We start from the raw sequence: 144,179 nt of genomic DNA, 5'->3' as shown, positions 1-144,179 counted from the left end.
TGTCTCCAGGTTGCATCCATGTCCTACACCCACGCGCATACATACACAACTGCACACACACACACACATACACACGCGTGCACACACATACACACATACACAAACACATACACACATACACAAACACATACACACACATACACCTACACGCACATACGCCTACACACACATACAAACACATACACACACGCATATATACAGACACCTACACATACACACACAAAAACATATACACAACTACTCACTTTCATACTTGCACACAAACACATATGCCTACATACACATACCCCCCCACACACACATTCATACACACAACTACCCACACACTTATGCCAGCACACAGACACAAACACACATGCCTACACACACATACACATACCCCTACACACACACACATACCCCTACACACACACATACACATACCCCTACACACACACATACACATACCCCTACACACACACATACACATACCCCTACACACACATACACATACCCCTACACACACATACACATACCCCTACACACAAACACACATACCCCGCACACGCAAACACACACGCCTACATACACACCCTCGTGATTGCGAAAACCATAATTTGAATTCAAGATGTCAAAACTCAAATTATTTTTTTTTTTTTGAAAATTGGTGAAGGAAAAGATCTGTCAAATCCCGGTGTGGAATCTGTATGAACTTCGAGTTCACATCACAGCAGCGACTATACTCAGGTTTTACCTCTCGTATTAAGACGGAAGAAAAAACGAACGAAAGGCATGCGCTGCCGCATGCTTTTTTATGAGTTTATTTACATATTTTTTTACTTGAAGCTTTCCACAGTGCTCACGTTATAATCATCCTTTCGTCATGTGAAGTTTTGTCTCCACTCATGTACTTTCCATTTCCATTTCGCCTTTAACATGAAGAAAGGGTGATGAGAACGCATGTGCTGTGGTATGCGTCTTGAAATTTTGATTACTTCAAATAGTAAAAAGGTACATAGCAGCACACGTCTTTCGTTCATTTATCCCTTCATCATGTAGGAGACGAAAAAATGAAACGTATGAGTGTAATCACACAAGTCTTGATATTGTAGGTGCTTCAGATAAAAGTAAATTAAAACAATAAAATTAGCTTAATATTCCGAAAAACATAGCTGTCACGTGAGAAACTTGACGATAACTAGTTCAGTAAATAATAAGTAGCTTTATAAGAAGGTAAAATTATTGTTGGTCCGTTGGAGAGAATTATGCTATTTGATGTAACATATAAGTTTATAAATGTTTAATGTTCAATGTTTCATGTTATAAATTGAAAAATGTTTTGCTTAATTAAAATTAAAAAAAAAAAAAAAAAACTCACAGAAGCACTTACTTTTAGTCTCTTTGGAAAAATTTGAATATTGTTCAAATTTTGTTCGAACTGATTTGCTTTGAAAAACCTTAACTATTCTCATCCGAAATGTATCTAGATTTTAAATAAAAAGGGTGATGTTGGAGAACTATTCGGAACTTATTAATTTCTGTCATGAAAACAATTTTTCTCTTTTTGATGAATGTGTATGCATGTAGTCAAAAAGCAACAGAATTGCGCTGTTGCAAAGTAAAGTTTACGTCCTCAAATAGGTGGTATTTTATTACGGGTATGTATATTTTTTTGCATGTTCGCAATCCAGTCCAATCATTCACAGCAACTATTCCGGTAAACTTCAAGTCACTCCAAATTTTCTAAAATTTGAAACTTTTAGCTCTGGGTGTCCAGCCCCTTATCTCCGGCTTCATAAGGCTTAGAGGGGTGGACTGTGCAGAATGGCTTTCCATGGATGTCCTATATTTATCGTTACCAGAATTGACCTGTTAGACATTCACAGTCCAGAGGAGATGGAGTTAGACACACCGACAGACACGTACAAATTTTAATAGTAGAAGTTTGATTTTAAGGAAAAAACTTAGAAGGCACAGTGCTTCACTGCAAGGTTATGAAATAAATTTTCTGTTCTTTATTCAAAACAAAAAAAAGGCAATATCTAATACAGCTCATTGCATCATCCTATAACTAAGATCAGTTTGGAAGCTATTTTTGAAGTTAATGAAATTACTTGTCATGCATTGAAATATTCTACGTCATACTGCAATATTACAAATAATAAAATATTCTAAGGCATTGAAGTACAAAAGGGAAGTTTTTAATCATTTAGAAATTTCATTTTGTTCCATTAAACTACTAATTCTCTTATGGAAGTAATTGATTTCGCATCCCATCTCTAACGTGGCTCAATACCCCAAAGAGCAAGACAATTTTGAACCAAGCTATTAATTCATCTTAAAAGGATTTGATAATCATTATTTCTTAGTTCATGCAATAGTATAGGAGTAATTCGTTTCATACCGAGAAAGCCAGTAAATATTACAGTTATATTGTGTATATAACTTTAATGGTATTAAAGTATGAGTGGAGTCGTTTGCAATTGAGAAATTGTGGATCAAAGTTACCTTAATGACCCTGTCTAAGTTGAAGCAGCACACTCGAAGCTTAAAATCATTCTAAGTAAGAATAATCAAAATTAACAGCTGTACGTTTAGAAACATGACTACATTTACCTTCAATTGCAATGAAATTGCACTCAGTAGCTTGAAATTAACTTTACTCTTGTTAATTGAAAATGATAATTATTACTAAGTTTATATTCATTGTTGGTTACGCACACTTAATGTGTTGTATTAAGTTTTCGATGAAGTAACTTTATTATTTTACATAAAAAGAACATATCAGAGAGATCATCCCACCATTTTAAGTGCCACTGCACGTGAGTTACACTGCCGCAAGTGTCTCATTGCCTAAAAGATACATTTACAGGCGCAAAGTAGCGAATAAAATGCGCCTATTGCGAGAAATTTTTCATAATACTTATGACATGCAAACTAAATTTAAAATTTTATGGAGCAATTATGAAGAAGCATAACTATTTTTAAGCTATTATTTTACATTAAATAACTTCATAATTCACAAACCTATTTTAACTGTTCATATGCTTATTTTTTTTTTCTGACCAGATTTAATTTCAAACATAAAAATGTAATTTTAGACTTGATAGATAAGTTTTTCTTTTATTTTAAAAAGGAAAATTTCTTTGTATTTTATGAATTGAAAACAAAACTGTTTATAAAGGGATTTTTATGAAGGGTGGATCGTGGATATTGCCGAATTATGTGACATATGGCTAAGTTAATGCTAATCAGCCGACGCGACGTAATAAATAATAAGAGGAAAACATACATGTGCACACAAAAAAATTGTCTAATAATTTTACATAAACGCAAAACGTAAAGCATTGTATGAAAAAGAAAACGTTTGCTTTGCTTGAATTATAAAAGGGAATCGAGTGGTACTATTGAAGACAAACAAATTTGCTTTTTATTTGAAGTAAAGCAAACAACTCTCGTGTTACAACTGCTAATTTCGGCTGCGACAAATATTTGATTAATGTAATACTTTTTTACAAATGAATGTCAAATATTCGTTTTTCTCTGTAAGTATTTTGCAACTTCTTCCCTTGATACTACATCAAACCGTTTCATTGGAACTCAATAGTTCATTTAATGTTATGCGGCTATTTAAATGCATAGGTACTTTTATAAATCTCATGTTTACTTCCTTTTACAAAAAAGGAAGTATTGTATTCGCGAAAATATTTTAACTCAAAAATCGGCCTTAATTTAAATTTTGCTCGCCAACGAATGAATATTGAGTTTTTTTACAACCCTGGCCCAAGAAAGTTGAAATTTGGTACGTAGACTCCTAGTGTGGCCTAGTAGTGCACCTATCCTTTTGGTTGCATTTGGATGTTCCAAAGGGGGTCTTTTACACATTTTTGGGGTACAATCATTGTTAATTTCAATGCAAACTTGTTTTTTTTTTTTTAATCTGGTTTCAATTTGGCCATATTTAGACAGTTAACCATTGAATCACATTAAAACTGCCAATATTATGAAAATGTATCTGTAGAAAATATTTTCTTTGCTTCGGTTCGCAACAAACTTGGGGTGAAAATATTAAAATCGTTTCTTTGCTTACTCCGAGGCAATATTATCATTAAATTGGAATGAAAGGAAGTCATGTGATGCACACATCAGCTTGTTTAAATTTAGATCAGAAATGTAGAAAAAAAAATGCGTTGAATTTAGTACGTAAAGCAGGAATAATTCAGTTTGTAATAAAACTTGCGTTGAAATGTTAATTTTTAGTGTTTGGAAGTAAATTGGTACTTTCACAAAAAAGCCGGAAAACTTTCGCGTTGAAAATGCATGGGGCCAAGTGAAAAATATTTTCCCATTGAAAACTTTTTTATTTGAGTATTAAAAATATTTTTTAACAAAATGAATGAATAAATAAGGCAACGGTCAACGAATAAATAAATTAATTAATGTAAGATTTAAAAAAAATTAATGACTAAACTAGTGAGTGAATGTGAAAATAAGTGAGTAAATGAATAAAAAAAAAGTGAATTAATAAAGGAAGGAATGTAAGTGAATAAACTAATGTGTGAATACATAAGTGACTTAATAAATGAACGAATAAGTAAAGGAAATGAACTATTTAAATTTTTCTCATCCTTTTTTCCTCACGTGCACTTTCCAAATTGTATTAAACAATTAAAATCAGAACATACTCAATATTAAATTAATAACTACTGCGCTGAACATCAGTTGATCTCATTAATATTTTGAATGCTAGTTACAAAACTTTTTCCTTTCATAATAACAAAAATTGTTTTGATGAACCACAAAATATTACACTATGGGTATCATCTTTAGGGTCAATTTATTTTTGATTGGAATCAACTTGTATGTCTAAGAATATAGTTACTATATTGCTAGATAGGTGGCGCTTTGAAGTGTAAAATTTTAAACTATTTCATTTTACCAAGCTATTTCACTTTGATCCACATTCCCACTGCTAGTTTTAAATCACCCAAGATAGTAAAGGTGACAATTGTGAAAGCCATTGATATATTTTCGGCTATTAAAACTGTCTTCCACTTGTTGACTCCAAATATTTAAAATTGTTCATTTTTGTTACTTTCACCACTCTGCTTCTGTGTCCCCCCAGTTTTAGAGTTTCACTTCTATAAGAGGGAACTGTTTTACATAATCAAAGGCTGTTGATGAAGAAATGTAAAAATTATACAAACTTTAAATCCACATCCTACAAGGAAACCTTCCAATAACTCGAACAAACCTGAAGCTTTAAGTTGCTCCTGATGGATGGTAACCCCCCACTTTATCTCCATCTCCACAATTTAGGCATAGTACTGAAGGAGAGGCAAAGTCTCCGGTAACCTGCACCGAAAGTAACACTTGGAGAGTTTTAGTTCTATAATCATGAACGATTTTTCATGTTGTTGATATCAGCGAGAGCTGAACAGTTTCAGCAATTTCCAATCATTCAGGCACTGAACCATTTCATGTCTTAGAGCTGTTATTGGAAAAAGAAATATTTTTCACTAGAAATTTATTCTTGCTTGAAAAACACCATAGACAAATTCCAAAGGTTTTTGTAATTCATTGATAAGAAAACATTATTTTTCAACAAATTAATTGTTTTGAAGCATTATTGCCGAAACTAGAGCGTGCGTTAAATCTACTGAAGCGTTCATTTCATTTTAACAAAACAAAATATGATGAACTATTATTATTACAAAAAAAAAAACACTTTAAAAGTCTTTTTGTTTTTGAGATCTTATTTCCGTTTGAGTATCCTAAATAATATTTCCTATTAGTATAATGATTCTCTGAAAGATCTTTTAAATTACCGCAGTCTTTTATCCCTCATAATTCTTAACTGATACCTTTGGATTTATATTTTGAAAGAGGATAAATATTGAAGTCGTGATAATTCGTAGCATTATAACTTGATGACGGGTTAGTAATTTTTGGAATCTCAGATAAGCATGAATTGTTTGATACCAAAAATAAAAATATCAGGTTTTATAGTCTGTAATCTGAAACTCGTCCATCAGATTGAAACCGAGCGAATTGAATTTGTTGCATAACCGTTGTCGTATACTTGATATGCTAACAAAACTAACATCAAATTTTCAGGTACCAAATGAAATCTGTTTTAATATTTAAATTTCAACTTGAAGCATAATATTACGGTACATCAAAATTTGACACAGCGAAAAATATTTACATTGAGATAAGAAAGCCGTATTATATCACTTTCTCTTGCTCTCTTTCTTGTGAAAGAAATACCCGAATCAAAAATTTTATTAAATCAAGCTTTCTTTGCTTTTACTCATGTTATATCATGTCATATTTTATTTATTTTATTTTTATTTTAAACCAATGATACCTTCGTACCTGCCATTTCTAGCTTAACCGGTGAAGGGTACCATGGTGGTTGAGGGGGAGGGAAAGAAACTGAAGGGAAAACTTGAAATACATATACATATCGCATATACGCACATACCTATACACACACATACATATATATATATGCATATATACATACATATACACATACATACATATATATATACATGTATATATACATATACATATATATATATATATATATATATATACACACATACATACACATACACACATACATACACACATACACACACATACATACACACATACACACACATACATACACATATATACACATATATATAAAAAAACATACATATAAGGGGGGGAAAAGGCTTGAAAAAGTTAATAGGTCAAAGTGCTATATTGGGGCCAAGTAACTAGGAATTAATGAGAGAGAATACTGTTACATATATATCCTCGTATAAAATAAAAATATTAACAGAAAAGTAAATATACAAAAATACTTATAGTAAAAAGACTCTTGGTTAAAAGGTTGCATATATCCAAATTGAAATGCCTGATGGTAACGGCCCACTGTAAACATGCCTAAAAACAACATTTTCAAAAAAAGAGGAAGAAACGGCTTAGTGAAACCATATCATGTCATATTAGAAAAGTACAGAAGATTCCCGAAATCTCGGTCTAATGTGTACTGAAAAGGGATCGCTTTTGTGAAAATGCATGGAAACCTGCGCGCACATCTTTTTTTTTTTTTTTTTTTTTGAAAATGATGGAACTTTTAAAAAGTTCATCAATGCGCATTTATACGAGTAAGATCCGGATTTTGATGACAATTGCATTTTTGGTTCTGTTTTACCTTTCAGGGCATTAAAAAACTGTTTAAGGTTTTTTTTTTTTTCATAATTAAGGGGTTTTTTTTCATTTAAGTACATTTTTCCCTTCAGGGCGTTTTAAACATCTTAGGAGATAAAGTTGAATAAATATCTTTGTGTTTGAAAAATAAAAATAAGAAAAAACAAGGTATAATTGTACAAAAATTGCAGGTTTTTTCTTATTTTTACCTTCAGATATATTTGTTATACTTCATCATTATATCGTATGGGATTATTTTTTGTAAAAAATTGTTATACTCTTTCTGTATTTTATATTGCAAATCTAAATATCTCCTACAATCTGTTGATCAGCACTAACCTACAGAAATTCATTAAAAGAGTCTTTCGTTTAAAGAGTCTTTAAAAGAGTCTCTGCGTCAAAACTTTTTTTCATTTAGCTGAGTTGCAGTATTCAGTTTCAGGAAAAGGATCAAAATTTTCCATCATTGTGAAGAACTCTTGATTGCAAAAGGGAGCAGAAATAACTTGGGGACTTAGTGAGACGACGGGGCAAAGGGGTTTCATTCCCCTTTTATAGAACTGTTTTATTCCGGAAGATGAGATTGACCCTTAGTTGACCTTTCTTTCTTACTATTTACTCTTGTCTGTGACATAGGCAACTGGTGCACCAAAAAAGGGGGGGAGGGGGTCAAAAGAAATGTAGGGGTTAGGAAACGAGGTCCCTGAAGCTGGGGTTTTTTTTTTCGTAAAATTGGGCTGTATTACTGGTACTTGATATTACTGTTTTCATAACTTCTAAAATTGATATATGGCTTCAAAAATTAGGACTAATCGCAACCGCAGACTTTTCCCTTCCATTTTAAAGTTAAATTCTTTTGAAATAAGATGAGAAAAGTTCATTTTTTTGGCAGTTTTAGTTTTTAGCTTCGTGAAATAAATCAACCCACAATGTAAAAAATAATTTTTCAATCGATCATTAATTTTTAATTCTGAAAAGTGAGAAGGCAAGGCCCCTTTACCTTGGAAGCGAGGGAGCAGTTGCCCCCCTTGCCCACCCGTACGAGCCCCCTTCTGTGACTCCCAGAAAAAACATCATATTTTCTCTTTATCATTTTGCTATTTTAGCCTTTACTTTTTCTTTGGAACTTCAATGAAAATTGTATCACACTTTATCTTAATATGAATATCTTAAGTTCTTTTTTTTAATGTAAATGTTGGAAAGAAATGTTTCAAGTGAAAATTGATGTTTAAGTAAAAGAAAATATTTTATTTCAAGTGATCATCACTGTTCACTTGATTAGGAAAATCTTGTTACTTGCAATAGTGATTCCTTATCTGAAAAATATTATTTAAAAGTTTAAAAAAATGGGTTACTCTCTTTTTACTTCCTTTTACAAAAAAGGAAGAATTGTATTCGCGAAAAAATTTTTACTCAAAAATCGACCTTGATTCCCAGTTTGCTCACCCCCGAATGAATGTTGAGGGTTTTTTTTTTTTTTTTTTCGACTCGAACACACGTGAATAAGTGCCTAAGAACGTAGAGACGCGAAATATCCATTTTGACGATTCCTGAGTTAGTTACGAGTTTTCTCGTGACGTCTGTATGTATGTATGTATGTGCGGATATGCGTATGTATGTCACATAACTCAGGAACGGTATGTCCTAGAAAGTTGAAACTTTGTACGTAGATTCCTAGTGGGGTCTAGTTGTGCACCTTCCCTTTTGGTTGCATTCGGGTGTTTCTAAGAGGATTTTTTGCCCCTTTTGGGGGGAAATGATTGTTAATTTCGATGTAAACAAGTGGTGTTACAATTTGGGGGACACTTGGCGATATATTGCCAGTCTTTTGGTCGCCAAGTTATGTCGCCAACTTGGCGACAAATCTGGCGTTTATTTATTTATTTATTTTTTTCGAATCTGGTTTCAATTTGGCCACTGTTGGTGATATTTAGAGAGTAAACTATTGAATCGCATTAAAATTACCAATAATGGGAAAAGGACATCAAATTGGAGTAAAAGGAAGTCATGTGATGCACACATCAGCTCGTTTATTGATAGAAGTTTACGCAAGGAGTATTTATTTCCTAGTTTTACCGTACTCTTCGTCGATATTATGTTTAAAGTTCTCCGTTGAAATAAGGTTACAGAGTGTATCCCCCCCCCCCGCTTTGAGCAAAGTCCTTACCCCTTAAACAAAGTCATTTTCGTGGTCCGTGAAAGAAATTATGACTTGTCCCATAAACGGAATGAGTTAACTAGCCTTCTTCTTTTAGAAAAATTAATATTTTAAAGTTATAATGGACAGCATAGCACTCGCATCAAATTTCATCCCCCCCTCCTCGTTTGGAGTTTCTATTTATCATTTTCCATATTTTGAAAATTTGCAACAGTTTTTAAGGCTTTAACATTGATTCTTACGTATCAGTAGTTTGAAGCCAAAAGTGGAGTATTCCCTTGTGAAGTTGCGTTCCCTCGGTTTTGCCAGACACCGGAAAAACCTGAATTGCTTGCCATATGCAAAAATCATATAAGTCTTTAAGGTCATAAACAACTTCGGAACATAAATAATCTTATTTGCTGCTTTATCTATATCTAGGAGAGTTTTAAACATTCCACGAAAATTTTCAGAAATTTATTGAACGGCAGGTTTTGAAATCTACCTAAACTTTAGCATATGACAAAAAATAGATTTAACTAATAATTTAATGCATAAACTAACAGAAAGTACTTTAATTTGAAATAAAAAATGTGTCATATCGTCATTTCAATATAATTTTGTTTTTCATTTGCAGCGAATTTTGCAGCAAGAGATAGAGTGGCAAATTTCAATATTTAATTTTAAAGATTTATACACATTATTTAAACAGTCACACACACACACATTGATTAATAGTTGCGGCGCTCAGTCTTTACCCGTCAAGTTGATGTACGTAGATTTGTAATTTGCAACCCATAATCGTTTTTCAACCCAAACGTCCCATGTGAAACGCTGAATCCTCCAAACGTAATCTGAAATCAGTTAAATTAAAAAAAAATAGTAATTGGCAAAATACATATAAAATTAATTTACATGAAATTTAATCTTCTGGTGGAAAAAGGAAAGGATGACTAACTTAAGTTTTTTTCATTCAACCCGGCCACTAACTTTTGAAATAAAGAATTATATCTGTTGTTTTGAAATGAGAAGTAAAATAATCTCAATTTAGTAAAAAGGTGGAAATGACTGGTTATCGATCTCAACGATTCAATTATAATAATGATTAAAATAATAATAATGGGGTCTATCATTTATAGAGAAAAAGTCTTTGACGTGGCTGATGATTCTATGAGTGTGGTATATTACTGAGGAGTGTATGCACGATACGGGTTCAAGTTTACGAGATCAAGTCATCTCCCAGACTACGGCATTTTTTCAATCAAAATAGAAATTTCAATGCTTAATTTTTTATTTATTTATTTTTTTTATTTATTTATTTTTATTTATTTATTTATTTATTTATTTATTTATTTATTTATTTTTTTTGTTTGCTGAAAGGTGTGTTCACATCAGTTTAACTTGAAAGTAAAATAATCTCAATTTAGTTTAAAAAGTTTGAATGACTGCTTATCGATCTCAAAGATTCAATTATAATAATGATTGAAAAATAATAATAATAATGGATATCGTTTAAAAAAATCATTACAATCTAACTACGCCATTTTTTAATGTATTTATTATTATTCCAAATCGGTGTTGAAAGTTATTTAGAAAAATGTTTAAAAAGCTCGTCAAATATGAACAAAAGTATCCTTTTCTATTCGATGATTAAAATTCTCAATACTTGATGAACAACACACGAATGTATTTGGTACAGAATACATTAGCACTTTGTTTCAATAAATTATAAGAATTTGACGGAATTAAATATTCTTAATATTAAAGTCTCTTTCATTAGCATTGTTAGTGTTAAGTAGGCATTTCAATTAAGCTCCGGTAAAAACTAATATCACCACAGCAGTAACAATAACAAAGATGACGACAGCAACAACATTAATGATAATTACAATATAATGATAATATTAGTAATATAATGGTAATAATGATGCAATAATAATACAACAATATAATTGTAATACTTATAATAGTAATAATAGTGATGCAATAACAATACTACTAATTAATAACAATAAAATGATAAAACTAATTAATAACAAGAATGATAATAATAGTGATGCGAAGGTCATCAATACTAATGTAATGTTTCTCAAAAATCATGTCAGTAAAATTGCGTGGTGTTCTAATTCTGGCATTACGTACTGCAGATCGGCATCAAAAAAATTCGATCAAAAAGAGGGAAGAAGAATATAATTAAATTATTCATACGCCCAAAAGAAGAAAAACCCTCTTACACAATGATTTGTTTTAAATATGCTCAACATTCGAGAGAGATGATAAATATGAAAAAGTATTTGATCTTTATGACTCTCATCAACTTTACATTTTAAAAGCTAAAGATCAAAGCCAACAACCTTTTCAGTTTATTAGATTTATAGCTTTTCTCCAAACAAGTGAAATCTCTGCATTGCGAAAGAGTGCCCTCTTTCTAATGCGCTCTTTCCAAATATCACCTAAAGGGAAGAATTTCATCCTCATCCTCATACATTTCACATTTCAAAAGTGCGATTGTTAGATTAATGAATTTTCGGTGGCAACTGGAAGTTTATCCTTTTGTATTAATTTTGACCCGTTGCCAGCAGAATAACAATAAGCTATTGCAAACAAGATTTCACCGTCATTTGCACTAATGTTTTTTTTTTTTTAAGTTCATTGCCAAAAAGCTTAGTTAAAACTCTTCATTTTTATAGAATAGCTTTTACTATATTATGATTATGGGCTAGGTTAAGCAGTAAAGTTTTTAATACGAACAACTGTTTGTGTAAGTCACTTATAAGTAGGGCTGCGGAGTCGGAGTTGAGCTGATTTTTGGCTGAAGGCGTCGGATACTTTATTGTTCTGGGAGTCGGATTCGGCCGTTTTTCCTCGGAATCCTCAGCTCTGCCATGGCTTCGGAGTCGAGGAGTCGGACTGATTTTGCGGTAAAGTCGCAGTAAGTTTTAAAATTCTAGTAGTCGGAGTCGTTCGTTTTCTCACTGACTCCGCTGCCCTGTTCATAAATAAAACTTAATAAATATTTTAAGCTCTATATTGCGTTTTATTTCCTATCGGTTGGTCATTCAGCTGGTTAGATTTAAATAGTAATACAGTTGACTCTCTCTTTAACGACGCTCTATTTAACAACAGCTTTTTACGGTCCCAGATGGTCCACTACAGTGCTAAAAGCATTCTATTTAAGGACGCTTTCTATTTAAGGACGATTTTTGTGGCTCCTTGAAAGTTGTTAAACAGAGAGCCAACTGTAGTTTATTTATTACTTCCTGTCGTTAAAATGAATGTATGACAAAAATTCCGTCGATTTTCTTGTATATTACATGTTTCAACGCATGAATTCTAAATTGCAAAGTTTTGTTATTTAAAAAGAAAAGAAACTTAATGTTTTCGCATAATTTTTAAGCAACACAGCTTCAATTCAAAAAAAAGCTCCAAATGCGTTATTAAGATTCTGGTTTATTAACTGTTTCACTAAAAGACAAAAAAGTTTCAAAAAGTAGCAAAATTTGTAATTGAAGTTTATTTTTGAGGAAATAATTTAGCATTTCAATCTTACTTACTCGAGTATAAAATCGAGTTTCTTGAAGAATAGTTCAAATCTTTAGCACTGATGCTTTACTCGTACGTCCTAAAGTTTCAATGATTTCTTTATCATTTAAAAAATTCGTTTGAAAATAATGATTATGGGGTATTTAGTGTAACGATATTTTTCAGTGAACAAGTTGATACTCATTATTTCAAATCGTTTTTCTACTCCAATTTAAAAAGACTGTTGTCGCAAAATGTATTTCCAATTTAATGAAGAACATATTTGTTTGCAAAACATTTCTTCCCTTTATCATATGAATTAACAGACCTGGAAGTTCAAATGTTTAGTTAGTAACCAATGGCGATAAATTCTTTTAGCTCCCTAGCTATTTTTACCACAAACTGAATGAGTCAACGGTTGATATATCCTTTTCTTTTAATAACTAATTTTCGATTACTTATTTTATCTTGGATAAATTAATAAGGAAGTATAATAAAAATATACTTGCATGATACTGATTAGTAAAACATATGTGTTAATTAACAAATTACACATACAGAATTTAATGATAATTAATTAAAAGTATGTGTGGCTAATAATAGGTAACTTAATTTAAATGTGTGACTTGCAAATGGACTCTCCATCCAAATGATTCTTTCCACCACAAAATGATAGATAATAAATTATCAACATTTCTAATAGAAATATTGGGCATCTTAGCGTAAAGTCAGATTGCAAGTATGTTTTTTTTCGCTTATGTGCTTACGTCATTCAACGTGTTTCTTACATTCCTATCACATTTAATAGTAGCGGTACAATAATGTGTTCATTAAAAAGATAGACTAGATTCGAGGTAGGCAACCCATTAATCGCGTTCGACCAGTCGATTTCAAGCCCGTTTTCAGTTGATCGCTACAACACTCAGGATCATGTTTCTTATCCGAGAAAAAATACATTATTTTTTCTGGGGAAAAAATAGGTACAACTTTTTTATCAAAATAAATCTTTTTATAATTCATTGAAATGACAGAATTTTCACTTTTCAAGAAACAAATTCTTTTCTCCTTTGGTTCTTGACAAATGTTCACAAAAGTTACTGTGGATTAATAGATAAAACTCTGTATGAATGTTGTACACTGTTTTAAAATAGGAAAACCTTATTTTGAACGGGATTTATCAATTGATTCAACGAGGGGGAGGATTGGTACCCTCCCTCCCGAAGTCGATCTCGGTATTCGCCAAACTTGGAAAGTTGACCACTGGTCCTGACCAGCAGATTAGATGGAAACGAAGAAATTCGCTTTTTGACGACATCAATCCGGTGTTTCGTTTAGTCTGTGACAAATTGGTGCAAATCAGGAATAGTATTGGTTTACTTTATTTTTTATTACTCTAGAGAAAACCCCCCAAAGTGGCATAATTGCAAACCTTCTGGAAACCTATTTCTTTATTTTCGATTTATCTTTTCCTTGAATAGAGTATAGGTGATTTCGTCAAAAATATTTCAGTAATCATTCCGATGTATTAACCTAGAGAAAGTATTAATGTTTAATTTTTGAAGTGTCGTTATTTTTGGCGCATAATCCGTAATCTGTTGAAAGTGGTAAAGTTTTTGGAGTGCATATTATCTGCTTACTTTTTGAGGGGAAGGGCGAGTTCAGTACTTAAACCATTGATTTTAAAGAGCTTTGATCGGAAACATTGTTGCTGCTTTATAATGGTTTCAATCTTGAGCGGGAATTAGTAAATGGAGGAAGAAAAATCCAATCATTGGCTTAGCAAAAGCTGATGCGAAGACGCCAAGTCATGTGACTCAACAGCAACAAATGGATGACATGTTTTGCGAAAGAAACCTGATTTCTTCCAATGCTTTGCGTTAAATTTTGTCACGTGACTTGGGATCTTTGTTTCACGAATGAAAGTCTTCACTTCCTCCATTTTATCTCTTCTCAATGGCTTAAATTATCACTGGAACAGCGAAAAAGAAATCCAAAACGTTCCTGGAAAATAATAGACAGCTAATTTCTGCCAGTAATATATCTGGCAAAAAACAGAAAAGTTTCTTTTTAAAAGTCAGCAACCTTCCAGAAATAAACCTGGAATATTTCTGAAGAATTTAGAAACCTTCCCAATAAAAGTCGGTCATGTTTCTGGAACAAGTCAGGAGCCTTCAGAGAAAACTTAGATACGTGTATAGTAATATCTCGCCACCCTTCCTGGCTTATTAGGAAAGCTCCAAAAGAAAATTTTGTTGTAATTGCGCAGCATTGCAAGCAAAGAGTGAACAGTTTATTTGCTAGCAATTATTGCAAATCTACAGTAACCGTAGTCTTTATTTGCCCTCTATTAGAGCTCTCTCAGTTATGTGGGTGAAACAATTAATAAAGAAGCTGAATATATTTTCACCCGGGCAGCTAGAAATGGTTTTCGCAATAGTGTGAAATCTGTATTCATAACACTTGTAACTTGTAGAGATTCAAGAAACTTTCGCAAAAATACTTGTTTTTCACAAGAAACTAGAGGAAACCCGGGCAATACCGGAACGTTGTGGGAAATAATCAGCAACGTTTTGGAATTTTCTTACAGGGCATGAAAAGCGAACCTATTTTATTTTAAATTGTACTTCTAAATCAAAAAGTAGCATTTACTTCAAAATGCAGAAACATGTTTCCTTTCCATGCAAACATGTATATCTGAATCGAATTTTTTAAAAATATTTTAACATTGTTATAATTAAAACTACTTTTATCAACGCTTACTTTTTACATATTTTTTTCAGAAGTAATATAGTAAGAATATTGCAAAATAAAAAATGAATAAAAATTAATATTCATAGCAGCAACTTCGTCAACGCCGTGAAACTCAAAAATTTAAAATTAAGCATTCCCCCTCCCCTTATCGCATGCATAATTTTTCTGCGGCTTAAACTAAAGAAATTTGGTTAAAAATGTGTATAAAAAAAAAAAGTGAAAAAACTAAAAACGCAAGAAGTGTATTTGAAAGCTTAAACAAAGATACAAGGGCAGAGAAAATCGAAACCATTCTTAATATTAAATGTTTTTAAACAGCATTTTGTTATAACACACCAATCGATATCTTTGTGAAATTTAAATTTCTACTTTAAACAGAGGGGGGGGGGGTTTGATATTAAGTTTTTTATTTCAAGGCACAGAGCTGCAAAAACTTCAAGGAAAGAGAAACAATGAAAGGAAATCAATACCAAACGTAAAAATACATTGTTTACGAAGATTTGCACTGATAAGAAAATTTTATTTAAAAAAGCTATTTAAGATATATATATTGATCCTTATTACCGCAAGGTTTTTTTCTCATTATAGTTCATCATTAGCTAAAGGCTTGTACTAAGTGGTGCTAATATCGGAAACTGAAAATACTGCTCTGAAAAAAAAACTTCCAGGAGCGTCTCGACGGGGGATTTAGACGGTCGACCCCTCGGAACACTTGGTTTTGACACATATTCCCCAATTCTAATGTCACTCCTTTTTATTTATGGAAGGTCTGTTCTGACCATACCCTCACTCCCCAGAAGTTAAATAGTGACTGCGCTCCCTAAGTTAAAAATCGTCTAAATCTTCTTAGTACTTCCAAAAGTAAATATACGTAGAAGTGTAGTAATGTTGTAAAAAAACCTTTTTGAGTTAAAGATCAAAATAAAAAAAAAAATTATGGTTAAAAATGATCTAGATTTTTATTTTATTTGTTTATTTCTTTCAAATGTATTTTCCCCATTGAAGCAAGATTTTATAAACACCCTGCATAACTAAGGTGATCAGTTTTTTTTCTCTCAATATGGAACATTTTAGAATTTTAGGAAACATGCTTAAATATTAGTTTTTTTTTAAGAAGAACATGTTTGTAACAGTTTGTGCTTATTACAAAGAACCGAAATGGACGGATTAAAAAGAAGTGTACCTCAGATTTCAGTGGATGTTCTATTTTAACTTCTACATGATTTTATTGAGGAAATTTCTAAAATAAAATTATTTTTAGTAAAAAAAAAAAACATTATTCTCTGTGAGATCTAAATGCAGAAAGAAAAGTTCATTTCATCAGTACATTTTTTCACAGCATTTGTGAATAACCCGTGTTTCAGATATAATACTTTGTTAGAGTTATTTAGTTGGCGAGAGGAATATTTGTATTTTCAATGAGCAGCTTCAGTACCGCAAACAAGAATCAATATTTCTGATGCTATGCGCAGACATGAAGAAAATGTCCTCAGACAGACAAATTATTTTAGTTATAAAATGGTTGCCAGAGCATTTATAATAAAATAGAAAAGTACTTTTGTCTGGGAAAATGTTTAAAAATCGTCTGCCGATACTATTTAAAACATCTACCAAATTTTTATAGAATATTTTCTTATGTTTAAGTGATTTTCTCAATTCACGGTACCTTAGTGAAATATTGTTAATTAATATTTTATACTTAATTTTTTAGTTTCTGAAGTATATACTACTGTAAATTGCTTATTGAAATCCCAGTATTCAAATTGTAATGCGTAAATATTTCGATAGTGTGGGTAGATTTTATTTCGTTTGAGAAATTCAAAGGTGTTTCATTATTGTCGTTATAATCTTTTTTCGAGGGAAAAAACACGTTTTTCTCATATATTCTCCTGGCAAGGGATTAAAATATTACTATAAGGGTTACAGTATTTTAAAATGAAGGGGTTTTGTATTTTGGTTTCTTTCTTTCAGTAAAATGTGTTGTAATCCCTGTTGAAGAATTTAATTTTCTTGAAACGAGAAAATTTGGCATTTGACTGGTTTCTTGAAATAAATAATTCAATTTATTTCTGCATTGCACCTCCGTTAATGGCATACGAAACTGAGAAGCAAAGGAATATAAGTGCCAAAACTAAAAATGTTGAGATAACTAGTGCAAATTTTAGGAGAACCTTTTCTCTACTATGCGGCAAGAGATAGTATACTAGTAGCTCTGGTAGGGGCTGCTGTATAGTAAGATTCGGATAAACATTTCATTGAAAGTCTACCTAGGATCTGAACTTTAAACTCGTTTTACTTTAAAAAAAAAAAAAAAAAAACACATCCCTTTGCTTCTTACTGTCCCATATGCTAGTTGTTCTCGATCATCTAAAAAAAAGTTCGGATATAATCATTCAACATAAGTCTCGTTGAAATGGGAAACGAATAAATTTTGCATGTGCGTTAACTTTTGATTTTTAAAATTCGTTTCCGATCTTTATCTCATGGGGAAAATAAAATACAGTAAACTCCCGATTATCCGCGGATCGGATTATCCACGGATCTTTTTACAACTTTTTTTTCTTTTAACTTATGATTATGTTCTTGCTCGTTTTTAGATTTTGCATATATTTTTTTAAATTCAATGTTAGTATGTGCAATGTAGCAATGTTTTTAGTTATAATTTAAATGCATGTGAGAGTGTTATTAAAATTTTTAGTTATTCCGCGCACTAAGTATCGTTTTTTACCTATCATTCGAATTATCTGCTGTTTTCGTTTATCCGCGGTTACAGTGCCACCCTATTCCGCAGATAATTGGGAATTTACTGTTACTACATTTGTTTGGCTCCAATATGTTGTGCTTGCGACTCTGAGAAACGGTAACTCTTTTACAGATAAATGATTCTGGTTTAGAGTTTTTCATGGCAAATTGTATGATGCCAACATGCAACGAATTTTCTAAATTTCGACTACTAATCTATACTAATATTATAAAGAGGAAAGATTTTTTTTTTTGTATCGAATATGCTCCAAAACTACTGAACCGTTTTGAATAAATTTTTCACTAGTAAAAAGCTACATTATCAGAAAGTAGCATGCGCTACAATTTATTTCTTAGAAACTTAGTCTAAAAAAGTTATCTAATGTTTTATGGGATTAATATCAATTTTTAGTAATTTTTTCCATACAGATCCCGAACCAATTGCGCCAGAAAAATATTTTTTTGTACTAAATTGTAGGAAATTTACCTTTAAGCATGATGAACAGAAAAAGATTTTTCCAGATAGAGCGATTTTTGTACTTCTTATGATTTTTTGAAAAACCTTTATTATACATTTTTTCATGGGCTTAATTTTTTGCTTAACTCATCCCGCGAAAAGTATAACAGCCCCTTTTTTAAAATTTAACTATGTAATAGTGAAAATATTTCACTCTTCATGAAAAAAAAAGCTTTCAAAAATACGCAATATTTCTTTTTTACATTTTTTTGAAAGCAGAGCAAGGCACCACTTCCAAGCATAGCCGAAGTTTTGCGATCTTCAATTTACGAGGACGTCATGGCCACGTGATCTAACCGCAGTGCTTCTTCTTTTTTTTTTTCTCATTCCGGGATTTTATTCCTTTCTCTCTCCTTCCCCTCTCCGGACGTTTTGCTGTGTTTATTTAACGTTACATATTTGTCTGCATTTAATTCAATAAACCAGTGGGTTTTTTTTTTATCTTTAGCACACTACGGGGTACATAGCTTCTTTTTTTTTGTGCCACTTTAATTAAATAAATAAAGCGCGCGGTTTTTTGCATGATATTTGTTTTTGTTATGGATTGGCCGTTGGGTTAAAATAAATAGAGATAGATAAGGAAGTTTAACGATAGACCGTATAGGTAAATAGATATTGAGTGTACAAAAAATGTTTTCTCGAATTAATACTTATATACACTGAAAAAGATTGTTAATTACCACCACAGGATGCATAGATCGTATAGATAGATAAATATATAAGTCGATATAGATAGATGGTCAGTAAGAGATAGATCGGTCAGTCATTTAAGGAACTTCAACGGGGGTCAATGCTCCCCCCCCCACCCCCCCCCCCGATTTTGAAAAAATAATGCATTCGCGTAAAAATGGACGTGCTACATTTCAACAAAATCTGCATTCAGAGTACAATTTTTGCCCCCACCCAGGAATTACTGCTAAGACGAACGACATCTGCAATCCCCGTCATTTTTTTTTCTTTTTTTTTTTCGGATACGACAAACTACGGTTAAGACAAATTCATTTATAAGGTTCCTTTGAGCTCGTCATAACGAGGTTCGACTATTCCAAATAAAACAGCTTTCATTTTCGCTGTAATGTTTCTTTCGCGATCAGTCGGATCTTAAAAGAAGCCTCTTATTAAAATCCCATCAAAAATATTTAACTTTCATAGTGTCGAGCCTCATTTCACACTGTGTTGTGTTTCTTTTGCAGACCCGCAAGCCCCGCGGCCGGGCCAAGTCGACCTGCGCGATGCGAGGGTCGTGGTTCCCGTGCGTGACTACAGGGAGGCTCCTCGGCCCTAGAGGACGCCGGGTGGAAAGCAACGCACCCCTGCCCTGCCCCCGCCCCGCCGCCCCTGCCTCCCCCGCCGCACATGCTCATGAACCACCACCCCTCGTCCGGCGCTCCTACCCTGGGCCCCCACCCGGGTGCCATAGCCGGCCACCTGCCACATCTGGCCGACGGAAGAGCACTCGACCACGGGTGAGTAAGAACCCTTTCCACTCTTAGTCCATCTCGCAGACTCTTTACGAACTAGATCATGGACTCCAATACAATCAAACATACATTTCGGAGAAAATTCGGGTTGAGCTTTTTGAAAATGAGGACACATGCATGATCGCAGGAAACTGAATCTTACAAGATTCTCAACTGTCCCAAAACACCTTAACCTCCTTCCTTTATGGTCATATGCCTGATGGCATGAAACTGAATCTTACAAGATTCTCGACTGTCACAGAACGCCTTAACCTCATTCCTTTATGAACACATGCCTGATTGCATGAAACTGACTCTTACAAGATTCTCAACTGTCCCAAAACACCTTAACCTCCTTCCTTTATGGTCATATGCCTGATGGCATGAAACTCAATCTTACAAGATTCTCGACTGTCACAGAACGCCTTAACCTCATTCCTTTATGAACACATGCCTGATTGCATGAAACTGACTCTTACAAGATTCTCAACTGTCCCAAAACACCTTAACCTCCTTCCTTTATGGTCATATGCCTGATGGCATGAAACTGAATCTTACAAGATTCTCGACGGTCACAGAACGCCTTAACCTCCTTCCTTTATGAGCACGTGCCTGATTGCATGAAACTGACTCTTACAAGATTCTCAACTGTCCCAAAACACCTTAACCTCCTTCCTTTATGGTCATATGCCTGATGGCATGAAACTGAATCTTACAAGATTCTCGACGGTCACAGAACGCCTTAACCTCCTTCCTTTATGAACACATGCCTGATTGCATGAAACTGAATCTTACAAGATTCTCAACTGTCCCGAAACACCTTAACCTCCTTCCTTTATGGTCATATGCCTGATGGCATGAAACTGAATCTTACAAGATTCTCGACGGTCACAGAACGCCTTAACCTCATTCCTTTATGAACACATGCCTGATTGCATGAAACTGACTCTTACAAGATTCTCAACTGTCCCAAAACACCTTAACCTCCTTCCTTTATGGAGACATGCCTGATTACATGAAACTGAATGCTTCGAGCAGTTGGTTCAAGACACCTTTCCTTCCATCCCTTATGTACACATACCTGATTACATGAAACGGAATGTGACGAGATTTTCAACTGTTCTAGAACACCTTTCCGGCCTACTACCTTTGTATACACATACTGATTGTGTGAAATAGAACATTATGATATTTCCAACTGTTTTAAAACACTTTTCCGTCCTTCCTTTGTGGATTCATGTCTGGTTACATGAAGCAGAATCTAACAAGATGTTCAACTTCTCCAAAACATCTTTTCGCCATCTTTTTTCTTTCGTAACGAGCTGTTTAGAGCAACAATTTATGACGTCAGTTCTTGCATATTTCTTCGTCACAATTTTAGTATCGCAATAGTTGCATTTTTAGAAGCTGATTTAACTGAGCCGTCAAAAGCACTCACCTTATTATCCTTTGAATGATTGCCTTCTTTTATGACTCTCTATCCCCTCCCTTAAAAAAAGTATGTTAGGAAGTGTTATAGCAAAATTATATTTCTAAAAGTGTCAAAGAATTCGAAAAGCTGTTAGTAAAAAAATAAACGTAAATTTCATATTCCTTAGAGTTAATAATAATGCGTCACTATAGGCATCATATGAATGTTTTTAGAACAGTGTTAGAGGCTTGAAATCTTAATCACTGGACTATCTATTTTCAATACTTTAATTCTCATTGAATCTCGTCGAAAGGATGAAACTATTTGCTATAATTGGCACATTTTACCTGGAATGCAACGTGCAATTGGGATGTCCGTCTTTTACAAGATCTACCCAATACTGTAGCCGTTGCAGAGTTTAAAGAGAAGAGCACTCAAAAACTAATGAAAGGTTGACTGATAAAATCTTGAATATTAACTGAAGAATCATGTACTTAAGAGCATTCTTTGGGACAGTTTTTAAGCTCGTAATGCATTATTTTAGTAGCAAAGTAGTTTAAGTAGCTACTAGTATAATCTGGTGAATTAGACTCTGTTGTAAAATAAAATGTATGCTCTCACAAAAGTTGAGCCAGATTTACTAAATTTAGCATGGTAAGAATGTCTGATGAGCATGTAAGTGATAAACATTTGTTCACCAGCAAACAATTGGAGTTTTTATAGCAATCATCTGAATTGCACAGCAGGACGCATTTCAAAAGTGTCAGTATCTGAATCTAAGGATATTTACGACTTGACTTCCACTTATGATGAGATGAATTTTGAAAGAAAAAAAAAGATGCGTTTAAGACGTACTTGATGGTAATATAAACAATTGAGGTATCATCTGAGTCTCATCGTAGGCATTTAGAAAACACGGGTAACTTGTACAGATACATTGTGCCAGTGTGTTGATGCATGTCAAAAGGCAGCTTCAAGATCTAGCAGCAGGGTCATTCCATGCGAAATGAGCAAAATTCGCAAAAAAGTGGTGGCCGCATGGTAACAGATTTTTATGAAATTTGGTATACAGGTTCCTTTTATGCCTATATCAAAATATCTAAAATATTTTTGCTTAAAATGTTTTATTTAAATAGTTAAATGCGATTGAAAATTGGTCAAATTGAACAGCATTCTCATAAATACTAAATGTTGCACTGGCTTGTATTGTATTAAATATTTAATGAAAACACAAAAGTTATATGTTTTTGCAATCTATGGAGTAGGATAATTAATCTGATATGAGTAAAATTTTCAAAGTTATTATAGTTAACTTTTAACCGAGTTTCAAAAACTGAAAATATTTCAATTTTCTCATAATTAAGCATTTTATTTTTTAATCTCAATCTTTAAGGATTGCATTAGCTTTGATGAAATTAATACCCAATAATGTGATAAGTATCATGAGAAGAAATACTTCACTTTTGAAGTTGTATTTTAACTCATTTGTCTTCAAAATCAGTTTTAAACTTAGAGACATTTTGTAAAATGATTATTTTCCCCTTCACGTACACAGAAAAATTCAAATGAGGGAAAATTCAGACAACTTTAAAATTTTTCAAGAATATAGAGCTGTGTTTCTACTATTTGCTTAAAGAAATTTGAAATTGGTTTTTGATTTCCAAATGTAAAATAAAATTCAGAAAAATAGCATTTTCTTTTTATTTTATGAGTCAATCCATACAGGTTCGACGGATGGTTGGGTTCGACCATTTTTAATTTTTTTGAATTCATGTCCCTAAAAGCTGCATATGAAAGATGTTTTAAAACCACTTTTATTTTTTCTCTCAACTGGACCTTTGATTTTTTAGAGGTCATCAAAAGTGATTTTCGTAGTCAAAAATGGGACTTTTAGACCTTTGCATTTTGGCTAAAATCGATTTGAATTACATTTATGACAGTTAATTTAACTCTTTGATGTTAAAGTGCATAAGTAGGATAGTCTTACATGCTGAGCTACGTAGATGTAAGTTAAGGGGGTCCGGGACATAAAAATCGTCAAATTTTGCAAATTTTTTTTTCATGTAAAAAATTACTCCGTGTTTTTCTGCTTAAGAGGAGGTTTGAATCTTGTTTCTATCTTAAATAGAACGAAAGATATAATTATTTTTGTTTCATGCACCTAACTAATGTGTACTTAACTTTAAAACTTTAAACGCGTTTTTCTCCATGATGCAATTTTTCCCGATTTCTTGCATTCAAACTCTTATAAGTCAGGAACCGATAAAGATGAATTAATGAAACTTGGAGCATATCTTTTTCAAACAGTTTACTTAAAATTTTATTCGTCGAATTTGAAAAAAAAACGCTTGCTGCAAAAATTACGATTTAAAAAAAAAAAAAAGTATCTTCGAATTTTTCGAAATTTTTCTTCAAATGTTTTTTATTTTTTATTGAATCAATATTTTTAAAACCGCCGAATAAAAATTAAAGCTTAGATATTTGTGCGTAATTCATTGAAATAAAATTGAAAATTGGTTAAGAATATTTTGAGTTATAGCAATTTAAAGCAACCCCATTTTTTATTAAAAAAAAAACTAATTAAATTTAAATAAAAAAATTTCTTTTTTTCATATTTATGTTATGATTTTGCTTATTAAATAAATGGTGAATCAGTGCAAAAAATTTCAAAACTCTAAAGTATATAATAAAAAAAATTTCAAAATGTGTCCCGGACCCCCTTAATAATTAAAATAATAGCAACAGGTTAAAGTTTCAAGACCAAATGTAAAAAGTTTACTCATTTCAAAGGCGGATAACTCACGTAGGGGATGGAAACACAAAATGAAATACGGCAAAAACTAATCACTGGAACCATACTAAAAAGAATATGTAACTGTTGCTGTATGTTTGTGTACCCTTTATAGATTATAGCCCCTCAAAAATTGGAAAAATGACAAAAATGACATTTTTAGACCCCTATAAACCAAAAGTCGATTGAATTAAAAATAAAATTTCCTGGCCAATTGAATATTCCATTCCAGTACTATACCGTCGTGCTAAGCACAAAAGTGGTATCTACACTTTTTGTCAAAATTGAGTTATTGTTACGAGGTGGTTCTTTATAACATGTTTTACCCCTATGCAATGTTTTATTTTCATTTGTGAATTGGAACTATTTTTTTAAAAAAATCTAAAAAAGTGAAATCTGGATAAAATACATGGAGGCGTATAACTTTAAATAGCAGTTTTTCGGTTTCACCTCAGCTGCAGATACGACTTTTGCGTTTAGCACGGCAGTATACATGTTATATACATTGTTTTTTGTATTTGTTTTGTAAAAAAGATACAGGTCTTTGAAATTAAGCAATTTTGATAGTCAATTCACACACTAAAACAGAAATAAAAAGTGTGAAAACTTTATGGCACCTTCTTAAATTACGTATATTGTGCCCTATATAATACATTTTACTGAAAAAACATATCGTAATTTTCAAAATAATTATTTTAATTTGATAATTTAGAAATATTTGGACATGAATGAGTAGTTTATACTGTATGGAACCTGTATGGATTGACCCTTATGTGAAATTACGAGAATTCAGAGAACTAGATAATCGACTAAATGATGCAAAAGCAAGTAAAACTAACATTTATTTCAATTGAAAAAAAATGTACATTTCAGCATGTACTTCATAAACATGCTTTTGAGAAAATGAAACACGAAAGAAATGGTTAGTTTCGCTAAACTTACAAAATAAAAAGAAGTAACTAATGAAATTTTACTTTAGTTCAAGTTACTCTAGTAACAAAAATACGCTGATACCAATGATTAAAATTTAGTAGCATCTAAAAGACACTTCAATATATTATGTAAAAAACATTGAGTAAATTTAGAGCATTCCCTCATCTTCAAAAACGCATCTGAAATAGAGGAAAAAAATGAAATTTTTGGAAATTTTCGGTTTTTTTTAAGTACAATTTCGTCATCAAGAAATTCATAAACAGTTACTAAATTAGAGCAGATAGTTACTTATAGATAGTTTTTCAATCTGAATCATTTTTACTGTTACTTTTTCATTAAAAGAGCTAGAAGAGTGATTTAAAATCTGAAGTAAATTGGCAAAAGTTCAATCTTTGTTAATATTTCAGATTCAAAAAAAGATCCGAGCAGATTTTAGTTTGCTCTTTCTCAATAGAGATTTGTTTAAAGAATGCAGAAATATTTATTTTTTAAATGTACGTTTATAACTTATGGAGTTATTGAGTCACAAACTGGCAGCAATGAACTCTGAAAATTTAGGCTTAGCGTAAGCATCAACTTCTAATTTCAATAACAAAGCAACAAACCGTTTTTAAACTTTCATACTTTACATTTCCTCCTAGATATGCATGGTTTACCTAAATAAAAAATTTCACTGAAATCTGTGACATGACAGCCACTGCTGATTTGCTCATTTCGCATGGAATGACCCAGCAGTGAATAAGAAGTATGTTGGTATTGTTGAAACAACTCTACTAATAAACAAATCAATGCGACTAGTGAGGTAAAGATTGCGCGTTATTTGTCTAACAGTCGAGTCGTGTTGATCATACCAGCACATTGCCATACGTTCGTCACATTCGACCGCGGCAGTGACTCTGCTTGCTTAATCATTTTTAAAATGCCATGAACATAATTGATCACTGATAATCCGAGTTTCATGGTCGTGGCTCAATTTTTTTCGTGGTACATATCTTTTTGCAACAGAGCGTATTTACGTCAACGACATTTTTGCTCAGACTCTTCTTTGGTAAACCTAAACCCTAATTTTCTTATATCCATAACTTTTTTAATGTACTGTAGTATAGATTTTTGCAGTGTTTGGCTTTCTCTCATCTTTATGTGATATGCAACTGCTTCAGTGAAGAACTGAAATAAAATTTCGCTCAGCATCAATTTGTAACTTATTTTTATTAAGGCGATGAATAAAACTCGCTTGAGTAACATGAAAATTGATCTATTAAACAAATTGTATATGGAGTCACATTCTGGTCCATAAATATTCTGTGTTAAATTTGCTTGTAGAAAATGTTTAAACTGATAAAATCTAAAAAACGTTAGACTATAAGTTTTCCAGAAAGTCAATGCCGGTGATCATTAATTAATCAGGTAGTATTTTCCAATGATATTCTTTCTGAACTGCAACTCATGCAGTTTTCAGCCATGACTCAGTCGGGAGCCTTAAAGAAAATTTTCGAGTAAGATTCAACTAACGTCCCTTATTTGAATTGTCTGCATAAGAGTTATTTTATACTGTATCAGTGTTTTTGTATCGTCATTTTTAGCGAACTAAATATTTTTATGCTTAGTGAATAAAAAATAAAATGTCATTTGTCTTGCAATTATGTTAAGCAAAGGGTTAACTTGAAGCGTGCAGTTGATCTCGTAACGCGCGCGCTATAACGGAATTAATTGAAAATTTGTGAATTTCATTGCACTTTCTTATTCACAATTGTAATTTAATGAGTTGTTTTCCGTGAATCAATCAACTACGCAAGTTTTTCAGTTACAGTAACTGAAAAAAATATTTGTAAAATTAAAGAATGTTTTTACTTTGAGGGAACGAAATCTAACATCAATGAACTAGATTTTCATTGGTTTAATTTCCTTTCTAAATTGAATACATATCCTCTCTCTCTCTGTCTTCAGTAGAGCAAAATCAGAACGAAAAATCATAGTTTTCCTCGTTAATTGCGAATTTCATGCATGTCTTACAAGACATTCGCTAAGTAGGATTTTGATTTTTTTTTTTCTTTTTTTTAAGTTCATTGGTGTTTTACAGTTTTTGGTGTGTTAAAATATAACTGCAATTAAAGTTATAACTTTGTTACATAGAAAAAAAATTCAAATGGCTATTTTCTATGCTATTGCTTCCCAATTCGTTGATTTTTTTTCTTTACGTAAATTTTATGTACCTATGTTAAAACCCAAAGGTGAATGAAGTTAGAGCGTGAGGGAGTGTTTTTTGTAAGTTGGTTCTACTGCAGGTTATTCAATCTGACGAAACATCTGTAATTGCTGGGTGGATAACGCAACGATAAATCTGTGAGGATGGATTTTGATGATAATTTGCACTTTGGAAGTTGAATAAATTGAACATATACGTCCGTGTGTCTTTTGACAGAGGTAAAACTATCAACTTTGATTATAAATATGAATTTTGCCTTCGTTCGTCACCTAGGCCAACGAACTGCCTTCGATTCTTGTACATTTGGAATTTTAACAAAGATAGTAAATGCTGAATCATAGTCATATATGCAGTTTATTCTTTTTAAGAGTGGTTAGTGTTCTTGAGAAAACTGAGAAAATGACACGAGAAGTTTTCTCCGTCGATATTTTAGCGAATTCCTTTAGTGTAAATCATGTGTCTCCCACCTACGGTTCGTGGGCCAAATCCGACTAGTTGACCAAATTCTATCCTACCCATGGAAAGCTTACAAACTGAGATTTTTCTCCTTGATTTGATAATACATTTAGTTCAAAACCACCACTGAGTGCTCTATTAAAAAAATAAAAACAAAATTGTGGGTGCATAAGGAAGGGGAGAGGCAGAATAAATAGAATATCGGAACTGAAACATTGATTGTTGGTCCGTCTCGCCTTCAAAAATTATCAATGTGACCCTAGAGTACAAAAAAAATAGAGACCCCTAGTGTAAGTGATTTTAATGTTTTTACTTAACCTAAAAATGGATAGAAAATTTTTATTAGAAAAATTTATCCGATTGGTTTTTCAATTAATTTCAACTTCCAGTGTTTAAAAATGTTCAATTTTCAAAATTTCTTAATGAATGTAATTATAGTTTTTTTCTGAAAGTTAACTTGAACTGTTGAATGTCCATTGCTAAATTTGGGAAACATTAATAACTGAAAAAAAACTGATTTTCTCTAAATTACAGACAATAAGTTTTAGAATCCTTATTTCATTTCATGCTTGTTCTGTAAATGTAACTTTTCTTTATGATTATAACGATTTTTTGAAGTCCTATTTGTTATCCAAAGTCGTGAATGTATTCGAATATATTTTCATAAATGACTAATACACAAATTTTTTGCTCTTTATTACACACAATTAAGTGCGGAATCGGTAAAAAAAATAATTAGTTAGAGGAAATTTAAAAAATATTTTGTGCCATTTCCGTGAGAAAGACGCAGTTTCATTAAGGGGCTTTCCGCAAAAGATGTCACGCTTTGAGGGGAGAGGGGGGTTCGTGAAATCGGGAGAGCTTGTGACGAGGGGTAGGGAGATGGTAACAAAAAGTGTGACAGCATGCATTTTTTCAAAAAATATGGTAAATTGTGTGACATGTGACAAAGAGGGGGAGAGGAGTATGGTTAAGTGTGACACTTTTTAACAAAGGTGGGGGGAGGGAGAGGTCAAAAAGTTGAAAAAAGTGGGACATCACTTACATGGGCAGCCTATAATGTTCTTGTCACGATGTTTTATAGTGATGTATTTATTGGGAAAATGTTATCGTGATTATATGGCGCATTCTCATAAAATATTAGTCACAAAAAACACTATTAATATCCCTGTTGTGTTTAATTTGCACAAATTTTCAAATTATGAAAATTTACTGTTCAATATTCAAGTGTGTTTAGACGCATTTAGTCTCAAAAAAAAAAAATCTTAGTAGAAACGTTTTTATGAAAGCGTTTCTTTCACATTTCATTTCATCACGTTTTTCATTTCTTTGACCATTAATTTCTAAATAATCGTTAAAGAAATTATTTTTTCCAAAACTTAAAAGCTATACCAACCTGTTACAGAAACAACTAGGGCTAAACCGCTTGGTTTTAACTCGCTGCTCTTGCTGATAGAAGTTAACCACATGTAAAAAAAATAGGGTGTTGTACAAACTACTGAAAAAATTTTTTAGTAGAATTTTAACGAAAAGACCGTTTTAAATGCTTTTTGCAGTTAGGTTTGACTACAGAAAATTAAAAAATTTCTTTAATCACGAAAGAACCGCTTAAAATTTCAAACTTGACTGACTTAATTTTTAAACTCAATTTTAAATCAAAATGCTCATTAAAGAGCAGGGAAATTTGTTATCGCCGAGATATTGACACATTTAATAGAAAGTTTCTATAAATTGATAAAAACGACGATAATAAAGCATAAATTTTGCAAATTATTGCAAGCACCTGCTTTGATTGTACAAGGAAGCACTTTTTCAACTCAGAAAACATGAGTTTATAGATAAAAGAACATCCAATACACGCTAATACCACAAGTCTGTAATAATGTGCAATTTTCTTTTTTACAAACGGTGTTTTTATCAATTTATTTTAAGCACAAAGGATTTGCTTTATTTCTCAACAATTTCCTTTCTATAAAAAGAAATATAAATTAAGTTATGTTTTCGAGTGTAAATAGTTTAGCATTTTGCGTAAGAAAATACAAACGATGTATCTGATTTTTGTTTAAAATGAAAACGAAATAACTTAATGCAGTCTTCAATTTATTATTTATCGGATGAAAATCCTTATACTTATTACTTAATTCTTATTTCTTTCTTTCGATTCAACGCGAATTGTACATTTATTCTTCCATCCCATTTGTGTCAAAATTAATGGTACAGTGAACTTATTTATTTTTAAGTTCAGGCTTTTTGAAGTTTTTTTTTTTTTTTTTTTCTAATTTTTAGTTATTCAACTTCATGCATTATTTTACAAATATTAAATGAAAATTTAAGAGAATGTATTTGAAACGCAATAATATACCTACCAAAATCATGCTTTACTTTCTAAATGTTTCTTTCATTTTCTGAACGCATTTTTTATCGAAAGAGAACGCATTATTTGTCGATAAAAAATGAAATTTCGGATTCGTTCGCGAACAAGAGGATTTTTGAAAATTGATGCATATTTTCATTTTTTTAGAATTGTTCAATTATTTTAAAATATTTGCTGGTTCGGTCTAATGATGTAAAATACCAAGGTATTTATTTTTAGGGGTAAATACCCATGTGCCCGGGTAAATACCCAAAATAGGTATTTACTCGGGTATTCATTTCAAAAATTTATATTCAACTAAAATACTTTTCTGCATGTATTCCACTATGTATATATAACCAACTGTATACAAAACAATAAATTTTTGCCGAAAAGTTGTATTTTGATCACATATTTAAAGAATTATTGTGTGAAACAACTTAGCAATCTAATACGATATTCACATTAAATGTGTTGGATACGCCTAATCAATGTTGATAGCCAAATTTCAGATATAAAAAGCCATTCTACAAAAAGTAAAAAGCTTAACTGTTTACAAAAAAGCAAATATCAATTTTTTAAGGTCCTAGTCTTTTATAATCCAGTAATATATCCTTGCATGACATAAAAATGAAATGAAATGTCGCTCAATTTATTATTACTATTTATTTACCTATATCTTTCGCAGAAATTTCTTCCAAACCTAGTTCAAGTGTTCAGACGTACTCTGCATCCATCTCATATAATATATATATTAAGAAACATTAACATAATCTGCATTTTAAACCTGGAAAATTCAAACACTTCAACCTGAATTGAATCAAGCTTCACTACTCAGTTCAACAGACGCCACAGGCAGCACTTGGATACTGGTAGACAATAAATTTAATAGCAATATAAAATTTGCACAAAAAGGAACATAAAATTGAATCAAAATCCCAAAACACTCTGGCGCCTCATCAGGGAGCTACTCCCCGAGAGTAGGGAAAAACCATGAGTTTCGTGAGTGCTGCAGGCGAAATGCCTAAAAAACAGCACTAGTACCCCGACACTTCACAAGTCAAGCGAAGGGGATATCGGAAGTAAAAAATACAAGCATGACAGAAATTAAATAATTAAAACATTTCCAAACGAAAAATACAAGCATCACAGTTATTAATTAGAACAAATTCAAACAACAAGAAAAGACAAATGAACTCAATTGCAAGAGAAAAACCTGGAAAGAACATAAACATGTAACAAACAGAAAGACCTACTTCTACTCTTTCATAAGCTTGTAAATGAGATTTTTGTTGAGATGAACTGGATATTTACATATCCAGTTCATCTCAACGAAAATCAACGAATAGTTCAGTTTTTTGGTAAGAGTTCATTAAGCCTTTAATTTAAAAAAAAAAATAATCTATAAATTTTTATATTTTTAATCTTTCATTTTACGGTTTTTGTTTAAAAAAGAATCATCACCTTTTGATACTACCTAAATTGTTTTGCAAAATGCGCAATTACTAGGGGATTTACCCTGAGTTTGGATAAATAATAAATACCCAAAAAAATGTTTACCTTCCCACCCTACATCACTAATTGCGTGTATTAAAAATAGTTTGAATAAATTTTCATCATGAAGTACCGGGGAGCAAATGCGAATGAGTAAGGAAACAGAAAACAATATTTTGATTTTTTTTTTTCCCTTGCTTATTAATGTGAAAACTGTTTCTATATTTGCCACGCTATCACTTAAACATCAATAAAATAAATAAATAAATAAGCTCATAGTCTTAATAACTTCTCAGTTTATTCTTCCAAACATCCCTCCTGCTCCCCCCCCCCCCCACTTTTTGGATATGACTAACCTGGATTGTGATTTTGAAATCCTGAAGTTCATGATTGAATTGCTTATACTTCTCCAACTATGACATTGAAAAGAAAGATTATTTGTTCCCGATATGTTTCTTTCATAGTTTCATCAAGTCTTTCAATAAAAAAAATTATAAACTGTGTAATACATATGTATGTATCAGTTTTATCAATTATTTCATATTTCGATTTTTTTTTAAATTTCCCATTCACTTTCTGCATTTTTTTTTTTTTTTTTTTTTTTGTAAAATACCCAGTTTTTGGGTATTTACCCAGGATTTGGGTAAATACCCCGGGGTAAATACCCAAAAAATATTTACCTACCCGCTGGGTATTTACCCGATCCACATCACTAATTCGGTCTGAAAATAATCATATTACATGCAATAAATCATACATTTTGCTGCGTCTACAGGGTTGGCAAGTTTTTGCCACGGATGGAAAAAAAACCATGGAAAAAACTGCTTTTTTTTCCACTCGGCAAAAGTAGGTTTTTGCCAGCTTTTGCCAAACTGGCAAAAATAGAATTGACCGCCTGCTTAAAAACACAGTTTTTCATATTTTTTTTCCTTCCGTAAGTTAATTTAAAAAAAGTTAAATTAAAAATTTCTCTAAGTTTATTTTTGTTTTCTAGTTTAAAGAAGTTTACTATTGTTCCTGTTTCCCTGTTACCCTGTTTCTGACAGGGCGGGAAGGAAGAAACTGATTGAGACGGTCTTGGCCTGCCCTAGGCTGTAGGGCAGTTAAATTTGCTTGAAATTTTAAAAGTTAAATACTTTGAAAACTTTTATTTTTAAATTTTTTAGAAATTGAGAAAAATGGATCACCGGTCCAATGGACCAGTAACAACAAAATTTCACTCGTTCGTACTTTTAGAAGTCCATTCTTGTGTCCTGGGTTTAAATAATAAAAAAATTAAAGAAAGAAGACAAAAATATGTAAAATAAAATGAACATACTGGTAGAGAAATTAAGCCAATAAAATCTCATCAGCAATTTATGGGAAGAAGAGTATAGGTGACCAAAGCAGTGTTATAATGCTGTTGAAAATTTTTAATCAGTCTCTTCTTGCAAAGAAAATTTGAACATTGTAATTTAAGGTGTAAACTTTTTCTCACCAGTTTAAATTTTTAAAATGAAAACAGGAATAAAATTTCACTGGTAACATGGACTACTAAAATTATTTTCTGCTGATCTGATTGATGTTTTTGTGGTCCGGGGCAGCGGACCATTGTTAATATCGAGCCCTGATTTGTATTTCAGATAGGAAAATAATTGTTAACTTATATAATGTAAACGTGATTGATTGTCTGTAGAACTATATTTTTACAGATAGTTTTTCTGTCCTTGATTACTTTCCTCAGATATTAATTCCCTGGTAAGAGAAAAGAAAAGTATTCTTTTTCTGAGGAAAATAAATCCTAATATGTCTCTTTTGTAGTCGACAACTTCTGTCAAAAAGTTTCAACATTTTAATGGAATCGGGGAAAAAATTCTCAACAGTTTTACAATTTTTAATAAATTTATTAATTTGAAAGGTATAATTTGTTTGAAAATCAAAGAATTGGAATTATAAAAATAAGATGCAGTATGTTATAGCGAAGATTTAGAATCATTTGCTATTGCTATTTTTTTCAATTCATTAATTAATATAATTAATGATAAAAAATATAATTGAAATATTTACACCTACAATGTATTGTATCAGTACTATACCTTAACTAACATAATGCAATTCAACGTAATTTGTAATTGGGTTTTTGCCATTTTTTTTTTCATTTTTGCCGGGTTCCCCCCCCCCCCCACCCCCACTTTGCCATGGTTTTTTCAACTGTCTCCTCAAAAATACCTTTTTGCCGGAAAAATTACCGACTGTGGATACCATACTCTTCTATGCCACGAAAAACACGGTAGATGTTAACTGGAAAATTTCGATTTAAAGTTTATTTTTAAACTTATGTATGCTTCATTACTAAATTTTAACCAAGATTCATGAACAAAAGCTTTAAAATCCGAAACGTAACTATCATATTGCTGCCCTAGTTAAGCACTGAGGCACGTTAAAAATAGGTTTTTTGAGAAAAATACGTTTAAATATACGTTTTCCCACGCTATAGCTCAGGAAATGTGCCAAAGAAAATGAAATGAGAGAGTGAAAAAAGGAAATTACATTTCAGTATAGAAATAGATAAAGCATGAATCGCTTTGTATCTACATGGAATCATAAATTAAAGAATAATAATATATTTTAATTCAGACATCTAACGACCGCAAAGATGTAGAGTTAGATTAATTTTAAAAAATATGATAAAAAATTTCATGAATTTTGACAAATTTTGCAATGAACTATAATAGAAATAATTGTTTGGATGGTATCAACATTCTTAAGTTCGTCTTCAGTTTTATCATTTTCAATCTATAGCAATTAATAGCTATATACAGAGTTTTTGCAAAAATTTCAATATAACTTAGAAGATAGGAAAACATTTTAGGAGTCAGCAAAATTATTTCTAAGATTATAGAAAAAATCATTGTGGTATGACTTGTCCATCTTCATTTTGCGAAGAACAATTTAACTCTTCAATTTAAAACAAATCAGATTAATAAAACGAAATAAAAAAAAAAATTCAAGAATGAAAAACTAAGGAAGAATTTTTTTCCCGAGCTATTCAAACGACACATTTCTTCTAAAATAAGAAGCAAAGAAGACAATACTAAAGAAATGTTTGTTGTTCAGTTTAGAGTACTTTGGAAGATAAAGAACAACTTTATATAAAAATACCCACCATTTTGCTATATTGTAAATCGACAACTTTTTAATCTTGACTGGTGACTACTTGACTAGATTCTTCAATTCTAAAATAAATTTCAAAGTACTTTTTAGGCAATCACGAATTGCTTATTACTCTCACTTGACCGCATTTGATATTCCTCTGATTTTCCACGAGCAGGACCTTCTCCTGGGTGGTGGCGTCCATGCAATACACACACACACACACATGGCTACACACCCCACCCATGGCTACACACATGGCTACACCCCCCCCCCACACATGGCTACACCCCCCCCCATGGTTGCACACACACACACACGCCACATGCCACACATGGCTGCACACACACACACCCCACACACGATTACACACACGCACGGCTACACACGCATAAGGCTACACACGCGCCTACACGCACAAACACGTACGCCACCAGAACCCGATCATTCTGATATTTCTGATATTTGACATGGGGCACATTTCTATTTCAACCCCCCCCCCCCGCCCTCAGGGTCCGACTAAGATTTTTGAAGACAGTGGGCACAAAATTCCTTTTGTGCCCCCCCCCCCCCATCCCGCCTTATTCTATATAATGAAGCTATGACATATTTTGATATTTGCATATAAACACAGCCCTGCTAAATTTTATGGTACATCATATCACGGTATAGTATATAATACATTTAAAAACTAGAAGAGAGATACGAGTAGTATTTAGTATAGGAAAATTATATAAGATGTGGTTAAACTTTGATCGTTGCAGTAAACCGTAAATATCAAAATTATCTAGGATGTAACTTTTAATAGTGCAGACTAAACTCGGAGTGGTTTTGGGATTGGCAAAGAGATCAAATTTGTAAGGGGAATTTTTATCAACAAATAAGAGTTTTTCCTTGTCTTGGCATTTGCAAAAATATCTATGATATCATTGAACTCTAGATTCTGAGTGAAATCATTATTTATTTTTAATTAGCATGATAAATTCAGAGGATTTTGGGCCCCCTGAAATCTAAGAGGAGGGGCCTGTGCCCCGCATGCCCCTACGGTAATCAGGCTCTGCATGCCACCGCCCAGGAGAAAGGACATGCTCGTGGAGGTTTGTGTGCTGGATGCTATTTTAATCTAAAGAGGGTTGTGTAAAGTCGAGAGGTACGGGGATGGGTGTAAAAAAAAAAGATTGTGATGGACAGGGGCCATTTCTAGCAGCAAGAAAATCAACATATAGGTTACTGTCGCAGCTCGCGATTGCCAGAAACATAATTTAAATTCAAAATATCAACAAAAATAATCACCTTTTTTAAAATCAGTTTACACATACGTTAATAATATGTTGATCAAAGAACGGTAGAAAATTTTTACAATTGAACAATCTTAATTTTTACAATTGTTTATTACTTTACGAGTCAAGTATCACTATACTTAGAATTGTGAAGGTAATAGATAACGCTCGCTTTAAAAATTATCTTCATAAGGGACTTTTTTTTTCTAGTTTTGAAAAAACTAGTTGCCAAGGCTAGTTGACCTGATTTGTCAGACCCTGGCAAGGTATGTCCATCAACTAGACTAAATATTAAATAAAGACTATTTCTAAGGATTAGAGCATTTTAAAATAAAATACTTCGTAATGGAATCTGCTTGGAAATAAATGATTTATTAAAAGTTAACTAGATGATTTGTTATGTCCCGTATAACTTTAGAAACATTTGGAATTGCGTATTTTTTCAAGACTACTAGGTTTTAAGAACAATCATACCAAGTTCAGTTCCGTTTTGAATTTTATTTTTCGATTCTAGTTTTGGAGAAAGTTATAATCAATTTTTTTTTACACAAACTTTTTGATTCGTAAGCATATGAATACTTAGAAATACGTTGCTATTCGAAGTACAATGAACTTACAAATTATTTTACTTGAAAACGATTCAGCGTATTTCGTAAATTAAAACAGTATTGCTTACATTCTGGGCTTAAGAATATCTTCTTTGAAAAGTAAAAACAGAAATTGTGTGCTTGTATGCCTCCATTCTTTCTTTGGAGAGTTTGAAAAATGTTGTTTTTGTTTTAAACTGTTAGTAGAAATTCCCACGCGTTTTAAAAGTTAATTGAAAATATCCAATTTTCAATTTGTATGTGCGGAGGGAGAGATGGTTTCAATGTTCTTTGTAGTCGTCTTTTTCTATTTTGGACACCAAAAGCAGAAAAATATTGACTTACATTTGAAATGAATGAGAGTCATAGCAGATATAAGACGTCTTATACAATTTTCGATATTTTACTGTAAGAAAAGTAAATTACATAGACGCGAGTACTTACAAGTCATTCTCGGTAAAATGGTGCAAATCGTGTCCGAGACTTTGATTTTTTTTTTTTTTTTTCAAATCAATTTTAATAATTACCGCGAATTAAATACTTTTTTTTTCTCTATTTAACTGTCTGTAATCCAAATAAATTTTAAACTAATCATTGTGGATAAACACAGTAAAGGATTTAGGAGGGAGCGAGCGGAGGCTCTTGCTCCGGGCGTCAACTTCTAAGAGGCGGCAAATTCACCATATTTCTGTGATTTTTCGTTGAAATTCTGTATGAAAAATTGCAGGAAGAGTGGCAGTTATAGGCGGACTTGCTAATTGGCCCGGTGCGCCCTCAAAACCGTGCCACTCCTTTTTTTTTTGCGCACTCGGACTTATGCGACACCGGGTTTCTTTTTTTTTTTTCCGGCCTCAGGTGTTTTTTTTTTTTTTCTCACCCTCAAACCTATGAGACTTTTTTTTTCCTTTTGCGTCGCCGAACTTGTGCGGCTCTGAAGGGTTCCCCCTCCACCCTAAACTGTTGCTGCTTTTTTTTTTTTTTTTTTTTTTTTTTTTTGACGCCCTCGAACCGTTACGTCCTTTGTTAGTCAAGTCAGGCATCCTCTTGGGACCCAGTCCACCGCAATCCACCCCAGTTTAAAGATTTCGCTCGACTCGGAAAAATCACAAAACCGGCAATGAATAAGCATTCTAATCTTTTCAAACTAAAAATTGGAAAGTTCTCAGAATAAATTGGCTTGAACCTTTCTCGAGATAAATTCCGATTTTCGCACCCGTCAAATATCAATTGTTTGTGCATAGGTCATTTGAGGCAGTGAGAAGCAAAGGGATACAAGTGATAAAATTAAAATTTGGGAGATAACCAGTGCAAATGATATGTGAACTTGTTATCAGTCTTGGAGGCAAGACATAGTACTCGTAACCCTGGTAGGTGCTGCGATACAGAATGATTTAGAAAAAAAAATTCGATTAGAGCCTACCTAAGACTTAAACAGGTTTTACTCAAAACTTGAAAATGTCCACTTACATCCCTTTGCTTCTCACTGCCGCATTTGTTATAGGTTTCAAAAATATTCTTCCTTGGAACAAGAAGGAGAATACTACGTGTCCCCGCTTCAAATCATTAAAATGAGATTATTAAGGTCCCAATATTTATTATGTTTCGCATTAGTCGCTCTCTTGCAGCCATTTCGAAAATAAAATGAACTATATAATTAAATCTGGTAGTGTTTTTAAAAGGACTAATTAGTGACTTTCATGCTTAGAATTATTCAGTCATCAAACAAGGTGAGTCTGCTTTTTATCCCTGATTATTAATTTGACATGTTGAATCTTCAATACATTACGTTTGTCGAGAGTGAAAACAAAAACATTTTACCATAAACTTACAGACGAAATTGGTTTTAGATTCATTATTTCATTTTATGACTGTTCTGTAATTGAAACTTTTCATTATGATTAGAACGATTTCAATATTGGTCACTGGAGGTCACTGTGATCGCCCAAAAAATGTCCTTATTCGGTAAATTTGGTCAAACGATTTCACAAATGGGACAACATAATCACAATTTTGAAACGTACGAACGTCCCTTTTTACTTTCTTCTATATCTAATATATAGAAGAAAGTATTGGATTCGTGCAAATTTTCGAATTTCGAATTTTGACGGATTCGAACGTTTTGAGGTGTACTGAGTCCATTTCGACTATTTTTGGAAAATGTCTGTCTGTCTGTCTGTCTGTGTGTGTGACCAGTTTTTTGTGGCCGCTCTACAGCAAAAACTACCGCATGAAATCGAACGAAATTTGGTACACATATGTGCCGCTATGTGAACTTGTGCCTATTGGTTTTTGGCGCGAATTTCTCCAAGGGGGTGGAGCAATGGGACGTTTTTTGAGTTGCGCGTGCTTGCTATTCCTCAGGAAGTAACTGGCGGAATCAAACAAAATTTGGTCCATGTGTTGCCATTAACAGGAACAGGTGCTGATTCAATTTTGGTGTCAATAACTCAAACGGGGGTTGAGCTATAGAACGTTTTTTGTCGTCAATTGTGACTGCTGTATCTCAAGAAATAATGAACGGAATGAAAGAAAAATTTATCGGCAAGTAGCCCTTAGTGGGTATAAGAGCTGATTTTATTTTGGTGTCAACAGCTAAAAAGGGGGTAGCACAATCACCCGTTATCTCAAGAAGTAATGCTGCGTTCTGGTTGAAATTTGGAATATATGTGAATCCATATGTAAACAGGCTTCGGTTCAACTTTGACCCCAATCGCTCCAAGAGGTGTTGATTTTTTTTTTCGGATAAAAATAGCTTTATTAATGCAACAATAAGAAAGATAAATCGTAATAGATTGTCGTCTGCGTATTTCTCGTGATTTTAATTGTATGGAAATGATCGGAGACATTATCTCAATGATTTAAAATTTTTAACTGCTGCCATCTTATGTTTGTTAACAAATAAAATATTTGTAATTAATTCAAGCAAGGCTTTTAAAATAACTTTCAATTTTCGCTCTTTGCTTTGCTTTTGCAATAATTCAGACATTGGGATGGTCGTCAAGTTTTTGCATGTGTAATTTTGTTTTTGTTGGGAATATTGCTTCCTCATCAAGCATGGGGACGGATCAGAAAAAAAATATATATATATAGAAGAAATTTTCGTGATGGCCACAACATACTAGTTATTACATGTACCTATGTATGCCTGTATATTATCATTCGAGTAAAATTGGAGTCACATTCGGCAAATTCAGAATTCCACCCTCCCAAAAATCTTATTTCAAGGCACCCCTGGTTACACTAAGTGCTCAAAATATTTAAAAAAAAATTATTTTGAATTTTTACCTCTTGAATACAAATTATGTTTTACGCAATCACGAGTGTGTGTGTATGTAGGCGTGTGTGTTTATGTGTGTGGGGGGATGTGTGTTTGTGTGTAGGGGGTATGTGTATGTGTGTGTAGGCATGTGCGTTTATGTCTGTGTGCAGGTATGAGTGTGTGGGTAGTTGTGTATATGAGTGTTTGTGTGTGGGGGAAGGGAATGTGTATGTGTGTGTGTAGGCATATGTGTTTGTGTCTGTGTGCAGACATGAGTGTGCAGTTGTGTGTAGGTGTGTGTGTATGCGTAGGTGTCTGTATGTATGCGTGTGTGTGTATGTGTTTGTGTATGTGTGTAGGCGTGTGTATGTGTTTGTGTGTGTACGTGCGTGTATGTATGTATGCGTGTAAGTAAGATATTCACGCAACCTGGAGACGGTTTTCACTAGAGGAGCAGCATCGTGAGGCGGCCAGTCGACAGTGATGCTGCAGAGGGTGCTGGCGGGAAAATAAAATGATAGGACCTCAAAACAGTCAAATGAAAGCAATAAGCAATCGTGATTGCTCAAAAATCCTTCTTAAGTGACTAATGTCCAAACCATTGATTCTTTATTATGTATAAATAAATGAAAAATCAATGGAAAAAGTGATTAGTTGTTGGAAATGAATTAAATTGAACAACAGAGTTCTACAGTTTCGGACATGATTTGTACTGTTTTCATGAAATTGATACTTAATTTCCTTCTTAAAATATATTGCTTCGATTTTATTTATTTTTTTTTCTCTTAAAGAGGAAAATAAATAAATGTTCTGCTTCTGTCTTCTGTGTGTGTATCACATAAAACTACTCTTAAAGTCATTAATATTCTTAAAGTAAAATGCTCTTAAAGTCAAATTACTCTTCAAGTCAAACTACTCTTAAAGTCAAAAATGACTAACCTCCCCAATACAAAAATTTCAATTTTTATTCTTAAATGTTTACTTAGAAATGAAGTTTTTGCATCATTTAATATGTGATTTTGTTTATTCTACTGCGAACAATGTCTCCCCTGCTTTCTTCGCCACATTCCTATCCTATAGTTTTCTTCATTATTACCAATTACTTTGGTCGTGGCCAGAGCGACGCCAAATGAAAGAAAAATCCGCACGGTTCGCTATAAAAATAGCCCTAGTAATATTTCATGCGTGAAATTACTGAGCACTAAACGCAGAAAGGAAAACTCCGGGAAGGGATGGCGGGGAAAATGTACGGAGAAGGAAAATTCCAGAGGTCTTTTGAAATCGACTCCCGTTTTGCGCTCTTTTGACTAGAGATGGCGAAAAATACTGTGATCCCTCAAAAATAGACGGCGAATTGTTTTGTCACAGGTATAAAATTTTAATAATATTGCATCGTAAATTTAATCAAAAGGGAACTTTTCGTTTAGATGTTAGTTTTTTTATTATTCAATAATCATAAAAAAATAACTACCTACTATTTCATAATAAAAAATTCTTTTGGCAAAAAATCGTAACTGTCATTTATGAATTACAGGCTTATCTTGCCCGCAGACATAGCGGCAATACATGCTGGACTCCATTGGAGAAGTTCTCAGGGCCTGATTAATCAATAGAGCTATGAGGGATGGCATCAGACCCTCTTTTCTAGAAGGCTCCAAAATTATAGCAAAATGTAGTATAAATTTGTTCATTAAGAGGTTTAAATCAGGAGAGATGTATAAAGTGTTCAGTAATTCGATTTCAATCTAGGACTTCGTTCGGGTAGTTTACACCCTTAGTGAGCCCTTATCTGTAGCATACGTAATGACATAAAGGATGTGCGGTTGCACCTATACAGCACTTTTTTCGATTGTGCAGTGTGAGCGGACCCCTACCCTACAGATGCATCTGGCCTACTGTCCTAGAACATCAAAATCAGGTCGTGGACTGGAAGTTTTTAAATTCTTATAAAACGTATACTTAAATCTTTTACGAACTATATGCAATGCTAAATTAAGTAGCGAGGATTCAATAGCATCGCCTAAACATACTTTATACGGGCAGATTTATAAAGTTGAAAGAGGAACATTTAATCTCTAATGAAGGCTTCTTCAACTCCTTTTTATGCTGGATGATGTTTTCAATTATTATTTGCTTAACTCGAGGTCCAATTGAATACTATCCACTAATTGGCAGCCCTCTTAAGTGGCATTTATATTAAAAATTTGAATTGTATTTTCAACTACCTTAGACAGCTGCTGGTTACAAACTTATTCTTTCATTCCAGCAATGGAACTCCTTTTTTTTCTGTTAGCTAACGTTATTGTTATTATTATTTCATGTTTTTTCGCACAAAGCTATTGCATATTTATTAAAAAGTAACTCCAATCACTAACTAAACTAAAAGCATGTTCACTTTTAGTTTATCGTTAAAAATACACACTTTCTATTTATTAAAATTTAAAAAAATGAGATTTCTACTATGCAATTAATAATTGTTAAGTATCAACGCTTGCCCTGTCATCTTTTTGAGAAAATGATTAGTTACATGGGAACACAACTACTTTTGAAAACAAAACTTGAACTTGCTATAGTGTGTTAAAAAAATGAAATAAGTTAACTTTGAATTAGAGAACAGGCCCTCATCTGATGAAAATGCTTCAGGTATAGTTAATATATTTTTTAAGTCAGCTAATAATCTTGAAAATCAATCTTTGACTGAGTTTTTAATACACGGGGGTGGGGGGGGAGGATGTCTGTGGCAGAAATGAAAGATGAAACTGCTGAAGCTGAGTTGAATAAACTTTTTATCCCATTAGAAACTTCCAAACCCTAAAATTTTATATTTTTAATGATATCAGCAGTGTAAAATAGTGTACTCAATGTAAGACAATAGACTATTTTTTATCACTCATACCGGGGAGGGAATTCTAATTAATTGAATGAATTTTATATTAAGTAAAAATATGATCTCCATCCATTAGCAACAAGGATAAAATTATTCTGCTCAATAAGATTCAATAGTTCCGAAAAAAATGGAGCTTTTTTTTTTTTTTTTTTTGTAAATAGCCCCATTTTTCCTTATTTTTCGAAATTACAAGGGACCTTTCTTATAATGTAAGAAAACGGAGCTCTGCGTAAGAAATAGGTTTTTTTTTTTTCTTTTTCTTCCACCTTGAAGAAGGAGTTCGAGACATTCTAACGAAACAGTACAAATCATGCCCGATAGCGTTGAATTTTGTTTCTCAATTAAATAGTTTCTGCGATATCATCATTATTTCTTCTTTCTTTTTAATTCTAAATTTTTTGTGCACAATAAAGTATTAATGGTTTGTACGTAAGGAATTTAGGAAGAGTTTTTGAATATATTGACCGCTTCGTTTAACACAAAAAATAAGAGATTGATCGAAAAAGCCTTAAAAAAATCATTCTAACTATAGCAAAAGTTTAAATTTCAGCATAAGTATAAAATGAAATAATGATTCTAAAACGTATTCTGTTTGGAATTTCAAAAAAAAAAGTAATCATAAATACAAATGAAAGAATGGACATTCAACAATTCAAATAAACTATCAGAAAAAAAGAGTTAAATGTATCCTGTTTTCTTGTCTGTAAAATTAAAAGTAACTTGCTAAACGCGAAAGTTATATTAAGTAGTTTTTTTTTTTTTCAACCTGGCTACAAAAGTGTGGACAGTGCAAATATATAAAATGTTGGGACTTCAGTAAAAAACAATTTTTTCAGTGAATTTGTTTTTCCACTCAAGCTGTGCTGTAACATAATTATTTAAAGATATATAATGTCACTCATAATTATTTATATTGTTGTTGAATAATTTTTAATCGCATCTTAACTTCTAATATTTTGAAGCTGAGATCTTACCTTCTTGATTCGAAGAAAAATATTTTTGAACTCTTTAATGAATGATTAAAATGTAAACAGATGATGCTAGATTACATACAATTAAATAGAGAGTAGGGGAAAAGGGGACACATGAGAAAAAAAATTTCGTTTCTTTATTTTTCAAAAATTATCAATTTCACATCGCAAAAGTGTCCCCATGATTAAATAAACTTTTCTTCGAATCATGGATTTTTTTAGAATTAAAAATCTATATATTTCTATATTTTATGGTATTTTTTAAAAAGTCTTCAGTTGTTCACATGTGCCTCGATATGGGGGTACATATGAGCAGGCCTGGGGCACATATGAATAGGGGAAAAGAATGCAGGAGAAGCATCATATTTTAAAGGAAAATTCTTCAATATAAAACATATATCCAAATAACAAATACGTTCAAGGGTTCTTAACCAATACTGCGTCAATTTCAATTGTACAGTAATTACTCTACTAAGAAAATATTTTTTTTTTCGAATATATAACTGCTCACTGTCAACTTCTGAAGTCTCATTATCTGTTCTGATCATCACTGAATAGACTAGAAAAAATCTATGTGACTACATAATTAAATAATTTTTCATTATGTAAGGGTTACTCTATATATATGTAGCTTTTAAGCTTCATACATTTTTTTATAATATGTTTTGAAATGATTTTAAATTTCAGTTTTTAATTAAATGAAAACATTTTGTGCCTTTTTATTTCCTGGAAGTATTATATAACATTAAATTATTGATCAACTATTTAGTAACAAAAACATTTTTAAAATAAAAATATTAAACATAAATAAATAAATACTTTTTAACATTAATAACTATTAACAATAAATTTACCAACTAATTATAGGAAACTGATAATTATAAACATTTATGCAGTTTTTATATTTTAGATATACTTATTTTATAACCAAATGGTATTTTGCTTTCAAGCTTCATACATTGTTTGATAATGTATTTTAAAATGAATTTGAACTTCAGTTTTTAATTAAATGAAAATATTTTGTCTTTTTATTTCCTGTAAGCATTATCTCACACTAAATTATTGATCAACTATTTGGTAACAAAAAAAAAGTAACAATAATAAAAAAAATAAACATATATAAATAAATATTTAATAATATTAATTAGAATTAACAATTAGTTTACAAGTGGGTTATAGGAAAATAATAATTGTAAATATTTACACATTTTTAGCTCTTACAATATCCTACACTAATGATAAAATTTCGCAGAGCGGCTATGGGAACTGTTCACTTGTGCCCCTAGATGTTGTGTTCACAAGTGCCCTATCTACTTTAGAGCTAACTCACAAAAATAAAGAGTTTTTCATCTAATACAAAAATTTTAACATTGTCATAAATTTACTTGAATGTCCATTTGTCCATACAATGGTTCGTAATACTTAAGTTTAGCATAGCAGTTAGTTTTCAAAATGTTTTCACGTGAAGGCAGTGATAAAATTTTTTCAACACCTGCTAAGGCAAAGATGTTGCCCCACCACAAAAACATAAAATGGCTCATTGCTCCGAATGTTTGTCCAAGAGATAAAACTGGTACTGTCCCTATTTTGAGTTTTTTTTCCAGATCTTTTGCTTGAATAGATCATAGTAAAACATACCATGTTCATATATGCCCCGTGTTCACATGAGCCCCCCTTTTCCCCATGTATTATTTAAATTTGTGCGTGTATGTCCTATGTACCTATCTCTTCCAGACTGTTAATGTCTTTCAAGCCAATGCTGGCACCAGGATACAGACCCTACACTTCGTCGCATAGCTAATTATGTAATCTTTCACTTTGTACTGGTTTGGGAGTAAAAACTAAAAATAAAAAAAAATCAAAAACATCATATCAATCATTCAATGTATATTTTGCAATTCGAATCGTTTGGTTTGACAAAACAGTTTAGTAGGTTCCATTTTCAGAACATGTATTAGTGTGATAAATGTTTAAGTAAATACGATGGAAGTTCTAAAATAAATCTATACTGATCCAAAACAGAGGACCATTGTGTATGGAACAGTTCTACAACAGTATTGAAGGATGAAAACCCCCTTATATTTCCATTTGGTATTGTAATGCCAATTGTAATTCTTGTTTAAGTTGAACTAACGAGAGAAAAAAATCCCAATTGTTCTAACGGAACTTCCTTAAATCAATTTAACAAACCATTATTTGGCAGACTTCCAAATATTTCCGCAGAACGTACGCTGAAACTTAGAACGAAATGATTTATGGCACTTTAGAATCCGTTAGATAGTAAAAGCATAAACGCGTGTATTAACTCGATATGTGCACTGAACAGTTTGTGCGCCTAAAAACTTTTTTTTTCTCTTCTATGAATGCAGCAGAAAAATTAATCAGGGTTTTATAATTAAAGAATTTCTTTTAATTTTTAGTCGTTGCAAAATCAAGAAAATACTCGTTATCTAAGTCCGACAAAAATTGCCAAATCATAGGCGAGAGAAAAAACAAATTGGCGCTACACTGGACAATTTATTTTTTAGAGTTTATTGTTTTTACAGAAAAATTCTGTGTGTAAAATTGGTCTAAACATTATTTTGTACTGAACAATTTATCTTTTCAATTCATAAAAGGGAAGAATCAGAGTAATAAAACTATTTTTAAAAAACACTAAAACTAAAAGCTAAAGAAAAAATGCTTACTATGAAATATTTTCATCATAAATATCAAATAAATAATAATAGAAAAACAATGTAAACCTTCAAAGAAGTTTTTCTTATGTTTAGAGTGTTTTAAAAGACATTAGATTTAGTAAAGCTGTATGCAGATAGGAATCATTCTTTTTTCTTTTAAATCGAAAATTTTTAGAAAATAATTAGTGACTAAATTACTAAAATTTTCGATACGAAATTAAATATCAAGCTACTTACTTTTTCAAATTAGTTCATACAGGGATGCCTTGTACCCCCCTCCCCCAAGGCGATTGCGCACACCCACCCCCTTCCTCAAATGCAGCCGAACATCCTCTAGAACGAAATCCACCAAAATAAAAACCCTCTAAAATAGACCCTCCGAAAATTTCAATGCCGCAGTCAGCACCATGACCGCCCCCCCCCCCTCCCCTCCCCCTCGTGGCCATTTTCATTTGCTTTGGAAGTTACTAATGTTTTTCACGGGAAGATAATTTTAATGATTGAACAATTGAAATTTTAACAAGTGTAAATATGATTTAAAATAGAAATTTGCTTGGATTTAAGATGTTTCAAGAAAAATAATCTGCATTAAAAATTAGACTTGTAATGGATTTTTTCCTGATTAAAAAATAATTAGCTGCTATGGCATTTTTTACTTGTCCAAACGCCTCCCTGTACTTGTCTGACCCATCTCTTAGCTATTTTGTTAAGAAATCTTTGCTTTCTTAAAAAATCTTATTCCTGTTTGGGGACAGGTATATATATGTTATGACTGTATATGACTTTATATGACAGGTCATGTAAAGCTTAGATGACAATTTACAGTATTTGGAGAAAGACTTTTCTTTTTAATTTTATTTCCTTTAAGTTTATTTTTTTATTGCCATGTATTTATGCGTTTTGACCAAATATTCTATTTTGCTATTGGCTGAACATCTTATTCCGAAATTCTAGTGAGTTATTTGACTGTACTAGGAACTCAAACAGATTAAAACTACTTGGGAAATTGCCAACTACAGATTGGCAAAACTGCATGAAAATAAATCTTACTTATTCTACATGTTTTCCTTCTCTTTGTAAAATGCATTTCGGACAATGAAAAACTGACATGATTTTTCTCTTCATCTTTGGTTACAGAACTGTGAATTTTAAGTTTAAATCAAAGAAGAAATTATTTCATTTGCACTTTTTTATCTGAAAAATATAACATACATAAAACACATTGATTGTAGTTTGTTTTTGCTCCATACGATGGAAATTCAGTAATATTATTTTTATGCTAACCAAATAAAAAAACATTCCAGCATTTAAAATTATTCATTAAACTATAAGTTTTATAGATCTTTATGGTTAATTATTGTAATAGCGTTGAATTGTAAATCAACAAATTTGTATCTACAAAACTATCTTTTTGCTTCACTAAGTTTTTCTATAAATGTTCTGGAATATATAGTGTGCAAATATTATGCATAGAAAAAGGCAAAGCAGCAGTGAAAAATGTTATGAGTTAGATGCAGAAATTAGATGCAGAAATTGATAATCATTTATAAAGATGTTTTTAACGTCTCTACAAGTATATTTCACTGTACGCAAATCGAAATTGAAGTCAGTGAATTGAAAGTCGGGAATACACATTAAAAATTAAGTAAAATTTGTTGTTACGCAATATTTTTGAAAAAAAAAATAAATAAAATCGTGGATAATGGAAAGAAAAAGGCAATTAGAATTTTTAAATATTTTAATTGAATGTTTTAGCTATTTTGTTCATTTTTTTTATGACAAAATGTCAGATTTTGAAGACAAAATGACTGAATGATAAATATGCATTTTCCCCTGCCATTTGAAAATGTATTCTTCGTATCTTAGGATTTATTTTTTCGTAAATGAAATTATCACTATTATGGTCCTCACTGTTTCCGCTGCGTTCGTAAATTTCACTCCTACAAAAGGAATTTTTCTAATTTTCTAATATATGTATATTCAAATTATGTACATATATTTAAAACCATGATGTATTTTATTCCAAATTAAATGAAATTATAAAAAAATATTAATAAAATTTAAAAAAAACACATTTAATGTATATATAATATGAATAGAAGATGTTTATGAAAACTAAAGACGCTATTTATTACAATTCGAAATTTATTTCGTCATTTATCAAAAAAATGTGTTGTAAACCTTGAATTTTTGCTTTTAAATTTTTTTAACATGTATTCAAAAAAACAAACAAAATAAAAAATTATATTAAAATTTTTTAACAAAAGAGAGCATTTAAATTTAAAAGGTTAAAGATTTTCCAGAACAAAAACACGGGAAAAATAAGTAAAGGAATAAAAAGCGAATTGAGAAGAAGATCTTGTTTGCCCCTCTCAACCCCCCCCCCTTCTCCATTGCCCTCACTAATTGAGTGCCCCCCTTTTGAATTAAAAATCTCCTTGCTTTATTTATGCCTCAGCAGTCGCTTTTAACTGCACTCAAAAGCTTCTAATTTGGCAAAACTTAATCAATTTTTCAATGAAACTCTTTTAGTCGGATTTTTTTAAGTGATTATGAACAGTAATAGAAAACAAAACATCATTTCAAGATTTTCCCCAAAAGCCATCGATTCCGAGTAGTTCTTCCTATTCTCAGTAGTAAAAGGACTCATCGCTAGATGGCAGCACGTTCAAAGCAAAGCATGGTTTTAATTACTCCATTAACGGAGCTAATGTGTTGATTAAAGTTAATTACTGAAAACGAAAAAGTATTCAAAGGCGAGTTGTTTTAATTTTCGGGGAAAGTTTGTTTAATGGCGAGTTTTAAAAACCCATTCGACGTTTCAGAGATGGAACGTCTTTGCTTAGTTTCCTTTTTCTTTATCATTCCATGTTGTTATCCCACTACTAAACTTTAATTTTCGACATCAATTTTATTTAATTCTTTTAATTACTGATTTAAAAATTTCACTCAATGAGTTTACTCAAAATGAAGTTTTTCCCATTAAAAAGTAACAAGTTGCTCCTATGTCATGGCGTTTCATTTGACACTGATAATATGTGTTTCACAAATGAAGTAGAAATTGACTTTGGAATCTGCTAAAATTTCAGCATAACTACAGCATAAACCTAGTGCAAAAATAACAAACCTTCAGGTGGAGAAACGCTCGATATTGTCATGGCAACGGAAGAGCGCACTTGAATTCGTTTGGGGGGGTTCGGAGAAGAGGTCTACAACTCTCGAGTCTGGAAGTGAAAAATGTTTCCCCGCCGATCGATACACTGTTGGATTTGATTCGAGAGATATTTGCCTTGTGAAGCGCCTACTGCACGAACGAACGGCGAGTTGTTTATTTCTGTAAATAGTGTCTCACACATTGTCTGTAATTGGTTCCACTAAACTTAACATGCTGGAAAAAAGAAGCAAAAATTAGAACTGAATGATTAATGTTGTTTCAATATAAACAAACTGCGGCCAGAGACATCAATCATATGCATTTTATTTTAATAGTTAGGTTTTTTCACGCTGTCCATTATTGATGTCACACTTTTTCCACATATTTGACACTCCTCCCTCCTCTTTTAAGACACAAAATGTCACACTTTAAAATTCCCCCTGAAATTTTCACATTTCAAAGCTATAAAGCTATTAAACATATTGCTATAAAAAATATTTCAACCAAAATGCGTGAAGTCACGCTTCTGTTTCCCCCACCTCTTTCTTTCCACACTCTCACAATTTCACGAACCCGCCATTCCCCCCCCCCCCGCGCGAAGCGTGACATCAAATGAACTTCTCAGTTTTTTTCATTGAAAATATGCTTCACAATTAAATTGAAAAAAAAGCATATTAATTATAAAGCAAAAAAGTTTTTAATCACTTTTTGATGGATTGAAAAGGGGAGGAGGGGTTCTATTCAATGGCAGTTTAATGCATCCCTATAGAAAACAGTCCGAAGGGTTCAGGTCAGGTGATGGTAGATGCCATTACAGGCCCGTAGCAAGGACGGGTATTAGATTAAGGTTAAGTCGGCCATCAGATTTTTTTGAGGGGGCGCAATACAGCGATGTACACAGTTCATTTATTTATTTATTTATTTATTTGAGGGTCTGATAATACTCCTTAACTTTTTTTACAGGAGTGAAATTCAATTTCGAGCAATGAACTATACGAATTTGCATTGATAAAGTGGCTGGCACCGTAGCATAGTGGTTTAAGTGCTGGCATGTTACGGCAGAAGTTGTGGGTTCAAACACGGCTCCAGCCGAAGGATTTTCAAAATCCTTTGAGCATCAGTTTGGATTGGACACACTTGGCTAAAATAAAGTCCTAGTGTGATTTCGAATTATGAATTGTTTCATTCCTGAAATTTGAAGTGCAGTGAAATATCATTTAAGCTGACGTCGAGAAAAGGGATTTAGCCGACAAAAATATTTTTGAATAAGCTCAATAAAAAAAATAACTTCATGTATTTTAAGTTTTTTTTTTAATTATATTTTGAAAGTGAGTTCAATTTAAACTTACCCTAAACGAACACTTCAAAGTAACGTATATTTCATGAAATGTTTTGTGCTATTTTTGCTAAGAAATGTAAAAGAAAACATACAGTGTGTGTTGAAATGATAGGTCCACCCATAAAATCGAAAGTTATGATGGTAAAAACGGATTTATTGTGTACAAAGTACTATTTTATAAACTAAATTGCTTCATTCAATGTAAAATAATGCATGAAGAGTATACAAATAGTAGGAATAATAAGTTAAACAAAATTTACATGAAACAGCTGTTCCAAAAAGATAGGTCCATTGAGCCAAACATCAAATTAATGTTGAATCAGGGTTGCCAACTGCTCCGCAAAAGTTACCAAACTCCGCAGCTCCGCAAATAAAATTATTTTGCTACGTATTTCCCGGCCGAGTGTTCTCGTGCATGACATAGGCCACCGGCAGACCTGGTGGTGGCTGTTCATAACCTTCTACCACTGCCTTGTAAATACCAATTGGCTCATAAAATTCACTCTGAAAACACTAGATGGTTGCACCGACTTCATTGGTCGCAGCAACATCAATTTTACCCGCCTAAAATTCTTATTATTTAAATCCAAACTTACGACTGTCTGTTACTGGTGCCATTACCCTAGTGTTTAAAGCTGTTTTTCTTTTTCTAAACGAGGGCTTAAAATGATTGTCAAAGCTCAAAAACATTTTTAAGTGGTTCTGGTTTTTTTTATTGAATTTTATGCAAAATACCGAGCTGTTCCGCAAAATTTCAAAAAGCTCCTTAAAATTACCAGAGATGGTCCTCAAATTGTTTCTCCAAGGTTGGCAACCCTGGTTGAATAAATAAGAGATTTTTGTACCTTTTTTCTGAATAAGCTCATAAATCCATGGTTTCTACAAGTTTTTGCATAAAATTTTTCTCGATTTTTATCCATTCGGTGGAAATAGCCTTTTGCAAGTCTGCGATACTATTGTACTGCATTCCGCTTGCATACACCGCTCTTGCGAGTATACCCCACATGTTTTCCACCGGATTCAGGTCGGGGCTGCAAGTTGGCCAATCGATTACATGTACACCATTATCCAGAAACCGTTGAAAAGTGTACTTTGCAGTGTGCACAGGAGCATTGTCTTATTGGAACATGACGAATGAGCCCCCCGTCTACTCTAATTATGGAAGAAAATATTGTCCGAGCAACTGTTGATAGCCTGAAGCATTCAAACGATTGTCTACAAATGCTATATCGGTTTTTCCATCACCTCCGGATCCGGCTCATACCATAATAACGAAACCACCACCAGCTTGACTTTTCGAGAATATCTATCCACCGTTACGCAGATCGTGCCAGTAGTACTGCCAGCCATCTGGACTATCCAGGTTGAATTTCTTTTCATCACCAAATATCACACGATGCCAATCTTGTTTTTAGGCCATCATTTCCTTTGCGAAATTCAATCTCTTTTCTTTGTCTTTTTTAGTCAGTTTTGGAGTCGCTTTCCTCTTCACATAAACTAAATTGGCGAACTTCTTTACTACTCTATGGACTGTAGATTTCGATATTGGAGGATTTTGCTGTCTGCTTAAAGTGGATAAGCTTATTTCCTGATTTTAAGTCCTTTACAAGAGTCCTTCTTTGTCAGTGTATCACTTTTGATGGACGGCCAGAGGATGCATTACTGCCATAAGCATTTCTAAGTCGGAAAAGCTTGTTTACAACATTACGCGATCTATTTAAAAGCTAGCCTATTTCCGTATTCGATTTCCCACATTTTTTAAATGCTCCAATTTTCCTTTGCTCAACCGCGAAAGACTGCAACGACGACCCATTTCGTTTGTTGACAACGTGATGCTTAAATATGTTTAAATACTTCCACAGCAGCCAGCATAATCTCGTAGTAAGACTAAGCAATGAGATTTATGCACATTTTTTGGAAATAAACGTGGTTAGAGGAACATTTCTGAAGGTGAACCTATCTTTTCGAAACGGTCTAAAAATGAAAATTTGCATAAAACGAAAAGGAATTTTTTTTTTACGAAATTTCTTCGTAAATAGTTATAACTATTACTGATTAATTATCTGTACCAAAAAACTGATTCTTATTCTCAATTAAGTGTCAAAAATTTGAAAAATGCGGATGGACCTATCATTTCGATAAGCACTGTATATTAAATACTAGCAGTACCCGCACGGCGATGCCCGTGCTAATAAGTTAAAGTTATTTCGTTGAACAAAAAAATCAACGCCCCCCGCCCCCTTCTGATGTGAAATGATCATTTTTCTTCAACTGAAATGCGTACACACCTTTTCAAAAGGCCTATTAAAGTATCTTCGGAATTTAAAACTATTCGTTAAATACATAAAAATATTAACAGTAGCTTTAAAACTCAAAATAATCCTTCAACTACATAGTTCATCGCTTAACGCGCCAAGCAACCACGCTACCGTAACCCTGCCCTTTCGCAAGTAAATCGGTTTTTTTTCCCCTGCAGTTTAAAGTGTTTCGCCAAATAAACAATGCTATAATAAAAACGTTATAAAGAACAATCACAAGCGAATAATATGACAAATCAAATTATTTACTTAGATAAGTAACTATCTTCAACTATAAGAACAGAAACAAACGTTGAACAAAACCCAGTTGAAAAATCCCACAAACCCAAATTGTGTACTTGACCATTGAAAAAAAAACGCATTCAAAAATCTGTTCGCTGATCAAAGCACGTAGCATCCCAGTAAGCAAAATATCTTGCCTCAGTATTGCATAAAGGTTGACATGCAAGAAAAATCATCTTGCATTAATACTGCCTCAATGTTGTTATGTTACTCCCTTTATGCTGTCAGCAGGCTGCCACAATATTGACTGACAAGGTGTATGCAGCATAATATCAGGAAAATATCAAGGTAGGCTGCTTTTGTAACATTGCATACGTATTGATATGACAGGATAATATCAAGATGTTGTCATGACAGCATGAAATCAAGGTCTAGGCAAGATGATCTTGCTTTTGTAATCTTGCATACGTATTGATATGACAGGATAATATCAAGATGTTGTCATGACAGCATGAAATCAAGGTCTAGGCAAGATGATCTTGCTTTTGTAATATTGCATACGTATTGGTATGACAGGAAAATATCAGGATACATTGACATGACAGTATGAAATCAGCACGTTTGCAAGGTGTTTTATCCATTTATTTATTTGTATTATTTTCACTTCAAACTCGAGAATTAAATTTCGTTCTTTAATTATTTCTGTTATTCTTCAAGATAGTTTTCTAGTCTGAGAATATTTTCTTAAAGCTGACATCTGATCGGAAATTCATATAAAGATATTAATAGTACTCGCAATTTAATTTAAAAAAATGAAAGTTTCTTCGTTTTGCGTAATACTTGACTTATTTTTTAAATTCTTGCTTCTAATTGTATTATAAAGACATAAAATGCCTATTTAGAAATAATTGCGGAAGTTTTTATAGCACATTTAAGAGTAAAGGTAGCAAAATAATAAATAAATACAATAAAGTACATTTTCAAATGGATGTCAGCATTGAAAATATCCCATGGACAAAACATATGAATTTATCTCAAAGAATAACATAAATAACCATTGAATAAAATTAATCTTACTTGTGAGATTGAAGTGATAATACGAAATTCTGGACTTCATGTCCTGTGTTATTTTTGGCCATTTCTAACATTGATCGCACATCGTCTGCGATATGACTTGTTTAGTACTATATTAATAAACAAATGCAAATATCAGTTATTCATAAGTTATTCCTAAAACAATACTATTCCACATAAATAACTAAGCAACCAACTTAACGAAGCCTAAAAAATGCAAAGCCACGTGCAACTCCTCTGAACCGACTGAATCAATGTGCCAGCAATGCGAGGGACGCTGGGTAGAAAGAACTGTGCGCATGCGCAAGTATCAACGAAGGTCCACCTGCTCTATTGTGTACTAATTACCTTGACGGCGACAGCATGAAATCAATATCATCTTGACGGCATCAACATGTATGCAATGTTGTTATTTTAAGGTAATATCAATATTGATATTTTAAGATGAATGCAATGTTGCATACGTGTTGTTATAGTAATATTGCTTTTTAATCTTTATGCAAGCTTTATGCAGTATGAAACACGTCAATATTGACGCCGTCAGTATAATATCAAGATCTGTCAGGGTTGATGCAAGAAATTTTGCTAGTAGGGATGGGCATGATTCCTCGCAGCTATCCATACTGTCTACCAGTGCCCTCTTGAAGAGTTAACTTACCCCGTCATCTATTAGGAATTCGTAGGACTAAATTTACCCTGCCATCTATTAGGAATTCATAGAACTAAAAAATTAATTAAACATTTAATTTGCAATTACAAATATTTCGGTCAATCTGATTTTTTAAAAAAAAATGGCCATAGCCTTTCTGAATAAATGGACTATTCAACACAAAAAGAATTTTTCAACTCGAAACAGTAGTTCCTGAGATTAGCGCATTCAAACAAACAAACTCTCCAGCTTTATATTATTAGTTAATTAATAAGAAAAAAAAGGACAATGATGCGTATATATATATATATATACAATTTATTTACAATTTTTGCCTCATAGCTGACTCGAACCTACGCCCATTGGATCCCGAAGCCCGCACTTTCAGGTCGAGCCACAGTGGCTACGCATTTCTGCGATCAAAGCATTTTATATTATAATATCAATTCTCCTGTTTTTATAGCATTTTTTATTGCTGCTCCACTTCTATTAGTCATAGCGTGATAGCCTATAGCTTTCCTCGATGAATGGACTATTCAACACAAAAAGAATTTTTCAATTCGAACTAGTAGTTCCTGACATTAGCGCTTTCAAACAAACAAACTCTTCAACTTTATATTATTAGTGTAGATACTACGTCTTTTCATTTCTCATTAAATTAGTATCGTTTACGCCCTGCTGGGTGCCTTATTCCTGAGCGATTTGGTGCTTTTTATTAACACCAAAGCAATTTCAGAAATTTTTTGTACCCCCTCCTACCTACCTAAATTAGATAGTCTGTATCCGTCCCTGACTACAACGAAACAAATCAGTTTAAATAAAGGCTACTACCATTGTGTGATGGCATTGACATCAATACCATTAGTTTTCTTACACAGTTGGGGGAAAGGAAAGCGGCTACTTAGTAGCGAATAATACAAATATCTTTAGTCCTCACTTTTTTATTTGGTCACCAAACTGGCACTTGTCAAGTGACAGGTGCCGCTAATCAGCCGCCAAGGGTTGACGATTTTATATCGACTTCTCTGTTTTCCGACAACCATCAGAGGGGAAAAAATAATTTCTCTTATTTTAAAGCAGCTAATAAAAAAAATCAGTGTTCATTAGACCTTCAACGTCAGTGGATAGAAAGCATTAACCAATGCTTGATTGTTTGCAAAAGCGATGCAGACCTAGCGTTAGAATTCTTGCCCAAGAGGTGCAAAATATTCTTCAGCATAAAAGTTAGGCGTATCGAAAAGAGCAAAATGAATAAATGTTCAGAAGTTTTTTCTTTCGTAGTTCGATATCTCTTGGTTAATACTATCACGCAACAAATCGATTTGGAACGAATACCTCTCCATTGAATCGGAAAACCGCTTTCAAAAACCCGTTTCCCTTCAAAACCAGCTCAAAATATGCTTGTACAATTTCGCGATTGTAAAAACATACGGGTAACATCAGCAAAATTAGTACTGTACATTGCACAATCAAAAGTTTGAGTTAATATAGCAATGTACAAGATAGTACGTAGTATAAAAGTGAGAAACCGCACGAATTCAATTGGAATTTCAATGGAAAATTAAAAAATAAAAAATATGCCGATTCGCATTCTGCTCGAAAACTATAGGTCGTAAAGATGTATTTCTTTTAGGATTTTTTTATGTACTCCTAGCGAGAGATCTGGTGGTACAGAGCGTCCCATCCGATGTTGATAGGACGCTCCAAATATGTGTTCTGGTTATTAAATAATGTTTAAAAAAAGGTATAAATGATAAAAGAAAAACATGCTTCATATTTTCCTGCGAAAAAGCCAATGCATGTCTTTTATGACAGAAGTTACAGAACCATTTGCTAGGTTCTAGAATTTTGGAAAAATGTGATGTATTTCATTAAAAATGCCATCTGGAGGCGAAATTTTGAAGTATTTTTTCTGTTCGCTCAAACGATATTCCATCCCTCCAGTATATTCTACAGAAAATTTCGTTCACTTCTGAACAATAGATAAGTTTCATCACAAGACAACTTTAAAATTGGATAGTTTAATTATGGCTGCCTTGCACCTTCAGAATCATAGCAGTTTTTTTGGTTTTTAGGTAATTAAAAAAAATGTATAATTTTTAATATTATTGGATTTTTAGACAAAATGGTTTTATTTTCTCCCGCAGGCGTTTAAGTCAAAACCATTTGAATGTTTTAAAAAAAATGAAAATGTTTTATTTCTAGTTCAGTATGGGACCGAAAACCCGTGTTGATCTTTCCGGAGTTTAGTAGTTTTAGATCCTGACTTATAAAATAGTGAACATTATCTTTCTGTGCGATATTTGATATGCTTTCTCAAACTTCGCTCCTGTTCGTACCAAATTTCAGTCTCTTTTTTTTTTTTTTTCCATTATCAATCGCAATGAAACTATACTTTGGAATGCTAAAGTAAGATCCGAGATAATTGGCAGCGGCATATGATCCGTGAATGTTGCTTTTATGCATTATACAATGTGCCGTTCGACACAATAAATGAATCATGTTTATGATGAAAAATAGTTTTGTATTTTTTCTAAAAATTATCGTTAACCCAAAGTAGATGGTGAAAGATTGATGCAAAATTGCAGCAAACCGCTCGCGCATGGTATAAGACATCGAAGAAATGTAAAAATAAGCTGTAAGTACTGTGTTTTCAATAAGTAGTTGTCGAATGTTAACAAAAATGGACGTATAAAACTTACAAAAAAAAAAAAAAAAAAAATTACTTAAGAAAAACGGTTTTGTGTTCGGATCTTCTGAATTTCGAATTCAAATTGTACTGCACGCATGAAGTTAAACAGGGCCCCCTGCTCCCGCCTTTTGTTTGGATTTTTTTTTTTTTTTTCAAATCACTACACTCATTTAATAATAAATCTTAAGTGCTCCAAATATTATTTCCCAAAGTGGCATAGGGCCATTCCAGCGCTACGTGTGTGACTTTTTGACACCATTTCTTTGCAAACAACAATAAAAACCAATATAATATTTTAAAAATATTTCATAATAGTTTCTATTGGAGTAACAGAAAATATGTAAGTTCTTTTTTTTACAGGATAATTCAAATTTTTTTTATAAAATTTTGAATGCAGCGTTACGTGTGTGACTCTGAAAATAAGCTATACCTCATATTATTTTGTAATTTCCTATGAAGTTTTAAAAGGTAAATGAACAGTATTTTTTGCGCATTTGTCTAGGTATAGTAAGTATGCCACAATTACTTTTATTTTTTTCCAAAGCTCGTACGATAGCAATAAAAAATATTTTATTAGCATTACACTGTTAAAACTACAGGTTGCATTTGGCACTTTTCAAGGGTGAAAAGCTTGTTCACCAGCGGCATTCTTCAGCGGAGAAGAAATTTTTTTCTCAATCCGCTTTCCTTTTTTTTTTTTTTTCGTGCCTTTATGTTTTCGTTATTTTCATCATCGTAATTAGAGTTTCCGTTCACTTGCTGAGTGCATCACATTGCTAACAATAAATCTCTTAGTTAAAAATCCACAAGATTGTTGACAATACAAGCAAGTAAAACCATAGTCAAAATTGATAGTTGAAATAACTTTTCAAATATCATCTAATTTAAACATTTTGATTATTAAATGTTACTTAACCGGTGCTGATAGCTATTTTTAGGTAAAATTTATGCATGATAGAAATAGCAAATGTACATAACGGCTAACTGAAGAATCAACGTACCTTTGAAACACTTTTAAATGTGTTCGAAAGCCTTAAAAGCTACACTATGATCAAATGCATGTACTTACGCGAAACTTTGAAGAGTAAATCGCAGAAACTTATGAGTTTTAATCCAATTTCGTACTTCATTCAATGGGAAAGTGCATGTGCGTAGTTATCCTTGCGTCCGCCATTGATTGTGGTTGAATGATGTCAGAGCGGAGAGCGCATGCGCCAGTGTTTCATCCATGCATTTAGGAGGTCCGTTTTCACATTTATTAGCGTCATTCACCTTGATCACATTTCCTAGCCTCTATTGCACCTTGAGGCCCCGTGTTTTCACCCCAGGGAGCCAAATAGTTAGTCAAAGGCACCCATAGTTTTGACAGTGCACGTGTGTGACCGCGTGCAGCAGTTGGAGAGGGGATTTCCTAATAACTCCACAATTTACGTCGGATCTTTGCCATATTGCGCACAGAGCTTCTTTGGTACTCAGGAACCAAAGTGAAGTTTCAAAGTGAAATGGTTGCTTGGTGAACAAAGAGCTTCCCGCCAAACAAGATAAACAATTTAAAAGATCTATCCATATTTCTGAGGAGTTGAAGGTGGGAGGAGGTTCTAATGGAAGTAGCTGTGATGAAAAAAGAGAAGAGGGAGGATGATAGTTTGGCAGATACTTGGCGGGCACACTAGATATAACTTTTTATGACTGAAGGTTTTTGGGTTTAGGATGCAGGTTTTCTTTTTTGTGCGGAAAAGTTAAAGGTTTTCTTGGCGGGGAAATTTTTACAACAGGGTTGTTTTTGATGAGTTACTTTTCTTTTCAAAGGTGTCCAAACCTATCTCTTTGTTTCGAATAGTAGGAACGAACGTTTCGCCTTAACTTACGAGAAAATATTTAAACTTTTTGGGATTGCAATGTTATCAAACTTAGTTTCATACATACCAGAAGTAGCATACGATATTTTGTCAATATTGGAAATGGTTGATCAAGGACCACTGACCTACTTGACAAAAGTAACGAGACCAACTTCATCGCACAAAACGTCATTCCACATGAAGGGTCCTAGATTCAGACAAGGTCTCTACTCGACCCTCTCCAATTTTCAGGAAATTTTTATTGGGGATGTTTGAAAGTATGCCAAATTACAGCTCCATAAGCCGTATGATTCTGCCAATATCCATAGTCTTGTTAAGGCCTCTTTTTTCGCGTCGCGACTACAATGACAAAATCACCTAGTTCGTGCTTCCATTGCTCGCGACCTAGGATGGTTATAATATTGATATTTGATGATCCTCATCAACTTTTGGGGTAGAAGAGCCTAGTTGTATAGAAAAAGCTCTATTCATTGTAGATAAGATATTTTACAATTTACAACCAAATTAGGTTAAAAATCGCATTTTTACAAATTCCAACCACACTAGCGCCCAGAAATACCTTCTTGAGGGGGTTTTTTGATGAAAAAATCTTCTGAAGGGTTTTTTTTTTATCAAAAATACCTTCTGAACGGGATTTTTGATCAAAAATACCTTCTGAAGGGATTTTTTTGATCAAAGCAGCCCTTTCATATCATAAACTACTATATTAGAATTTGCATATTTGTTAAAACCAATGGCTCTGAGGGGTGTTTTCACCCCCTCCCCCTTCGCTGCGCCACTGCCAACCACACATGTCAAACAATTCGAATAAAATTTATAGGATCTGCTGTGCCTGGATTTTTACAGGAAAAAAAACTATTTTGGATTTTTTTTTCTCAGCTCGTGTGAGAGCTAGAGGTTTTTTTTTTTTTTTTTTTTCTTTTTCTAGGTTTTATGTTAAAAGCTCTTGGAATAAGATTTAAAATCATATGTTACTTGGCAAGGTTATGCGAAATTAAAATTTCAAGGTCATAAAAAGTTTGATATTTCCAAAAAAAAAAACATAACTAGTGGCGCAGTTAGGGGGGGGGAGGCTTTGGAGTCAAAACCTTCCCTAGAACACTTGGTTTTAGTACATATTTACAATCCTAATATGGTAATTTATATACATATGAAGTTAGTTATGACAAAAAATCCCATTCCGCAGGTAATTTCTGGCTGTGCAACTGGGTGTACGGGAAAAGGGGGACACATGTAAACAATTTTTTTTTTTTTTAATTTCTTAATTTCTCAAAATATTTTCAATTTCGCACAGAAAAAGGATCCCCATAATTCCCCCCTGAATATTCTTTTCTTTGTGCCATGGAATTTTTTCAGATTTTTTAAAAAATTATTTCTATACTTTATGGCATTTTAAAAAATGTCTTCAATTGTTCACATGTGCCCTTATAGGGGGTAGATGTGAACAAGGGCTTGGGGCACATCTGAACACGATTGAAAAATGCAGGACGAGCATCATATTTCATCGAAAAACTCGTTATAATGAAGCATATACATATATACTAATTACATTCAAGGGTTTGTAAACTATCTGTGTCAATTTGAATTGCACAATAGCTGTCATTAAGAATTTTTTTTCTTTTTCTGAATTATATAACTCTGCTCACTGTCAAGTTTTAAAGTTTCACAGCATGTTCTAATAAATCGATCGACAAGAAATATCTTATAAAACTAAGCAATACACAGAATATTTTATTATGTCAAGTATATTCTTGTTATGTAGAGCGTTTAAGCTTCATACAGAATATGATGATGAATTTTAAAGTTTTTCTGAGCTTCAGTTTTTAGTTAAAGGAAAATATTTTGTCTTTATTTTCCATGCAAATATTATGTATCACTAAATTTTTAGCCCACTATTTAGTAATTAACAAATTTAGAAAATAAATAATAAAATAAGTAATGAGTAATTATGTAATAATAATTAATAATAAATTTACAAACTAATTGTAGCAAGATAATAATTATAAATATCTACATGTCTTTTAACGCTTTTAATAAGCCTATACTAATATTTATATTTGCGGAGAGGATATAAGAATTGTTAACATGTGCCCCTACATGTTGCGTTCACAATTTGCCCCGGCATCTACCTTGAGACTAATTTCCAAAAATTAAGAATTTTTAATTTAATTACAAAATTTAAACATTGGCATAAATTTACGTGAATGTTCATATAATGGTTCGCAATAATTGAATTTAGCTAATTAGTTCAAAATATGTTTTTTCATAAAGAAGACAGTGATAAAAGTGCATCAGTATCTGCTAAAACAAAGAAGCTGTCTCCGCAGGAGCATAAACTGGCTCCTTGCTCTGAAAGTTTGGTTAAAAAATGGGGCTGGTACTGCTATTTCTTCAGAATTTTTTAAGATTTTTTGCTTGACGTTATCCTAGTAAAACATAATATGTTCACATGTGCCCCGTGCTCATATGTGCCCCCTTTTCCCCTCTATGCGGTAAAAAATTTCAGAATGTGGTAACAAAAAGATAATAATGAAGGTTTTAGATTCAGTAGAATACTGCAATTTTTCCGTTATGGGTTAGTTGATCGACAAACAAGAATTAAAAAATACATTCTTTCCATTATTCCTTTTCTAAGTTCAAGGCAGTAAAAATATGCAATACAGGGTAAGATAATGTAAATAGTTGGTATAAATGTACTGATCCGAACTCGATTCCTTTATGAAATCGCTACAGCGGTGGATTACATTCTCAGTATAAAAATACTTTCAATTTTCCTAATCTTAGTCACCGTGAATCAAGCTATTCTGGTCAAAACGAAACGGATTCTCTCTCTCTCTCTTTTTTTTTTTTTTTTTTGTCATGCTACATAGCAAAAACTTGTGTGGCGTCTAAGGGACTGTTAGAATAGTTTCAGCTAGAGCTGATTTTTAAATGACCTACATTATCCATGTTATGTCTCCACAAAATTGGTTTGATAGAACAAATGAACAAATAAGGTTAACACATTTTCATAACAGTACAATTGTACAGCAAAAACAAGAAGATTCTTTGAAACACAGGAAAATGGCATTAAGAACTATACAACTATGCCAGGTATTCATAGACTGTACTAATTCAGGAGTAGAGAGCATGACAGTTTTCGTGGATGATCTTGTGCTCAAAAATAGTTGGATTCTTGATATCAACAGCTATGATGGAAAAGGATAGTAAGGGTGGGTTATAGACACAGTTGAGGAAAATCAAGCTGTGAAGGGAAAATTTTTACATTCACGTGGAACTTCTTGTTTCCTTCTAATGCCTAAACTTCGAGAATATTTTTAATGCACCTGTGAATAATGTTTTTTCAAAAGTAGAGATAGACAAAAACAAAAGGAAGGGGTCAGAACCACTCAAAGAAAGAAGTGAACTATGCATACCATATGGTATGAAGAGTATTTTGCCCTCTGCAATTTTTCTGTAAATATCTTCAGAAGTCGCTAATGTTTAGGGCTCACTACTCAACTTCAGTTAGTCCAAATGGTGAGACAGTGAAGAGCGATTTTTTTTTTCATTATGAGTCGATTACAATCGCAGTCTGAATTTTTTTCCACATCTAAGCATTGGATTTTCAGTTACTGCTTATCACATTTTCAATCACTGTTATTAACAATTACATGACGGAAAAAATTGCAATGTCTAAAACTATCTGTAAAGGTCCGTCTCAAATCAAACAAAACCCAGTAACATGACAGCCCGCGGGGGCCAAGGAATACTGTGCCCATCTCAGTCTTTCTGAACAACGGCTCTGGGGTGCTAGGCAGATGTTCCGGTTAGATGGCTGGCCTAACACGGAGCCACCAGGGTTTAATTCCCAAGCACGCTTGGTACTCATTCTATCGACCCACTGAAGGGATGAACGGCTGAAAATGTCTATCTCGCAGTTTTATTTTTATTTTTTAGAAATAGCGTTTTAGAATCCCATTCTGAAATTTTATACCGCACAACATTTTTTTTTTTCTGAATGTCAAACAATGCTTTTTATGACCTTGAAATATTAGTGTCGCATAACCTTGAAAAGTGACATATTATTCTAAATAATATTCCAAGTGCTTTAAAAAAAACCTAGTCGGAAAATCTCGCCCTGATAGCCGCTGAAAAAAGATAATTTTTTTAAGTACGAAAACTTCACTTTTTACCGTTTTTCGAATTTTTTTAGGGGAGCTTACACAAAAACTATCGGTCTAAAATATCTAAAACAGTTTTTTTCCGGACAAAACCCAGGTGCAGTAGATCCCGTAAGATTGATTAGATTGTGACATTAAATTGTAAATTCTAATATTTTTCATTGATTTTACATGGAATGACGCACATGTTTTTGAACTACATTATAGGGTCTGGTGGGGGAAAGTGGTCAATGGGGTAAAGTGGTCATACTTCAAATATTTGGCTATAGCTTGCAAATAAATGCTCGAATGAATGTGAAAATTTTATTTTAGAGTAGGGCAGTTAGAAACTACATTTTGAATACAAAATTTTACAACTAGCAAAATTTTATTTCGTAACAAAAAATATTTTGCGTGAATATGAAATTCTTTTAAATCTAAACACCTATTTTAACTTCCTTGGGAAATTTTGTTTGTTAGAATTAGGAACAGATTGACTGCACAGGAAGCTTCCTACATGTCTCAAGAACTCTTACTCATTAGCAGTAAGTTGAATCTATTTTAGAAATTTTTTTAGAACAATTTCAGTAAGATGGGGTAAAGTGGTCATAATATTAGGCTTAATGAATATTGTTCTTCTAATGTCACTTAATCTTTAAGTTTAAGGCAGATACAAATTAAATATTAATTTTACTTCATATGTATTGTTTTTACAGTAAACGGGGTTAAATATACGAGTATATGCGTATATATACGCATATATGCTCGTGTTCACATAAATGCGCCAATAAATACGTATATGATAATCTGCAAGTATTTTTTATACATACAGCTATACATTCTACTATACACGTATATGCTCGCATATACTCGTATATATACGAACATTTATATACTCAGGTAGACACGTATATATGCTTACGTACTCGAGCAGACACTTACATACAAGCATAAGAAATACAAGTATACAGGGTGAGTTTAAACTCTTGAGCAAATTATTAAAAGGTGTTAGAGGCGAGGATAAGAATTAAGAATCACATAAGGAACATATGGTCACAAACACAATGTTGACGCGCTACATGCACGCAAAGCCAGAAACTGATGGATGCAAAAAGAAGTCACAAATTTATTACACAAAGTCAATTTTACACAACATTTTAGGTCTTAACCCGGGAGAACTCGCGGTACTTTTCGTCACACGAACGCCCACGGGGGGCTCCGTAGGCCCGAAGTGGTTATTTCAGTAAATTAAGTTTTGCAAAATAGAAAAAAAAATGTGTTATCAACTCTGAATTATAAATAGATAAACAGCCTCTAAAATATGTTTTAAAAAGTAAGGTTTAAGAAAAGTTTATGGTACATGAATCTAAATCTTCTTCTAAGCATTACTGATGATCGCTTTACTGTTCTGTGTCAACTTCTTCTTCATCATCTTCATTAAGGGAGTTCTGATCAGTTGAAACCTCAACCAACAAGGTTTGCAACCTCTTTATTTCATCTTTGCAGCTTAAATAGCGATGCATTTCACAACCTCTTCCTTTACATTCACAATCTGAAATGAAAAGCGTGAGCGCTCGCTCCGGGCCTCTGAGGCCCGAACCGGAATTTTTTGGGAAAAGGGAGGAATGTACATTCCTGAAAAGCATGTGGTCAGTATGTAAGTCACCTCGAACGCAGCTACTGTGGACCTCATTCATGTCCGTTAAAGGGATGATTTTTGGCAGCGTAGTTTTGTAATGACCGAGCCTGAGAGGCCCGGTGCGAAATCTCCCGGGTTAAGAAAGTTTTAATGCGATTGATGAAATTTGCGGCCTGCATCTGTAATACAAATGTGTCGTATTCACAGATCACTCTCTGTTGCAATAACGAGACTTTTGAAAAACTTTTATCAGTCGCTGCGGCTTTGTTGCGATGCGTGTATTAGAGCTACTACAGGCCGTAACTTCTAACAACTGCTCTAAATATTTCTTAAAAACTAAAACGTTAGGTAAAATCATCTTTGTGCAACGAATTTGTGCCCTGCTTTGTATCCATCAGTTTCTGGCTCTGTGTGCATGTAGCGCGTCAGTGATCATAACCTTAATTGTGTCTTATCCTACCCTCTTACAGCCCTTTGATTTTTGCCCAAGAGCTTGGATTCACTCTGTAGGCCGACATGTATATAAGCGTATATTCTCGTGTATACATAAATGTACTGGAGTATAAACGTATACATTGCGTATATACTAGTGCTTCCAAATTATACATACGTGAGTAGACACGTACCCCCCCCCCCTCCCAAAGACACACTGGATGTATCCACGTATTAGCTCGTGTATACCCATATATGTATGTATGTACACTTATATATGCGTACGTCTACTATACACATATGTTCTCAAGTATGCGCGTATTTTCTCGAGATACAAGTGCATAAGCGCATATGATGTTCGTTTACACGCGTATATACTCGTATATACACGTGACGCGTATATACAGGTGACGCGTATATACATGTGACACGTATGTACTCATGCAGACACGTATACACTCCTGTAGGTAATCACGTATACATGCTTATATATTCGTATATATGCTTATATACTCGTATATACAGATATATACTTGAGTAGGCACGTTTATGCATCTTATGTGTACAAGTATCTACTCATATAGGAACGTGTTTACTCGTGTATAACACACAACACGTATATATTCACGAGTACACGCATGTACTCGTGAGTATACGTGCAACTGTAAAAATAGCCGTAATATACAAGTATTAGGGTTATTTATAATGGTTTTGCATCTATTTTTAACTATGACCACTTTACCCCATGTTATGACCACTTTCCCCCAACCCATGGGGTAAAGTGGTCATAAAAACATAGGGAAAGGAAAGTGCTATAAAACTACTAAAATCAATATTTTTCATCCTAAAATTCAATGTACCGTGTTCTTTAATAATGCAATGTGAAATAACAACAAAAAAAGTTGAAGTGTTTAAAGAATTTGTTGTATTTATTATCCACCTAAGCTGAAAACCTGCGATTTTATGACCACTTTACCCCACCAGACCCTACTTTTTAGTCTGGTATGTCACAAAAATGAAACAAACGTTTTTTAGTTAGTAAAAATGTTTTCTTTTTAATGATATGAAGAAAAACCAAATTAAAGAGGACTCTTTTGAGATATTGCTTTTTTGGAAATTGAGACAAAATTGACGAAAAAAATTTTGGGCTGTGCTTTTTAACTTAGATTAACAATCATTCAAGCTATCGAGATGCCACTTGCATACCTTTCGGACATAACAACAAGCTACAAAAAAGGAAAAAAATAGTTTCTTAAAATCATTTTCTCAGCAGATACAAGCCAATGACGTATATGGTTGGAATTTGTAAAAATGCGATTTTTACCCTACTTTGGCAGCAAATCGTGAAAAATGTACCATGCAAAGAGCTTTAGGCTGTTGTACACCGAAATTTGAGCAGGATCACCGACTATCAGTATTGTAACCATATCAGGTAGCGAGCAATGAAAGCACAAACTTGGTAATTTGGTCATTTCAGTCGCGACACGAAAAAATAGGCCTTTACAAAACTATGGATATTGGCAGAACCATACAACTTATGGAGCTTTGATTTGGCATATCTTCATGTAAGTCTTACATGTACATCCGATAAAGATTTCATGAAAATTGGAGAGAGTCGAGTTGGGATCCTTAGGTTCTTAACATGGAATACCCACAAAGAATCTTAACAAACAGAACCACCTGGATCTGATAACTTTACATTTTCACGCTCACGCTTAGTCATAACGTATCCTTACTTGCGCCACCCCGTTTATTTTTGCAGCAGACGTGGTTGCGATAAATCGTGTAGAAATAACACGAAGTGAGTTAAAACTTGAGTACAGAGCAATTTTTGACAGTCTGGTCGAATAAAAGGACCGCAATAACCCACGAAATGATAGACGGCATTTAAAGAAGAATGTCTGGAAGGGTGCGTGAGTAACATTAGAAATTTGTCAAATACGGGAACGATATCTGAAAGATACGCCTTGCTGGTAAGGGGAGACTATGAGTATAATCATGTCATTCTAAATTGTAGAATTTACTGGTGCCTCTTAATCTTAAATTTTAAACGTCCCAAAAAAAGAGAGAAAATGTTCTTAAAAACACCCAAAATACGCCGAACTAAGTTGGATAATTTATCAAGATAATGCTTCAGTACATCGTGTTCTGATTACGAATGGCATAATTAACCAAATTGGCCTTGAAGTAATGGCGTGTTCTCCTTACTTCTCAGAATTAGCACCGTGTGACTTTGGAATATTTCTTTCGATTAAAAAAATAAATAAATCTATGGTCATCATTTTGCGCCAGATATTGAACTTATAATGCCGTACGAGGCAATTCTTAACATTACGCCAAACCGCGGGTTTTTGCAAACATTCCAGAAGTGGATTGAAAGTTGAGACAAGAGCCAACATCGGTGTGAAAGTATCTAAAAATAATTGTAAGTACTTTTTTAAACTTTCAAATTATAAATGCAGACTCGTTATTTTTTTTTATCAATCCATAACTATAAAAGTGTATATTTGTGTGTGTGTGTGTGTGTTTATACAAATCCACATTTCACGTCGGATCTTTGTGAAATTTGGCCCAGAGATCCTATGATGCTCAAGAATTCTCAAAGAGAGGTTTTCTTTATACAAAACCAGTTTACGTCCTATCTTTGCAAAATTTAGCACTTAGGTCTTTTGATCCTCAGGAATTCACTTAGAGGGGGTTTCTTTTTACAAACCCATCGCAGTTTACGTCGGATCTGTGGTATTGGCACAGAGGTCCTTTAACACAGGAACTCACATAGAGAAAGGGGGTCCCCAGAAAATTCGTGAAATTGAATATTTATGCCTATTAAAGACAATGATTGAACTTTAGGAATTTCAAAAAAAAAATACATAAATAAAAATGAATAAAATAAATCTAACGAGATTTAAATTTTGAGTCATAAAATTGCCCTTTTCTACAAGTTGGCAAGAAATTTTGAACTTTTATTTTATTTAACCTTGACTGTTGATCATGCATCATTTGACACAACTTTTGTTTACTAGGTAGATCGGGCAATACCGGTAATGCAACTGGTGGCGTATAAAATGTGATAGAAATAGGGAAAATATTGCAGTATGTACAGGGTTCGTTATGAAAATAATGCGCATGAGTTTGTGACGCGACGATAGATAGCAGCGCGGTAAAACGGGGTAAATGTGGTGGGGGATCTGGTCTTTGAACGCAGCTGGTCGTCAGTTTGCTCCAATCTGTACGAGCGAAAAGACGTGTCTCCGCGTGTGAAGTGTGTTTTCGACTTTAGCAAAACGGCGTGATTTAGCGTTCCCTTAAACAACGATACGCCTCATAAAGTTTTGCGTAAAATTTCGAAAGAATGCAACCGAAACATTCCAGATGCTTCAAGAGGGCTACAAAGACGGTTGCATTCCAAGGTCATAGACCAGAAGGGGGCTGGGTGGCACAAGGCGTTCGATGAGGGCCGGGAGTGGGTCACCGACGAACCCCGTTCTCGACGCCCAACAAAGGTCAGAACCGACGAGAAAGCGGATCGTGTGAGCAAAGTTTTGCGTTCTGACCGTCGATTGAGCATCCAGTAAATTTCCTGCACCCGAAGTACGTCCCTATTCGCGGTACATATGATAGTGACCGAGGATCTGCAAATGCACAATGTCTTCGTGAAGTTTGTGCCGAAAGTATTGACAGAAAAACGAACTTCCTGGCCCGGAGCAATACCCCGTTGATCCCCCAACCCTCTTGCAGTCCCGAATTGGCTCCATGCGACTTTTTTTTGTTTCCCCAACTCAGGAGAGGGCTGAAAGGAAAACATTCGGATACCGTGGAAAACGTTCAAAACCTTGTTACAACGTTCCTGAGAGGAATTTACGTCGAGAAGTTTCAGGGTGCCTTTGAGGCGTGGCAAACACGTCTCCGCAAGTACATTAATGCAGGTGGACAGCACTTTGAAGAATTTCAAACATTTGTACAAGTACGATTTATAAAACTATTTTCCCCAGAAAATGCGCATTACATTCATAATGTACATTATACATTAAAATTTAATTGTATTTTATGTGCCAAAGCATATAAGAGCAACTCCAAAAAAGCATACTTAAGGCAAAGCTCAGGAAAACTAATTGATTCGCTAAATTACACCTCACTGTTCTATACGAAATTTAAAACAAAAATAGTTTAAAATTTACGATTTTTTGAAATAATTTGTCTTTTTTTCTTGCTCAGAAATTACATTTTCTTAATTCTTGACTGCACTTTTCGTAGCATCAGTTTTACAGTCAATTGTGCCCTATCTTGCCCTTCTAAATACTGTAGTAGTCCACTAGCGAGTTATAATACTGTTTCAAGTGTCATCCGTGCCTGTGCATTCGGCTCGTCCTCTTCCCTTTCACTTGACTCTTTTCTCCCTTATTGCTTTATTTGCGATCGCTTTCTCTTTCACTTAATTGAGGAGAAAAAGTAACCTGCGAAGTGGGCCTCTAAGAAAAAAAGAAGAGGGGGGGGGGGGTTCAAGTTTTAATATAAATGAAATCTTTTTCCTATATTAAACCTTGAAACCATAATGTTATAAACTAACATTACGAGTTTTCGATCTTCCAAATTCGAAATTCTATTTGTCCTCAGAGTTAAAGCCCCCACCCCCCACCCCCATCGACATTCTCAACCAAAAATGAATGATTTTTTTCCTTTTTGCTTCATAAAATAGTTTTTTTTTTTTGAAATATGAGAAAAAAAATTATATAAAAAATGCATTGATTTGAATTTTGAATTCAGTGATATAGAAACTAATTCCAGCGTCGTTTTTAGAGCGAAAGGGTCACCCAATGGGATGCATTTTGAAAGCAGCACTCCTTTTCAAAATGTATAGAACACTCGAATACAGTAACCAGTGGTGCCCACCCCTGATAAGAGTAAGGGCGCATCCCCCTCCCCGAGGTATCTTGAAGACTCCCCAAGAGCAAGAGCCCTCAAAAAGAAAAAAATATCCCTTAAAACACCCCTTTCATATTTCAATGGCGCAGTCTTCGCCATGCCCCCTCCCCCCCCCACGGGTGAGCTCCCTTGCAGTAACACCTCGTTGTATCGCGTTTGTCAGAAGAAAGCAAAAAAAGAAGAAAAAAAAACGCGATCTATCCGAAAACGTGATATAACCGAGGTAATTTTAAAAAATTGGTTTTTTGATGCACAAACAAATGATGTGTGCCATCAACAAATTTAGTTATCATAATAGGGCGACGTTTTTCGATAAACAAATAAATCGAAATTTAGTTTACTAATTGTTCTTTTAGCTAAAAAGTATAATTTCAAACATTTCTATGATTTTATGGTCAAATAAAGATTTTAAGCTGTCCCAAAAAAAGTGCAAAAAATTCAAATGAGTGTAATAAAAACATATATATTTTTTCTTTTTTTATATCATTCAAAGAAAGGACCGGCCCCCTGTCACTTGAGAAACATTTTTTTGAAGTGATCCCCCTAAAACTATTTTCTGGTTGCGCCAAAGGTATCGCTAAACAGTAATGTATCCAGAAAATTATAATTGAGCTATTAAATAAACTTATTTATGAAAACAGTGGAGAGCAAATCGATAAACCGGAGCTATTGGAAAAATATCCCCTATCTTATCACGGGACGCGGGAGCGTCCCGCCCCACCAAGGAAACCAAACTTCAGCAGCCAACAGAAGCAAATCCACCGCCAAAGACGAAAGAAAATAAAACCGACCAAGAACAAGATTACACGACAGAACAAGTTGGGGTTTTTTGGGTTTTTCACCCCTCTGTTTCTCAGCCCCATGAAGATCCCCGGAGTTGATTTTTGGTACACTCAATCTCTAGTGACCCCTGACGCCGTGAACCAAAATACAATCTCCTGGACCATCAGGGGGAGGAGGTATTAAAGTTATAAAATCGCTGTTCGGAAAAGTTTTCGCTTTCTTTGACAGGGCTACAGCCCAGACGAAAAAAGGAATCAAGCTGAAATTTCGCACACACATTCCTTGTGCCCTACTGATGTGCCTTTTGTGCCATTTGACCCCCCTCCCCTTCCCCCTCGTTTTTACCCCCCATATTGTACCTTCCCGGGGTTCTATCACAGCCCTCCGTGGGGCTACGGTAATGATTTTTTGTATACATATTCTTCGGGGGCCATTGAGTACATATACAAAAATTCAAGCCCCAGGGACATCATGGGCCGGAGTAATTGAAGTTTGAAATCCACTAATTTTCCCTAAATTCTTATGTACTTACTCTCAGCTCATAGGGTTTGTTTATCTCGGACTGCAATTGCACAAGGTTAGAACAGATCTAAGAGTTATTCCAAAGTTGTTTTAGGAAATGAAATTCAATCAAGACTAAAACATATCCAACAGTTGTAACTAGACGTTAAATCGCGGATATCACAAATTTGCCACAGCGACAGCGCATGCGCGCAGACTTAGCTCATTGGGCTTTGTTTTCAGATTCTATGTTGTTTGTTTATACTTAAGCAGAGAAACAAATTAATGAATGAGATTAGAATGCTGTCTCCCCCCCCCCCCCCAAAGTTTTGCCGATACGAAATTTCCTTCCCCCTGTTTTTCAGTTTTGATATATTTATGGAGGGAAGAAATTTTAAATGTCGGCGCGAAAGAGGGGTTAAACCATTACAATATTTTACGTGACAAATTATATGAAACTGCACGCATATGAATACGGCACATATAACTTTTTAATTGAAAGCGAAAAATAGCACTTTTTAATTGGTTTTCTTATTTTCTAAATTAATGGATTTTTCACAAACAACACATAATGAATTGAAAATATATGAAATATGTGTGTGGATATCCGTGCTTTGTAGTTATTTGTTAACTGAAAAAAATTTTTGTAATTAATTTAAGCAAGACTTTTAATGAACTTAGTCCGCGCGCAACATGCGCATTCGCTACGGCAAATTTGGGATATCCGTGATTTGACATCGAGTAAAGTTGTATAGATTCTTCAAATTTAAAATATTTAATGGCTTAGTTTTTTTTTTTTGCTTGGTGATAATATGCGTTATTTCGTTTTTTAAATGAACTTTTAAACAAAACTAGGTATTAAACAAGACAAAGACTTCTATCAAGAAAAAGATAAATCACCAAACAATTAAAATTATCCCATAAAACGTAAAATAATCCACGATTTAAGAAAAAATGTAATTAAACAAAAAGTGAAAAGCTAGATAAAAATAGCCCTCAAGCTGCAAAACATTTAAAGAACCCTTCATGAAAATGTTGAATAATCTGACAAGTAAAGAAACTGTAATAGAATTTATTGCGAAGTTGTGAAATACTCGAAAACAATATAATTTAAAATATAGTATTTTATTATCCAAGAAGTTTTATTTGCAACAGAGAGGATACAAGAATTGCAATAAAATTTAAACCGCCCAATTCTCGCAAAATGAACATAGAATCTTAATAGTCAGAAAATAATTTGACGTAAAATTAGGCTAGCCATTATTGTTCCTTAAAAACACAAAACAGCGTTGTTTTAATTGAAAATTTTCTGACTTGAAGTTCTCAGTTCTAAAAATACAGACAAAGTAATAATATCAATGCAAAAAGATGTGATGTCTCATCAAAAACAACCCTGTTGTAAAAATTTCCCCGCCAAGAAAACCTTTAACTTTTCCGCACAAAAAAAGAACCTGCATCCTAAACCCAAAAACCATCAGCCATAAAAAGTTATGATATCTAGTTTGCCCGCCAGGTATCTGCCAAACTATCATCCTCCCTCTTCTCCTTTTTCATCACAGCTACTTCCACTAGAACCTCCCCCCACCTTCAACTCCTCAGAAATATGGATAGATCTTTTAAATTGTGTATCTTGTTTGGCGGGAAGCTTTTCAAAGTGAAGTGGTTGCTTGGTGAGCAAAAATCTTCTCGCCAAACAAGATAAACAATTTAAAAGACCTATCCATGTTTCTGAGGAGTTGAAGGTGAGAGGAGGTTCTAGTGGAAGTAGCTGTGATGAAAAAGGAGAAAAGGGAGGATGATAGTTTGGCAGATACTTGGCGGGCAAACTAGATATCATAACTTTTTATGGCTGAGGGTTTTTGGGTTTAGGATGCAGGTTTTCTTTTTTGTGCGGAAAAGTTAAAGGTTTTCTTGGCGGGGAAATTTTTACAACAGGGTTGTTTTTGATGAGATTATTATTACTGATATTCTATGAAAACCTGATGGATAAGAATCAAGCACGCTCGCGTGAGCTACGTCCTTGAACCATTGTGCGCATTCGTGATTATTCTCCCCTCATCTGTCAATAGCGTCAGTAGCTGGCAAGCAGTGCTTGAGTTAGTATGTAGGGTTCTCGTTAGATTTTTAATTCTAAGAAAAATGACAGGACGATTGGAGCAGCGTTTTTTGCCATCAGCTGCATTAAATTTTGCCCGAAACTGGGCGACAACCAAGTAAAAACCATTCGGATGATGCAGGAGGCTGTCGGTGCCAATTTTTCAGCAATTCTTGCACTTATATCAATGTTCTCTTCGAAAACCCAGACTCCTGTGGTTCAATAGGCTTCTTACTCTCTTGATATGACCACTTGTGACTTCTGTCTGTTCCTCAATTTCGAGTCGAGTGAGTGATACAATATAAAAGACATTATGTTTGCAACGATAGCCGAGCTATAGTCTATTTTGAAACATCCCCACTACGAATATTTCAACAACAGAAGCACCTCTGGGAGAAGTGTGGGGAGTTCCAAATAGGCTACTTTGAAGGCGATTAGTTCTCCGTGGCTCCTAGTTTGATATTTTGTTCTTTATCCAATGGTCGGATACTTTTCTAACAGCCCTCGTTTCTTCAGGGGGTGGGGACAAAAGACGCCCCAAATAACGGGTTCTGATAACGTATGTGATAATAAGCGTAAATCATGTTCTCAAAAGAGTAATCTTTTTCCTCCTTCCAAATTTTTTAAAAGCACCCATATTTTCGTAACATTCTATGAATTTCTTTTCTATATTTCAAAATTTTCATCTTTTGTAGCTCTAATAACCGTATCGTGTGTTGAATTATTTGAGGTGGGAGGGATCAGTGGGGACTTACCCCCATTTGGGTATTTTTCTGGGCGGGGGACTGACGCTTGAAAAAAAAAAAACATACGAGTTATTTGTATGTAATTTTTGAATTTGGCTCGTTTTAATGCGTAACTTATTTATATTAATTATGAAAAGGAAGGGGTCAATGTTGACTCAAGATCGATCCGTACGTCTAATAAACATTTTTCTATAAATACCTCGTTTTATAAGGAATTTCTGCTTTTTTTGATTTTAATATTTTAGCTGTTTGTTTAACGATAACATAAATTACATATTCACATTCAAAGAATCACTTTCAAAATTCCGCAGCAGTCTTGAAACTTGAGACTCTGATTCATAGTTCTGTAAATTCATCCCTGTTTTCTGAATCAATAAACTGGGGAAATTATAACTAATTTTTAAGAAAAAAAAAAAAAAAAAACTTTCGTTCATGTGAATGAAGTAGAGGTGTAAGACTGCGTAAATTCCAGTGGTGGATGAACCCCGAAACCGTCGACATTGTGTTCGAACACGTTATCAATAAAATGTAAACGATTGCAGTAATATTCTCAATTCATTAATTATTTTTAAAACAAGTAATTGAAATACTTCTTCTTTTCATTGCTTATGAAATTAGTTTGTAACGTTTATGGTTTTTATTATGTGTCTTATTCCTCATAGATTTAATGCATGTTTTTAACACCCAAACAGTTTCAGAAATTTTTCGAGCTCAAAACCGTACGTTCGTTTGTAGCGGGCAGGTGGGGGGGGGGGGGGATCATTTTTCAGAACGACTCCCCCCCCCCTAAAATTGTAGTCCGAATCCGACCCTGGTAAATTCCCTGTACTGTTTTCTTAGTAACTTCAGAAACTTCTTGAGAGTTTTAAAGTTATTTTACGGGCAATAAATTTTTCACGAACTTTTTCTAAAAACAGTTTTTGAAGATCCGTATTCCTTTCACGCAAAAGTAAGAAAAAAATTTCAACACTCTTTTCAATTTAATATTCACAAATGTTTTCACTTTGGAAGCTTTGATAGTGTAGTGTATTTTATTAATGAGGAGTAGAGAGATGCTATTTACACATAGTTATTTATTTACTACGGACAACACAATCACACTGACGTACACATAAAGCTACATCATCGAACTGTGAGATCGAAATCGAAACCAACACTAACTAGATAGCCTCGAACTAAGAGCATTAGAGTTCTATTCTTTCGGCGCCTGGATCGAAGTTATAAACCATGGAGGAAAGGATAACAGGGATATTATCATGGGAATATTACAGATAGTAAAGATAAGATAGAAATATCCTTATAATTTGATTGTGATATGAATTTTTGCAATAAAATATTTCATCGATGTTCGCAATATTTCGTAAGATATGTAACAATTCATTCACAACAACATAGGCGGTTCGTACAAGGTTGCAACTTTCCTCTCATTTCAAAAGTAAAGATTCCTTTTCCCCTCTCTTTTCAGAGCTAAAAATTAACAATTGATTTAAAAGTGTTTTTACAGTAAGGATTGATTCATTTCCTTACTGTACCTTCATGAAAATAAAAACTCAAAATTCCAGAATCAAGGGCTTTTCTCGCGTTGTTTCATAAAAATGAAATTTCAAATTGGAAACGGAAGTCTATGGTGCCCACTTGTCCTGATTTTTGAGTCCATACCATATTCCACATTTTTAGAGGAATTTAATGAATTACTTTAAAATCTAATAAAATACTCGAATTTTATTTTTAAAAGAAAAGAAAAAGCGAAAGAAATAGGGGAAAGGTCAGCTTAAGGGCCGTAGTCACTCACTACCCCCCCTTCCCCCGCATCTGTTTTGACCAGTGTATTTAGGTGGGTCAGGAAGGAGGTAACAATTGCTCCCCCCTTACTTTTAGAAATCAATGGATTTATATTGTATGAGTGAACGTGGTTTTGCTATTTTTTGGTGGAAGTTGCATTTATTTAATGCCCCTGGAAAAATTTGGAATGACGGGCGTGCTTTTGACACCCCACTTTGGTGCACCAGCCGTCTGTGAAATACGCATTATTCATATAAATTATTACATAGGTGATTGATGATAAATGTTTTAACCTCAGTTGAAATCAAACAATATGCTGTAGTGTTAAAAAACCTTAACTGCTATAAATTTTGAAATTCATTTTTCCTGTCTTGAAAGAATTTTTTTCTGTGACAAAATACGGCAATTGTTATTGATCCTTTAATAACTCGCACCGTGCCGTGAGCAAAATACTCACACCAAGAAGAGGAGAAACTTTTTAAAATTTTGTTTCTTCAAATGTTTCGTTTTTTCAGCAAATACTATCATTTTGTTTAAACACTTAGAGTTTAGATTTAATAGTAAATGAAATATTCTGATATAAAGGACATTTTTAAACATTTACTTGATAGAAATAGAGGTTCCGTGAGAAAAATTCACACACGAGTTCTCAAGTCACGCATTTTGAAGCGAGTTCTGTAGGATTCAAGTTATGTAACTGTTTTTCCTTTCAAAACGTAAAATCTCCTCGGCTTCTTCCGAAAACTTTCCGGTTTTTCCACCTCATTTCAATTTTCCCGGGTTTTTTTTTTTGCTACTTTAAGATGAAGCTAAGCCCAACGGCTACTTTAGTTTTATCAGTTATTTCTGAGAAGGTGTGTGATAGTAGGTGGCGCATAGGTGCTGCTGAAGATGGTGGTTCGATCGATTTAATGGTGCGCTTCGTTCGCTTGAAGACAGATGGCAACTTTTATGGAACGTGAAATTGTTGATGTTTAGCCTTTAAATTATATTTCCTGTTAAATCGTATTTACCTATTCTGATGGACCTGTTTTGCTGCATTGCTTCTTTGCAATGACATCTGAAAACATACTTAATATGCATTTAAGATGAGCGTCTTGTAAGGTATTACTGAAAATCCTCGTGTCGTATTTTGTGTAACGTAAAAAAACCTCGTGATTTATTTGTGCGAGCATCAAAACATCTGTTGTAATGTGATCGATTGTATTTGTGCTGATCACGATCTCCGGAATGAACTCTTATTCGAGAAACATTCAAACATGTTGCATGTAATGCGTCATATACGATTTGTTCTTTTGCAATTTCGTGAATTTACCATTGAGACTTCTGGAAGTATTTATTTTTAGGCTCCCGGCTGAGTCTATTGTTGTATTATTTATCGTTATGAGAGTGAATCTTGTCAAATGAAGCAAATGTTTAGCCAACCTATTCCTGGTGGCCCAGCAATGGACCCATTCTATTCCTCTCCTTTTTCATCTTATTTTAGGAGACAAACCCCTTATTTTGGACAGCCTGATTATCGAATATATGAGATGAACAAGCGTTTACAGCAAAGGACGGACGTAAGTACATTCTTTTTACTAAATAGTAATGTTTAATTCATTTGCAGTAGAGTCTTGAAAGTCCCAGACCCAAAAATTCAAAGTTGCTTCTTTACATTTTATTTATTTTTTTTATCAAATAATTTTGTAAACAAACAATGGCGAACTGAAATCTATAAACCAAACTCTTTCGCTGTTTTAAAACTTCCTTTACATACACAGAAGTTCTACTGTTGAGAGGTTGTTGTCAATGACACTTACCAAGTGGCATGAAATAGTCATTAACTGCTAGAGAGGACTTAAAAGGTGCTTAATAGATAATGACATGGTACGAAAACTGCTTAAAGAACGACTAATCATTGGTTTTGGAACTTCAGAGTGCAAACGAAAAGACACCCTTCTAAATGCCGTACGAGTCGCATACACTAAATTTTTGCCTTCTACAACTAACTATTTTAATATTGAGCTAGATACATGCAACTACGCACAGAGACATCACAATCATCATTGGGCAAAATCGATTCATAGTAGATCACAGGGCCCAATATAGGCTGATTTGCTACCGTTTTTCGGTACCCTTCACAAAAATCTTGTTTTGAAATAGGTACTTTCACAAAAATCAAGTAATAAAATCAGGTAGCTTCACAAAAACATCGAAAATTTCACAAAAATTTGCGTTTTAAAATATAAAATTTGTTTCTCTGTTTAAAACAAAATTTACTTATAACATAAAATTCTAAGCAGGTTTATATGAACAATTGCTTAAATAGCAACCTTTTTGTGGTATTTTAACTAATTTTTAGCTGTTTCTCGCCAAAGTGTATTTATGCAATATTATCGCAATCTTTTAACATGTTTTGGGGAACCGTTTTTTCTCATAATTTCCAATATTGTACACAGTACATAGCCCATTAAGCTGAAATTACGATGGTATTTTTGGTACTTCTTAGGTTTTTAGCTCCCCCCCCCCCCTCCCCAAAAAACAAAACGTGTTAAAAATAATACTAAATGACATTTACACTTTTCAAACTAAAATTTCACTTGTTCTACTTCTCTTTTACAAAAATTAGGATGCTTCTAAAAGTTCACAAAAACAATGCTGATAAAAAAAAAAACTTTCAAAAAAACAGAATGATGCAATACTTTCGCAAAAATAGGTAGCGAGAAAAATATCCTGGATTGACCCCTGGATCAGAACATCCTTTTGCCTGCAAGTTTATGCACATAACATACAGACGCAGAAAAAATTTACTGGTCAACATTTATTTTGGAGAAATTAAAGTTAAAATTCGTATTGAACCGAGTGATAAATTTTCGTGACTTCTTTTTTATACGAAATAAAAGGTACACACATTCTGATGTTTCTCGAAGAATTTTTTAATGGCTAAAAATTTTCCTTATCCGAGGTGGTGTGAGCCTTCTTTATCTCAGACTTTCGAGACTCTACTGTACTGTCTTATTCCTTTTTGATCTGAGCCCTATATGGACACTGTATAATAAAAAGTAAGGTAAAATCTATAAGTGTTGACACTTCTAGATCATTGTTTATCTTGTACTATGTTTAAGTAAAATGCTTTAAATGTCTAAATTTATGTGTTGTTATAAATGTTTTAAAAACAGGGCTCCCAATTGGTCCTTTTTACTCTTAAAAATCTATTTTATAGTTCAAATCCTTAGAAATCCATTTTTTGAAAATTTGATCCCTTTTTCGTGGTCAAATTCAGTTTCGTTTTAAATTTTCCATAACACCTCTTTTGTCTATTTGCATTTATTTTTTCTAAAAATGCAGTAAAACCTTGTTAAATAGCGAAATCACTTAACATGAAATATTGCTTTACATGAAATCCTACTTGCTTGGTCTTATGAGTTAGGAAGCAGTTAATAATTTAGTGCTGAAGATGAGTTTGGTTAACAGGAAATTTTTTTCATGGTCCTCACTGAATTAACCTTTACGAGGTTTGACTGTAATATGCATATTGTTTACACCCCTAACCACAATAATTTACAAATTTTGAATCAAATGAGGGAATTGATAGGTGTAACAAATTCATTGAGCATAGTTTCCTGTTCTTGGCAAAATTAATTTATAGCACTAGATCGACTAGGCCGGTCATTTTGACCATAAAATAATTTTAAAAATTCTCGATTTTTTTTTTTTTTTTGGTTTCTTACTAATCCGTGTGATAGGCTTTTTTTAAATATTGGTTAAGCTTAATCAACAAAGAAATTCATTTATATTAAGTAATATAAATGAATGTATGTTTCAATGCTAGTTGAAATTTACAGTGAACTCCCGTTTATTCGCAAGTCAATTAACTATCAGGAACATGTTTTTTTTAGCAAAAACCAAATACCAATCTTCAAGACAAAAACACATATTTCTTGATAGTTCATGATTTTTATGGTAAATATTTTAATGCTCTGTGCAAGTAGCATAGTCAGAAAAAAAAAAAAATCCGAGGGCGATATTGTTAAATTCTGCAGGGCGATACAGCCCTTTTCTAAGATGGAAAAATTCTAAATTTTGGAGCAGGATATATCTCCGAATTGCCTCCTCTTCCGGAAACGCAACTACATGTACCGTGGATTTAGAGAACCTTTAGATTGTTCCCAAATTGATTTGTTAAAACCAAATATTTTCCACTATATATAGTATTTATTCCATCATAGTGTAGGTTTTTACCAAATGTTATTCAACCAGAGTCATATGGAGATAAACACATAATGTAAACCTTAGTAGTCCTTTCTGAAAAAAAAAAAGGAATTCAAAAACTGAAAAGTGATAAAAGCATTTGAATGCAGGGCTGCTAATTGGCAGCTGCAAAAGCGGCACTTTCAGAGCAAAGGTGATTATGGTGACTATTTAGGCAATTTTTGCAGTCAATTGTAGAAAACTGCATTGTTTTTAGTGAAATAGCGACTTAAAAAATGAAAATAGAAATTCTGATTTTTTTTCCCTTTGGGCAAAAAGAATTGCTTTCAAGTACGCCCTTCATTTCCAAAAAGAAGTAGCGGTTGTTTTGCTGTGGTTTTTGCAAGAACCGTATATACTCGCTTATAAGTCGAGAAATGTAGTAAAAAAAAAGATTAAAGGTCGGGGGGGGGGGGGGTCAGCTTATACACGAGTCGGAATTTTCCGGAAATTTTTTGGGGAGAAAAAACAGACAAAAATGTGAAAATTTTAGTTCAATCCACTTAAGCAAATGCTAAAGAAATAAATATTAACACATTCCACTGTAATTTTACATTGTTTGCCTATGAAATAAAGAAAGACAGCAAAAAAAGGACTATGCTAAAAGTGCGGGATTCATATTTTTGCAGAAAAAGTTTTATTTTAGCAATCCAAAATTTTGTGAAGAGTTAATTTTTGCTATCTGTTTTTGTAAAGAGTTCATATTTGGGACTACAATTTTTGTTCCAAGTTGTTTTTATTTTGAAAAAATTTCAATAAATCTTTGTTTTTAACTTTCTTGTAGCCTTATTATGTTTATTTTTTTAAAATGAGTAGTAGAAAAACCTACTACAGTAAAACGTGTGAAGTTGGTCCACCCTTGTGTAAGTTGAACACCTGTTTAAGTTGACCACTAGCCGCAAGTGGTCAACTTACACAGGTTTCACTGTAGTAGTTTCTTGCGCTGTTTGGCAGTCAATCTTTGTTGTCTTTAATTAAATGTCAGACAATATAAAATTCTATGAGAGTGTGGCAGTGTTTCTTTCTTTAATGTTTAGAAGAGTTCAGCTAAAATCTCGGAATGTGCCATCAAGGTATTTTTGGCAGTTGTTTGACAGATTTTCGAAATTTTTTCAACCCGAAATACTTTGTACGCTTGTACTTTATTTTACGTATTAAGAAAGCCCGACAGCAGAATACTAATAAAATTTTGACGTACGTCGCAGAACGATTCTGTTCAAATTTGAGGGAGAAACTCAGGCAAAATTTCTGCAGAAATTCTACAGATTTTGGCAGAAACTCGCCAGATTTTCTGTAAATTTCTTCAAACTAAAGATATAATTTTTCCAAAATTCTGCGCAATTTCTGCAAATTTCTTCAAATTAGAATTAAATGAAATTTCTGAATATTACACTTGTTTATCTGAAAACAGGCACAAATGTGCAGTTTTGTGTGTTATTTGCAAAAACTTCAGATTAACTTCAAATTTGAAGAAGTGTGCAGAATTTTTGCAAAATTACATTTTAGTAGTTACATCTTAAATATTTTCAGAAATTCTATGGATTTGTGCAGAAAATCATTTTTGACTGCCTGCCCCTTTAAGGTCAATATGTAAATGATTGACTGCAAAAATTTTCCTTGTTTGACATTTTCGTGTAGCCATTTGTTGTTCCCACATTTGGCCATGTGCTGCTACTCTGAGGGAAACACTACATGCAATGAGATGCTTGAAACAGTATCAAAGCACTTAGAATTCTTTGATGTTTGCTGGAACAAAGGTACTTCTAGGTGCCGAGAATGGAGACATCAGTGGGGGGGGATGTCACTGGGTCATGACCCCCCCCCTCAAACCGCAAACGTATTTCAATGTTTGCTTGAAAAAAATTAAAAACTTGATCAAAACCATATGAAAAATAATTTTTTTTAATTCAATTTTTTTGGGCATTACATGATGGGGTGGATACAAGGAGTGAGGTTTCATGTGGGTCGCGACTTTCGCCCCCCCCCCCCCCCCCCGCCGGGAATCTGAAATTTCTTTGTAATTTATAAGGTTTATTGCTTTTGGGGGAGTAGTAAAAATTGCTGCTTGAAAGAAAAAAACCTGAACAGAACCGTAAGAAAAAAATTTTTGAATTCCATTTTTTTTTGTGGCATAACATGTCATTTGCTATTGATATATAGCTTTGCTTGAGACAGTCTTTCTACGGTGCTGTTTTCAAGCGCCAGTGAACTGAATAAACAAAGGAGTGTCTGCCACCCAATCGCTTTTTATGCAACAAATTTAATGGACGCCTGGAATATTTCCAGAGCTGTAAGGCATAGCTTCAATTGATAAAGCATTTGATTGTGTAATTTTTTATGTAAAGGCTCGATAAATTAGTATTCCTTTCTGTTGTGATTTTTTGACAGTTTCAATTCTGTTTGTGCTGAGTTTATATTTAAATGTGCTGTGAATAGTTAATTAGTTTAAATCAGTGATTTGGATTTTGTGACGTGCAAGAAATGTAAAATTTTAGTTTCGTGTTAGCGCAAAACCTCTTTAACAAGGATTTCAGTAAATTATTAGACGGAAACTACGCTGATAAAAGCTACATTTTGTTAGAAAAGGACTACCTATAACAAAAACAATGAAGTTTTCGGTCGACAAAACATTGTTGTCTTTTTGCAAAGTTAAAAAAACTGATGAACCCAAAACTGATGGACGCATATCCCGAGTTTCTGTATCCGACTCTGAGATTGCAACGTTTTCATCCACCTCTGATTTTTCTACAATCGAAAAGAATAAGTCGGTGAGCATTGATCAATGTCTAAATTACATTCATAAAATATTTAAATTTTTAATTAGATTTTTGCCATATTTTAAGTGAAGTTTTAATAGTATATTTCTACGTACTAGATAGATGTATCATAATCAGATATATGAATGAAATGAACCTTCTTTACGGAGATATCAGTACATAAAATATAAAAAAAGAGTAGAGACCGTCGTAAAAAGCTATTATCTTTATTGTATTGTAATTAATGAGCAATAACTTTTTAGTCACCTCAGTTAGTTAATGTTTAATCACAAGTATCATGCTAAACAGTCCTTCATTTCAGGCCCAGGTCTATAACTTTCGGGTTCCACTACAAATATGAACAAGCCCTATACTTTTTTTCAACTTGTATCTGAGATGCCGATTTTATTCAAAGTCTCTAGACAGGATTAAAAAGTTTTTTTTTCAGCACAAATTCAAAGTTCACCGTTAAAACAGGAAATATCATACTATCCCTTCATGGCTTTAAAGTGGTTTACTTTAATTATTATTTTATTTAAATGTAACCCAAGTTCAAGGAAATTGCCTTACATGAGACTACATAATCTATGGTTGCAGTTTCCGAAAATTTAGGGCTAACCACACATTCTAAAACCTGAAAAATAACTTAAAAACTTTTAAAAATTGTTGTTTCAATAATTTTTGTATGCAATTTTGAATTTTTTGTGGGGGGGGGGGAGTGGGAGGGAAGGGGAACTTTATCATAGTTTTTGAACATTTCAGAATGTCTTCCAAAAATTTTACTTGAATCTGCTCTCGCCCTTGGCCATGACCCCCCTCTTAAATGAAATCCTGTATCCGCCCTTGGGAGACATAGTATATGGTTTTGCATTTTCTGCCAAAAATGTAGTCAACGTAACACTGAATACTGACCGAAAAAATAAAATGTTCCTTTTTATACTCGAGAAATGATTTTATTTTGGCATGAAGGTTATTGGAAAAGGTCACATTTTTACATGTATAATTACCAGGGTTGGCAAAAACCCAGGTTTTTAAAAAAAAAAACCCATGGACCCAGGGTTTTTTTTAAATGAAACCAAAAAACTCAACTAAAGCTGGATTTTTTTAAAAGAAATGTGGTTTTTTTTTTTGTCTTTTTTTAGAGAAAATATGGGGTACTTGTAGCCTTTTGTAGTGTAAGTCTATGGACAAAGCACAAAAATTGTCTTGAGGTAAAAAAAAAGGTGGAAAATTCAGCTTTTTCTGAAGAAAAGTGCAAAAGACGACAAAACCCAAGAATGGTGAAGTTTCAGATTTTTTAGTTTCCTTGATTACCAACAGTTAAGGCAAAGTTACTTCTCGGGTGATAAAATCTATTGTTTGTTTGTTCGTTTTTAATTACTACATTTTTTTTTTTTTGCATTTTATTTTATTGTATTTCATTTTGTTATGCAAAACCACTGTAGAACCTCAAGTAGTTAAAATCCCTTTTTACTGAATTCCAGCTTAATTAAGACATTTCTTTGAATTTTATTTTGCCCGTTTTTCTATTTCTGTGTACAGAGTAAGATATATTAAACTTTTTCATAAAAGATAATGAAAATACTGTACATCCTATTCTGTTTTCTGTCCGACTGTTTGTTGAACCTGTTAATTTCTAAAAATATACCTTGTTTATTCTAGATTTGTGACATGTTGGTTTGCAGAAAATAATTCACATGAAAGCCTTTTAGCTAGAGTAGTTTCCTCTGTACAATCTACAAATATTGAAAAAATCAGAAGTGACAGGACTTAGTCAAGATAACTTGAGTTATTTATTGACCAGTTAAAGAAAAAAGTTAAATATATATGTATTTAAAATCTTTGAAGTATTTTTTTAATGCCATTAAGAGTTAAGAAATACTTATATAATAGTTAAGAATAATATATATATATATATATATATATATATATATATATAATATGTATATACTAGTTATTAAACTATTTTGTTAACTTAGCTTTCCCCAGAAAGTTTTTAATGATAAAATTAAATATTTCTTTTATATAGCTATTAGTTTATCGTTAATACATGTTAAGACAAATATTGTCAATTTAGAAAGGTAAAGAAAATTTCCTTGCCTAATCAAATACCTCACTTAGGGGCAATTCTATTGTGATGGGTGTGACACTATTTTTACTGGTCAAACCAAAATTTTGATCACTAATTTGTAAACAAATATTAACAAAGTATTTTAATCATATTCAACTACATGCATTTGCTTAAATAATTGAGTTGAAGCAAAACGGCAGGACTTGATATTTTTTTTTAAAGAAAGTTTTTAAATGTTGTGACCTTGCGAGACATGAGTTTTCATCTGTGCACTTATATTTCTAGAAATTCCTGTGGATATTTAGATGTTTTATGACTATAGCATTTTTTTATTCCGTTAGAAGACATTCAAATGAAACTTAATACATAATATTTATGATGAATTTAATTTTTTTACTGAACAGGAATTTTTTTTTTGTGTTGTGACGGGTGTGACCCTTCAAATTTGCTATTTGGATGAGCAATTTCTAAAAGAATAATGATCGGTATAGATATCAAATTTTAGCGATAGTTAATATAAATTTACATTTCATAAAAAAGAAAGCGAGTTTTAGATGTACATTTATTTTAGCAGTTCTTTAATGGCCGCTAACGAAATTAGGTCAATTGGAGCTTTATTTTGTAATTGCAAAAAATTCCTTTTTTAAGCTTGCCTTTTACTAGAAAAAATCAACAGGGTCATCCATTAGCTTGCATATCTTCATACTTATTTTTTCTTTTTTAAAGTTAATATGTGTAACACTTAGTATTATATTGCCTTGTGTGGTTAGTGAAGAGAAAAATAAAAGCTATATCAGATGTTAGTATAATCTGACTGGGAAAAAGATATACCATTTGAGTTGCAGTGATAGCTATATTTTACAATGTAAACTCTGCTGTCTGTTGAGCTTAAATATTTTCAGAGCTGCTTTCCCAAAAGTTGTCACTTCTCCTGAACTTCATTTCTTCAATAATTCTAACTTGCAGACAATATTCACTCAGACTATGGTGTTTACTTTGATATACAGTTCAATTCTTGTCATCTTCACTGCAGAATTAAATAAATGAAAAGCAGTTTGATTGGACTTAGCTTAATTTGACAATGTTGACTGCATTTAGCCCCCCACAAATAGGACTACTGTGGCGTTCTATACAAAATGGTGAAAATTTTCTAATCTCATGTCAGTTGAAAACCCCCTGTGGGAAAAAAGCAATAGTTTGATTTTTAATACGTCTTTGTTTGAGTTATACAGCAATCAGAACATTTTTTTTTCACTTTTCATAGTTGAGAAAATTCAGTTTTCAGATCAGTTATGCTAGCATTTTAAAATGTCCAATGCAGCATATTGTCATGATGCTGTAACTTATTTCCATAAGGGAGCACATTGTATTATCTTTTAACCATGCACAACTTTTAAATGTGATAATTGGTTAATGAGACTTTAAATTGCATCCTGAGAACCTGTGCCATCATTTTGAACAAAGTTTACTAGTTCCAGTATCTCTAGTTTTATTTTTTATCTCATGAAAATAATTTGACTGAGGCATTTTTACAAAACAGAGTTAGTTATGGAAAGATGCAGTTGATTATTTACTTCCTTTTAAGCTATTTTACTTCTTTGAAATATTTCAAGAATTAAATGTAACTCAATAACTAAAAAAAATTACTGAAAAATAAATAATTCAAGTATGTCATGTTATACGATTTTCAGATATGTTTTTTAACTACAGTGCTAATTTGTAAAGAAATAAAATGGTTTAATCATCTATTTCATTTACAAAAGTTTTTAAAAGCCATTTTAAATGCTGTCACACCTGTCCCAATGATTTTGTCACACCAAAATCTTCCTAGAGAATAAAAATTTAATCAAATTTAAACATTGTATTCCTATTCACTCCTTTGCTTTTTTAGACAAAAACAAGTCAACTATTCAACAGCTGAATATTTGTTAGTGGGCCAAATCACTATTGGTTGTCTCACTAATTCAGTGACCCCGATATGTAGGCTGAGAACTATGTTTTTAATTTTTCTCTGGAAAAAGAGTTCATACCATTTCCTTGTCAGGAGTAAAAACAGTTCGACTATTATAACTATTTTTTATTAGTTGATCAGCTAAGTGACTTTGTAGTTAGACATTGGCCTCTTATGCCCAAAGGGGCAGGTTGAAACATTAGCTCCAAAATGTTCAAGATGCAGAAAATCACCAGCATACAATTTACAGTATGTAAAAAAGATCTTTTGAAATGTTTAGCATTGTATAGTCTTGGCAAAATTGAATTCCTAATTCAGTGTTGGTGTTGCTCAGGTGCCTCCATTTTGTGAGAAAACTGGGCATTAAAATTCTCGTGCAATGGTCATCCGCCAATAGGGGTACCACATAAAAGGGTTCAAACCAGCTTTTGGGGAACAAATTGGGAAACCTAGGTCTGCAAATGGTGAGAAAGATATGCAAGCCCATTATAAATAACATTTTTAAGTGTTGATAGTTTTTAAATTAATTCTAAGTACGGGGTTCGTACTTCCTTAAAAAACCCTTAATTTCATCAATCAAAATTAAGGTCTTTAAGAAACCTTTAAAAATTCCTTAATTTTCTAAAAACTATACAAAGTTCAGTCCCAGTTTTCTTTTTTTTTTCTATTTTCCGCCCGCAAATCTTCATCCTTCGCGATAATTGCCGAAAACGTATGTTTGGGAAACATACTAACCATGTCAAACACGTGTTCCGCTAAAAATTGCGTGGCTAGTTTGAGATTTCAATCTTTTTGCATCCTACAAATATTTCAATCAATTTTATTGTTGGAAGGTTTTTCCCCCACACGCTACTTTATATATACCTACTTATTTCATTCATTATTTCAATAATATTTTAATTTCTTAAATTTATTTTAGTGAATTTTTCTGTGGGAATCCCCAGCCCCCCCTCACTCCACTCCACATCATTTATTGAATATAATACTCAGGATTAGGTTTGTATTGTCAAAACTTAGACCTATTAGTGATTTCTTCTTGAACCAAAAAACTGGAACTCATTACTTTCCCCTGTGTTTGAGGTATGTTTGAAAGAATTAGGTGCCATCGATTTTGTGCAACCCCTTATTTTTTAGACCTGTCAAGGGCTGTGTTAAAATGCATGTTCAAGTTATGTAAAAAGCTTTCAGTTTTTATTTGTCTTTTGTTCACTTACCCACGAAAAATTCGTAATAACACAAATGTTCTGAAAATTGTATCAATTTCATGCTTTTATAGAATGTTAATTTTTTTTTTTTTGCATTTGTAGGGAGGGGGGTCACACCACAAATTACCACCCCAGGCCTCACCCATGCTAGACAGGTGACTGTATTATGTATCAAGTTCTCTGCCCCCACCCCCACTCTGAAAACCTCTGAAATTGTGTACCTAAAGCTATCTAATCATTTTCAATGAGACCTTAAAATTTTTTTGAGAATCCTTAAAAAGTCCTTAATTTTCAATTTTAAAAATGAGTATGAATTCTGTAAGTATGTGTAAACAAAAGTTAAGAAAATGTGCGTAAAGCAGAATAATTTATAGACTGAAAAAATAGTTCTTCATAATTAGTTGTCTTCTAGAAAAAAAAATATTTTTCAGAGAAGGTGTAGATATTTACTCTGTGCTCTTTGAAAAAAAAAAAAAAAAAACTCAAAGAACAAAATTTTGTTTGTTAAACATCTTCAGACACTTCTGTTGAAATATCAGGAACTATTTTCTTACTAAGCACATATTTTAAAATATAAATTTTAGTTAATTGTTATTAATAAATTTAATTTTCTGTCAATTAGCATTGATAATTACAATTATCATAATATCAAGTAGCTAACTGTACTTTCATAACCGAAATAGAAGTATGAAAAGTATTTGCTTTGATGGATTGATATTGATACATCATCAGGTAAAAAGTGATTGATTTCTAAGAAGCAATGAGTAGTGTGTCTTTCCTTTGATCTTCCCTTTAATTCAGGAGCAGTTTGTTGGGGAAAGGGGGGGGGGGAGGGGATTGCTTTGCAGGTATATCTTTCAACTTTTATATCCATTAAACAGGTGGGAAAGAAGTTTTATGTTCATTTTAAACTAATGTTCTCTTTGCAGTCTGCCTGATAATTATTGCAATATTCATGTCTTTATTTGAAATCCAAACTTTAACTTACATCAATAATTGGATGCTCTGTTTTATCAAGCAGCAATCATTAATTTGCATGGATGGTTGGGAGTTTAATGCATTATCGGAGTAGTAAGGATTGAGACCAAGATAATATTTACAAAGCTACGAATGCCATTCTCAGACATTTTTCTAAGTTTGCAGACAATTTTGATATTTTTAAAACAAACTTCTGTACTGTTATTTTTTTTTTGGAATGGGACAAATATTGATCTCAAATTTTGAGGCTTCCCCAATTAATAATATTGAAAAAGAAGCACATATTAATTAAAAAAAACAACGTTGGTATCATTGTTCTACTCTATTTGCTTTCAACTTGACATTTTTGTTATTGGCCGTGGTATAAGACTCTGGGCACAATTTTTGCAGAAAGTTTTTTAGAAATTACTGCAGTTTTCTGACAGTTTTAAATTTTCTATTTTTTGAAATATTATTATTTTTCATATTTTTTTCACATATCTTCATCTACTAAGCTCTTCATTTATGTGTTACATGCAATAGATAACAGTGCAAATGAGTGGTCGCCACTTTCCAATAGGCTACCAAAAAATTTAAATGGTGACCAAATGTTTTGCTGCCGATCTCCACAACAGTAATCAAAAATCTTCCTATAAATTGGCTACAAGAAGTTATAGCATCAACTATGCTGAGATAAAATGTATAATGTGTCAAAAAGAGAACATTCTGTGAATTATCCGATTTTAGCTATTTTCTTTCACATTGCAGTTCCCAATAAATCAAGTGTTCTTCCCTCATAATAATATTAATTTTGCCAAAAATTTTCGTCATTTGAATAAGTTCCCTTTTCTTTCTTTATTTTATCTGATATTATTGCCTACTCACGTCAGGATTTTCATTTTCTTTTCCCAACATGGAGATTCAATTCAAGTTTTCACATTTCTACAAGTCTCCAACAATCAAAGCTTGTCGAAGCTTGTAGGATATTTCATTCATCTTTAGAAGTACACTTTGTAATTTTTACAATTCATTTCCACCAGAAATAGTGGAGTTAGAAGCTGCTGTCCACATAGGCGGCCGCCATCAGAGCTTGTTGCTGGTGGGGATTACCGAAGTCTCAATTTTTATCTGCAATCATTATAATTTTTCTTTCTCATTAACAACATATTTCCTAAGAATGTGAACCTAATTGGGAGCAAAAAAGTTGAAAATTGCATGTTTTTGAGGCGTTTGATAACTTTCCTAATTTTCTACCATTTTTTTTTCACATTTCTTGCATTGAAAAAAATAATTTTTTTAATAATGTTATCCCAGAGTTAAATTCATAGATAATAATTGAATCAAGAATGTTCACACAAATTTTCAGAACGATTAGGGAATAACTCATTGAGCTAGAACGCCCCCTGTTTGAAAAAAAGTTTTTCCGAGAAAAACTCGTTTGAAAACAACTGCCGTGAAAGTTTTCAAATCTGGACAGTCACTTAAGTGCTGATAGCATCAGAACTAATCAGAAATTTTCACTAAAATTTTGACTACATATTCTTGATTAGTGTTACTAAAAAAATGATTTTTTTGACCCATCTAAACTGGTTTCCCATTTGTACTAAAATTGGCAGAAAATTCAGTAAATTGAAAAAATTGACATTAATAAAAAAAAAAATCATACTTTTTCAGTTTTAAGTCCAATTATAGTATTAGTAGAACATGGATGTAAATGGAGTATTAATGAACATACAATTTTATGTTTATGAGTTATAATAATCTTTTTTTCAGCTTTTGTGCAATTAATTTGTAGATATTATATTTATATATGTGGTGTATATTCAATGATTTCTAGGAAAGTGATAGTCTTTGGTGGGATGCATTTGCTACAGAATTTTTTGAAGATGACGCCACTTTAACCTTGACCTTTTGTTTAGAAGATGGACCAAAAAGATATAGTAAGTTTTTAAGTTTGTTCAAATTTGGTACTAATGATTTAAATCATTTAATTACAAATGAAATTTGAAAAAAAAAAGCTTTAGCAAATAGCAAAATGTAGAAAGTTACTCAATACATTTCCATTTCTTTTTAAATGCCTCCAAGTGTTTCAATCTTATAGTATTAGCATTGGGCTAGACTTTCCCTTCCGTCTCCTCCTGCACTTTCAAACTGCGTGGTCGTAACTCTCAATAACACAGCGCAGCGTTTTGAGAACTCTTGTGCAATGAAACCCAATACAATCAATCAACCTGTCGAAAACTGGGTATGCTCATGGAATATTGCAAAACTCTGGATTTTATTTTTTTTTTTGTTCCACTCCAGACCAGCACTGCATTTTATTATCATTACCATCTGCTATTGAAAATATTCTTTTTCAGATAGAGATTGATTGATTGGGTCAGACGGCACTAGCTCGCTTATCACTCGTAGAGCCTCCCTGTGTATTTATTAGGACACAAAAAATTAGGTGGACATAATTGTCTTTTGTGTTGCAGGAAGCATAGATCTGGTGTCCAAGATTTCCTTTGTGAATGTAATATAAATATTTATGATCAGAAACCTACAGTTTTTTTTTTATGTACAGTAAGCTAGCAAATGTTCACAAGTGTCTTGGGGAGAAAAATAACTGCACTCAAAGGAAAAACAACTTAAATGATCCGAAATAAAACAACATGGAGAAAGGAAGAACAATGTGAAGATGAAGAAGACAAGCCCAACAGACAGGCTGGAAGGACTCACAAAAATGGCTTAAAAGCATGCTAAGAGACTAGCATTAAGAGGGGCATGGAATGGTCAGAAGTGAAAGTTTTTTTTCTTTTGATAGTTCTCTCTTTTTTTACTTCCTTTTACAAAAAAGAAAGTATTGTATTCGCAAAAAAAAATTTCGCTCAAAAATCGGCCTTAATTTCCATTTTTCCCGCCTCCAGAATGAACGTTGAGTTTTTTTTTCGACTCGACCACACGTGGATATATGCCTCGGAACCTACAGACACTTGAAACATTCATTTTGACGACCCCCGAGTTAATTACAATGAATTTTCTTGTGACGTCTGTATGTATGTACGTATGAGCGCATGTGTGTATGTATCTCGCATAACTCAAAAACGGTATGTTCTAGAAAGTTAAAATTTGGTACGAAGACTTCTAGTTAGGCCTAGTTGTGCACCTTTCCTTTTGGTTGCATTTGGATGTTCCTAAGGGAGTCTTTTGCCCCTTTTTGGGGGGAAATCATTGTTAATTTCGATTTAAACTCAAGTGGTGTTATAATTTGTCAGACACTTGGCAATGTATCGCTAGTCTTTTGGTCGCCAAGTTTTGTCGCCAACTTGGCAATTTTTTTTTTTTTTAATTTTAAATTTGGTTTCAATTTGGCCACTGTTGGGGATATTTAGAGAGTAAACAATTGAATCACATTAAAATTACCTATAATGGGGAAATGACATTAAATTGGAGTAAAAGGAAGTCATGTGATGCACACATCAGCTCGTTTTTTGTTAAAATGCAATAAATAACGTGAATGCATAGAGGGGAGAGTTCAGACAAATGGAGCTTTTTTATTTAGTTTGTATTATAGGATTATATACAGGGGTGATTGTGTTCCGGTATTTTACCGGATTTCCGGTATTTTCATCTTAAATTCCGGTATCTTCATCTTCGAAAATACCGGAACTTCTATATTTTTAGAAAACCCCACTTTAGTAAAATTTAGGGCGATGTTTAATGAAACAAAAAAATCCAAATTGAAGACATTTGATATAAATATAAAGCGTAAGCTACGGTCATGTTTTGTAAACTGGGGGAAGGTAGGATGAGAAAAGTGATAAGAGCTTCGACTCCTGCCTTTGTTCTTTATGGCAGTTGGAGGAATTGATCGTATGCAAATATTTTCTTTATTTTATATTCTGGTTTATGATCTTTATCTGCGTGCGTTCTGTTGTTATTGAACTAGTTCTAATTATACTTTATCGTTATTAATATGCCCCTCGTAAATATAAATTAGTTTGTTTAATTAAATTTTACTAGTTAACTCTTACTTTTCATTTTGTCACTTTTTTTGTTTGATAAATTTATTCATTTGAACTTTGCATGTTCTCATTTAAAAAAATAAGATATCTGGATAAATCTGAAGATATTGGCTCCTTCGATGCAGGAAAGAAGAACAAGTTTAATTGGGAATGGTTAAACAGAGTGGATTCCTACAATGAAAAGATGAAAATATAGTATAAAAAAATTCATTGGGCTGGATTTTGGTTTTGTGTTTCTTGTGTGTGCCCTTTACATATGTAATGATGGTGTGAAGGCATTATTGCAATGCAACATTCTTCTACAAATACTCATAAAAGAAACGGGAATCATTTAAAAAATACTGGTGTATTTGGCTTTAGTCTTTAGTAAATGAATGTAATTAATGGTTAAGGATTCAGATACAAAGGAGGAAAATAAAACATTCTTTGAAAAATTTTAAGAAATGAGAAAAATTAAAAGAATTTAATTCCCACCATGCACATAGACGTATTAAGTCCAATTAAAACTTCGAGTTTTAGCCTCAACAAATAATTATGCATCTAAATTATTTATATACATAATATGATGTGTACATACACGTAATGTGTATATATATGCCCATCAAAACACTTTTTCTTCTTGGGGGAAAAAAAAGTTCAGGTATTTTTTCATGGAGTCACAATCACCCCTGATTATATAGTAAAGAACTACTACTCATCAATTCATGATAAGAGGTAAATTATTCTAGAATGAAGTGAGATAATTAGTTATAATTTTATTTCTTAAGCAATCACGAAATTTTCATCATTATTTTTTGTCTTGGAACATTTTTTATAGGAAATAAGTGTTTAATTTTTGAGAATGCTAATGAAAATGCAGTCAAGAGAACTAGATAAAACTTGCAGCAGAAACAAAAGAACTGTGAACCGAATGACTGATTTTTTTCAGAAAAGTGTTTGCTTTTGTTTTACATTTAGCACAGAAGCGTGAGGTGTAAATTAGGGAATAAATAAACTTACACCGGTGTCATGTTTAATGTTAATGGTGTTATTGTAATTGATACGCCTTTTCTATTTTTTGCTTTTTTGTACTCTGGTTAATTAATTTTCAATGTATGTTCAGTATGTATTTCGATAGTTTGAACCACATTTTATGTGCAGTACAATTATTTTAAAACAAAGACGTAATTTTAAAAATCTTATGTGTCCCACATTTTAAACCATTTTTGGTTATTTGCAATTCTGATTATCTGCGTTATTCCGCGTTTTAGGTTTTTTTTGCAAATTGCTGCATCTATTCCAAAGTACTAAGACTTTAAAGTTTTTTTCTACTGAACTTTTGATGTGCCTATTACATTCATTATGTTGAAAATTATTCCTAATTTTTACAAAATGAACTGTAGAGAAAATTTGCTTATGCATCATGCCACTCCTAAGCAAATACCCTCCCTGTTTTGCAGTAGTTACCACCCTAAGCCAGGGCTAAGGCAGAAGTACATAAAATACACCAGCCTGGATCTGCCTTAGCTCTAGCCTAGGGCGGTAAGTTACTACAAAATTCCTAGCTTTGTTTTCAATCTTAGAGTTGAACCACACTAGTGCTGCAGTCACTTGTCTGGTGCGCTAATTCTTCATTAGCTACCAGTTTGTTTGGCTCTCTTGGCTCCTTTAAGAGGTTTTCCGCCTCCAGCTCAGTTAGTTGCAATACCGGGCTGATGAGTGCTAAAAAGCTTCAAACTGCAGTCCTTGGATGGAGTAACTGAAGTGGCTGGTGTATTTTATGCAAATACCCTTGTGTTTAGAAAATTTCTTGAAGTTTCTGAGGGGGGGGGGGATTTAATGATTGTTTTTGACAGACATTTATAGTTATGTTTAAAATTTAAGATGAAAAAGAGGCGTTTCTAATTTTGATTTTTCACTTTAAAATGTTGCTTTTAAAAACAGCAATTACTGTTGAAAATAAAGTAATTTTTCATGTAGTTTTAGTTTATACATAAAGAAATACGTTGTTTCTGAGTTCATGTGTAAAGGGTTTTTTTTTTGTTCATTTAACAATATTTTTTTTTATTTTTTAAAATTAAATAGCTTTTTTGAAATTAATTTGTCCCCTCTGTTAAAATTCTTTAAATAAGTTGACTTTATTTAAAATATCAAAGAGTTTTAAACAAAATTTGGTATAGACAGAAAATGTATTAGTGTAATCATATTTTGTAATATTTTTACTAATTAAATAAAATATAGCCGTAATAGAGGGGACATTGATGTTTAACAGAAGGGACAAAAGCTGGATTGTCCTCTCTGTTACAGTTTCACAAAAGTTTTTTTATTAAAATCTCACTGACTCTATTCATAAAGGATTCTGGGAATGTAAGCGTTATGGGTAGTAATATTTTGTTTAAGCCAGTTTCCTCAGTGTTTGATCACATTAGGCTTGGTATGCTCTTTACAAACTCCTGCTTTTTTAGAAAAGAAAATAAGGGCTCTAAAACTTTTGAATTTTACTATTATCTCCTTAGAAGCTCTTTATTTTTTCATTATGTAAATAAGTGACCTTAAAGTTTTTCTTGTACCTTAAAGCTTAGATAATCCCGAGGACAGTGGAACAAATGAATCTATTTTGTTTGAGGAAATTTGAGCAGAAAAACTGATTCTCATTCTAACAGCTTATCATCCCCTTTTCACCACCAGAATTTTGATGTTGCTTTGATTCCATGTGGGCGGGCCCGTCTACCTCAATCTGATCACAAAAGCCTTAAATTTGACTCCTACTAAATTTCTTGATTAAAAAAAAAATTAGGGAACTGTTTCATGTATTTTTAAGGAAGTTTTGGAGGATAATCTCATCACTTTACACTAATGCGTTTTGGTATTTTACTATGCGAGTAAATGATGTTTGAGTCCTCTTACCCATGAATTGATTACTGCATTAATCATAATTCTTATATTGTTAAATTTGTCTTTGATTTGAACCATGAAATTGGCAGCAAGTTCGGTAGTTTGTAAAACGTGTCAATTTTTTAAAAAACAGCACTTCTTAGCTTTTTTTTTTTTTTTTTGATTCCCCATTGTTTTTCATTTCATCCAACTGCAGACTGAATGCAGATATGAACTACTTTTGCTTTGTAAAGCAATTTGAAGTGAATTAAACATGTATTTTTTCTAGAATTTTCTTGTCTTACTTGCATTTTTCAGTCTTTGAAATTTTGATCTATTTTGAAATTTAAAGTAATTTTAATAATTTTTTAAAAAATACCCTTAATATTTGGATTGAATTTCCTCCAGTTCTATCTCATATGAGAAATAACTATTTATAAACATGCTAAAATCAAACATGTGCTTCGCCAAAAATTGCTTGCCTCCCCCCAAAGTTGATGGCATACCCCTCAAATGCTACCAAGCATCCCCCTCCCACAAAATGAGAACAAAGATCCACACGAAATATCCCCCCCCCCCCCCCATTTTCAATGGTTTAACCTGCACCATGAGCTTGCCACTGGTGATCACATCTGAAAATGATGCAGCATGTGTTCAGTTCAGATGTCATACATCATACAACCCTGTTACCTACTCCAACTTTAAACAACAGAAGTCCTTTTTGACTTTGATATTTGTTGTAATACAGTACAAATTTGTAAGCTGTCCCCTTTGTTACACCTTATTTTTCACATTTATATAAAATGAGGTTTTTATTGAAACACTTCTATGTATGACGTTTTTACTTTGAAATATTTTGATTTAGAAAAAAAAAAAATAATAATAATAATAATACCCAGTTTTTTTTTTCTAAAGAGCTCCAATTAGCAGACTTAAACATAAATTATTGTGCTTGTCAAATAGTGTTAACATTTTTTGTCCCCTCTGTTACATACACATTTCATTAAACTATGGAGGTTAAATGGGAATAATTTCAATTTTTGGTCAATTAATTAAGCATTGTTCTTAAAAATGACAGATTTTCTGTATGTTTTTTGTCTTACAAAGTTTTATGTTGGTGTTTTTTTTTTTTTTTTTTTGAAGTAAAATCTGTGTCTGATGTCCCCTCTGTTAGGTTTAAAATTCACCAAATCCGATTTCGTTATTTTTTTATATTTACTGTGTAGGAGGGGTTTAGCAAGGAGTGTTTTGGTTTAATCTTCACCTCCCCTCCAAACCTTTGATTTAAAGTCATACTCTTGATAAAAGTATATTTTCATGGCATCCAGCTGGAAATATAAAATGAAAAAGTTACCTATATTATCACTGGGAAAACAATTTCAATCTGAAATGTTTAAAGCTGTTTACTAGAAGTTTGCGTTTCAAACAAATCAAAATACTAGGGTGGAAGTTGAAAATTTCATTTTAGAAAGCCAAAGCTGATAATCTAGTGTCTTCAATCAGCATTCTCAAGATCAGTTTGAATCTAGATTGTGTGTGTGCTTTTTTTTTTTTTTTTTTTGTTAATATGATGAAATTGAATACATTTTATGTTTATCCAGATCTTGTATTCACAATATCTTTTAAAAAGTTATATTGTTTAAAACTTTCATTCCTTAAGTTTGATTTTTTAAATTTTTAGCAATTGGACGAACACTAATTCCTCGTTATTTCCGAAGCATATTTGAAGGAGGAGTGTCGGATTTATCTTTTAATTTGAAACATCCTAAAGAATCATTTCATAACACAACCATAACTTTAGATTGTGATCAATGTACAATGATAACATATCATGGAAAACCCATGTACAATAAAGTAAGTCCTTTTTTTTATGAAAGAGTTGATTGAGGCAGTGAGAAGCAAAGAGATCTAAGTGAACTTTGTAAAGTTTGAGTAAAAGATGTTTAAAGTTCAGATCTTAAGTAGACTTTCATTGATTTTTTCTTAATGTTGTATAGTAGCACCTACCAGAGCTATTTGTACCATTTCCGCTTGACCTATTACAGAGAAGGAATCCTCCTAACATTTGCACCAATCTCAAAACTTTTAGTTTTGGCACTTTCATCCCTTTGCTTCTCACTGCCTCAAATTTATTTAAAAATAAATTATTTTCTAAATTTATTTCAATATTGTTTATTTATCTGTTCAAGTATTGTAGTGTTGCAAAGTGTGTCCTAAAAAATTATTCTAATGGCAAAATTGCTTAGAACTTAGTTATATTGTGCTTTAAATTTTGTTTCTTAAACTATTCAATGTATTTTTAAAATGAGTAATGCAAGGGAATTTAGATTTACCACTCCCTTATGTTTGCAGTTAGAATTTATATGATTGACTTATGCGTTTGTTATCAGCATAAGGTGTCATCCTGAGATTTTTCCCAAGTAGGTAAATTAAGATTTGAAAGCTTCCATTGAATATTAAGTATTAGAGATGGGCAATGACGTTCTTTTTAATGATTCATTCATCAAAGGATTGTTCATTCTTTTGACCTGTTACGTAAGACTAGAATAGACGGTTACGCTGAACTGGAACTGGCTACCTGCAGGGTTGTCCTATTTTGTCCACCCCAGAAAAAATCACTCATTTCGTCCATTTTTTCCACTTAGTCAGTAAATTGAAAGTACTTATTTATCAATTTAAAGTTTGGAAATAATAAATAAATTTATAAATCTTTCCCATTCAAATAATATTTTAAGATAAAAATAGCAAACATAAATATGTATATAAACAATTGATTGTAAAATATTTTAGAGTGAAAATGAAAAAAGATCCGGCGAAGGTTATGCAAATGTGTATACAATACAAATGAAAATGAGTTATAATGCATGTAAGAGAGCATGTATAAAAACAAACACATCAGCATTAAACTTTAAGATGTTTGCCTGTGACACGCGAGGTTTATTGCTCATATTAAATGTATTTATAAAATAAGAGTAGAAATAAAGAGTTTTAAAAGGTTGTAGCCTCAAAATATTAGAAATCATATTTAAAAAAAACTAATTAGTATTTATGAAGAAAATGTTACCATGAAATGAAGTTTGTTCTTGTGATACAAATACAAATGTGATTATCAGCAACAGGCTCTAGGCCTAGCTGGGCTATTCCTAGTTAATTTATTAGTCCTTAATTAAAATTAATGGCCCTTTTAAAGCTATTAACCCCCTTGGTCATTATAGTCTCTTCAGGTAAGCTGCTCCTAGTGCTCACAACTGTAGTATAGTATTTTTTCCTTAACTTGTATGACATTATCATATCCATATAAACATTTACTGTACATTAGTTATGTAGTGTTAAGTTTTTATGTAATATATTTAGTTATGTAATGACATTAAAGTATTCGTTAAAGCACGCAGTGTACACAAATATTTTACTATAAAGTGACATTAAAAAAAAAAAAACCTCAAAAAAATATAACAGTTAAAATGTTTTTAGGGCAAATTATTGCATAATGCAGAATAAGAAAAAAACATATAGCAATGCATAACAGACATACTGTGAAGTTTTATACAATATTCAATTTGCATAGATTGAAAAATATTAAATAAGTGTCAAATGCTTCATCAATAAGCTGTTTATCCTTTGAATTTTAGCTTTCATTAGCTATTACCAAATTTGTGTTACCAGCTTGTAGTCTAAGCCTGTTTCTGAGCCTGCTTTGTATCATATCAATATTTGAAAAAATAAGTTCAGTTACTTGCTGATGAGGCTATGTAATGAAAAAGTTGTTGACGTGCAAAATTGGAAATACTTTCTAAATCATTATCTCTTCAGTGATTCCCACCAATATGCTGGTGATAGATTGTTTATGATTGCCTCACACACTCACAGAAAAATATATGTTGGTTACTAGAAATGGAGATGCTTCAATAGAAAATGTAACAAGTATCAACAAGAGATTTTTTATCAATGTCATTCATCCAATTCCTTGTTATTTCTTCTTGGTCTCGAGTAAGTCCCTATATATTTCTGAGCTGGGGGTATTTCTGAGCTATAATGTGAGCTGAGGTGATGCAGTCATTAAATCTTTTCCGTAAAATCTTGCTATGAATTTTAAGTTTATCAGCTTTCAAAAGTGTTCAAAATTAATGAATTACATCTGCAATAATCTAGCAATTTCTTTGTGATCATATCTAATGAAATACTGATGGGTTTCAAAAGAGTAATTAGATATTTCACTTATTTATATTACCCAATATTTTTATTACCCAACATTATTAATTATAATTCTTAATGTTTGTATCCATTTCGTCTTCATGTTCATCAATAATTTTCAAGAAAATATCTTTGTTTTATATGTATGTCTCAAAGCATTTAATGTGACTTTTCCATTGGTTCAATTTCTGTAATTCTAATATGTAATCACACTCAATAGCTTGTTCACTTTGTTAAATTTTATTACTTTTAAGTAAGTTATAATCTAAAATTAGTTGCACCAATGTGTGATTAACAACTTTTTTGGATTTATTAGATTCTAAAGTATACAATGTTCTAATTTAATTAAATGATTAATTGACAAAAGCTAATGTATTATAATTATGTACTAATTTTACTACACCATAACAATAAATTTATGTATCAAGCATATGGAAAATCAGTTGATTTTTATTTGGTCCAATCTCTTCTCGCGTCCCAGACTTTTTACGAAAAAGTGGACAAAATAGCAACCCTGTCTACCTGCCCTCCAATATCCGTGAAATCGACCGTTACGGAGGAAGAGGTTTGATGGTCTGGGCAGGTATCATGTTGGATGGCTGCACACCACTTTATGTCTTTGAGAGAGGCTCTGTGACAGTTGCGAGGTATAAGGATGTGGTCTTGGAGCCCTATGCTCACCTCTTGAGGGGCACTATTAGCCCTGAGTAAATTTTAATGGATGTTAACACAAGGCCACATAGAGCTTTTCTGGTAGATGACTTTCCTGAAGGTGAGGATATTCACCGGATGGATTGGCCAAGTAGATCTCTAGACTATAAAGCATGAATATAGACTCCTATAGAGCATGTCTGGGACTCTGGGACCGTTGTTGAAAGAGTAAAAACAATTGCCCCAGGATCCCATAAACTGCTTCATTTAAAGTATGGAGTCACACTGCGAGGCCTGTATGTCCTTTTGAGGGGACCAAACCCCATATTAACCCATTTTTTTGTTCAATTTTGCAACTGCTGTTTCATACCCTCATACTCCTAACAAGTGTTATTTATGATCATGTGTGTGTATTTTAAATTTTGGATGGTTATTTATTTTGTATTCTTTCAATGTATGTATATACCAAATTTCCTTAAAATCGGTCCAGTAGTTTTGGTAATAATTGATCAAATCTGAAAATTCTCTTAATTTCTTTCACCAGTGCATGTTTTTTTTTACTGAATTATTTCCTTAATGGTTAATATGCTGTATTCATTCATTAAAACATTAGTTCTTTCTTAGAGAATAGCTCTTAATGAAAGGATGTCAAATTATTTCACCTTGTTTTAAATAAATATGTCTGTTGTTTAAGTAGGTATTGCATTACTTTATATTTTTACTATTTCATGTCCTTGCAGAAATTATTATACTACTTAAAACTTTATTTCAAAATTGCTTCAATGGAAACTTATTAGTTTTATCATAAATAGATTCGACATTCTTTAATATTTCTTAGAATTGTTATGCTGAGCGGTTACTGGAAGTAAAATATTTGTTTTAAATTTTCTATAATATTTCCATGCATAAAGTTAAATATTAATGTATTTTGTTAATAGTTTTTTTTTTCAACGAAGTTCACTTGATATGGAAAAAGAATGATTTTTTTTAATTTATAAAAATGAAAAAATGAATTAAGCTGTATGATATAATTTGAAATTTAATTTGTACTTGGTTATGTTGTGTTCATATGATTATATATGCTTTATTTTTCAAGTATTACACAGCCATAGTGATTAAACATTTATTGTTTTATTAAATACTAGGCACAAGCGGCTAATTGCGCAGTTCGCTTATTATGCCATTCACATTTTTACGCCAAGATTGCTGCATTCAGTGGCTGTTTAAAGAAAAGTGGCAGTTGTATTTAACAATCTAACATCTAATTCTATATAAATATTGTAATGAATAAAAAGTTTTCTGTATCAATTAATGTCCATCTACATAAACTTGTGTATTTGTACAGTCTTATGCATAACTATTTACATACATATTTACTAATTTACCTATTTATACCTATAAGGAGCATTCAAATGAAACCCAGTCAGTAGTGAAAAGTAACGGTAACAATTTTATTTACCCAAAAATAGTTGCCAAAACTGTTGGCACATTTATCCCTTTGGGACATTAGTTGGTCGATTCCATCTTTGGAGAAGCTAGTAGGCTGCTGTTGGATCCAGCCCTGAACCCAGTTCTATACTTCTTCATCCATTGGGAATTGATGTCTGCGAATAACTTGTTTCAGAGGTTGAAAAACATCTGACACATGAAAGTCACATGTTGAAAGGTCTGGACTGTACTGTGGGCATTCCAGCATTTCCCACCGAAACTGCTGCTATGTCGTCTTTACCACATTGGCTGTGTGTGTGCACCTTTGGACAACATGCCTGACCGTTTTGTCTTAATGCTCAGCTTAAGGTTCTGTAAAATGGCTAGATGACAATGGGCATTGATGGTGATTTCCCATTACAGGAACTCGACAAGCAGTGTCAAAAAAACTTGTTGTCAAAAACAAAGGACATACTTCGTAGAACCACACTGTCGCTGTGCAACATCAAATGTTGCACATTCGTCAGTAGAGATACTGACGAATCTCTACAAATAGATGATGCCTCCATACATGCAGTTACGTGACACACTATAACATATAATGTGAAGTTAGATGCACTGATCCAATAATTAAAACTTCGAATAGCTACAACCCTATAATTGGATTATTTTTGTTTGGGAGACCCTATACCATCGATTTTGTAATATTTTTACCTACATTTTTTATGTAACGTGGGAACTCGATGAGGGTGAATTACTCTTTTTTGACTCCTTTTAGCCCCTGAAAACCGACTAGGGTCTGGAAAAGGGTAGGTAACCTTACTTTAACAGCTTTTACTCTTCATTTATGGCAATTTTTGGAAACTCGATGAGGGTCACTTAGTCTTTTTGAGGCTGTTTTTAGCCCCTGTCAACCCTGATCAGTTGATTTACACTCAATTGGGAGGCCACCTTACTTAAGCATTTCGTTTAAAACTTATGCTCTTTATTTATGACTAGCAGTACTTGCACCGCAATGCCTGTGCTAAGAATTTAAAGGAAATCCATTCAATAAAAAAAATTCATTTCCCCCCCCCCCCCCCCCCTTCTGATGTGAAATGATCATTCTTCTGCAAATCAAATGCTAACACACCTCTTTAAAAAACCCATTAAAGTCTCTTTAGAATTTAACTATTTGCCAAAACACATAAAAAAGTTAAAGTAGCTTTAAAACTCAAAATAATCCTTCAACTGTATAATTCATCGTTTAATGCGTCAAGCAACCACGCTATCATAACCCTGCCTTTTAGAAAGTGAAGCGTTTTTTTCTGCAATTTAAAATGTTTCAGCAAATAAACAATACTATAATAAAAATGTAAAAAGATGATCACAGTTGAATAATATAACAAATATGAAGAAATAAGGAAAACAAAACCCAGTCAAGAAATCTTTCAAAATCAATTTGTGTACCCGAACATCTTTACTAATAATAAAGCTGAAAGTCGCTTCGTCTGGATATCTGGATCTCTGCAACGCGCATAGCATCTAGACCGTTTGGCTGATTTTCATGAAATTTGGCACAAAGTTAGTTTGTAGCATGGGGGTGTGCACTTTGGAGCGATTTTTCGAAAATTATAGTAACTACTGTGTGAGTTCATTTTCTTAAAATGACACTCGAGCAAGAAATGAAAAAAGCATTTTTTTCTCTTTTTCAACTATGTGGATAATGTATTTGCATGTGTTTAGGCAAGTTACATAAGCTAAAAAGAGAGTGTTTGTATATACAGTAGACTCCCGATAATCCGCGAGCGGTTTATCCGCGAATCAATCAACAATCACGGACATGTATTTTCGCAGTAAAAAACATACCAGTGGCTGTTTTTTTTTTTTTTTTTTGAAAAATTGTAAATTTACACTCAGTTGTTTTTGCTTGATTGATTTGATTTAATTTTATTTTTATTATTATTATTATTATTTTTGTGCGTTCTTCATCGTACATACACTTGTTTGTTATTGATGTTAAGTGCGGTTGTGCAAAGATACAAAACATTTGTACTGTACTCTATATATATTTCCACTGTTTGCAGAAAGTGTTATGCATCAATACAGTTAAGATTTTGAAATAGGAAAATTTTTACCTGATTTGTCCCCATTTCAGTCTTTTTGCGGTTATCCGCGATTTTTATTATCCGCGGCACTTGTGCCACCCAATTCCGCGGATAATCAGGAGTTTACTGTATTGAAAATTTGTCTGTAGATTTTCAGTAGTCTTTAAATTAACTACTTAAACTGTCAATCAAGTATAAACTACGCATTCATGTCAAAATATTTCTAAGTTATTAAATTAAAATAATTATTTTTATATTCTTTCAATATGTTTTTTCAGTATAATATGTATTATATAGAGCACAATATATGTTATTTAAGAAGGTGCAATGAAGTTTTCGCACTTTTTATTTGTGTTTTAGTGTGTGAATTAACTAGCAAAATTACTCAATTTCAAAGACCTGTATATTTTTTATAAACCGAATACACAAAACAATATATATATATATATATATATATATATATATATATATTATATATATATATATATATATATATATATAACGTGTGTAGTACTTGAATGGAATATTCAATTGGCCAAAAAATTTCACTTTTAATTTCGTCCCCTTTTGGTTTACAGGGGTCTAAAAATGTCATTATTGTCATTTTTAACGATTTTTGAGGAGCTGTAATCTACAAAGGGTAAACAATCGCACAGCAACAGTTACATATTCTTATTAGCATGGTTCCAGTGATTAGTTTTTGCCATATTTTGTTTTTTGTTTCCGCCCCCTACGCGAGCTATCTCCAATTGAAATGAGTAAAATTTTTACATTTTACCTTGAACTTTAACCTGTTGCCATTATTTTAATTTCAAAAAAAAATTACAGCCACGTAACTCAGCATGTAAGACTATCATTTTATGCACTTTAACATCAAAGCATAAAATTAAATGCCATAATAAATATAATTAAAATAGATTTTGGCCAAAAGGCAAAGGTCTAAAAGTCCCATTTTTTACTTCGAAAACCACTTTTGATGACCTATAAAAAATCAAAGGTCCAGTTTAGAGGAAAAATAAAAGTGGTTTTAAACATTTTCATATGCAGCTTTTAGGGATATGAGTTTCAAAAAAATTTTAAAATGGTCGAGCACACCCATCCGTCAAACCTGTATGGATTGACCCTAAATGGAGTGTCGTTCAGCATAGAACCAACTGTATCTTGGATAATTGGCAGCTGTTTTAATTTTACCAAAGATTAGCTTATTGTATTCTTTATTTTAATAATTATTTTAAAAAATACTTTTTTGGAGACATGCAAAGGTCAAAAATAAATATGTTCCGAGAGCAAATTTGTTTCTAACATTTGAGATTTCAATCCTTTTGTATGTTTTACTTATTTTAGTAGTTTGACAGTTGGAATTTATTTCAGCATGTGATACCTTAGATTAGCTTATTTTTTTATCCTTTTTTTTTAATGTATTTAATGTGAATTTGCAGTTCCTTGCTGTTTGAGCTTGATTTGTATTTTAAAGAATAGTATAATTGTTTGGTAATAATTTAAAAATAAATACAATCTTATTTTTCTGCAATTATTTTATGTATTTTTATTATATTTCATCTACATAATTACGGCACATTGTTTTAAGCATATGAGGGTTGTAATTCTCCCTTCCTCCCTCATTGTGGTAGATTGTTTAATTTTTATTACACGTTACTATCTGAAAAGGTTGGCAGTCCTGCATATGTATATTGGGTAGCTTTCCAGTACCAGAAAGCTAATGAGGAATAATTGAATCATTATTTAATTTGATCAGTTGTTTGAAAGAGGATATTTAATTTTCCTGTAATTATCAGCACTAATTCACCTGTTGATATATATATTCTTGACACTTTCTTCTTTTTTTTTTTTCTGTTCTTATGTGCACATTTAAGAGTTTTTGTTAAGTTTAGAAAGTTATATTTTAGAGCTAAATATATCTTGTTAAGTCTAGTTGTTTTTCTATAACATTTTTTTAAATTCATTATATTTATAATTTTTGCCACTTTTTCATTTTTCCTCACATTTTATGTCTATTCATTAACAGTTTTTCGATTTTCGATCAACATATTGAGCTTTCTAATACTAACACAAAACAAAAATGTTTGACTAAAGGTGGCCTGTACTTAAGAAATGGAAAGATATGGTATTTGCTTCATTGGATGCAAATTGTAAATTGTTTGAATTATAGGATATGTAAGCTGGACTGAAGTAATACAATTTTAAACAAGCACTATGATAAATGTTTCGTATCATAGAGATGGAGCTATTTTGAACTTTTTAATTCTTTGAAATGAGAGTCAGCAAAGGGAAATAAAATTATGGTACTACCAAAACATCCGACTAAATTTATAACGTAAGAAAAGCCATTAGAAAACAAAGAAATAAAATATGCAAATGTATTTATTTCAACTCTTTTAAAGTAATAAAGTATTGTAACATGTAACATGACACTGAATGAAAAACAATAGGAATCTTTAAATATATATTTTTTTTCGTCTGAATTAAAGAGAATTCTCTGAATTTGTTAATTTCTTCAATTGGTAAGCAAGTCTTGCTATCTAATGAATAGCAGCAATTAAAACTTTTTTACTATGTTTTACTTACAAATTTTATTGATTTTTGAAGCTATTTTTATAAGTAAAAGTTTTCATATTTATTTAAATAACGACATTTAAGCTCTAATTTCTGAATAACAAAATGTTTGATGTGACAGATTTGTTTATGTTTTTGCAGAAGGGGGGGGGGGGGGCGTAATGTGATTATAGAGAGATTCCACTAGATTTATTACTGACTAACAACTTTATTATTTTTCTTCTAAATTTACTTTTATTAGGTAACTTTACTGGTCATATTTTAATTTATACTATATTTTTTCTTTTTTTTTAATTTGCTGCACAACAGACTTCTTAGCTTGGAAAGTTCTTAGATGCTCTGCAACTTTATCTGCTTTTTTAATTATTGCTCCATTTTTCTTTGACTTATGAATTTAAATTTAAAGTGAATTGTGTAGAAGTTTTGTGAGTAATGTTTTATGCATGTTTATTGTAGTTAGACTTTTGTTTAACATTTTCAAACATTATCGCTTCTCTGCACTTATGATTTTCATTGTAATCACTTTAGTAATATAATTTAGAAATGATTTTGTTTTAGTACCTGCATGTTATTTATTTGCAACTTATAATTGAAATGCATTAACAGGGACTTGGTGGCCAGTATCCCAATGATCCTATGAAAGACCAAATTGTAAAGGATAATGCTGTTGTGGTATGTTTATTATTTTTTATTTTTGTTTGCAACAATTTTTGTTTTAGTAAGAATTGCCAATAATTATTATTTCTGGTTTTTTCCTTATTTTTTTTCTTACTGCATAGTTTCTAACTTAAATCACTAACACATTTCAACTATCACAAATGGTTCTTAATTACAGTGTCTGTTTGTATTTACATACTGATTTTTGAGGAAAAGTAAAATATGAGAATAGTAATAGTTATTCCATAACTATAATTTCTATTAAATATTTCACAAAATGGAGCAAAACATATTATTGAGAATTCTTACTTTAGAAGGTATATATAGAAGTTTTGCAGGGATGTACATAATTTAATTAACTGTGGTCAGATTTAAATCAGTACTACAAAGATAAGTATTAATACTAGAATAAATGAGCATAAGAGAAACCTCTGCTTGAAACATTCTCACAAGTCTGCATTGCTCAGCATTCTATTGATGCTTCACACCAGCCCCTTTTAAAAGAAATGCTAATTCTTTTCTACAAAGAGTTATTACTTTCTCCATCTCCATGGAGAAGCTGTAGAAATATTTAAGCATTAAGATACTTGACAGAAAGGAACAGATTTGAAAGGTTATCTAATTGAGGATTCAGGTACTTTAAAATGCACCAATCAGAAGTCCTCTGAAGACCAACAAGGATGTAACACAATCGAAGGCAATAGCAGCAGTTCTGACTGTTCCGAACCTATCAAATAAGCAATGATTCAGATCCATATCATAGATTTTTCTTTCATTGTGCTCTGAACCAACCTAGGACAAGTTAAGTAAAATGTTAGCCAAGAACACACTGAATAGTCCATTTATCTATATATTCTAGGTTTTCTCTGGTGTTATTTCTTCTAAGTTCCAATATTTAAAATTGTTTTTGGGTTCATAAATGAATAGAAATTTGCATGAACTACATTTGTGAAACTTACTTTCATCAATCTCATTTTATGAAATAATAGCAAAGTTTTGCAATCACTGGGGTATCCCGTTATAAATGATATCTCGTGAATATGCCATCAATGACATGAAGGCAAAGGGACTGTTCTATTCACATAATGAGAATATGAATGAGGCCTCAAGAAATTGGTTAAGGATATTTTCATACTTTGTATTTTAAATAAAAATTTAGTATCTTGAAAACTGGAAAACAAAAGGTGATTGGAATTTCAAAAATTGATACTTTTATATATTTTTTTCATTCAAAATATCACGCATCTAATTGTTGAAAATGAATAATATATTGAAAACATTGCTACTTTCTCTGTCATCTTTCATTTCATCCTTGCAAAGTTAAATTTTTCATGGAATTGATCAATAATATGGTCTACATTGTTTTCGTATAATTTTTTCTTCTCCAAAATTAATTTTGCATCTCTAAAAATGTGAAATATTTTTATGCTTTGGGAAAAAAATCCTAGCAATAGCTCTGCGTGAGTTAAAGTTACTTGTGGAAGTTAAGCAAGTGATGGTATTTTGATAATTATTATTGGATTATATATTGGTGACATCATTGTTAATATGCTCTAAGACTTGATATTTTAGTGCATAATAAGCCAAGTTAAGTGCACATGCACTGAGTAAATGTATTTAGGAGGTGCCAACTCCTGACATTTTTCTTTACAATGTAAGAATTTATTTGTGTAACTGTACAGAAAATTGCTCATTTTGTACGAATTTTACACGTTTTGTATATTTCATGTTGAAAAATAATATTATATTGTGATAAATAAATATAAACTAATGTATAAATGCTATAATATAGTATCCTTTTAATGTTATTTTTTGGTAGTTTTACAGATTCAAAGAAACTGAACCACTAACACATATCTGTTCCCGCCAACTTCATGCATTATTCATAAAAATGGCTTATTTTGACACTTTTTTTCCCAGTCAACTTTTTTGCCCAATTTTTATTGTTATGCAAAGCAGTCCTCCGTACATTCTGGTTTTACTGCAGTTTATCTGTGCCTTCACAAAAATTGCTAGCACCCTCAATACTTGCAGAGTTTTTAACTCTCTGATGGTTTTGAACGTCTTATCACGCCCTATTGAGCATGTTTCAAAAGCATTTTACACTTAATTTTCTGATGCTAAATGTTCGTTGTCAAACGGTCCAAGGCACAGGGCGATAGCTAGGCATTGATAGAAGTTAGGGTTCTTGATTTACATGGCAAGTTACTCAGAAACAAATTTCATAAGGAAGATTTTCACTCATCTTACTCATGACTCAGAACCATCAGAGGGTTAAATTGCCATTTTCACAAAAGACTAAATTTTCTAAGTGGATTACTCAAGGGGGTAAACCCCCCCCCCCCCAACCGTACATGGGTATTTTGCTGACGAGAATTTAAAACTGATTAGTTGAACTTTTTTATGCACCTAGAAAATAGACCTACTTAATTTTAGCACATTCTGTGTAATTGTGCAGCAATCTTTTTGATTCTGCTTTGTCGTCTCCCTGCCAATTTTCTAAATTGTAACAACTATTGCAGTTGATGGACACCTCAAATTAATTTTAAACAAATCTGATACTACAGTTTCAAAGGGGTGAAATTAAAACTTTAGGTATAACTTATGTACTTTTCCAAGTGTAAAGAACTTATTTAGGCAAAATATACAAAAACTTATTACTACGGTTCATGCACTATGCATTCAGTAACTTGGATTATGTAATTTATAAAACTAGTTAGCAGCTGATAACATAACTTATTTTTTAAAAGATACATCTAAACATATTGAACGAGATACTCTGTTTTCCCATCCAAATTAGGAAATTAATGTCCTAATTTGTTAGAGACATGTTACTATGGGTACAAAATTTTAAATACTGACTTCGCATAAATTAAGTTGACAATTATTGTTTTGTACAAATTATTTGATGTAAATGCTGAGAAACATTGATTATTGTTTTTAAAAAATATGCATCGGTTAACTGAGCTAAGCTCTTCTGCATATTTTATTGGTTAACAATCTGGGATCAAAATGACCCACTCCACATTTCTAGGTATATCAAAAGTTACACAGTTCTAGTGTTAATGCATCTAGTGTAACTGCATTACTTTTCTTGTAAGGTTTGTTCTATTTTGCTATTTTTTTGGAACTCTAATGGTTTTCTCAAAGTTTTACTTTTAAGTAACATTACTGCATTATTTGAAGTAAAATTCTGTATTATTATTATATTTTTAAAAAGTGCATCTACATCTGCTAGGGCTCTTTCAAGAGTTTACCTATTTTGCTTTTTAAGTCCACTCTTTCCCTGTTTATTTCTTGGGAAACATTATCATCAAAACACAAGGGAAAAGAATTCCTCTGAAGGGTAGTTCCTCAAATGTCCAAGAAACTTGTTGGTTACGCACCTATAAATGTCATAGTTAATTATTTTATATCCTTTCACACTTTTTAAGATCTGCTAATCATTTCTTGGGGCAAGACAAGCAGTTGCTGTTGAAATCAACTCTTAACATAGTACATTACAACAAGCTAGTAATCAGCATACATGACAAATTCCAGATATTTCTTGTTTGGAAGTCCAAGAAGTACATTTCTTTTCCCATCCATCAAGCATGAGGTAATCCCTGCCCTATACAGGGTGAGTCTGATCTCTTGGGTGAAACTTTAAGCGGTGATAGAGAGGAAGATAAGATGCAAGAATCACAGAAACATATGGTCACAATGTTGACCCGCTACATGCACTCAAAGCCAGAAACTGATAAATGCAAAACAGGTCACAAATTTAAGACAATTTTATGCAACATTTTAGATTTTAAGAAAGGTTTAAAGTGGTTGTTGAATTTTGCAACCTGCAGCTGTAATACATGCGTCACCATGACATAGCACTCACTCTCTCAATAACGAGCCATTTTGGCAACCTTTCATCAATCCTTGCACCTTTATTAGGATGCTTCGATTAGAACTACTACAGCCCATAACTCATAACAATTGTTCTAAACCTTGCTTGAAAACTAAAATTTTGTTTGAAATTTTCTTTGTGGAATAAATTTGACCAGTTTTCATCCATCAGTTGGAGCTCTACAAATATTTAAAATTGTTTGAACATCAGTATTTCAGGCTCTGTTGATAACCCGATGGATTTTACTAAATTTGGCTCTATTATGTTCTCGAGAATTATCAAGTTAAGAGATCCAGAGAAATGCTTTGTTCTTTTCTTTTCCTCAGTGAGGATATGTATTCCTTTCCTAGCCCTGTGGTTACTGAAAATGTGTTAAAACATACTAGGTCATTAATTTACTAAGAAAAACAAATTATTTCTTAAAAATCTGAAGCAATCGCTTTTGTTTCTGATTGAAGTTTTGTTATTGAAAGTAATTGTTCAATATTTTGTCCTGATGTAAAGATTGGCAGTCAATAAGTAGTTTTCCTAATCTAACCTTCAATGTATTCAAAAGTTCGTCCAAGTCAACAGTCAAAGAAAACATCAGCTAAGAATTTATTTTTCTAATCTGACATAGTGTTTTCGCTGTTTTTCATTCTGAGAAACTGAATAGACGATTTGCTTACATTGTACTCAAATAGGTCAGACAATAGTTGTTAAAGGCTAATGCTCTGAGTTTGTGATCTTAAAAATGATCTAAATATTAAAGCGGAATAAGAGTTGACTTCGTAGATGAAGAAATGCAACCTCCCTGTATTTAGAAGTTTGTATTGACTTTGATTATTTTCATGTTAAATTGTTCAAATTCTGGAAGTAATGTTAGATTTTCAAAACTTTGAATCTTGGTAGTGACTGCTAAAATATATTTTTGAAGACTGAAAGTATTCTTATTGCAGAGCATATTACCAAATTAAAGAGTGTTCCATAAAATTACTTTTTAAGGACCATACTAACTTGTAGTCATGTGTATTTGTATTGGGAAATAAATTCACAATCCAAATGTTTGTTATATCTTGTGATGATTTAGTATTTAAATTAATAATTTGTTCTAGGTTTGTACAGAAGGCAGGTTGATTTTAGAATTTACTTTTGATGATCTTATGCGGATAAAGTCTTGGCATTTTGCAACACGTCAACATCGTGAATTAGTTTCACGTAGCTTGATTGCAATGCAGGTATGTCTTTAGCTATTCTCTAAACTGATAGCATTGAATAATTGTAATTCTTCTTTTGATGTCAAATGTACTTTTATAACACGTACGATTATACTTTTTTAGATGTCCCTTCATATGGAGGTAAGATCATGTTTCAAATATCTTACCACTGTTTTTTTATTTAAAGTATTTGATGGAGATTCATACGCTTTTAGCATTTTGATTTGAGAGTATGTAGAGCTCTTGACTCTTATTTTTGGAATGCAAGAAATAATTGGAATGCAGTCTTGTAGATAATGATATCCTGATAAAGTGATATATATATTTGTTTAGTTTGCTTTAAGAGCAGTTCAGATATTTTATGTCAGTGCCTTATTTTGTTTTTATGTAGTTTTGTTTACACTTGAGAATAATTAGCTTGACTATGATTGCTTGCAAATTTAGAAATATCAAACCACTGTTCCTAAACTTTTGCCTTTACCAAACTTTATTAAAATTCAATAGATAATTGATGTCGATTGCATGTTTTGTATTTCATTTCACAGAAATTTTATATCAGCTTTTACTTGACTGGGTATGGATAATTTAGCATATAATTTTCAACAAGACATTGCTTGTGTTTTTTTGCTTTAAAAATTGTTTTTGTTTGCAAGCTTAAAACTATTAAAAGCTCTAAAAAAATATCTTTTGCTGATACTGTCATGATATTTTGTGAACAAAGTAGATTTTTATAAAAATGCAGTTAGTTGCATGTGTGAAAATTCTTGCCTGCTTCTTATATGCAAAAATTATTTATATGCTTGAGTTCGGTTACTTAATTTATGCATTATGTTTTTACTATTCCTACTGTTGCTATTAAAGAGGGAGCTATTTAGTTTTAAGTTATTTTTAAAGTTTCTATCCATATAAAATGTATACTGAATTATTTCACTGCCACATCTGGGACAATGCAACTTCTATTGTCCTTACATTTTTATATATTTAAAAATTATTTAGTGCTAAATGTAAAAAAAAACATTGTAAAAGTACTTAAATTATGTAATTTGTTAAGCAAAAAATAATTTTTCCTTTTTCTAACACTTATATTTTAAATGATTACCTGTCACATGCAGGACACCCTTATGGACATCAATTTTAGACTTCTCAATTGTAGTAAAATATCTTCCAAACTTATTGTTGCAGGTTTTTTGCTTATATACAGTGCTTTCTTAACCCGTTTAGGACAAATGACGCAAATCAGCGTCAGTTGCTTCTCCCATCAGAACAACACAAATCTGCATTACGGCGAATGTTACTCAAAAATCTGAACCACACACATTTGTGTTTTGGTTTCGGAATGAAATGTTTATATCAGATGGCATTACTTATCCATGTTCCGTTCAAATTATTGGTCTCGAACATTAGAACATTAGTATTTCCCGCTGCTCTGATGTCTGATGTAATAATGGGGGCCGTCAAGTGTCTAATTTATTGGATTTCGTGAAAGAAAACATAAGCATGTGCTAGCAAGTGAAAAGGGAAATGCATACTCATTTTGAAGTGGTTATTTCTAGTTTCGATTCCACTTTAAAATGGGATTTCATGGGAGATATTCTAGGGAGGGTTTTTACTGTTAGATTAATTTGTGTAGCCATCGTGAACATGTTGTCTTTCCGAGGAGGATAGATCTAAATTTATGACTGATCCATCTATGGATCTTTCTAGCGGCAGTGAAACAACTATAAATTATTGAAGTTCTTCATACAGTAGTTACTTTCCAAAATCATACGCTGAAAAAGAAGTCAAGGAACTTAGACAGAGATGTGTAGTTTGCTTAAAGCACAATAAAAGACTTAACACTACCTATGAGTGTAAAATGCACAATGCAGATTGATCCGTGCCTTGAAAATTTTCATGCGGCTTTAAAATATTAATTGTTAACAATATTCTTCAAGTATTTTGTACTATTAAGCACAAATATTTTTCCTGTTTTGTACAAAATATTTTGTTTAATTTTGGTACTTTTAGTTATAGTATAAAACAATATATTTTGTTTTTTATTGATAAATATCAATTATTTTCATCAATTTTGTTTGTAATGATTGAAATTATGATATATTAAAAAATGGTTTCATTGTCTACGTAAAGTGTACATTTTATCCATTATCATGCAATGCTTAATTTCTGATAAAACGTATTAGGCTTATCATCAGAATGTGAATGCATTAAAATATGCAATTTATTGAATTTCTATAAATTAATGTAGAGATTTCGCAATTAGATATTTTTTTTGTGTAAAGAAACAAATTCTGTGACGGATATAATTTTATGCATGGTAAGAAAGGGAGTGGGGGGAGGGGTAATCATGTCTTAATTATAACTCTGACATAATTTCACACCTGTCTGCAAGAAGCTGCAGGAATCAAGTACAAAATAATTGATTTTATAGCTAAAGCTTAAGTGTAAAAAAAAAAAAAGTTAACAAAAAACAATAAGGTTTCCTCCTTTTACAAAAAATTGGCTTTCCAAGGTAAAAAATCTGGTAGAATATTTTTATCTCATATTTGCTAATTATTTAAAATTAATCCCTTCAGAAGTGGTAAAATTCATTTGACCCTGTGAAAATTAATGCCTAAATATTTGACATTATACAGTATTAAGTTTTGTGTTTTTTTTTTTAGGCTCAGCAGCAAGATCCTGTACTACTTGAGCAACTGTCTAAAAATATTACTAGGCAAGGCTTAACCAATTCAACTTTAAATTATTTACGTGTAAGTGCTTTTACTTTGATGATTAATCTCGAAACAAACAGTATTAGCTCATGTTCTGTAATTGATAGTAGCCCTTTTTAATTCTTCACTTTTTATCAGCTTAAAAGATCCAAAATTCCTACATTAGCAGAGGGTAAAATTTTCTGTATGATGTGGGGATTTCTCAAATTTATCAGATCTCCTCCTTAAAAATATTCGAACCAAAAAAAAAAAAAATAATAATAAAAATAAAGAGAAAATCCCTTTGGCCTGCAGAAAATTTATTAAAGCCTTTTGTGGATTCAGTGTGTACATTATTTTTGCAATAGTGCTAATATTGATTAGAAATAATTATTTGGCTTCTGGCATTTTCAGAGTTATAATCTAGTCGAACCTCGATAATTCAAAGTTAATATTTCGAATATTCCTTTATTTCAAAATTTTCATCAGGTCCTAAACTCTTGAGACTGTTGTGGAAACTACAAATAACTCGAACATGTTAGCCGATCCCTTGAGACTTTGAGTTATCAAGAGTTGACTGTATTAAAAAAAAATTGGTTTTGAAAACTGTTTGGATAGCAGTTTACTTAATGATTTGAAATTAAGGTATATGACAATTTAAACTTTTAAAACCGGACTGATTTATAAATCCTTAAAAACTTTAAAATAATATAAGCATAACTGAAAAAAAAAATATTAATTGTTGAAATATAAAGACTTAGATATCCAAACCAGTCTCCTTACATCAAAACAGCAGCATTACATCATTCTACTATAAAAACTAATAGTTAATTCATACAAATGTGTGTTGGAATCTCTTTTATGATGAGAACTCAAAATAGAAACTTAGTAAAAAACTTATTATCTGTATATTGAGCTATGATACATCAACCAGTCTTGACTAGTTCTAAAACAGTCGTGCCCAACCTACTACCACGAAACTGATCCATGAGGTACGTTATTATATTCAATGTGATTAATCTAAAATTATTTTCTGGAACCTTTCAAAACAACCAATCATCTTCATTTATTATGAAGAATGATTGTTGCAAATTTGAATTCTAATAGTCAGAAATTAGTTTCTGAAAAACAAATGAAAACTTTGTATTGATAAAATATGCATGTAGAAATGATAACAAAAATTCTTGCTCTGTAATTTTCGTTTCTTATCCACATTTTCTCACGTTACCTAGAAAAGTTGTAATTAAAATTGTCTATATGTTTTGACCTGCAAGACCTGGATTTTTGCTACTTTTTACTCCTTCAGGAAACGAAACCTTTTCCACAATTGCAGCTTGAACTGCAGTCCCTCTCTTGGTCAAACTTTTGAACTGAAACCCTGATTAGTAAAGATGGGCAATGTCATTCTTTTTAATGATTAATTCATGAGAAGATCAATGAATTTTTTATGTTCACTTGAACGAATTTGCTTATTTAAAAAAGTTGCGTCTGATCTTGCTGCAAGGATTACTCACTTACATTGAATTGTTTTGTACCATCAGTGATTTTTTTTAATTAAAAACAACTAAAATCAGTTAATAGTAAGAAAATATACATATGAAAATTTTATCAAAAAATATTTTGCTTAGATTTAGATGTATAAAGCAATTATAGTTTGTTTTGTTGGATATTTCTCAATAACAAGTAAATAAAAATTAAATAAAATTGACATAGCATCAGAAAATTAGCAGAAGTAATCTTAAAAAAAGAAAACATTGCCAATTACCATCATCTGAAACATTTTCAAAATTACAAAATTAGTAATAAAAGGATGAACTTAAGAAGCATTAATTCTAAAAAAAGGTTTCATATCTTCAAGAGTAGTATGGTTGCAGGATAAAACAAAAATTGAGATTGGATGTGTTAAAATGATTGTGATTAAAAGCGAAAAAAAAAAGCCAAATCATAATAAAAAAAAATTGAGAGAGAGTGAACTATAAAATAAGTATCAGCGTTCAAAAGAACGGGCATTCATTTTTTTTTTTTTTTAGAGATTGTAATGCACTGTTCATTTGAAGGAGTTTGTCATTTAGACCCGTTTGTTTACGAACAACACATCCATACTTATTAGGGTCATTCTCCAGAAAACATAACTTTTGAACACAAATTTTTCAATTTCGAAACCTTTTGTTTTCTTTTTTTTTTTTCATTCTTGCATGAAAGTGTTACTTACTTAAAGTAACCATAGACAATGACCGAGCTAAGTTACAATTATTTTACTCGTAAATAAAAATACACACATATATATATATATATATATATATATATATATATATATATATATATATATAAATGCCTTGTTCACAGAAGTAAAAAAAAAAGAAAAAAAAACATTTAATGTTTAAAAATAGAGGCCAATTAAGTATCAAAGTAGCAATTTTGTTATTTGTGCAAACAATGAGCTATTTTAATGATTAGTGGGAATCTAATATTAAGCTCTATCAATTCAAGTGTGGCTAAATTTTTAGTTATCCTTTTTGTTCAAATGTGTGTTAAAAAATAGTATTTAGTAAATTTGAGAATATACTGGCAACTTATAATTTTGGTAGAATGCCTAATATATTGATGTATTTCCCTTCCATTGTTTATTTTCACCTCAGAAATAATGACATTGATAAGGTCTCACAGAGGTGAGGAAGTTTCCTTTAATATAGGCCTAATGGATACATTATTCAGAGAAATATTTTTTCTCTTTGTTACTACAATCTGCACATGAGAAATGTATGAAAACATGTTCACTTCTTTTTTTTACATTAATTTACATCCCTGAAATTCAAGTTCACGGAGGTGAGAGTTCACAATAACCACACTTAAGTTTTTCAAACAAAATCTGTCTTGTTTTTCAACGAAAATCTCACTACTTCTTTAAGGCTGAAAATAAACAAGGGGGTTCCCTTGTGTCATGGAAAATAAAATGTGATGTCGTTACTGCCACATGTTGATGAGAAATGGCGTTTTGTGTTTGTTAAGGTAACGGAGGTGAGAATATAATTTTGAATAAAGAAGTTATTAAGCAACGTAAACCGTCACACCAGGTGTGTGACATGCCACAGAAGTGAGAATTCCCATGTTGTGAACCAAAAATATATTAAAATAAAAATTGTTTTTTAAAAAATTGTTGGCAGATTCAAATAGATATATTTTTGATGAAATTAAAAAACATTGTTAAATGAATTATTCCTTAAAGTTTTTACAGCAAAAGACGTGTGACAGAAAAGTTGCATTTTTTGAAGAAGGACCCATTAGTGACAAGTTGGTTCTGGTCCTTTAGATTTGATATAAAATCAAAGGGTTACGTCATTATTTTCTTATTGTATTTAATGAGTGAAACTTTTCTGTTGCAACCATGGAATTCTGAATTGTTTTAATTTATAAATTCAAGAGAGAAAATTAATCCACCATAATTTGATCATATAACCAAAATTGCAATTATCAGACTTCATAGTTGTCCTGATAATAAATACAAACTTGCCAAGTGCGCTGGAACTTCCGAAGTTTTCCGGAAATTTCAATCAACCCCGGATTTTCCACATAAGTATCAGTTTAATTCGGAAAATTTCACCTCTCCCCATGCCCCAGCAGTAAGTAAATTGAGTTACAGCCACTCTTCCCCTGCAGAAAATGGAGAAAAGTGGATTGCGATTTATTTTTCCTCCCCTAGGTTCTCCAGCAAGCAGAGTTTAAAGGTTATTGAATGGACACTACAACGTGTAGCAATCAATATGGAGCACTCAGCACCCAGGCGAAATCTCAGCACCTAACCAAAAACATTGAACTGCAGTTACAAAATAAAAAATAAGTGATTGATTGAGAGCTCACGCTTAAATACCATTCCTAATCCCCCTATGTGATGACGTGACACATATTGAAAAAGCATGTATGAACTATATTGCCGAAACAACTCAAAACAGTTTACAATATAAAACTTAAACCTTTAAAATTGTTTCACACATGCACACAGCAAAAAGTTACTCAACATCGTTACTATGAAGTCACGTCATCGTGGCGGGTCAACAAGTGCATGCAGGGAATATTGGCTCTGGCAGGGTTTGTACGCCCTTGAAGAAACCTTGAAAAGTGCTTGAAAAAAGTTCATTTTCAAGTGCTTGAAAACCTTGAAAAAGTTTCTTAGTGCCTAAATTCTCTCTAAAATTATTGGATTGTGCTTAAAAGTTTTAAGAGCCATTATTTTGAAGTTCAGACAAGGTGTGGCAGTGACCATTTTTGATTTTTATAATTTTTTTATATGTCAAAGTAGGTCATGAGAAGTGAACATTCTGAAATTTTTAGCCTTCCAAAAAAATTTTTTCGCTCCTTAAAAATTCCCAAAGTTTGACGTTTTGCAGCGCTTTTTAGAAAAATTCTAAAAGTCGCGTTTCAGTGCGCTTTAGCTCTATACAGAAACACCACCCCACGGTTATGTTTATATTTATTGGTTGTACTGTATCTAGTGATGACGACTTCATAGTTATTTTGGTTGGGGGTTGTTGCTTTCTTCAGATAAGGGGTCGCAAAGTAAGGATTTTATCCGTTTTCGCGCAAGTTGAACCTGCGTTATTTCCCCCAAAAAGCCACCCCCCGAAAAAAATGTAACATATACTGAAAGTTTATACTATGAAGAGAGTAAATGGCACAAAATTTGTTTGAGGTTTAATTTTTTTAAGGAGAAAAATACCCTGATATTTTTCAAATTATCAAAAATTGTGCTTTTTTGATCGCAATTAACTCAAAACAGCATCACTAGGAAAAAAAACCTTTTATATATTATGGTACCTGGCTATGTGTAAAACATCATGAAAAAGAAAGCAGCATGGGATCTCTTCCTGTTTTCCAGAAAATAATTTTTTTTGTAGCTCATTTTATGCGTTTTCTCGTACGTAAAACATGTGTCCAGTATGCAGATTAGATCTTCTAAAACTTTAAGGATGTAGTAAGAATGTATATATGTATGTATAGAGAAAGAAAAAGACTAGTAATACTTTATTTTTCTGATTTTTACAAATTGATGGTATTTTAATTGCAGGTAATTCAGAAAACGATAAATCCATATCATATATATATATATATATATAAATATCATGAAGAATATCTGCTTCACTTTCCTCTAAATGTCTATTTTCTATGTCATCTTCAAATACCTCTAAAAGGCTGTCAGTTCTTGATAAATCAGTGTTATTCGCTTTTTCTTGCTTGGGATATCAGCTAAAAACAGTTTGAATTTGACTTTTTGTCAGATATTCGTTCGGTTGGGATATTTTTATGTCTTCAATCATCTCTGTTTTCATTGCATGTTCTACTTGGTCGGACGTCTGTTTTCTGCCGGTTTTTTACCATAAAGGAACTTTTCATAAAGAAATTCTATTTGTTTCAATGAAAATTGTGTACTTTTACGAGTTGGGAGAGCCCACCCCTCACATGAGATTTCCAAAATGTTTTCTTCTTTGTTTTCTCTTTTGTTGCAGAACATGCAATGAGAATAGAAATGATTGAAGACATCAAAATATTCCAACCGAACGAATATCTGACAAAAAGTCAAATTGAAGCTGCTTTTAACCGATGTACAAAGGGAAAAAAAAGCGGATAATACTGATTTATCAAGAACCGACAGCCTTTTAGAGGTTTTGAAGATGACATAGAAAAAAGGCATTTAGAGGAAAGTGAAACAGATATTGTTCATGATATTTCTTCCATTGCTACGGACATAAATAAGAAAGAATTATTTTGGGATTGATACGATAAATCTATATATATATATGTATACATGTATGATAGTACATGTATATATATATATGTATATATATATATACATGTACTATATATATATACATATATATATATATATGATATCGATTTATCGTTTTCTGAATTACCTGCAATTAAAATAACATCAATTTGTAAAAATCAGAAAAATAAAGTATTACTAGTCTTTTTCTTTCTTTATACACACATATATACATTCTTACTACATCCTTAAAGTTTTAGACGATCTAATCTGCATACTGGACACACGTTTTACGTACGAGAAAACGCATAAAATGAGCTACAAAAAAAATTATTTTCTGGAAAACAAGAAGAGATCCCATGCTGCTTTCTTTTTCATGATGTTTTACACATAGCCAGGTACCATAATATATAAAAGGTTTTTTTTCCTAGTGATGCTGTTTTGAGTTAATTGTGATCAAAAAAGCACAATTTTTGATAATTTGAAAAATATCAGGGCATTTTTCTCCTAAAAAAAATTTAACCTCAAACAAATTTTGTGTCATTTACTCTCTTCATAGTATAAACTTTCAGTATATGTTACATTTTTTTCGGGGGGTGGCTTTTTGGGGGAAATAACGCAGGTTCAACTTGCGCGAAAACGGATAAAATCCATACTTTGCGACCCCTTATCTGAAGAAAGCAACAACCCCCAACCAAAATAACTATGAAGTCGTCATCACTAGATACAGTACAACCAATAAATATAAACATAACCGTGGGGTGGTGTTTCTGTAAAGAGCTAAAGCGCACTGAAATGCGACTTTTAGAATTTTTCTAAAAAGCGCTGCAAAACGTCAAACTTTGGGAATTTTTAACGAGCGAAAAAATTTTTTTGGAAAACTAAAAATTTCAGAATGTTTACTTCTTATGGCCTACTTTGAGATATAAAAAAATTAGGAAAATCAAAAATGGTCACTGCCAAAATTTCCGTTTTTTGTCTGAATTTCAAAATAATGGCTCTTAAAGTATTTCACCACTGCAATTTTCTGAACATGAGGTCAATATGCAACATCGTGAGAAATTGCTTCCGTGTTCGGGATTTCAATCCTTTTGCATCTTGTTAATATTTTGATGTTTTTTTACAACCAAAAGGTATTTTGATACATGGTACCTTAGATTAGTTTGTTTTTTGTTTAATTTCATTAATTAACTATGGAATTAATTTGGAAACCGCGGAAAATTGCTCTTGTGGTTGAAATTTCAATCCTTTTGCATCTTGAAAATGTTAAAATGTATTGACTAATCGGATGTTATTTTCAAAAATGCTATCTTAGATTAGCATATTTTATGTCTAATTTTGGTAAAATATAAATTTATTTTATGGGAAACATGACAGCATTGAACTTAATTCGCGAAAATTTGCTTCCCTTGTTTGAGATTTCAATCCTTTTGCATCTTGTAAATATTTTTATATTTTCGGCAACTAGAAGTTATTTTGACACATGCTACATGAGATTAGCTTATTTTATTTTAATAACTAAAGAAATTATTATATGCCTATTTATTTTTGCAATTTTGAATTTAATTATCTTTAGCTAATTTTCAGTCATAACAGATTTTTTGAAAAAAATTTGAATTTAAGCAATTGAGCACCTAACAAATTAACTTAAAGTTTGTATTTTAAATATAAAGTTGAATTATATAATTTTATAAAGTTGAATTTATATGTACATCACATTTTCTTTATGTTTGCTAAAATAATTAAGGTGTAACATGGGTGGTTGTGTTAGGATTATTCACTGAAAATATATTAGTGTTGGTTGATGCTTTTCCCTCCGTATATCTCCAATTTTCCGCTTTACCTCAGATGTTCAAAATTACTACTTTAATAAGGTTGTGGGGACTTGGAACAGCTTACCGAAAGAGGCTGTAATCAGCAAAGTGGTAGATAGCTTAAGGAGGGTCATTGATCTTCATTTGGACCTAATAAATCGACTAGGATCAGCCTAGCTAGGCTCAGTGCCTGTTGCTGGTTATCAACAGGCACTGGGCCTGGTATTTCTATGTAGAATATTTTGACTCAATAAACTATTTTAACATAAGAAATGAATTGTATGCACATCAAAAGTTACTGTTGAACATATGTATATACAAATAATAGGAGGTCTTAGTTTTAAAAATTACTCCCCCCCCCCCTCTTCTTCGAAATCACAATCACACCTGAGTATTATTGCCTTTCTAAATTTAAATTCTAATTTCAACAATAACTCATTTGTTCCCAAAATGCAACTACTTTTGTCATAATATATGTCAACTTCTTGTGAATCTTTTCAATTTCGAAATATGGCTCTATGAATCTGAACTTGCACATTTATTGACAGTTACAAGTCATTCAGAGAAAGCTGAATAGGCTCAAGTTTACATTCAGAGTATTTATCGGTTCTTAAGCAGCTTTTGTATATTTTGAGATGTGGAGACTGGACTGTGGACTTTCATAAACTTTTCTTACTTACTAATTTTTAAATTTACTCGAGGATAGTTGAAATGCCTTATTGGCTGAACAACTAATACATACATATGAATAATTGATTTACATACTTATAAATGATTTGCAAACCTCTAATATTTTAGAATTCAGTAGTGCAACCTGAAATTACTTTCTGGGTGGTGTTTTTGTCCTAACCCCTTTATATTGTAATAAACCACCGTTTTAATATTGGAAATAAATGTTGAAACGAAGGGGGGGGGGGGGAGGAGATGTTGACTTCAAAAATTCCTCTCTGGCAAGGCCATTAAACTTGGGTATTTTGGTTTCTTCCCATAAAAATTAAAAGCACTTATGAAAGGGATATTTTTTTCAATATTAATTTACTTATTCTAGAAAATATACTTCTTTGAATGTGGGGAATGCAAAATTAAACCTATAGGGATCTGCTTCTCTTTATGACCGAACTTTTCAAACATTTTCAGAAAAACTTTCGACACAGTAGATCTTTCATCAAAGTGTCTCTTGTTGTAGAAATAGCAGTTTTATTTTCCTACACGTTTTTGTATTATTGCCTTATTTCTATGTGTTTGCAGTAAATGAAATCGGCATACAATATTTTTAGTACATTATGATATCGCCTTGAAAAAAATTTTTTTTTTGCCTTGAAAAGTATTTGAAAAGTGCTTTAATTTTTTTTCTCCCTAAAGGGTATGAACCCTGTCTGGGGAATGATTTGTGCACCGGTAAAATAACGGGATGACATTCTAAGTTCAAAAAAAAAAAAAGGGAAGTCAGTTCTGGAAACTTCCTTTAAAAACTTTAGGCGTTGTCTTCAAGAACCAAAAATAATGGCTATAGGCTAACAGTTAGAGAAGGATGGTACTGGAGAAAATATTTTTCTTCTGCTTAGGAAAGAGATTCAAAAACATAATGTGCCATAGACAAATTGTGTTGCATTTTCCGTGGATAATGCGTCAGTTATAATGCGTTCGTGGATAATGCGTTAACACAGAGAACAAGGGTGTTGGAATCTTTATCAATAAGGAAATCCCAATGTAGTTATTCATGACAATTACCCATACAGATATGTTTTAATTTTATAAATTAAATGAACTGTCTAAAATTGTTTTTTTGCTATGAATAAAGTACATGCACATATAAAATGTACTTGAATTTGAAAAATGTGTTATTACTCTAATATACATATAAAAGTATTTTTTAAATTATAAATTAACAATTTGCTCCTGAAATGCTGCTGAAGTATTTGGCATTTGCTCTTGACTAGCTTGTTACAATGTAGGCAGGTCTGTAATTATTATCCTGATTTTTGGCTTTTGTCCCGATATTCCTGAGTTTTTCCAGAAATAAATTACAGGGCTCCCAACAAGTTTTCAGTTTGTCTTCAGAAGAAAAGGATCCTATGTTCTTAAAAAAAAGAGTTCTTAATCTTAACTTTTAATGGTTAAACTTTGTGATACACTGATTAATCGACAATCCACCACTTTACCGATTTACCTATCAATCAATGTTAGCAGATTAATCGGCTGAAACATTTCTTTTTTAAACATTAAAATTATTTTTGCTTAAAACAAGTAACTGTGCTAAAATAAATTTTGCCCATTGTTCATTTTTTTTTTTAGTTTTTAAACCGACTTCAAAAAGGAGGCGGTTATCAGTTCATACCGTATGTATGTTTTTTTTTTTTTTTGTTTGTCCACTCACAGCGTCTCACCTAGTGAACCGATTTTGATGATTCTTTTTTTAATGGATAGGGGATGGCTCAACTTAGGTCCCATTACTTTGTTTGACCATATTTGTCCTTTAGAAAAAAAAGTTATGGGCAAAAAACCATAAATTTCATGCAATTTCCCTATTAAATGATTAAATTTAAAACCCATTGTTATGAAAGTTTGGTGCCGTACAACAGTAACATTAATAGTAATTGTAATGATAATTTTGAATGAAGGGTTCTCTGAAGCAAGCATCAAGTTTCTTCAGGGGGATATTTCGATAATAATCGGGAATCTGGAACTGTCGTCTCATTTTTGGCGTAAATAATTTTATTTTGGTAACCTTGCTGATTTATAGTAACAATATGTGAATTATTGAAATCTTCCCTTCTTCAGTGCTATTGCTCCATACTGGGGGTAAACCTAACCTGGAAGCGAGGTGATGCAGTGATTAGGATCTGCTTAGCCTTCACAATGCTACCATTAGGTTTGCCTCAACTACAGTAGTATTTTTTTCGTTATCATCTATGCCAATAACAACTGATGGGGGCTAAGTAAGAAAATACAGAATTGCATCATGAGCAACTTAAATGCTGTGAAATGTAAATTAGTTAGAAAAAACGTAATACTTAAATGGTTATAATTAAATTTACTACACATTAATTCCAAAGAGGAACAAAGATAAGTTTTTAGTGCCAGTCGCTTAAAGTTTAACGTGTGTTTATAGTTTTTTTATTATTATTATTATTGTGGAGCATTTTTATGAAAAAAATAAGGTGAAGTTTCGTGATGGTAACTTCTTACTATTTCTGAAATACCTACATTTACACTAAAAAGAATGAAATAAAAAAAATTTGAAAAAAAAAAAATAGAACCGACTTCAAATTTGCTCTAAAAAGTGAAAAATAATTTTATTCTTTAAACACCATCGATAATGCTTTTAAACATAATTTTTGAAGTTGGCGCAAAAACGATAGATAAAATCATTCACAGGCCATAACTCAACTACAACTATAAATTTAACCAGGCCCAGTTTCTTCACTATCACATAAAGTATGCATTGATGACAACATATTTGAGTATCGATATAAATGTTTCGTTCGTAACTTTGGATGCTTTTCTGAAAAAAATATGAACGAAGCATGGTTACTCTAGATTTTAAGTTTTGTTTTTGCGCCAACTTCAAAAATTATGTTTAAAAGCATTATCGATGGTGTTTAGAGAATAAAATTATTTTTCACTTTTTAGAGCGAATTTGAAGTTGGTTCTATTTTTTTTTCAAATTTTTTTTTTAATTTTCATTTTTTAAATTGAAAGAACATTTGCTTTAGTTTTGAGCCCTGCGATTGTAATTTTTTAGCAATATAATGATAGCAATAACTTTTTATGGCTTATAAAAAATTTATGGCCATTCACTATTGTCATCAACATTTCAATTGAAAGTCCCCTCAGAAATAAAACTTCCATACTTAAATTATCTAAGAGTTAAAACTCTAGTTAAAAATTTAAAATTAATGCATTTTGTTATTTTTTCAGTTGTGCGTCATCTTAGAACCAATGCAAGAGCTTATGTCAAGACATAAAGCATATGCTTTAAGTCCTAGAGATTGCCTCAAGACTACACTTTTCCAAAAGTGGCAGCGAATGGTGGCACCGCCAGGTATTCCTTAATTCTAATGAAAATACTAGAGCTTCCTTTTTTGAAAGCAATTAAATTTTCTCTTGATAAAGGCATTGTTAGCAAAATTTGTGAAAAGCTCAGATTATTATTTTTCAGTTTTTATTTTTACCAAGGAGATATTTATTTTTAGTTTCTAAGAATCATTATTTGTTAGAACGTACTTTCGTGATTATGTGCATAGTTCAATTCCATCGGCTGACAACAAGTAGTGAGTTTTCTATGGTAACAGATATTTAAAAAAAAAAAAAAAATGTTTAAAAGAAAGTAGTGTTAGTTAAGCTATTAATAACTCAAGAACGGCTGAACCGATTTGGCTGAAAATTGGTAAGAAGGTAGCTAAGAACCAGGAGACAGGCATAGGATACTTTTTATCCCATTTGATTATGTTCCCAAAATATTTAATTGCAAATTAAACGTTAAGATAATTGTTTAGTTCTATGAATTCCTAATAGATGGCGGGGTAAGTTAACTCAAGAGGGCGCTGGCTGACTGTCCATGGACACTATTGATCAGGGAATTGATTTTTGAGTGCATTTTTTTTTGTCGATATTCAGGTACATAATTTGATTTTGTAGGATTTTCTATTGGATTTCGTTTTCCTTATTTCTACAACATTTGTTTTTGTTATAGTTGAAGATAATTGCTTATCTAAGTAAATAATTTCGTTTGTTGTATTATTCAATATTGATAGTTCTTTATAACGTTTTTTTAATAGTATTGAAAATTTGGTGAAACATTTTAAATTGCAAAAAAAAGAACACTTAACTCGCTAAAGGGCAGGTTACGGTAGTGAGAATTACAGGGAGTTAAGCGATGATCTATACAGTTGAGGGATTATTTTGAGTTTTAAAGCTGTTTATTTTTTATGTGTTTTGGCAAATAGTTTTAAACTCCAAAGAGACTCTAATAGGTTTTTAAATATGTGTGTACATAATTTAGTTGAAGCAAAATGATCATTTCACATCAGAAGGGATGGAAGGGATCAGGGATTTTTTTTATTTAACGGACTTCCTTGAAATTCTTAGCCCCGGCATCACCGTGTGGGTATTGCTAGTTCTTAAATAAAAGCAAAATACTTGACTGCATAAAAACTAAAGAAAAAGTATACACCCAGTAGGTTAGAATGTAATTAAGTATTACTGAATGACTACTCTATTGCAATAGTTTTACAATCGGTACACGCATAAGACATCATAATTTCAAAAGCAGAATTGAAGGATCAACAGTCGGGGCCCATTCAAAATTTTGTGGGGTTCCATGATTGGTCAAAAAGGAATGGGACCCGGCTGTTGATTCTTCTATTCTGCTTTTGAATTTATGATTTACCTTATGTGTGTAACAATTATAAAACCATTAAAATGGAGTAGTTGTTCAGTAGTACCAAATAACCTTCTAAACTACTGGACTTTTTTTTTTTCGTTTTTTTCATTGGTTTTTACGCAGTTGGGTTTTTTGATTTTATTTAATAATTATTTTTTATTTTACATTTTTTTAGTTTATTTTCATTGACTTAGTTATGATTCTAAGACAGTAAAATTTGCAATCTTGTCATTTTATTGAGAGAGTTTATATTGTCAGGATTATTAAGTAACTTGCGGTGGTATAATTTACTGATTACTAGTCCCTCTAGGGAACTAACTCTGCTTCAAGCTACATATGCTTGACCTTTAGCAAAATTTCGTAAACTTAAGTCAGCCACAGCTACATAAATAGCCTGTATTTAACTCATGATGCGAGCTCGGAAACGTCGTCAGTCAAATCGCTCTAGCAAAACTAAAAAAGCCTGTTAAGAAAGTACATGTCGTGAAACTCAGTCCCCTGAATCATGACAAAAACAATGCAACATGTTAGAGATGAAAAAAGGAGTACACTGCAAGCAAAAGTTTAGACAATGATGTTCTTCAGCTGTTTTGCGATTTGCGCAACTTAGAATTGCGATAGTAGAAATACAAAAGTCTGCAAACATATTCAAAAATTCTTTTGAAATACTAGAACCAAAATACAAGTATTTGATATGCTTTAACAATACTGTTTTGGATAAAAATAGAAATTTGCTTGTTGCAAAAGTTTCGACACTATTACGAGTTTCTGTGAATTTTTTTTCGTATATGCAAATTTAAAAAAGATGACATCACAGACCTCTTGTACTTAAGGTCTGCCAACGATAACACTTGGTAGTAGAGATGCCGCGAGCTGACCAGATTAAAGCGGATGAGGTAACTAAGATTGGGCAGTTGAAAGCTGAATGTAAGCTTGTTCCTGAAATTTCGGCCATTATTAATAGATCAAAGAAATCTATTTATCGTTTTATAAAGTCACTGCAATTATAAAGCGAAACGCAGATCTGGGAGGCCGCATGTGACGAATAAACAGGATGATCATCAGATCCAAAGACTAGCAAGTAACCCAACAAATGACTGTTCGTGAAGTTCAAAGCTCCTCGGGGCTTTCGGTATCAAAGCATACGATTCGTAGACGAATTTTGGAAACAGGGACAATGGTTCACTGCAAAATGAAAAAGAAACAAGCTCTAAAGCCACATCATAAATCACAACTAATGTTGTGGGCTCGAAATCATATGTCATATGGATCGAAATAGATATCAGTAATATTTAGCGATGAAAAAAAGTGGAATCTGGATGGTCCAGATGGCTGGACATCGTACTGGCATGACTTACAGAAGGAACCCAGATGTTTTTTTAGTCGCCAACAAGGTGGTGGCTCTATGATGGTTTGGGCAGTGTTTTGTCACAATAGACAAGTGCCTTTGACCTTTACCAGTGGGCACCAAACATCACAGCATTACACTAAGACACTAGAGGATAATCTCCTACCATTTGCTGAGCTTATAGGGGGCCCTCAGTGGAAATTTCAGCAAGACAATCCTTCGATTCACACTGCAGGAAACACAAAATCTTGGTTAAATTCAAATAATATAAAAGTTCTCAATTGGCCAACGTGTAGCCCAGACCTCAACCCTATAGAGAATCTTTGGGGCATCATGTGTCGCGAAGTTTACAGCAATGGTAGACAATACACTTCTGTATCGGAACTTAAGAGATCTATTGAGGAAGTATGGTACGAAATTGAGCCCAAAATCATGCAATATTCATGCAATATTTAGTTTCTTCGATGGAAACTTGTATTTACTCGTATTTATGAACTAATAAAGAAGAATGGATGCACAAGCAGGTTTTAAAACTGTTTTATTTAATTTATATTTCGTTTGTGTCTAAACTTTTGAGACAATGTTAATTTTTTGTTACAATAAAAACCAGTAAAATGCACGTCAACTTTTCATTGCTATAAATATTATATGTTATGCATAGCACCATAGACTAAAGTAGTCTTAGGAAAACTGAATAAATAGATTTCGAAATCTGTGTGAATTTGCTCATTGTCTAAACTTTTGTTTCGCACTGTAGTGCAATTAGTAAACAGAAACTTTAGGCAGTAAAAATGCTACCTGCATTTGTTGTATACAGATAGCGTGCGACATGCTCCCGAATTGATAATATGGTGACTTGTTGCTGATATGGTGAATTTTGATTAGTCATGTGTTTAGTGACACTCCCAAGGTTAAGACAAATTGATTGACATAAGAATCGTCAAAATTCGCCAAAGCGTTTAGCCTCTACAATGCCACATAGGAACAAACATACATGCTTTTATAGACTCAAAAACGTATTACCCTCCTTTTCGTTGTGCACATGCATTCGTGTAAAAAATAAATATAAATGCCAGAAAAACGTATGGTGGTGAAATCCATATATTTTGTTCACAATTTGCCTTAATTTAGACTTTAAAAAAGCAGTCATTTTTACCTAATTTCAGCTGTCTTGAGTTTGGAACTACTGATAAAATATGTACATAAAGAAAATCTTAGCAACTAAAATCATTTTTTTTTAAATATAGGATTTGAAAGTATATAGCTCCTCTCCTTTCTAAAATATTCTAGTGAAAATGTTTCAAAAAAAAAAAAAATTATCCTGATTAATTGCATTCAAAAACTACATTTTTATAGTGCTCAAGAAATATATTCTCATTTCCTATAGACAAAAAAAAAAAAAAAAAAAAAAAAAACTGAAACTTCATTTAAGCACCATTGCTGTTTTTCAACCATTATTTCTTAAGTTATGGCATATTTTTAATAGTAGTACCAAATCTAAGATGGTTGAACTTCGCTAAGTGTTCATACAGTGAAATTCCATCACAGCAAACTTCAAAGACACAAATTTTGTTTGTTTTAATGATAATTTCTTTGTAATGGAATTCAAGTAAGGTAATAGAAATTAGGTCAGGATTAAAAATGTATTTCTTTGGAATGGATATTTCGTTTTATTTGTTGTTTTTTTAACAGGATTTCTCTGTATATCTTTACCAATAGTAGACAAATGTTTGGCAAATTGATGTATGAGTGCTTCACCACTCTTTGTTTTAGTGCTTTTTTATTTAATTTTATTATATTTTTAATCTTTCTTTGAAACAACAATCTTTTCTTATATTGGGTGTCTGACAAGAACCCACATGCTTTGATTAAATTTTATAATGCAAAAAATGTTAATTTTACAGGTAGTGAAAACTTTTAACCCAACATTTATTTCTTGGTGAATTTGTTATTATTTTCTTAATACATTAAAAAAGTACTTTTGTTAACTCCTGTGTGTTGCAACTTTTTGAATTATCATTCTATTCTGTTTTGAGTTGGAAATCAAACCATCTTTTGTTATACTGTACTTAATGTATTTAACTTATGTATTTAACATTACTTAATGTATGTAATGTACATATTGTACATGCATAGTTTCTAAGCCTAGTAAAAGATAAGCAAGATAAATTTATTAGCTATCAAGCATGTTAATGATAGCAGTCTCCAAGGATATCTGGTTGATTATATTTAATACTTGATTGCTGGGTATCACCTCTTAACAGACTGAAAATTATGTAGGGCATGTTATAATATGGCTTTTAACTTTATATGGAATAAAACTAATGTGAATGATTATCTTATATGCAGAATAGTTGTTTATTTAGTGATCTAATATCTTATATTTGCTTTTAAAAATCAATAGATACATATATAATATTGAACATTCTTTATTTCTAGAAACCCAGCGTCCTCCTAGCAAAAGACGCAAGAGAAAATCATCAGCTGCCAATAGTGGAGGCACAACTGCTGCTGGAAAAAAGAAAAATATTTCACCCGGCCCTCCTAATTTCACACTGGCCTCTCAGGTTCAATATATAGTTTCTTTTCTCATATTGCATGAAATAATAAGTTAAGTATTGGACCCAAAATCGGGAATGCTTTGTGACTGTGATCTTTCTGAATTTTAGATCCTTACCCCAAAAATATTATATGGTTTCTTAATATTACTAACGTTAGTGCCAAATTTCTTTTTTCTTTATCAGTCTCAGTAAAATCATGTTCTTGTATGGAATGCAAATAAAAAAGACTTGAATACTTGAATATAACTTGCAGGTGCTGCCTTTTATTATAATGCATTATTAATGCAATGTATTAAAAACCTTTTTGCTGAAAGTTGTTTTATTTTTGCTCAATATGCTTTGTATTTTATTCTAATGATAAAATAAAAATAAATAGCAAAATCCAAAAGCAGATGCTAAAAGATTGCTGTATATTGACAGCAAACCTCTTATATTACTCATGACATGTAGTATTGGAGAAGTGTAAAAATAAGCTGTCAGTGCTGGGCTTTTAATAAGTAATAGCTGATTATCAACAAATTTATACACTTCAAATTAAAAAAGAAAATAAATAAATGAGGAAAAAGTTCTGGATTTCAGAATTTCAAAATCTGGGTCCCATTCTGTAGTTACTTTTTCCTCAAAACGTTTACAGCTTAAAAGGCTTCAAAAAGAGTAAAAAGCATTGATAACTCTTTCTAAAACTTAACTCATGACATGGGTGTCTACGTTCCTCCTGTCTTCATTATTTTTCTGAAAGTGCTTCATTTGTAAAAAGAAAAAAAAATCCTGTCCATAGTTTCATAGTAAAACTCATAAAATCGAGATCCTCTTAATATTGAAGTTATATACCATAAGGTCCAGATTTTAGATAAGTGACAAGACATTTGGAGGATTGAAATGATGAGGTTTGACTGAACATGTTCCATTGAAGTAGATCTATTTCTTAATTTGCACATCTTATACATTGTTGTTATTATTATGAATTTTATTGTTATTTTATTATTTTGACATTTCTGTTAATTCTTGCTAATAGCTGCTACCATAAATTGTTTTACTGTCAGGTTTTCAATGCAATATGCAAGACAAAAGCATTTCAATGCAGTCTTAATAGTAGGCATTTAAGGGCCTGTTGCCTTTTTATTAGTCAGGGAATTCAAAAAAGCATTTATTATATTATGAACTGTTTTTATAAATATATGAGACTTCTTTTTTTAGATAAAACTTACGGTATAAATATTTTTATTTTTAAGATATTTGACTATTAGAGTTTTAATTTATGTATCAATATTGCATAAGTAAGAAGAGGTTTGAGCAAATTAGTGATAAAATCTATTTTCTTAGTTTTTTACATCATTTTGTTGACTATTATTTTTTTAGTTCAAGATTATTTTCTTTGATTTTGCTCTTGAATTAAATAGCCTTCAATTAAGAGTATTGGTGTAAAATCATAACTTTAAATTTCTTCTTTCTATATATTTATTGCATCCATGATGTTATTTGGCTTTTATTTTGATGACAAATCACTAAAATGTTCTAACAACAAACAAACTTTTTGTGAGTCCTAATGGTAGAATGTGTTGATTTAGTATTTATAAATCTTAGCATTGTGTCCCTTTCCCCAAAAATTAGATTGTTACAATCTAACTATTACAAAGTAATTTCTAATACAAAGTTGTTAAAACTTAGGAAGTAGTAGTTTTTGTTTAAAGCATATCAACATAGGAAGTAGTAGTTTTTGTTTAAAAAGCATATCAACATTCTTTATTTTTAGATTGAAAAGCAAGAAGAAAGTTTTGTAGCTCCTGAAACCTCCCCACTTTTTTTGTCCTGTTGAAATTCACAAATGTGAAAGTTGCGCATTTAGCTTTAAAAGTAGAAAATGAGTTTTTGCATTTTCGGTAGATATTTCTTAATTTTGTTAGGAAAAAAATGTAATTCATATATTCGTATACAATCAATTTTGTTCGGAATTTTGTTATCTCTGATAAAATTGATAAAATAATGTTGGTTTCGTAGCAACATTAGTTAAGTCAACAATATATGATAGGTAACCACTATGCTTTTGCAGGATGTTATGGTTGTCGGGGAGCCATCTCTAATGGGAGGAGAATTTGGAGACGAAGATGAGAGACTTATTACAAGACTTGAAAATACACAATATGATGCTTCAGCTGCAGCAGCTGCTGCTGCTGCAAATGGTTTAGAAGATGCAGAAGATTTCTCTACTAATCCCATTACTACAGCCCCTACTACTACTGGTGGGCCTCCTCCATCTACTTGGTCAGGACCACCATCATCCGGTGCCCCTTCTTCTGAACGCACCCCTGTTTCTGTCCCTTCCACAAGTTCCCAAACAGTGAATCAAGAAGATAAAAAACCTTCGCCTAATTTGAATCAATGATTTTCCTTTAAATTTTTCTTTCTGGTTGGCAAATTAATAAAAAAATATATATATACATATAAATATATCTTATATGTGTGCGTAATAAGTATGTTGTATCCATTTTTCCATGTTTGTGCAAGTCAAGAATGGTCAATAGTGATATTTTGTGATGATCTTTCACCATAGATCAAGTTCCTATGTTAGTATCCTCTAAACATTTCATATGATAAAGGGGGGGGGGGAGGGCTCTGTTTAGAAAGGGTGGCACAGATTGTTTCATTACTTACTTTGCATAGTAGTTTTTTAAATACTACTTCATATTTTTTTAATCTAAAAAAGGGGTTTTTTTCCAAGCATTCATTTTATTCTAAACATACCTGTGCTGACTTTACTTACACAATAAATATTTCCCTTTTTTTATCTATAAGTTTTAATAGTTATATTGTTGATAATTTGTTGGTTATTGCAAAGGACTATAGAGCTAATAATTCAATGAAGATTGATTAAACTGTTTAAGAATATTGTACAACATTTTGTAAATACAACATTTTTCATGAGGCTTACATGAATTTTAATACAGAAAAATAATGTATAAATGTGGAAATAATTATTTTTCCCAAAAATCTACATTGAATCTTTTGACCTTAAGAGTATGGATTTGTAAATCAATGTTTATGATGCAAAAATTCAATTTCAAGGAGATATAAATGAAGTGAAAATGATAAAGGAGAAGTTCAAGTAAGGCATGTAGTGCAATTCAAAACTTTAGTGAAATTATACAAATTATGTACAGATTTAAATCCCTTTAGCTTAGAATAGTTTGTACATAAAATGTTATTGCCCCTTGATGATATTAAATTTTATTACATGTTTATGATAAATGTTTTTTAACATTTAAGTGAAAAATGTAATTGTTTTTCTATGTTTGTCTTTTATATCTTACTTATCAAATTAAAGTAAAATTATTAAAATAATTGAACAAATTGCATTTATACTGAGTACAAAAGTATATTTTTAAATTTTTATGTTATTTGGTTTTGAAAATTCCTAATACTTTTTTGAGGGAATTGTCTTCATATTTGATTTTATCTTTTTCTTTTTGAGTGCTTGCTAAATATTTTGAGGATGTAGAATATGTATGTCATTTTAACGATTACGTTTACCAGGCAGTGAAAAACATCATGCTGATCTTAGTGCTGGTAAAAAAACTTGCATCACCCTCTCATTTTCACAACAATGAGGTATGTGAGAAGTTTTGGTCAACCAATTAACGATGAATGTATGTGAATTTCTGCAAAACTTATGAAATAAACATTTAACAGCAGGAATCTGATAATTGTTTACTTTATTTATAGAAATATATAAAGTAAACAAAAGTAACATGGTTAATGTTAGAACATCATAAAATATAACCTAATATTTTGTTGGTCCACCCATAGCTTTAATGACATCTTGACATTTATGGGGCATTGAAGGGATGAGTGATTAAATGTATTTTTTACTGAGTTCATGGTGCCAGACACGAATAATTGATTCCCGGAGTTTTGCAAGTGATGTTGGCTTATGTTTCATCACTTCTACACCCATTCTATTCCAACAACTTTCCATCGGATTTAGATCGGGGCTGTTTCCAGGCCATGGGGCAAACTGCTGACCCCATGCTCATTTTTCCATTTCTGAACCTGCGTGTGAGTTTAGAGAAAAATGTTACTTAACCCCATGTCTCAATTTAAGTCTATAAAAAATGGTTTATTAAAGAAATATTTTTGGAGTGATGCACTAAGACATTTTATTATGATTCTTTTTAATCAAAATTTTCTTGGTCTTTTTTCTTTATTATTATGTATTATCCTTGGTTATAATTTCACTAAAAATTATGAAGTAAAAACAGTATAAAATGAAATTTAAGATGTTTGTTTTACTTAGAAATGAAGTTGGAAAATATCGGAATTTTTCTTTTGTGAAAGACAAAAAAGTTGTACTTTTCTGGGATTTTTTAAAAAAATGTATTTTGCATATAAATTTTGATATTGTCCTTTTACTGTGTTTCAGTAATTTTTTACTCCTGCACTAAGAGGTTTTACTTGCTTTAAGATGTGCTGTAAGTTGTCTGAAAGTATAGCATAAGCATAAACAACATCCCACCATATGCTTTACTTTAGCAAGCACTATAATTAAAAAAATTATGCTCTGTTGTAACCGAGAGGTTATACGGATCTCCATTTTATTCTTTTGATAATTCTGGGAAGTATTGGTTAAAATGGCATCCACATTTAAACTCAATGTCCACAATATTTTAAAACTAAAGTCTTGAAGAAATGTCTGGAATTGGTAGTGGTGTTAGAAAAAACATGAAATTACATTTTAGTATGCAGTGTTTGGGGACATAAATTAAAGAATTGTTATTTTTGTCTAGTAAATTTTAATGCAGAACATGCAGTGGTCACAAAATGTTGAGGAAAGTGCTTCTCTATCTGAGCAAATACTTGATCTTTTAAATAAGAGGTACATATCATAAAATTATATTTAGAAATACTTTAGTTGTGCACATTCCATGTAACTTGAACTGTTCCTTATGCAGAATTTCATATATTGATAGGAATTTGCAAGGCAAACCTGTTATTTTATGAATGTCTTAATTTTTTAATTGTGATTTAAAAATTGCAATCTCCGAACTAAAAAGAAATTAGGCAACATTTTGGTTTCCATAAAAGAGTTGTTGCATAGTTGAAATCAATTTAAATATGTTTCTCACTCTTTTTTTTTTTTTTTTTCTTTTTTTTTTCATTTTCTAAACTTGCGGTGATTGAGTTAGAATCCAGTTTTTGTTTCATTATAATTCAAATTATGAATTAACTGATAGTTCTGATCCTGAGCATGTAGTCTTTATGCTCAAGTCTGCTAAGTTAATCATTTAGATTTTGAATATGAACCTTTATTTTGTAAACTAAATTAAGAGTTTTAGGTGGATTAGTTGAGATAGTTCAACAAGTCGGCAATAAATTTTGGATAAGATTAATGAAGAGTTGATTTTTTATCTGCTGATTCTCTACATTTTATTTACAGCTTCAATTTTTAAGAGCAGTAGATGTCTGCTATTATTAACTTACTTTCTGAAATTATTATTATTATTTTTTTTTTTTTGTATTTCATTGATCTAAAATAAATGTTAAAGATGCCCTTTTCTTCTGTGTATGTGATCTACTATTTCCCTTATAATTGTGTTTCTTAAAAAATGAAATTTAATTTATTCTCTTTCAAAATCATATGAGATTGCTTTTTGTTTTCCACAAGTATGTTAAGATATCTTTATTGGAAGTGCATACGCATTTGTTATATCTGTTTGGATGTGAATTAAAAATGACCTTATGTTCCTAGCATCATTGTAATCTAGTTCTGCTTTTCTTATGCAACAAGGTTTTAATAACAAATCTGCTATGCTTTATCTGCATCTGCAGTTCTTTTTTTATCAAATTTTAATGGGATTGTTTCTTTAGAAATAAAATTCTTATATCCTGTCATAATTTTTATCTCGGTTCACTTTTCCAGCTGTACTTGGCTAGGATTATTGTATATAGTCCACACACGCGTAACATAAATTTAAATGTTTCTCAACGCTCCTAATAATTACACCATTGAGTTAATTCACAAAATTGAAAAGTACAAATTTACTAACTCTTTTGAAGTTCAGCCTGATTGTATTTTTCACTAGTGTGCATGATTAGGAAATTTAACCAACTTATAAAAGGCTATATTTTTTTAGGTGTATGATGAAGTGAAATTAACTGTTCAGTGCTTTTTTTTTAAATAAGGGGCTGCATATTGGTTTTTCACTATTTACTGCCTGTGTGCATTCCCCAAGACCTAGTGTCCATTCTTTCATACGGCACAAGACTCCAAACTCCTCACCAGATGGATATACAGTAAAATCCCTCTACTATCTGGACTCTAATCTCCGGACACTAACGGGACAATTTTTTTGTCCGCAATAGAGAGGTGTCCGCAGGACAGGGGTTTAATAATGTTATTTGCATTGGAACTGGGGAACTAAAAATTGTCCGCCTTTGATAGGTGTCCGTTAGGGAGGGTTTACTGTATTTAGCTATAAACATGTCTGAAACTGTAGTAAAACTTGGGAACCTGACCAGCCTGTGAGATAAATGAACTTTGAAATACCATACAGTTAAAATGATGTTCTGCTCACAAATCACTGATACTAGGTCAATTCGTGCATTTAACTTCCAATTTAGAACAGAAATAATTTTGGAAATCAATGATTGTTTTTACTATGATGCTCCATCTTGCATGAGTTTGCCCTTCTGCTAATCCTAAATCTATACTGTGGCATGTAAAACTGAAGGTTTGAAATGGATATGAAATATTATATAGTCAAGTCCTGATAATCCAAGTTGATTGGGACTGACACCAGCTCGAAAAACTATAACCTCCTATTCCACACGATAAAATATTTAAAAAAAAGTTCAATCCTAATACAGCTTATAAAATGCCAAAGAAATAACTAATACACAGATTTGTAAAATAAATTGAATAATGCCCCTCCAAAGCAAAATTAACTAGCCTGAATCCGAATGCCTAGAGTAAAGCCAAAATGTTCAGGAGAACAGATTGCCAGCTCAACAAACCACTGAATTTTTTTAAAGCTGTTGCGAGAGGGGGGAGTATACGATTTGCAGTATCTCGAAGTAAGCGGAGCTTGAATTAGTGGTACTCTACTGTATATGATTAGTATGTGTGCTTACGTATTTGGTGGAATATTTGGCATTTGTTGAAATAGTTCTATGCTCTGTTGCAGGACTTAACCTAATGTTAATGAAATAGCTGGTGCTGTTATTTTCTTCCTACTGGTGAAATTGATTTTTAAAGATTTTTGCTTGAACTTGCTTCAAGGGTCTATTATATTATGGCACTTAACCTATCAAAAGCATTCTAAAATGAACTTCTTTTAAATTTGATTTGCATGAAATCTAATGTAAAATGCAAGACTCTAAAATTGTATTAAATTATTACTCTGTACTGCAATTATGTTGTACTTTGTTTTACCTTCTAAATTTGATATTGTGAATATTGCATTTTATGATATTTATAATTTTAATTTGTGTTCACTGTTAAATTAACCTGTAATAGTTTCTTTGATTCTCTAGTGTCTTGGATTTTGAAGTAGTTTTCACTGAAAAAATCAATCTGCAGCTCAAGTTTTTACCAAATGAAACTCGGTGTAATTATTTATGAAAGTATGTGATTGTAATTTACATCACATTTGATTTCCGATGCTCCGCAAAATGCTTAATTACCTGATTGCAATGCTTATTAAGTGTATATATTTTATTTTACAATATTAAAATTCTAAAATTTCTTAGCTTGGGACTCGCATATCTACCATTAAATATGACTTCAGAATAACCTCTTTCTATTGGTATGATGATTGTATTTATTGATAACTTTCAAACTATCTGTATAAATATTGTAAAGGATATATATTTTATATTAGAAACTTTTACTTTAAAGTAAACATTTTAAAATTTTGGTTTCAAATTGCATAAAGAGAAAGTAACAGTTTAGTGTTTGGCTATGTTTTTACAATATATATTTTTAAATATTTCTTCTTAAAAAAAAGTAAATGCTTTTTTACATTTGCACTTAATAATTCCATCAAATCAAAATTTTTAGTATTGTTAAATATTTGAGTGTTTTCAAAAGAGTATGTATATGTGTTTATGTCAAAGTCAAACAGAAATTGTCTAATGCTATGTGTCTTGAGAAAATATTTTATTTATGTTTTTAGTAGATTATTTTGTAAAAGGATGTTTTACCTTTTTTTTTTAATCCATACATATGAATGAACTTGAAGAATTTCCAAAGATGTATGTATTGCCCCTTTTTTTTTGGAAATTCATATTTACAATAAAAATCATACCCTTAAAGTGTCACAGACATTTAAGCTCCTTCTTGTCCAACGTATATTTTTTCAAACAAAAAATCGGGATTTAGTTCCAAACTAATTTAAAGTACTTGAGGAAATCTGACAATAACAAATTGTAGATAATAGTGAAGCAGGTGATACATTCTCACTACAAAAAAATAATAATAAATAAATAAATAAATAAAAATCCTGAAATTTGTGGGAATAAACATGCTCTTATATAGATATATATTATACTGCTTACTTTTTAAACTGTTTCAAAGTTTTACCCATTCTACGGAGCCTCAAGATGAATTTTCCTAACAGCCATTCAAACATTAAATTACTTTTTTTTTTGTGCGTGTGTTCAATATAAAAAGTTAAAAATATATTTATCTATATTTTTGTTATGTAAAAAGATGTTATTTGTTCTTTTCTCCATAGTATTATGCATTTGATTTTATGTTAGTCCCTTTATTGTACATATGAATGCACGAATATGGAGAACTTTTAAAATTGAATTTTAAATTTTTAAGCTTTTCATTCCCTCATTCAACACAGATTTAAAGTTTCCTAATTTGGTTTTATTTAAGTGTGAAATGAATTTATTTGTTAAAATAGAACATAATTTAAGTTTTTGCTTTTATTCTCATTTGAAATGTTGAAATTTTTTCAGTTATTTTGAATTTTTTATTTTATTTTTATATATATATTTTTTAATTTCTATGCAGCATCAAACTTCTAATGATCAGAGTTTAAACAAAATGCTTGTTGTAGCAAATTCACCTACTTTTTTTTTTTTGTATGAGTAATTTTCTGTACAGTGTCTAAATAATGTTGCACTCTGGTTATTATTTTTGTAAAAGAAATTTTTGTATTTCTTCATTGATTCCGTAAATAGCCAATAGTGGAAAAATCTGTTCATACCCACTGGCTATTTTTGATACAGTTGTAAAACATCAAACAATAAAAAAATTCAAAATGCTGATTTGTCATTATGTAACTGCTCTTTGCATTCCTTTTTTTTTTCATTTGTTACTCTTCCAGAATCACACACTAATGGTAAAACTAGTTAATTTTTAACTAACTGTTTCACAAAATCAGTTTCTAATGTGTCCTGATCTCCACTTGAATTGTTTCATAGTAAACCCTTAGCATACCTACTGAATCTTTTTTTTTGCAAGATATTCCCACCATTTTAGGCTGTCTCTTTCTTTTCTACTTAAGTATGATTTTATTCAGCTTTTTAAAATAATAAACGACAGTTGACTCTCTCTACAACGTGTTTCAACTTACATGAACTTGAGTTTTTCACGAGTTTGAGTTTACGCAAATTTCTCTCTGCAACGCAAAAATTTTTAGAAGTAAGTATTGGCTTCGTTTTTGACTGCTAAGTATTGATTTTGTTAATGGACTTATATACCTTTAAGCATCTCTGACAGCAGAAGTTCCCACACCATACTATAATCGGTTTTCTACGATAAGGCACTTCGCCCTACCTTCTCGAGTTCAATTTTACACGGGTTTGATCGATAAACATATTTTCCTGCTTGTAAATGAATCAACTAGAGAACCTTTAGTGCACAGAAAAAGTTTTAGAGTCGTTTACACCACTTGTTTCACTTGTCTGTTGCCACCTTTGTTATTCTTAAATTTTAAAAACTGCTGCTTTTATGACAAAATGCTATGATCTGAATATACCTGCTGCTGAAAACCGCGAAATAGAATCATCAGATACCACGTGACAAAGGCGGAGTCAAGTTCTTTCTCGTGGAAAACTGACAATAGTCTACGCATCACTTTGTTAATATAACAAATAACCACTTAGCATTGTTAATTCATTTTTTCATTACAAATATTAAAGTTGATAAAATATAATAGCAGCTTAGTATGCTGTTACATCTTAAGTTTGTGAAGATGGAAAGAAAAAAATAAAGTTTTTTACAAGTAAAGTATAGATTAAAATTTTTGATATGCTTGAAGAATTTAAAAGTGCATCAACGGTAGTACGACAATATGTATGAATGAAACTTCCACACATACAAATAAAAAGTCAAGAAAATGTTATCCGTCAAAATTTAGAACTTAGTTTCAATATTGAAGCTTGCAGAGTACTAACGTTGAAGCAAAGTAAATATGAAAATAGAAGCTGCTCTTGTATTGTGGATTAAGAGACCAAGAAGAGGGGTGTTACCATAAGTGGAAACATTATAAAAGAAAAGGCAAAACAATTTTAAAATATATTGGATAAGAATAACAATCCGATTATGGTGCATGAATCATCATCTTTTTTTAAGTTATTAGTGTTAACGAAGTTTGACTTTAATACTAACTCTACGTGCACGCCAAAATTTGTGTCAGCTCTTTGATACCAAGTAAAGGGGTAGATATTGTTTTATTAATTTTTAACATTAATTTGTAAAAGAAAACTCATCGGAACGCAGAATTTTTTTACAAGTTTCTAATGACTCCAGAGTTTTTATTTATGTTATGAATTTTTAAGAAAACGATAAAAATTTCACTGGTCCGCAA

General features: G+C 32.1%; 1 protein-coding gene across 2 annotated transcripts; it reads left to right on the top strand.

Annotated features, from left to right (window-relative positions):
* Nucleotides 1-78,484: 78,484 nt before the first annotated feature.
* LOC129218474 (LIM domain-binding protein 2-like) lies at nucleotides 78,485-135,826 on the top strand. 2 transcript variants are annotated; one of them, XM_054852754.1, is made up of 10 exons: nucleotides 78,485-78,667; nucleotides 92,116-92,218; nucleotides 98,820-98,992; nucleotides 108,676-108,741; nucleotides 113,701-113,823; nucleotides 113,926-113,943; nucleotides 116,463-116,552; nucleotides 127,989-128,112; nucleotides 133,241-133,368; nucleotides 135,413-135,826. In XM_054852754.1, exons 1-10 carry the CDS (start codon nucleotides 78,509-78,511, stop codon nucleotides 135,743-135,745), a joined length of 1,317 nt encoding a protein of 438 aa, XP_054708729.1. In that variant the 5' UTR covers nucleotides 78,485-78,508; the 3' UTR covers nucleotides 135,746-135,826. The 2 variants fall into 2 exon arrangements, with proteins under 2 accessions (XP_054708729.1, XP_054708730.1); XM_054852755.1 differs by lacking the exon at nucleotides 113,926-113,943.
* Nucleotides 135,827-144,179: the final 8,353 nt, after the last annotated feature.

This window comes from Uloborus diversus, chromosome 3 (assembly GCF_026930045.1).
Source record: "Uloborus diversus isolate 005 chromosome 3, Udiv.v.3.1, whole genome shotgun sequence".
NCBI classification, from domain to species: domain Eukaryota; kingdom Metazoa; phylum Arthropoda; class Arachnida; order Araneae; family Uloboridae; genus Uloborus; species Uloborus diversus.
Note: the sequence above shows the minus strand (reverse complement) of the source record. Positions and strands in the feature narration are given on the sequence as shown.

What these genes read in the sequence shown, in the direction of transcription:
- LOC129218474 (XM_054852754.1), top strand. Translation starts at nt 78,509, where the DNA reads ATGAAGCAAATGTTTAGCCAACCTATTCCTGGTGGCCCAGCAATGGAC. An exon ending in GAAAACCCATGTACAATAAA is followed by an intron (nt 98,993 to 108,675) that starts GTAAGTCCTTTT and finishes ATGCATTAACAG; the next exon opens with GGACTTGGTGGCCAGTATCC. An exon ending in CAACTTTAAATTATTTACGT is followed by an intron (nt 116,553 to 127,988) that starts GTAAGTGCTTTT and finishes TTATTTTTTCAG; the next exon opens with TTGTGCGTCATCTTAGAACC.